The following is a 144,179-nucleotide window of genomic DNA, read 5'->3' as shown; positions in this document are numbered from 1 at the left end:
GCAAAGCAATAAAGGATGCTCATACTCCACATGCCGGAAGCAATGTTTTGACTAGACTGCATTCCCAACGGGTAGATGTTGATGAAATAAGAGGTTAATCAAAAGTGGAAATCTTTGATGTTAGCTAAACAGGCCTCGTGCACTCTGCTGTTTGATATGATTCGCGGTCTCTCCGCTACGTGCTCAAATCTGCGACAGTCTCGTGTCTTCTTCTGATAGATGCTGCTCAATTTCATCTCCGACATATCCATGCTTGTTTGATGTCTCCCACACAGAGCTCGATCTATCAGAGGTTAATGAAAAGGTCGATTCAGAGCTCCATCGTAAACAAGTTGAAACCAGCTGGTATATAGGCCAAAGCAGCTTTGGGATTTAACTGCTACAAACCTGCAACACAAGTAAATGTTAAAGAATATTTATTTCTACACTAGTGGCATCAGTAATTGGAATTGCAAAAATAAATGGGTTTCCCCAACACTTCCTCGTCCACCATTGGTTGAAGAACTTAAAAATGTTAAGTTTGAATAAGATTGTGGTGAGGAAGGCGGGACGGGAGCCGTGAGGCGGGGCCGGTGGCATGAGTGACAGTTGGAATCAGCTGTGGTCCCGCATATCTCATAGAGAAAATCGGGAGTATAAGAGGACAAGAGACGGGACTGCTGACGAAAGAGGACCGGGCCTGAACATATGTTAACGTTTGTATTTATGATCTTGTGACCGGCAGTCGACCGTGAGGTGGCTGCCACCATTTTACTTCTGTGTTATTGTTTGATTATTTTGATTAAAGTTTGTTTGAATGTTCGCAGGTTCCCGCCTCCATTCTTCCCTACTTTGAACTGTGTTACATTGGTGCTGAAACCCGGGAGGAAGGAAAGACATGCTGTCGAAAAACGCTAGCTGCTGAGGGGCATCGCGGTGCTGAGGAGTTCGGGCAGTGAGGACGAGGGACATCCGCCAGCGGCTACTCGAGGCGGTGGTCTGGTCCTGGAACGAGATGAATCGGCTAGGACGGAGAGCTATCAGGAGGGAGCGGAGGAGTCGTCGCCATTGGCCGTGAGCCAGAATCCTGCTGCCAACAGCCATGATGGTGAAGAGCACGAAACAGGGTGACTCGCTACCAGCGGCCTTCAGTCGGAGGAGCCATCACCGGCCGCCAGGTGGCGGAGGAGGATCGAGCCCTCCACCAATCATCCTGTACCACCTCATGGCACAGCGAAGAAGAGCCTCCCTGCCCGCTGAGGACCGAGCGACACTGTGTCGGGGAACTGGACCTAATTATTATAAATTTTTCTCTTTCCCCTCTCTCGTCCCTGTTGCTCCTGGTGCTCCCGTCTCCGTTCCCTCGTCTCGATGGTGCATACCCCCAGGCGCTGCGGACGCCGAGACTGGCTCCCCGGGGCATAAGGGCCGATGGGGGAAAGTGGTGAGGAAGGCGGTACGGGAGCCGTGAGGGGGGGCTGATGCCGTGAGGTATAGTTGGAAGCAGCTGTGCGAACAGAGGTCCCGCATATCTCACGGAGGAAATCGGGAGCATAAGAGGACGAGCGACTGGACTGCTGACGAGAGAGGACCGGGCCCGTACATGTTTAAGGTTTGTATTTATGTTCTTGTGGCCGGGAAGTCGACCATGGGGTGGCTGCTGGTCTTTTACTTCCCTGTTATTGATGGTTTATTTTTATAAGTTTGTTATATGTTCGCCGGTTCCCGCCTCCTTCCTTCCCTACTTTGAACTGTGTTACAAAGATTAAATGGAGAACAAATAAAAAGTTACGTCTTCAGTATCTCAGATGTTTCTTTTGAGAAAAAGGCCCCGAAATCTAACAAATGTTTCCATAACACTCTGAAAAATAAAGGTGCTTCACGATGCCATAGAATAACCTTTTTTGTCGAAATTGTTCCACAAAGAACCTTTAACACCTTTCTGTTTCACACAAAAAATGTCCTTCAGATTATAAAAAGGTAAGAAAGAGATGGTTCTTTAAAGAACCTTTGACTTAATGCTTCTTTGTGGAACCTAAAATGGTTCTTCTATGGCATCAATGTGTAAGACCGTTTAAGCACTTTTATTTTTCTTAAAAGAACCATCTCTTTCTTACCTTAATCTGAAAACCACAAAGAACCTTTGTGAAAAAGAAATGTTCTTCGGATGTAAATGGTTCTTTATGGAACCATTTACACAAAAAAACGGTTCCTTTTTGACATCGTGAAGCACCTTTTTTAAGAGTGCAGAGTTTCAGAAGTGATCTCAGCGTCACAAACTGTGATAAGGGGCCGGATTCTCAAAACTGTTCTTAAAGCAGCCCTGCAGCAATGTGTCATGTATTCTGACTTCTTTACAATGTTAAACGTGCTGTCTTATCATGCTTAACATGGTCAACTTGTCACTTGAGTATTTCAGTGCTTGATACACTCTCCCAGTGATCGTATAGGTTTCAGAATTTTTTTTTCGAACATGTAAAACTGTTTTGCAACAACTTTTGTTAGTCCCTTATTGGACAATTCTCCTGGAAAAGCATGTTGCCCCCACGTGTCAACGTGGAGAGCAGGAGAAGGAGCATGCCCAGACTTCCCTTTCACTTATAACCTGGAGAGAGAGAAAGAGCATGTGTTCGTACAGTTCAGGTGTTTGTTTGTTCACTGCATTTGGGTGATGGATGTTATATAAACTGTGGATATAACGTTGGATTTGGAGATCGTTTAAACTGATATATGGAGCCAAAATCTGTGTTTGATTTACATTGGGTGCGCACATGCTTTGGTTCAGCCTACCCCTTTGCACGCGCCGTAGGTTTTCGGAAACAATCGTAAAGCTGTATCTATCTTTTATAAATATGATCAAACAAAATACTCCTTGAAGATACGAAGTATGCAATACTAGTCTATAGGTACTCAAGATTAATATGAGATTGGCAGAAACCCCGTGTGTTGCGCTCGCTTTAAGACAAACTATATATCTTGAAATAAATTGTAAAAAGTTTATAAGAATGTTCTTATGTTTACTTCTTGACAATTTCTTAAGATGTTCCCAATTTCCCATATTTTTTAAGCACATCTTATTTGTAAGCATGAGGCAACTTCATTTCTGCACCTCCCGACTTGCATGATCATATCAGTGGGTGATGTTTTAAATGACATTAAAGATGGCATGTTATGTATATATATTACAACACTTATTGTGTATTACAACGGCATTTGTGAGTCTCTCCAATGTTTTGAGGTGCTTTGACTGAGAATAAAAGTTAAAATCTTTCAGTTTTCTAATAATGAAGGTTTATGAATGTCATAATATTAATAAAAAATGTAAAAAAGGTCAAGAACTGTCTTAAGAAATTGTTTTTGGAAATACAAAATATTACTTATTTCTTCTTGAATTAAATTGTAGGAGAAATATGGCAGTAAAGAAGGTTTTGTGAATCTGGCCCCAGATTTACCAATTAGAAATTAAAAGTCAATATTATTGAAGATTTCAACATGAACTCAGAAAATCTCATTAAAAAATGTACCAAATCAATATTATTTTGTGTACAATCTACTTTCGTTTTACACCTCCATATCCTTCCTACATTTTAACAATTGTCTTATTCGTTTCTAATTTTATTCACAGGCGATTATAAAAGAAACATATGAGACTCGATACTTATACCCTATATTGAAAAATCTCTGGAATCTCCCAAGTTATGAAAGACCAATCTCTGAGCAATAAAATTTCCCTCTGGGTAGCTACTCAAACAAATCATTTCAAATCACATACTTCCAGAGGATCCTGTGCCAAAAGAGCAAACAGAGTTGCCAAGTCTGCAGAAGTTTTGAGAAATGAAGAAAGTGTGTTATGCATAGCTATTAAAATGTGGATATTAGGTATAGAAGTCGAATCTTTTGGGTTTTTTAGTCAGGGGTTAAAGGGACTAGTTTTGGACTACATTCTGTAACGGTTTAATGTCTGCATATGCTCTTCACCGGACTACACTTCCCATAATTCCTACCCGTCTCATCCGATCCTCATCACTGGACATTAGTTGTTTATCACCATCACCTGTGTATCCCTCATTATCTGTTGTATTTAAGTTCTCCCCTTCCTAGCGTTCTTTGTCCAGTATTGTTTGTGTATAGTTTAATGTTATGGATTAAAGGAAACACGTTAGAGTACATTCTTGTTTTGAGTGATCCCTGCAACTCACGTGACACATTCGCCATTGGTCTATTCATGTTATGCAGATCTGGCAACCCTGCAAGCAACTTTCACTTAAAAACTGGAAATGCTTACAAAGAGCTTTCACCATATATTATTGACTCCTTCAAGCAAACCGTACAAGGTCCTGGCAGGTCCACACTTTTGTTTTGTTTTTCAAAGCGACATGCTGGCAGATTTTCAAAATCCAAGCCATTTATGATGCTTATATAGTTTAAGGCATTAACATTCTCTGGTTACTATAATTACTACTGTTGAAAAACATTTACAAGCTTTTGTTCAGTCGAGTTGGTTTGATGATTTACAAGAGCGGATCAAACGAAGCTTCATGTGAAATATGAAGCGCGGCTATATTAGGTTAATTACTGTCGGCCATAAAACATGACAAGCGCACTGTATAAATATCCAGCTGGGTGGGAGGAAAGCCCGCTGGGAGTTTCATGCAGGGTGCTCTCCGAGCATTACAGTCAATCAAACAAAATGCATTTGAATGATATTACAGTTGATAAATATCTTCTGCTCAACGTATTGTGACTTCTGACTTTTAGCCATTAAATTGGAGTTGTGCATACCCTGTAAATATTAAGAGAATGGATCAGGATAAAAAGAAAATAAGATAAGACAGTAAATTATGGGACGGTACTTTAAAAACTGTTCTGCTGTGCAATCTTGTGCAAGCTCTCCAATTTTCACTGACTTACTTCTGCATTTATCAATGTCACAAGTGTTATTATGGGATTATGGAGAATCTTTATCTCATCACCGCTGCCCGCTGGATGTTTGGAATTATGTCAGGTGGAATCATATAACATGATAACACACAATGAGGGAATGAAATATCAGGAGCTCTCATTCAGATCTTGAGATGTGGGTTTGCGTCATTGGGGACGTACAGTATATTACATGGAGAGCCCAGTAGTGACCCTTGACCTGATGATGCTGCCACCTGCAAAAGAGGATGCAGCCCAAGGCTTTTCCATCTTCAAAAGAGAATGCAAGCTTACTACAAAGTGTGTGGTGCAGTGTGTAGTAATATTTGTGTGAAAAAGAAACAATATACCATGATAAACAACAGTGTGATGCTACATTGCTGTGACATGACCTTCACCGTCAACATCATTAATTTGCATGTTAGCAGCTTTCATTTCATCTTCAAAATAACTTTCTATTTTAATATACATTATGTAGTTAAGATTACATGTTTATAAATGACTAACAACAGAACGAGAATAAAAAACTAAATGAACGCGAATAAACTCATGACTTGTGAAATGACAGTTGCAGTCTCTTCCAATTACTTTACTATTTATCACCTTTATGGTTCATGACCAATGGAATGGTAGAGGCATCAATATCTCACATGTGGCTTTACATTCTCTCTACACATTCGAAAAGGCCAACCATTATTTCCACTCCAAGAGGGTCACAACGTGTACGTCGTGATGTTTTTGCTGATAGAAGTAGGTAATAAATATCCAAATGCATCAATAACCTTTTTTCAAAGAATTATGTTACATTTTTAATCGGGCGTAAAAGCATATTTTATACTTTTTATTTAACACAGATGACATACAGCTTCACGTTAACAAAATGATGACATCATTAAGCAAAATCTTCAAGAGTCCAGGTTTATTTTTCAACACTCAAGTAAGTTCATTCTCTGCTGGGAAGAGTATGAATTAAACTGTAGTTTGAAGACACAGGGTGGAATAGCTTTTGCCATCTCTTATTTGAAGTTAATCTGTTTTTGTTTGAGCCAAAGTTTCCTATTATTCAGAGTCAGCGATCTTATTTAGAGGAAAGTAAATATGCTTCCAAAGATCCGTCAATTTCCAAAGAGATCGAAAGTTAGTTTAGAGATTGGATAACGTTTCTATTAACAGTTCATGCCGAGAGTTTCTCTTATGCTGAATTTAATACATTGGCAACTTGTTCTGAAACACTGATTTGAGTAAAATCAATAATAAAAATGTATGTTACTAATGCAGCTACTAAAATGAGGTTATCATTTAATTAGACATAATAATATTTGGTTCAACATGAATAATGAGTTAAAATTTGATAATAGTAATTAATCCCGAAGTAAGCTCTGTATAATTAAAGCTCATGATCTTTGGACTTTGCTGTTGTTTCAAGTCTCAGAGAAGCCACTTAAAATTCATCTGCCCTGTAGCCAAATATTGTTGAAGCTTTAATCTTTTGTATCCATAAATTAAAAATAAATCAACTAGAATACATTTTTTATTACTTAATCCCAGCCACACCACATAGGCTACAGTCATAGATTTTTTTTACATTTAAGCATTTAACCACCAGTTTCACTCAAAGCAACATTGCTTTTGAGTTTCTGTACACTGTCAGAAAGAATGGTCAAAAATGTACCCAAGCTGTCGCTATACGTAGGTCGTCCGCCATATTGGAACGGTGCGAGTCGGTCAATGTTTCCATGCGGGTTGTTTTTTTACAGGTTATGTGTAAGCATTTTATTTAGATGTCAACCTTGAGATGATTTTATATACAAAAAGTTATGTACTGTTATTTAGACTAGGAACATTATGGCGATAATTGATTTTGTTACACAAATCTGGCAACCCTGCCAAGCCGGTCTTGTGAACACTCAAGAGCAAGCTGACGTTTGCAGCCATAGTTATATGCGTGTATGATTATGAAAACGTATTATTTGTTAAAAAATATTTGTGTTATTATTACATTATTAGCTAAACTAACACATAACAACAGCTAAAGCATTTCAAATTTTTCTGGAATTTAAATCCTCATGGTCTTTACTTCAGAGCCATGGCTGTGCTGTGTTGTGTTATTTTAGCAAACTGTGAGCGTTTGAATGTGGAATCTAGTTATATCTATGACTGGGTATGCTACCCTTTAAAAAGGTCCTAATATGTACCATTAGGTACAGATATGTATTTGGTACCAATATGTACCTCTGAAGTTCTATTATACACTCTTTAGATGCAAAGGTGTTTACATCATCAATTCATGTTTTCTTTAGGGATCAAACATATGACCGTGATGTCAACACAAAACAAACAGCTGCCAGGAGTACACCTCCGTAGTGTGAACATTACATTTAAATGTCAATGTTTAGTTCCCAGAGGATTTAGTGAAATCAACTTGATAATCAAGCTATTATATAGCTTCAGCAGACTCTCAGGACACAAACATGAGGAATGAATCTCAAACAAGCAGGTCTACACATGCATGCGTTGTTAGATCAAGATAAAGGTTAAGTAAACATACAGTAGCCTACTCAGTGATTCATTGGTCATTACAAATTTAACATCACTTTGTTAAATGTTTTTGGTGTAGACCCTGTGTGATATGACTATAAAATGTGACGACTTCTGACTACTTCGACAAACATTGCACAAACCTGCGATTTACTGTTCTTGTGTTTCTGAAACATTTTAGTGTCCTCGGGCATCATGTTGGTGCTTTCTTGCAATATACAGCAATCTTGACAAATACTGAAAGGAAAGCCCGAGTTAAAGATTTTAGCGGGCTTGCAGGGGCTTGAGATCAGATTGAACCCTACGAGATTGAAGACACCATCTGAAAGTTTTCTAATAGATTACTTTAGCACTTCCATTAACTTCACTGACAGTATTTTGCACGGATGATGAATGTCTTTAAGTTCATGAAGGGGTGCTTGGAGCGTTTTTTGGGAGGATATTTGGAAATGCTTAGGTCTGCATCGTAATAGAATTACGAAAGGATGGTGAGAGGAGATCCTTGTAGGAGAACGAACAAAATGAAGAGGTGTTCGATGAAGTAATAACTGAGGGGGGTTGCTTTACTTCAGAAGATTTCACTTACCAATTATCAAAAAAAAAACAGCAAGATACTGTTTGAATATTTGCATTATTCTTTCCTAAAAGCACTTCACCTGTATACTCCAGAATTACTTTTAAATGAAATTGACATTAAAGGAGTAAATTTTTCAAATAAAGGGTTGATTTAAGAGAAGATTCTGTAAAAGCCGTCAGATTATTGGTGCATGAAGCTGAATTGTGGATTCCTGTAGCTTTCCTGTAGCTCAATGGATAAAGCGTGGCGCTAAAAACGACAAGGTCATGGGTTTGATCCAGGGATTGCACGTCCTCAGAAACAAATGATATAGTATCACGCAATGTAAGCTGCTTTGGATAAAAGCGTCTTCCAAATGCATAAAATGTCAAATGTGAATTTTACATTTTATTGAAGTCCATGCCGACATGTGCTCAGATGTGTGTCTGTAACGTTTTTATTTTAGAATGGGTATGAATAAAAAAACAGAAGCAATTCACACATATCCTCACAAACACTTAGGCTATACCAAAGCATTATTTGTTTTTTATATAGGTAGCATTTTCATCCTGTGTTCAAACGCGTCTAAAAACAGTGTTTATCTGCCACAGCTGAGTGCTTTGTCTACACACAAATCAATGTAAGCTGTGAACGGCAGAGGTTTAACTTCAGAAGAGTTATTATAGTAGGATTATATATTTACTTATTTATACTATGTAACTTTCATGGTGCTTCAACTTTCTAAAAAAAAAAAGACTCCACATGGGAGTTGCCATCGGGATTAACTGCACAGAAAAGAAAATGGAAAAAATACGGTACAGTCATGTGGGTTTGTTAAACAGGAAGTATATAATGACAATTTGTTGTGTTAACATTTTCTGTAATTTTATAAAATCACAACCTTCCCCTTTAAGGCTTATAATGAATAAAATAAGGTAAGACGAATAGCTACAGCAGAAAATATTTAGTTTTTAATATGCACATAACTAATAGTTAAGAATAAAAGGTTAAGGAAATAAAATGTGGTAACGTTGCTGGGGGACTTGATAAATGCCCATGCCATGACATTCTGAGCTTTCGCAAATGTTGACAGTTTTTATTATGCACGTTCCTCAAAAATGTAAGAAATTAGATATGTAAAATCATTGAAAACTGCTTAGCCAGGGCAGCAATATAAATCCTTCTGCTGTGAAGTCAGTAATCAAATCACTTCTTTCCCCAGATATTACATTTGTAATGCAAATGTGATTGATGTTTCTTATTCCTGAGCAGAATGGAAGGAGACGGCGGAAGAACACATGGGAGGAACATATGCATTAAATACATGTATTCCTCAGCATGCTTAAACATATTTATGACTTTTGAAACACCTAAGCAAACGTTATCGAGCAATCTATGTTTCAGAGAGATCAAAGGTTTAAGAGTGGATAAGAAATGCAATATTGTTTTATTAATAAACATAACCATGCACAAATTTAACTGAAGCCACCTGCATTGTGTCAACATGTAAATGCAATATATATTTTTTCATTACGTGTACACCAACAGTGATGGATGAGCATGTTGCGTTGAAATATACACAAATGGCTCTTCGCAAACTAAATCTGAACTTTTTAATTTTTTACTGAAGCTTTGTTTACAAACATAATCAATTACATCCTGCTGCATATGAAGGTTGTTGTAGCAAACTCAAATTTTGGTCTCAAGATAGTAGATAAGCTCTAGGATTGACCAAGAAATAGGCTTATGACTAGCAGTTGAAGCTTTAAACTGCAAGTGACTTGCAGAGGAACATAATTTTAGTCATTACGTAAATTGGGATTTGGCTATGCTTTTCTGTTGGGCTCGGGTAATGGCTTTGCTTTTTCAAATATGACTAGTTGATCAAACTTATTAAATCACATGACCCTTCATAAAAATAAAAGTACATCCATGGACACACTGTTTTTTAGGTAAACCACAGACAAATCTGTTACAAACCTGCTTCTAAGACATTTTCAGAAACCCCAAAATATATATTCATTCACTCAACATTCCACTGTTGTTTTGTCTTATATAACATTATTGTTTAAAATAATATTTTAATAGTGAAACAATGCTGAAAATATATATAATGCCATGAGCAGTGCTCATGAATGTGCTTTCTTTAGTTCCTAATGAAATTAAAAAAATTATTAAATACATGGATTAAAAGCTTTAAATAAGTCTTTAAAGGTAAAATTTGTCATTTTTTTGGAGGATCTATTGAGAGAAATACAATATAATATACATAACTATGTCTTCGAAAGTGTACAAAGACCTTACATAATGAAGCGTTATCATTTTATTACTTTAGAATGAGCTATTTCTACATACAGCACGGGTCCCTTTACACAGAATTCATTATGTTGTTTAGCTGTAAACTGCTCTACAGAGCACATTTCGTAAATACATTATCTCTCCTTCGGCAAAGAAGCAAAAAAGTGACAACATCCTAGTTCCGTGTCGGCCACTATTGTGGAAAAAAAATATTTTATATATAATTTTATATAATATCACAATCAACAATTTTTTCCAGCAGTTTTCTTTATTTTGTAAATTGTGTAGTTTCTTCATATTTTTAAAACAATTTCTTTATTTTTAACAAAGATATCAAATCCACTCTCTCTCTTGTGAGAAAAAAATAGCCACCAGAGAAAGTTTTTAGAAAGTTTTGTTGCATCTACTGAGATCAAGATCCTGTTGACTTATTTGATTTGGTCAACTCAAAACTTACTCTGAAACTCAACTTTGCGCACTTTATGCTTGTTTGTAGATATTCAGGCACACGAAAACCGTTCCCAGACACGATGTGCAAAGAACTTTTCCATTGGTTTTGACTGGCTTATTTAAAACCCAGTAAAACCATCAAAATAGTTCATATTCACCCAAAGCGCAACAATTGAAACCGCCAAATGTACTTTTAGTGATCTTCAACCCTGCATTGTCATGTCAAGCTAAAATGAAAATCCTCTAAACTTCCTTGTTTTCCCTTCCCTCTCCGAGAAAAACCTGACCTAATTAAAAACTCAGCAACAGTTATCTACACATGTTCCCGTGAATGCCAAGCGCCTTTAACACCAATGCTCTCCTGCCTCTCAATGCCAGTGCAGCATGTTGACTGAGTCATTATCTGGTTAGCACAGATCCACAATGCTTAGCTAGGTGAAACAGATACACAGGCTGTACAAACACACGCTTCATCCCATTCATTTTACCCTTTACACACACACACGCTGATGCCGACCCAGAACGAACGCTCGGAAAAACATAATTCTGCAGTCAATTTAGGAATTGCATGCACAAACAGAAAAGCGCATACTGTATGGAGTACAAGATATGCCAGCGTGACAGATTAATGGCCGTTTTCCCAGCTATAACGTGAAAGACACATAGGACCCATCAAACTGGTCAGGACAGCTTTACGAGGGTCACAGGAGTGTTAGACTGAGAAGACATCCCAGACATCATGAAAATAAAACCTTGGGGGTTTCTGGGAGCCTCTCTAAACAAACCCAGCATGAAGGGTCATATCAGAATCAGAATCAGAAGGAGCTTTAATACCAAGTATGTTTACACACACAAGGAGTTTGACTTGGCGACAGGAGCTTAGTGCAGAAGAAAGTGTATACATGGTGCAAACATAGTTCAAATATACATTAAGATAGAAAGAATGAGAAATTAATAAAAACAATAATGCACTATGCACAAAAAGTGAAAAAAATGAAACAAAAACAACATAATATTTTTTTATACACCCATCATCCCCTTTGACAGAAGCCAAATTTCACAGGAGGATATAAAAGGACTAGAAAGACTGATCAAACTTATTTAAAATAATCGCAAAAAAAACATTATGGATTGAAAAGTGGATACCTACAACATGAAAGCAGACATTATAACAGAAATGTCACTAAGCTCCCTCAGTTTTTTACTGCAATGTAGATTTTCCATCACACTGAGTTTCATTCCACGCCCATCCACCCCCACTGAATATTTCTTTGAGTATTTTTCCAAACTTCCCGATGTCTCATAGATTACTTGTCTGCTCAATCCTGACTACAAGATGCAAAACACTGAGGATCACTGCTGCTCCGTAGCAGACTATAACACACGTCATTTATGTAGCAACTAGACTAGAGATGAAAACATCAACAACATTAGGATACGTCATATGACGTGAACGTTTACCATCTTTAAACAGCTCATTACGGCAACATGGTGCAGCTGGTGGCCTCTATGGGGCCATTTACATTAATTTTCTCTGATATCTGAAGATTAAAGGGAGGATTGGGGTTTTGAAGTCCAGTGACATCATTGACAAATGGTCTCAAACAAGACCCAGGAACATGACGGGGCTCACAATGTATGATCTTTTCAAGGAAGGCCAGTTATCATGATAACTAGTATTAAAAAAAAAATATGTGGGCTTTATATTTAGCTTAAGCTGAAAGGATATGGCTCAGTTGAGACATTTTTACTAGTCTAATGGGTATTGGATCAAAAATATACAAAAGATGTGAATGCCCTTCAAGAAGCATATGGTTGCATCTGGTTGTTCATGCTACATGTGTAAACATGAAAACAGTTTAGCCTGCTCCTGTTTTAGTTTTAGTGCAGCAAAATTTTACAGTTGCATTGTTTTTGAAGTAATTTTAAATGCGCACATTGCATGGAAAAATGATTTTTAAATAGATAACAATGTAATTGATCATGAGGTTTGAAATGGAACAAATCAAGACAAAATCTCTGAAGGCATCATATTAAGGTAAACAAATACAAAAGTACAGCTGGTAGAACTGCAGGCAAAAACCAAAAGTGCAGCGTGATGGATATTTGTCTGCCTAAGTTAAATAGTTGCAGAGTGCAGCCATGTATAACATTAAACAACAAACATGAGAAATACCCCCACTGCCAAAATAATCATCACACACACACACACAAACATTTTAGAGACTTTAAACAGACATCATTAATATTATATTGTACAAACTGTATATTCTATCCTTTAACACTTGCCCTAAACCAAACATTCACTGAAACATTTTCAAATAAACATAATTTAGTAATGTTTAATAATAATTGTGAATTGTGGGGACTGCTGGCTGATCCCCACAATGTATAAAAACCTGTAAACCGTACGTTGTACAGCTAACCCACAATCTAAGCCTAAAACCATAAAACAAAACTGTTAGCATTTTTATTCAGTAAAAAAAATATGTAAGGGATAAAGTATCGCAGGTTGTTATCGCAGAAATAAAAAATGTGATTAGGACCCGATACAAAGCAGATGTCACGAACAGGCAATTTGGTTGAATCATTTGAAAATATAATGTCATATATGTTATTAAAAGACATATTTATATTTAATTTGACAAAAAAACCTGTCAAAATTATTTGCTGCATCCAGGTTACCGAGTTTTATTCATTTTGAGAGGTTGTTATCTGGAAATAACGAACCTGTAAATATCACGACTGGCCAATCAGAATCAAGCATTCCAAAAGCCGTGTGATACATATTATTACACCCATTTTACAAATGAGGACCTCTCCAGAAGAAGGTTTTGCTCAAATATGTCAGGTTGTTATCTCCCAAAATACAGTTAAGTAGACCCCTCCATACACACAGATGAGAAAGCAACAAGCACACATCAGAAAGAAAAGACTCAAAAAGTAACAAAGTGTGCAAAGAGTAACATAATATTGCTAAGAGGTATTTTTTAAGTTATTTCATTTACTGTAACTTTGCCTCATATTTTTAGAAGAAATTCGAAACAGACACAACTGCTGATATACAGTAAGAGAAGAGAGCTAATTAATCGGTGTCCATTGACACTTTCTTTACACTTTCTGCCATAAAACTAGTGAGTGGATAACATGCAAAGCGTATGACATTGTTGAGCTTCTTTTAAAAGTGAATGATCACCCAAAAATTAAAATTCATCATAAATCATCATTTACATTTCGTCTAGTCATTTCAAACCTGTATGACTTTCTTTGTTCCACAGAACACAAAAGAAGATATTTTGAAGAATGTCGATAACCCGGCACCTAATCACTTGCATTTATGTCCATACAATAGAAGTATATGGGTGCCGGCGTTGTTTACTTATCAAACTTCTTTTGAAAGATACTCATACAGGTTAGAAAGGACAAGACAAATGGATGAGAGCCTTTTCATTTATGGGTGAACTATCACTTTAAGATGACTGAAGACTTTATCTCGGGAGATCTCGCCTTAATTTGCTGTCCTTTCTGTCTCTTTGCAGTTATTTTATATATGAAAAGGCTCTGTGTTGGGCTGAAGCGATTGTGCATTTGAACATACAAAATGTAAAAAAAACACATTTAACAGCATACACTAGAATGTGGCGACAGTAGCTGATAAATCGGTGAGAAGCGAGAAGTCCCAGTTCAGAGTTTTGATAAATGGCCATTAGCAACATGCCAAGACCATCACAGGGGGAAACTGCTCTGATTAATGTTCAGGGAGTAAAACACATAAACACAGAGAACAAACTAACAAACAATCATTTCAATATGCAAACAAAAATATAAAATCCTCAGGCATATAAACACCATATATTGTAACGTACCACAAACATGCATAAAGAAATTTGTGCGTTTATAACAAATTCACATTAGTGTCAAGTCTTGCTAGGGGAAGTAAACTCTTCCCTTCTGTGATATTTATAGAGAGACTAATTCCCTAGAGAAAGTGTGCAAACACAGATTCGAACGCACCAGGAAAATAGTCATGTGCCTATACACACACATGGACATTTATAGAACATAGAATCACAACGTGCTGTTTGCGATTAATCTAAACAGCAGTCCGTGCAACATGCAACCGTTTGCCATCCAATAATAATTAATCTCTCAAAATCAGTGTCTTCATACACATGAACAAGCGCACGTACGCACGCAAACACTTGTCATTTCACTAATGGTTATGATAATGGACTGCAAATTTCATCAGAAACAGAAGGCTTTGCCAAGAAAGGGGTCGACACATCTGAAGCAAAAAGCCACGTATGTCATGTTGTAATGTAATTTATTTTATGATCCAACCTTATATCAGGTTTTCAATCCCTGCTTCATCAATGTTTTAGACCTTGTGGAAGGAAGCACAGACCAAATATGATTTTTCTTGGGATGTTCAACCTTCCATCAGATGGAATCAGATAGAGGGTCCAAAAATGAACACTCACACACTGCCAAGAGCAAGTAAAATAGGCTTTAAGAAGGATAAAATGGATTTACCCACGAGTGGATCTTTAACTTTATTATGAGATTCAACGTTATACATGGTTTAAATCACATTGTAAGAATGGGGTCTGACCTGCTCGGTAACACTTTAGAATACTGATCCGTTATTAATGCATAACTACACAGGAACAAATGATTAATTGAATATCAAGAATCTAGTAATTACTGTAAATTAATGAGCAACTCTAATTAACAAACTAGTAAGTAATAGCACACAGATGAACGTGGTAGTTCACTAATAACTAATCAATAACTACTATTTTTTCATACTTCCCAGAGAACTACTGAGAAAGTTTCATAATTTTTGCAAAACTAAACAATAACTAATGTTGGACAAAGGACTGGTAAACAACTACTGAAAACAAATACACAAATATGCAGACTTGATCTCCCACTACTGCGTATCTACACGAGTTTGTTTCAATTTGTCGTGCTATGGGCTTCATATGCAGAATTTAATATTTTCATGTGTATGATACAAAATGGAAAGGATTAGTGGTGTGGAACGAGACTTACTAAATGTAGGCAAAACTACTTGCATATCATATCATATGGAGTCCAAAATCATGTATTATGCCAAAAATGTGTGCATCATATGCACATAAAAACACACAGGGTCACACACAGGGTCACACATGATGCACACTATGTATTACTTATGTAAATAAAAAAAGACAGTGTAGGTCTACGCTTCTCAGAAACACCATGGACAGACTACTGCAACATATCAAATCATCACCCAACCAAATGCCATGGATACGTTGATTTAATTATGTAACTTACCTGTCAAATATTATTTGTTGTCTCCTCACCTATATATGTGAATATCTAGTGAATGGCTAGAAAACTCTTCACTTTAAGAATACCGTTTCATGATTAACTTTACATTATCACCTATATGAATTATGGTAGCCCACAAGTAATGGTTCAACTGTTACCAGACTCTTCTAAATGAAGAACTAATGATTTGGATCAGTATTTTAAATTGAACATCATGGTAACCTACTAGTAATGACTTAGTAATGAAATAGTAAGTGTTACTACACTCTTCTAAAGATCCAAATCATTAGTAATTTCTTTAGAAGAGTCTAGTAACACTTGAATCATTACTTCTGGATTACCATAATTCTGCATATGAAGGCCATAGAGCGACAAATTGAAACAAACTTGTGTAGATATGCAGTAGTGGGAGATCAAGTCTGAATATTTGTGTATTTGTTTACAGTAGCAGATAGAATTTTATTGTAGTGCCAGTAATTTGTCCAACATTAGTTATTGTTTGGTTTTGCATAAATTATGAAACCCTCTGTGAAGTTCTCTGGGATGTATGAAAAAAATCGTAGTTATTGATTAGTTATTTGTGAACTACCACATTCATCTGCGTGCTATTACTTACTAGTTTGTTAATCAGAGTTTCTTCTATCTAGATTTTTGATATTTAATTACTCATTTGTTCCTGTGTAGTTATTCATTAATAATGGATCAGTATTGTGTTATAAAGTGTTATCGAATGCACGATAAAAAACACATGATTTAAAACATCTTTAAATATGACCTCTTCACTTCCTAACAAATCGTAATCTTACAAAGAATGTATGATGTGAGAGAAAGATAAACAGACAGATACTTTATTGATCTTCTATGGAAAATGGGGGTGAAAACATACTGTAGCATATTGCATTAAAATACATGAAAAAGTATCCGTTAAAAATAAAATTCACAATTTACAAAAGGTATATACTTTATATCTTCCAATAAGCAGACACAAATTTAAACAAACAAACTGTAGGAACATTTATTTTAAAATAACCTTAAGTATTTTTATCCAGAGCAGTATGCGTCTCGGTGGTTTTGTGACAGGTGCAGTTTCCCACACGCTGATTCATCTCATAGACAGTATTATGCCAGGGACCCGATGACCTGCGATGATTGTCGGAAATATGCATAGAAAAACATCTAAATCTGTACATTGCCATAAGGACAAAATATTTGTTAAAAGTAGAATATTAGCAGAATATAGTTTCACAATTGCTAAGAAACGATGGCTGGTTGTTTTGACCCACCATCAGCCAATTCTGCAAAAGTTACTTAATGAAAGTTACAACAAAACTACTATAATGAAAAACACGTACATGAAGATAAATCGTGCCTTCTTGTCTCATGCACTCACTTTGCATGCAATATTTTTTTTATTTTAGTCTATAATGACTGTAATAATTTCAGCACTAACGTCAGTGTCCCCTGTATATCCTTGATGAATAGCACCCTGACTGAATAATGAGTATGAATTGCCACTACATATATAACACCATTTTTCACTTGGTGTCATGTATTACACCTAGAGGCGAAACTTTACTTTTTCTAAAAATGTTACCAAGATGAAAGACAATTTGCATAAAATATACATATTGTGTGTCTTTCTCATAGATGGTCATTACATTTGAGCACCCCGGGAAAAGCAGGTACTGATAAAAAGTATAACCTGATTGCACTAAATCACTTAATAAACGGTGTCTACCAAATGTAAAATGTAATGGTATCTGTTAAATAAATAGTTCCACTATAAATGTAAATTCTGACAGTATTTCTCTCGCTCATATTGTTCCAAACTTACATGTTGATTTTTTTAGAGCAAAAGCTCCTTTATGTAATGTCTAATTTTCTCTTCCATAAAATAAATGTTGAATTGGGTCATCTGGTAGAGCATTGCGTTAAGTATAGCTTAAATTCCCTGAAAGTTTCTTAACGTGTCTGCCAAAAGCATAACTGTTATGGAATAAACTATACTTTCAAGCTTACAATTTGTAAACAATTTCACTCAAACATAAATGAGTTTGTTGGCACCTGAGTCATTTTGACAGATTTTTCACGGTAGGCTCCAAAAGACTATTTCAGTTCCCCTTTCTATACGGTTCTGTCACGGTTCTGCCCATCATTGTTGGCTAATTCTTGGTCTTGAGGCAGAACCAAAACAGAATTTCCTGTTTTATGTGGGGAGAGACGTTTTGGCCTTGCGGGTTTCCATACTCTCCCCAAGTATCATCTATGTTTCCCGCCCTTTCGTCTCATTATCACCTTGTTAAGTAGTTCATGCCTCGCACCTGTTTTGGTTGATTTGCCTCCCTATTTATACTCCTCATGTTTTATTGTCCTGTGCTCGTTCATTGTATGTAAATGCCTTCTCAAGCCGTGTGTTTGGTTCCTCTTACCCTGTGGATATACATTGCATATTGTAAAGTAGGTCTAGTCTTAATGTTATTTTATGTCAAGTGTTCTTTTGTCTAGTGTTTAGTCAGTCTTCGTTTCTGTGCTTTTATATTATTGTCTGTTCCTGTTTTATCCCATCGTGGGTCTTTGTTTTGAATTTTATGTTTATAAATCTGTGTGTCAGTTAATGCCCGCTGCCTGCAATTGGGTTCTTCCCCCTGCATAACTCATGACATGTTCACTTCGCATCTGTGAAAATCACAGTCCAATGGCGTTTGGGCCCGCCTTTTTGGGCGGCACCACTTGCCTCTATATCGGCCTAATGCCATTCAGTACCATTTTCTCCTTTAGCGCGATCATCTCGCTGCTCCGAAGAAGAAGCCTTCACTTTCCGTAGAAATAGCCCTCCAGGGGAAACTATACTCGTGAGCGTGCAGATGAGCCCACCTTTGCCCATCTTCAGCCAGCCGTTGGAACGTGAGACCCAGCTACCCATCAAAGCCGTGCCACCTGATATATGCCTTGGTGGCAACGTCCTCCCGAAGCACAGAAGTCATCGCAGGCGATACGCCACTTCCTTCCGAAGAGGGCGGGTCTTTATGCTGATACAAGCTGTTCAAAACTACCACCACAGCAGCAATGTCCCAAGCCGGAGCCCGATCTAAAGCGCTTCCTTCCGGCTAGGCGTGCAAGTCTTCCCAGGGTAAGAGGTCCCGAGCCCGGCTGACCCTTGACTCTGTGCCTACTCCGAATAGCTGAGGCATGGAACCCAAGGAGGAGAAAGGGATTTTCCTCGGCCAGACCACCCCCGAAGACCCCGTGGTCCCCAGTCCTCTGTTTTCATCAGGGAGCTGGGCACGGAGCAAATGTTGTAGTTACGGGCCCGCTCAAACGGCACTCGCTCCTAAACCGACTATAGTTGCTTTAGTGAAAACCCCTATTTTTAACCCCTTCTTTTTAGCAATTTTCTTCCTCGCCATGTTACAATCAAGCCACCCCTGGGATTAATGCCAGTGGACAGCAGGTGTTCCGGTTCAGGGGCTTAATTCACTCTTCCATGTCCGACAATCGCAATCACATCCTCAGAGTCGAAGTACAAGCCCTGCTAGAGAAAGGCGCTGTGGATAAAATTCCCATGTCTCACAGCTGTTAAGTGTTTTACAGCTGTTATATCTCATCTTGAAGAAAGAAGGCAGCTTGCAACACATTCTAGATTTACGTGTTTTGAATGGATTGCTTATGAGACAGCAGTTCAAAATGCTCACTGCCGAACGGATTATAGCCCAAATTCGCCCGGGGGATTGTTTTATTATCGGTGGATCTGAAAGACGCTTATTTTCATATTTCGATAGCGCCCTGCCACAGACCGCTCTTGAGATTCGCGTTCAAGGGGACAGCTTTCTCTTGGCCCGCATACGTTTGTCAAATGTGCAGATGCAGCGCTTGTCCCCCTAGATAGGCGGGCAACTGGATTCTGAATTATCTCTATGAATGGCATTTTGTAGCCCAGTTGTAACAAGAGCTATCCACCAACAGGTCCGCTTGTCCTCAGACATTTGGAAAAATTGGGGTTCAAAATCAACCCCGGCAAGAGTTTGCTAACCCCCACTCAACGGATTTCATTTTTGGGCATGACGCTCGACTCTACATGTGTTCGGACCTGGCTAACGCCTGAGCGCGCCTCAGTGGTCAAGCACTCTATGGCATCGTTCAGAGTAAGTTATTTTGTCGCGCTCAAGAAGTTTCCGAGAATGCTAGGTCTCATGGCTGCGACATCAGAGCTCATTCCACTGGGTATGCTCAGCATGCGACCACTGCAATTTTGGCTGAAAGCGAGAGTCCCGCCTCGAGCATGGAAGTTGGGCCAGCTGTGTGACGCACGACTGCAAGAGACCTATGCTGCCCAGGAAATTCCTTCACCTATACCTCACAAGCACAGAGCTCGGCTCAGTATACAGAAGTAAAGTGGTTCCAGGGGATGCCTTGAAGACGGGCTGGGGAGCTGTCGCAGCTACATATCAATCACCTCGAAATACTGGCGGTGATATTAGCATTTCGACACTTCCGATCGGAACTCCTACAACAAGGACAGGGATACGCATGTCCCGGGTGCAGAGAACACAGGGGCAGATATGGTATCTCGTAGCGGCCCACTGCCAGGGGAATGGAGACTCTATCCCTGTGCAGTTTCCAGCAGGAAAGTTTGCGTATCTTTGGTTGGGAGGACATCGACTTTGCATCAGAGGAGAATGCTCACTGCTCGTTGCACTTCTCGAGCCAGAACGATGCCCTAGCCCAGAGCTGGCCATCTCGCCGCCTTTATGCTTTTCCCTGTGCAGGCTTGCTACTGTAGGTCATCAGCAGGATTCGGGAGGATAAATACGCAAAACTATTGCTCTCCCTCGCTAGCCAAACCAGCCATGGTTCCCCGAAGTTAACATGGATGCTGTTGGTGCGAATCAAGGCACTTAAACCCATTAAGATGTGAGTTAGTTCACATTCATTCTTTTTCACATCCCCCTCCACCCTCACGCCCCCATCGATCATGCCACCATGGACAATTGTTCAATCGGGAAGCACAATCTAATCGTCAAAATTCTCAGGGGAACAAGGAAAATAAATCCTCCAAAGCTGCGCTCGGTCCCGCTCTGGGATCTCACCGTTGCCCTAAGAAATCTGTACTGACCAGCGCTTGAGCCACTTGAGCCACTGAGTCTGCTGACTTGCGGTCCCTCCCTCTAACAACAGCCCTCCTCCTTGCACTGCCATCGGTTAAACAAGTCTGCGATCTGCATGCCTTTTTTCGGTGGAACCGCCCTGTCTAGAATTTGGCCCTAACAACAGTAAGGTGGTCCTTAGACCGAAAGCGGGATACGTTCCCAAGGGTAACCACCCCTTATAGGGTTCAAGTGGTCAAGTGGTCTCTCTGCTCGCTCTCCCCTCGGTACACAATGAGCAGCCACCGCACCTGCTCTGCCCAGAGCCTTCTATGTGAGAAGCCTTTACGTTTTATAAAACACCCGAAAATCTGGCTTTTCTAATCTGTACATCAGAAATCACTTTTTGGAGATAAAGTTTGTTTGGTTAAAGCTTTTAAAGCTTAAAAGATTCACCCAAAACTGTGCAATTTTTAAGATAATCACACAACGCTACAGACAAACAAATTCCCTGATAACTGCTTTTATTCATTTCAAGGTAAATTACCTGGAGTGTATACAAATTACAGATGAGAGAGCGAGAGAGTGCAGTCTCATATGAATTACCAGAAGCCCTCTGCGTCGATGCAGTCTTGTCTCCAACGGATTTACGGAGGAACTGATGTGCACACAGAGGAGGAGAGACAGGGTAAAGTGCTGCCAGATATGTAGACAAGCCCAGGCAGAACTGAAAACAGAGAATGTTACTCTGAGAAATCAAGTGCTAATTCCAGGAGTGGCTCAGTGGGACACGTTGCAGAGGACTGAATAAAGAGAGAGCGTGACATACGGTGAAAAGGGGTGCATGCAATAAACAGCGAGAAAGGATCTATTAAAAAAATTGAAATTCCATTTAGAAATGGTGATACGAAGACAGCCAGGAACCACTTTAAAGGCACGTTTTTAATTTCCACACAAAGAAATGAACAAACACTCAAGGAGCCTCTTCACAGTATGCTAATGAGTAGTGCATTAGAAACAAGGGCACACTGGGAGAAAACAGATTCACAGACAGATCCAGACTCGAGGGACAGCTATGTGTGTGAGAGCTATTTCGTGTAAAATTGTTTTTTATACATGCAAATAATTAAAATCCCTACGTATTTGTATCGGTATAAAAGATTCGAAGAAGTAAAAAAAAATATGTGTGTGTCATGTGAAATAAACGTGTTAAAGGGTTTTAAAAATTAAATTGTCAAATGATAATTTGATATACTGTATAAGATACATATATGGAAAATATACTGTATTGTGCTCATTCCAGTCCAGTGACTGTTAAATTTCAACAGAAACACACCCCAGGAGTAAAAAAAAGTTACCCAACAACAATGTGAAATACTGAGAGAGTACAGACGATTTGACAAAAGTGAAAGATAATAAATCTAATATTCATTTTTGACCTGGTCCTAAAATTCATGTAAAACATTAGTATTGAGTTGTTCAGAAATGAACATGAACTTGCTTCTTTGCATTAGTCAAGATCTGCAAACAAAGCATCTTGTTATTTTTATGAAATTCAATTTTCCCAAATAAAAACATAATTTTTATTATAATTTGGACACAAATTTTGAAAGTAGTTCACAAAGTAATTTTTTACAACTAGAAGAATATACTTTTATTTTGACTTTTTTTATAAAAAAATACTCAAATTTACTAAGTAAAATTTAATTTAAAACTAAGTGTAAAACTGGTGCAAAGTGTAAAACTAAGTGTAAAAACTGTAAATCCTATTAGTTATTTTTGACAGTATTACATATAAATAGTAAATTCAGAAAAACTCAAAAATAATTTTGTAGTGGTCTCCATATATTTTTTTAAAGCTATACAAGGCCACTGTTACATTATCTGTCATTACCTGGTTGCTAGCAGGGGGCATGACAACCTGACACACAAAAAACTTCTATTTAAGAGCATCTGTAAGTCATTACTGGAAGATGGATGTTACAGGAACTGCCAAGATCCCTGTACACAGAAGTCATTCAGAGCTTCAGCATTTTACCTCATCGGCTCTCTCAGCAGTCATCCACACATTTTTTGAAGGACCTTTCATCTCTAGTACTTATTCTTTTGAGGTTTTCCAATTTATTTTAACACATTTACTAGTCTACCTATAAACAGTGAACACATGCACACACTCACAAAGGCAGTTCATTTAGACAAAGATGTACTTGTCTTTGACTGTCATAATGTTGAGATAACAACTGAAATGCAGGCTAACAGACAGCTACAGTAGTCTGGGCCTTTAGACCGTGTGTTTACAAGCCATCCACAGTCCATTTACTGACCGTCTGATGCACAATGGCAAAAGTTGGATGAAATATGGAGCTGGGATCTGACTGGCCGGCACTGTTTTACTTTTGGGAGTCAATGGGTGTGTCAGTATAGAAGACATGTTTTGGGTTTTATACTTGAAAACTTGTGAGGAACAACTATATTTAATATAAGTTTTCCATCATTTTATTTTGTTAGGGGGATTTAGTAGCAAGCGCTGTAAATTTGTCATAACAAAACTGTAAATTGTCATTCAAGTTGCATCTTTAAAGGCGCAGTTTTTTATTTACTGCAGCCACTAAAAGGTTGTATTATAAATCTGCAACAAATCGCTCAGGTCAAACACAACGGTGGCCACCATATACAAAAAGATGTCGTTCAGATGTTGACGCAGGGAAGAGATCATGCAGGCATTAGAAAGCCTGTAGAAAGAGCGATGTCTTATTACATAAAATAAAAGGTCTGTGGATTTTAAGTAAAAAGAATGATAAAAGTCAGGCAGGAGCTAGGACTTGCGCTAATATTATAAAGACATCCAGCAGAGATGCGTTAGGACCCGCGGTATAAGGCTTTTAGCAGAGAAACTAATAAATATCTTTGGAGATACTTTCCAGCAGAGAGTCGTTGGACAGAAAGATTGTCGTAAAATGTACCCCCAAGGAGTATAAAAGTATGTCAGTAACATTTGTTTTCCTGTTTGTTAGAACCAAGATATGTTTGTTGTTCATATATTAGCTGTGTGACGGAGCAGTTTTGAGCGTAATTGTTTTATCTGGAACCGCTTTAATATTGTACTCGTCCAGATACTGGAGTGAGGTAGAGCGCCTTAGAACCAAAACTATAGAGAGTTTTACTTTTAAAACATTAAAGTTTTACAGTTTAATGATGAATAAACTTTCCATTAATCCGCAGGTCACATGCATTCCGAACCGTAGAGTACGATCCGTACATATCACTGATCATCCACGATCCATTTCACCACTATACCGCAGGGTTGACGAAGAGCAAATGCGCGTTGTAGTGTTGTTTGTCCGTTTAGGGCTGCCGTATAAAACATGGAGGCAAATTCCATGTATGTAGGGCAGCTCTGTATGTAGATATAAACATTTTATTCTAAGGTATGAGAAACATAACGGTTCATCATGTAAGATCTTTATACACCTCTGAAGAAAGAGTTTTGTATATTATATTGCATTCTGTCATAGATCCTCAACAAAAATTTCTGTTACTTTAAAATAATCGGAAGTTACAAAGTCCACTGTACACATATTTGCCAATTGAAGACTGACGCCACAGTTCAATAATGTTTTCCCTTTATATGTAACATGATGATCTTAGTTGTTCTACATGATGCTAAGGAAGACCTTTCCTTTTTCTTGGCGGTTCTCGGCCCAAAAAGTTGTATGCAGGACCGGACTTAATGCTGATGCTCAAAAATCGGGTTGCGTGAGACTTGCAATGGCACTTTCAGACTTGACTTTAAGCATGCCTAATTCGTTAGGACGGTGTTGCAAAAATGGGTGGGAAAATTCCTCCATCTTATACACGTCTGTACCGAGAGGTCACGCTTATGACGTTTTCATCGTCTTATGATCTCATGCACTCACATGGCGTGAATTCCCAGGTTACAGTTGACCAGACCTGAACTTTGCTACGCAGGAAAATATCTTCGGGCTTCCGTTTCTGGTCTGTGGCATTCGCATGCGTATGAATGGAAGTCAATGCAGGCAAAAGTCAAGTGTGACCGCGGCTTAACGCACGTCCACTTTACTGTGTTCTTGTCAGCAGACAACTAAAAGTTTGTTACAAGCCAAAACATTTCTGGATGACCCTTTCAGTCTGACAGATAGTGGACAGTAATGAGGAGCAAATCCAGTTCCAATGACACAAGCACATTTTGGGAAAGTTGCATGATAATGGAAAGAGGAAAAGGAGGCATTGCACCATGTGCTGCCAGATAAGAGAAAAATCCTCACCAGTGGCTTTTAAATACACTCCATCAGTGAAAACCAGTGTTATTATAATGAACTATGACAAGCATAAATTACTATAAAAATATTTTGTGTTAACTGAAACATAAATGAAGAGTTAAAAAATGAAGCCAATGTTTCATAATTTAAGGGTCAACCATGATTCAACAGGTGCTTGACCACAGAAAATATAACAAATTAATTATTATAATTATTAATCTTTGATATATAACAGTATTTTATAAAGTACTGCTTTTAGAAGTATTTCTAAAGGAAATACTCCCTTAATGGAATAGCTCACTCAAAAATGAAAATTCTGTCATAATTTTTCATTTCAAACCTGTATGACTTTCTTTCTTCTGCATGACACAAAAGAAGATATTTTGAGGAATGTTGGTAAAACGGTGGTACCCATTGACTTGTATCGGCTTTTTGTCCATACAATGGTTACTGCCGTTGTTCAATTACCAACGTTATTCAAAATATCTTCTTTTGGGAGAATAAATTAATGAAGTGAATAAATGATGACAGTCATTTTTTTAGTGAACCTATCCCTTTAATGATTCTTCACTCAATATCTTACCCTGACGAAAATACAGTAAATAGCACAACTATTTTTCTCTCTGGCTTTTTCTTAAGGCTGCAGGTTTGACGTTCCTGTTGTGGATCAGGACAGATTTGTCTCAGTGAAATTGCTTCTATTTAACTTAAAAACAACAACTGAATTCCAACCTTCACATTTGAGTTGATTTTCTAAATGTCCATACTTTCCAATTTTTCTTATATCTGACATGTCATCCTTTAATGATAGCATGAAGGCTTCTTGAGTTGACATTTTTGACCCTGCATTTGTACCCACCCACACACTTGTCACACACACAGACATGTGTATTCTCAGAGAAGGAGCATTTCTCCAGATTGTAGTCCTCTTGAAAGGCTTAATGGCAGCAGTGTGACCTGCTGATAACGCTGAGAAACAATGAAGATCTCTGTATGCCATTGTGCCTTGAGTTAGGCCATCGCTTCAGATTTTTTGGGTTTGCGCATGTGTTTGTTGGTATGCACTTGTGTAAATCCAAAAACATGGTCACCCCTCCTGATACCCAAACGTCAGCCTGAAGCACAACTCTTAAATAGATAGAGAGATACAAAGAGTCATATTATTGTCTGTCTGTGTGTGTCTGTGTGTGTATATAACTAGATTACAATACATCAAAGGAACGCATGACCAGGGCCCCTGTGTGGAATATAGAGGTGTGGGCATTTACAATGTTGCTGGAGTAAGTTTTTATGAGTTAAAGAATTAAGGGTGACCAGGACAGGTGGTTTCCATGGGAGCTTGTAGCATAGCAACAAAGTGTCTCAATTATTAACTAAAATTAATTCACCAAACCTCAAGCACACAACCTATGAAAGTTTACAGACCTGGTCTACATCACTTGGGAGCACAGAGAAAATCGTATAATCAGTCACCAAAAAGATGTTGGGTATTTAGTTTTCACTGTCATATGTCATGCTACGTGATGCTTTCAGCCATTGCTTTACAAAATAATCAAAGAAATCAAAGCTTATTATTACAATGTCATGAATCTGAATGACATGAAAACCCCCCTCTAGAGTGGGGTCCAAACTCAGTCTCATCCTCTGTGGGACAGGAAACATAAAACGACCTGTTGCTTTCAGCATGCTGGGCACCTCATACCTGTCGCTAGAATTTTACCCTTTGAAGTGAGAGGTTTAATTTCTCCCCAAAGCAGACAGGCTCAGCAGGTAAACAGACAGCATTCCCTGCACTCCCTACAGATACTTCAAAACTCTTAATGCAACGATTTCATGATCACTGATCCCAGCTTTTATGATGTTTAATACCTATATTATGGCAAACATTTAAATAGTTTTTTTTTTGTATTATTACAACGTTAATATGTGTTACATTATTTAGATTGTTGTTGATTATTATTTTATATTGCAGCTTTTGGCCTTTTGCACTAGCAAAAAAAAATGTTTTCCCTATTTTTTTTTCCTAAAAGCCAACAACAGAATGATAACCAAAAAGCGGATATATATACAAATATAAGAATACGAAAATGAATATAACATGAAACATCTCAGCACAAGGCTAAATGTCAAAACAAATTTGAACTTGAAATGGCACAATGCAGTATATTAACATTTAAACACACTGTTTGTTTGATAAAAGGATTAAAATCGTACAGAAATTCACAAAAGGTATGTTTTGTTAAAAATCCTTTTGCAAATTCATGTTACAGCTCCATCCAGCTGCTATCTATTCATCATGCCGATCCAGCCCCCGTTTATATTCTAGACAGCGCATTCACAATCAGTGGTAATGGAAGCTGAGCAATGAGAGAAAGCATGTTGGTGCATCTGCATGCTCTAGTCCAAAGAAAAGCTCATTTGTCTGCACCCAGGGAATGCATTTAGTATTACCTCTGACTTTGTCAAAAACATCCACATCTGACAACTAATAAAACATTAATTAACCCACGCACAAGAAACTGCCAATCAGGCAACTTTAATCATATTTAGTATGTTTGAGGAGTGTAAAGGAAAGCCTCAGGGGTAAATACACTGTCAGTCTACTTTTAATAATCCACAAACCTATTTAGAGCGAATACGCAGATATGGTGGGAAAGATGCCCATGTCGGACTAAACGGCAGCTACTTCTGGAATAGTGTAGACCAGAGGTATAGTTGTCATTTTACAATTGACAATTTCCATCCATCCATTTTCTACCGCTTTATCCGAACTACCTCGGGTCACGGGGCAATTGACAATTTTTCAGAGTAAATTTATGTTTAGGTCAGACTTTCGCCACAAAAATGCTTTTGAACATTTTTAATTTTAATGCACTATAATTTTTTTGTTAAAACATGCCCCAGTTGCAATGATGGAAAGATGTCCTACAAAAAAAACATAAACTGCATAAAGATGTAGAAGTAACAAAAAAAAATAAGATTATGAATAAGATCACAACATATAAAGGAAAAAAAAGATAAAAAATTGAAAACATATTTACAATCATATAAATATATTAGAAATATAAATGAAGTGTTCATTATGTTTTATTAATGTGTATTCCAATTATACCAATCAAACTGCAGTTCTGTTGTTTTGCTTATTTTATTATGACCAAAAAATACTAACTTACACACAATAAAACAATAAGAAAAGATAACACTATTAAAAACATGTTTTTGAAAATGTAAAAAAAATCTGTTTTTGCAAATTAACTCTTCAAATATATAAAAATATATTCTTTACCATCAAAATAATTTAATCAATTTAATTTGTTTGACGAAATACAACCAGATTTTAAACTTGCATGCTGTTTACTGCATGTAATTTTAGCAAAATTGCTTCATTAAACCACAGGCTACTTAATAAACATGTCAGACAGCAGAACTACTGAAAAGCCATGCCATTACTAAGGCTATTAGAAAGTATTTATGCCATAAAGAGAAGGAAATAAAAACCTTTTATTTTCAGCGTCTCCCAAACACTTTCTCGACCTCCTTACTGATCCATCAGTCAGTCTGTTGCACTCATCTCTCGGTCTAACCCACACATTTTTTTTCAATCTCTACATTTTTAAACAAAAGCTCAATCAAAGAAAATATTTTCTCAACACTTCCTCAGCCTTATCATCTTCCAAACTTGACCGACTTTCTGCTGTGCAACACAAATGACATCTTTGTTTATAATGTTGGGATAGGGAATCAAATTTTGTAACACAGCCATGCTTTGTTAAAAAACAAGTAGAATATGTTTACTGTTTTCTGAAAATTATTCTTAATCAGAATTTTATTAATTGAAATATACGTATTGTACTCGTGCAGTTTTAAATATCAACTTATGCAGAGGACATTTTTAAACAACGTTTAAGTGCTTAGTGACTTCACCAAAATTCTCAGTCACAACTTTGCATTTTTTCACATTTCACTTTCAATTCCATCCAGAAGTCGATGACTTCACAGCAATATATACATTTGCTCAAATGCAATTTAGAAAATCATGGGAGCCTACATTCCAGACTGTTCGTGACTCAATGTCATGGGTCAGACAAACATATCCAGGCTGGTCAGACACAGAGTAATGAATGAATATGCAGTTTTATCTTCTGAGGAGTTGTTTGCAGGAGTCAACTGATGCCATATTTACATTTATGCATTATCCAAAGTGACTTATATTGCATTGTCCTATATACTTGTTTCTAAGTATGTGCAATCCCCTGGCATCGAACACACAATCTTGGCGTTATTAGCGCTATGCTCTTACCACTGAGCAACAGGAATGTATGTTACATACGTTACTTACCATGTTCTTAAAGGATTAGTGTAGTGGAGTAGGCGGGGCGAGACCGTGAGTCGAGGCCGGTGAGTGATTGTTAATGAGCGTCAGCTGTGCGCGCACCGGTCTCATATCACGGAAGAGATCGGGAGCATAAGAGAACGAGCGACCGGACCGTCGATGAGAGAGGACCAGGCCTGGATTTTACTTGTGGTTTGTTTTATTCGCCAGCAGTCATTCGTGAGGGGCTGCCGGCTGTCTTTTTACTTTGTTATTATTTCGATAAAATGTTTAAATGTTCGCCAGTTCCCGTCTCCTTCCTTCCTTTTAATTGAACCTTACTACATTGGGGCCGAAACCCGGGAGGAAGGAGAGACATGCTGTCGGAGGTCCTCGACACCAAGGGGCCTCGCGGTGCCGGAGAGTTAGGGCAGTGCGGACGAAGGGCGTCCGCCAGTGGCTGCCCGAAGCGGTGGTTCTGGAGAAATAGGAGCCATCGTGGCCCTCCAAAGCTTCGGTGCGACCTTCGCTGCCGCACTCCTGGGTCAAGGTGGGGTGGCTAATGTCCAAGCGGGATTGGGGGAGTCACCACCGTCCGCCAGAAGCCGGAGCCTGCGTCCATCAGCCCAAGGGGGAGGAGCAGGAGGCGGAAGCACCGAGGACGGCCACCGCCTGCCAGAACCTGAGAGAATAATTGAGGGATATTAAACAGATTGCGGCTATATTTCTAGCTTGGACCTGACGCCTATCCTGAGCTTTGATGGCCATGGCCACCGGTGGTCATTCCTTTGCAACATCATTTTGTAAGAAGTTTTCTTGCAGGGGATATTGGCCTGGGCGGAGGTCAGCGTTTTCACACCTTAACATGTCCGCCGGTCCATGACCATGCTATCTCCTGAGCTAAAGAAACCCTGACTTTCTGAAAATGATTGATCTCTAGATAAAACTGGAAAGCAAAAACGTTACACTCATAATGAGAAAGAAATCCCTCTGCTTAATGAGCTTAAGTAAGAATTAAATTACCAGCAGTGTGGGAACACTGTGCTTCACTGAAATCCTGTTTAAAATTAAGATGCAAAATAGTGTAAAAAAGCTAATTGCACACAAATGGAAATAATGCAGAATGCTTAAAAACAAAGTTTGCCAAATTTAATTGTTATAGACACACTTTTGAGAAACTTAAAAGCATGTATAAAACGTCAATAAAATATCATAAGAATTGAGAGAAAATAGAGAAAAAACAATGCAACCAAGTAACTGTACATTTAATGTATGCAAATCAAACTTTACACAATTTGTAAGATTTAATTTATATTGCAACTTGTAGTGCTTACAATATCAACAATAATTGTGATATAACTAACTTTTATTGCAGATTTCATAAATCCTACATACTGTAATTCAGTATTCTCTTCACACTTGTATTTTGATTCATTGGCCAAAGAGAAAACACTAAATAAAAAATACAGAGAGCATTATTTCACTATAGCAGTATACCCCTATTATTGCGTGTCTACATTTAAAATAACGAATATGTGTGTGGAAAACACGCGAAATGTGAATCGGGCCTGATTCAAGATATCAGCTTGTTTAGTTTGTTAATTATTGATATATTTCAAACTTTTTATGTTGAGGCTGATGAGTTTTTTTATAGAGGGAACCATTTTAAACATTATGGGTGGGTTGCCTCAAGGACTAGCTTTGGGAAGCACCATTTAAAGCATGCAAACTTTTTCTACAACTTATTACACCGTTTCCGTGTTGGGAAAGTTACTCTGAAAAGAAATTAATTACTAATAACTAATTACATATTCAATAGTGTAATTAGATTACTGGACAAATTACTCTCTCCACAAAGTATTTTATTACTTATTACTCATTACTTTCTATATCCTTTATCCACCTTGATCAGTTAAGGGATTCAAGGATGGACATAAACCGGCTCTTTTAATTCATTCAAATGAATAATGCACAACTACATAAAGTAGTATTATTAACTGACCAAAGTATTATAAATGTGAGAATTATACATTAAAGCACAGTTTTTAAAGTAAACCTTTGAATCTTGATGCCAATATTGCGCACACATGTATTACTCACAGTATTTAGTTTGATTACATGAAATGTAGTTATTTACATTAAAAAGAAAATTTGAGTAATCCTTTACTTTACTTTTTCAAGGGACAAGGGTTCAAGGGTTAATTACTTAGTAGAAATACGGGATATGAATTAAGACAACAAAAGAAAAATACAGAACCATTCACCGCTATTGACTATTTCTATTTAATAGGAATTGTACATCATTGTCCTTTCAAAACCAATATCCAATTTTGCTGTTTTTCAAGAAATTAATAAAACACTGCATTTCATTAATCATTAAGTATTGTTGTCAAACTTTAAAGAACTTTTTATAATGTTTTATTAGATATTAGCAAAATCCATTGACAAACATAAAGTATGTTCTAATGATAATAAGGATTTAAAGCAAATAGTAAAAAAAACACAGGGGAGAAATTCTCACAACAAAAAATAACTATTTTACGATGTGACTAATTAGGGCCAATTCATATGAATTCATACAATCTCATTTGTACATTTTGTACAATTTACTTTCGCACCAGTGACATCAGGGGCGGGATTAGGGATGGGTCTTCATTATTGCTTTTTTCTAGTTATCATACATTATAGTACGATTCGCAATGTACGAATGAATAAGCCACCTAATAAATTAACTATGAATTCCCATAAGATCAAGTTGGATAGTCTGTTTTACTAGACAACATCAGAAATACAATAAGCTGTAAATTACATTTCAGGTTGACTTTTAAGCAGCAGATTTGACTTGGATTTATCAGCCAGTCAGGATTAGTCCATAGTACGCTTGTTCTGCAATCCTTATGCACAAATAGGATTGAGGTCTTTAGCAGTATGTGAAAAATTTTCCCTTCACTAACCTTTTCATCATTGAGCTGTCACTTTTGTACAGAATATTGGCAGGTGATTTGTGTAGATTTGTCAAAGTTTCAAACAGGAAGAGGAAATGCAGGTTATATAAAAATTAAAGAATATAAAAATGAAGATATTTATGTTTGTTATCAATGTCTAAATACGTACTAAAATATTTCACTGTCGATTATGACACTCTGTCTTTGCAAGATGTGATTACAGTCAACTAAATCGCAATGGAAGTTCATGCCTATATTAAAATGAAGAGCAGGTTAATGTCTCTGTTCATTTACCATCCGGTGACTCTTCCAGCAACTCAGGACCTTATACTGTGGGTGTCAAGGTCATTAAAATGTGAACAAATTGTCCTCACATTCCAACAAGGCACAAACACAAAGAAAGGAAATTAGTGCTAAAGTTTCTGTTAATGAGGGTGACTTTGACACGTATTATCTAACATTGACATTTCTGAAATCAGATGTTTATGTGCAATGTAAATTTAAGTTGGAGAGATGCTGCATTTTGCATTTCCTCTTGTTATTGTGGTTTAACTGGTAGTGCCATGTGCTTACGATACCTGAATGAACTGTAAGTCTTGGGATGAAAGCGATTTTTTAGATTCGTGAATGTGATGCATGACAATAATTTTAAAGACCATTTTCAATGGGTTTGCAGTGTAATTGAGCTTGACTGCTACTGATTATTGATCGTGAAGACGTTCATACACATACCCATTAGCAAAGGCCTGACAATTCACTGTACCCTTTAAATCACATCTTAAATGTAAAGTAGACAAAATATGCAGAATGTGTATACAATAGAAATTATGTTTTGAGTTGTGTAATAAATTACAACCTAAAATACAATATTACATCTTAACACCGCAAACCATGCAGCTATATATTTTGTTCAACATTTGAATTCTTTGTATTGGCTCAACGTTGAGCATTTATATCCGTTTTTGGTCAACTGTGCATGTCAGTTTCATTAAATCTGGACTTCGATAAAAAGCAAAAGATAAAATGTCTTTGCCCGTGCTCACATTTTCACTCTCCTATTGATTTTGCAAGTGCACAACTGAAACTGAATGAAGCATCCTTATATTTTCAGAACCATTTGTGGCTAAATATTTCATTCAAAATGTGAACATCCATTTTGTGTTTCACAAAAGGTTTTTGGGGTGAAAAGAAGGTTCTTTACGCTACAAAATATTAATAAGTGAATGGTTTGCAGCACTTTTTTAAGAGACTACGATCCTTCAATATTACTTCCAAAACAGAATACACGATTTCATCGGTATGTTTTAATTAGTAAGATGAATACTTTGTGCAGTCGTGTGGTAAAATTCATCACTGACTGACTTTCTCTTTAAGAGACAGAGTTTGTTCAAATCAGACTTTTAGCTGTTTCGTGCTATAAATGGACAGGAAAACATGGCTGTGCATGTGTCTCTCTTGTCATTTGTCCATATGTTTCTCGCATCTGTCAGATTAAATTACAGGTCCTGCTGAGTGAAGGACAGAGTGAAAAGATGGAATTTGGTGCCGTGGAAATACGTGTGTGACAATAAAAGGGTGGCAGAAAAAGCAGGAAAGTGGGTCTGTTTGGTCAGATACTGTATAATCCTCTCTCAGCTTGACAGAAAAGGAGCCTAAAACTTACTTCTTAAAGCCTTGAAACTTAAAGCTTTTCTTTAAACTTGGCAACGTTCATTTAAATGATCTTTTTGGACAAAACATGCAATGTTCTATTGCTCAGAGGTCCATTTAGCTTTTAAAAGCTTACAAGATTTAATGGAAAGATCATTTTTATTGAAGTATCACGATAACAGATTTCACCACACGGTTATTGTGGCTGAAGGAATTAAGGGTAACAGTATTACCACAATATCTGGTATTTATTTTTAAATAAATAATTAAATATTATTTAATAATGCTATCAAATGACATTAATATGATTTTTTGTTAACTTAATTATTAATAGTATAGTCAAATATGTATATATTTTTTTGCGTATTCTCTTTTTTTGATATGGCCAATTTAAATACAAGTCTAGAATGATGGAGTGAGTTTGTAATCACTGTGGCTCTTTAGTCAAAAATTTTAAATGGGTCTTGAATAATTTTCAAATAATGTAGTATATACTGTTCAAAATATTGACAATCATGGTTTTTAATATTATGGCTTTTGGAAATCCCCGTATATTGAGACACCTCAATTTGAAATTTAGAGCAGTAAAATAAAAACAAAGAAAAGGTCCTGAACAAATTTGATAAAGAGTCTTCAGTGTGTGATTCTTATTAAGATATTAAAAGATTGTGTTTCTGACAATTAAATGAAAATTTATATTTTTTACTATTCAGGTTCAACATTCTGACACACAGCAGAAAAAATAACCCGTGCCCAAAGAAGCAGATAAATACAGCTTTTACCTAGCTTTTGTAAATTAGCAGAAACCATGTTCCTGTCTCATTCAGCTTGTCTTGTCAGTCAATTTTAAAACAGCATGATAAAGTGCTGAAAGTACACCATTCAACTCTGTCATAAAGGCAAACCAATATCATAAATCAGAGATCCTGCCCTGTGTTTAGAGCATGAGCGTTTTGGATTTACTTGATATTGCTTCCCTTTTATTGTCTAGCACATCAAGAATAAAGGTCACAACTCTTAAAACGGAGCAAAGAATTTATTAACAATAATACTTAGAGCACATTTTTGCCTCAGCTCAAAGACAAATTACACCAAACTGAGCCTGTAAATGAGCAAAACATTTGATATTTGTATGCTTTTCAAAACTAGTCAACTGTTTTGTCAAACTGTTAATTAAAAGATGCGGTTCTGCAGGCTCATTATCGCAAAAATGCTTCACATATTAACAAAGATCACATTGATAGCTGTGGGAAATGTTTTTGTTTCATTGACATCAGCCTAACCTCTGAACTCTTCTACAGCTCGCGACTCCATTGCTTTAAATCCTCTGTAATATGTGTAGTGATAAATCATACATGCACTGGAAGTCACTCGGGATAAAGCGTCTGCCAAACACATAAATGTAAATGTGACATTTGCACAGCTCGTTTCAGACTCCTTACGCATTAAATGCTGATGTCGCCTGTCAAGCGCCACGAGCAGGCTGTTTTTCTCTGCTAACACTCCCAGCTTTCTTTGTTAAATTGCCATACTCTGAGTAAAGAACTTTAAGGCGTTATTTAATTAACCCTACATGAGCTATGCCTGCTTTTCTGTGTGATTACAAAAGAGATGTCAGGTTATTTGAATCGGTGGCTGGTGGATCACACAGCGCATTTGTCCACCCTGCAGTTTATTTCACTTCACGGGTCTTTGCATAAGGCTTTACTGGAGAGACATTCCCCGACAGCAAACATAGTAGACATGCCCAATATTAAGCCTAAGGAGCCTGGTGAGAGAAGCATGTCCTGTTTCATTGAATAAGTGCAAAGGCCTATGTGTTTTGGCTTTTCATACTGATACGCACACACAAACATTCACATAGGTTCACGCTTTCTCTGAAATTTTTTACTTCAAGTTAGAAAAAAAATTGCTGCCTAGTCAGAAATCTTTCATGAATCCGTGTGAGGCAACCTGGCAGAAATACTTCCCTTATGTGCTATATGCTGCCAGATGGCCACCCCCCATACCCAACAAAACAGGGTAACACTTAAAATAACTTTGGATAAAGTCGGGATGGAATATCTCGCAGACCACATTACGTCATCTTTCCAGAGATCATCTAAACAGAACAATACGCAAATATAATAGCATGAGCTTCAACTTTCTGTAATTAAACCTCAATCTCAATATAAGAGAATGAATAGTATTTTCATTTGAGAATGATTCTGTTCCGCTCAACAATAATTCAATAGAGACGCATAAGAAAGTTGGACTATACCTGAGGCCATACACTACCTGCATCCCAATTCCAATTCTCTTCATCCTAAATAGTATTTGAAACTAGAATTAGGATGTCCCAAATCCAAGTATTTAACTGTCATATATATTAAATCATTTAATATATATTTGAGAATATATAGAATAATACATGGTTAAAATAATAATACAATAACGAATCATACTTTAATTCCTGCTTTTACTTGTTAAAAAATATATAGATCTGACGAGCTGTAACAGATGAAAATATCTGTCATTTTAAACCGGTGGATATAAAAAATTGCGTTGCAAACATCAATAACTGCTTTAACTTGTTTTTAACTTGGAAAATGACCATGATGGAACATGCTACAGCTAGTTGTACATTAAATGATTCGTGTCTGGCTGGTTCTGCATTAAAATGTATTTTATAGCCTATAGTCTATATTCAGATCACTATAAGAGGGCGGAGTTTGGTCACTGTTACTCAATGATTTAATACATTTAATTACAAAGAGTAAAAAATTATATAAAGTGCATAAAAATAACAATTGATGTAATACTTAAAGGACTAGTGTACTAAATTTAGTATGTAAGGAATCTAGCTGTAAGGGTTATGAATGCAACCAATGACTCACTCCAACTGTCAGTTCTCGGGTCTAGCACTCTCTATTTCTTTTCCTTATTCTCCTCTGTCTTTGTTATGTCGGACACGTGACTCAGTTTTGACAGCTCGCCACGTGTTCGTAGTGCCTCACCCCACCCCTCTTGTTATCTTGTTAAGCTCCTCATTAGGTTTCCATGCTTTCACCTGGATTGACTCTTGATTCCTCTATCCACAGCTAGTTACTCATTTCCTTCTCTGATTCTTTCCCTTCATATTTCCTGTGTTTTCACTTGACCCGTGTCAGACCTTTAGTGTTAATTCTGTTTTGGATGATCGCTTGTTAATCTTGCTAAAACCTATTCTTGCCTTATTAAATTCAGTTTTGTAGTTTCGTCTTGTCTGGCTCCAGAGTTATTGGTACACTTCCGGGTCTCTGCTTCTTTTTTCTGGTGTGTACCAAGCGATCGCTATCCCAGTCCAAGAGAAGAATATGGCTTGTGGTCTGGTTCCAGATATCAAGCGCCTGCCCTGCCAAGTGGAGGTATTCCTGTTGTGGGAGTATTCAAGTGATCTAGTTTGAAGTTTGTGCCTTGCCAAGCGGTCTGTTTCGGTCTTTAAGCATCTATCCTGCCAAGTGGAAAGATTACTGTTGCGCAAGTATTCTGTCAAGTGGAGTAATTTCTAGTTTCAAGTGTGTTCCTTAGCAAGTGGATTAGTTCCGGTTTCTTGTGCGTTATCGGCCAAGAGGAAGTATTCCTGTTGCGGGAGTATTTTTCTGCGCTGTGAATTCTTAGCATGCAACAAGTGTTTCAGCATCGTGGAATATACCTTTTCAAGGGTACCTTGCCTTTTGGATTCTTACCTTGAGTGGACATTGAGTTTGGGACTTTCTCTTCGATGGGGATTTGCTATCTACCCACTCCACAGACTGTCCTTATTGTATGCTGGTCTCCAGTGCCTATTGGTGGCGCTCACACTGACCGTCCCTCAAGGACCAACAAAGCCCATAGCCTTTTCCCCCTTGAGTCTATACTTCCCCGGCCGAGCGCTCGAGCCAACTACATATTTGTCATCTCTTGAACTTTGCTCAGTTTCCACTGCTGCGGTTATTATATGAATCTCTACATTTTCTGGCTGTTTGTTACCCAATAATATATACAGTATATTTCAAAGCACTACGGTGGTTGACGCAGGACTAAGATGTCATCCCGTTTTTGCTTCTTGGCCGAATGAGATAACATGCTCTGTAGAGCAGTTTGTCTGTTAAAGGCTATTGTAGAAACATGGCCAATTCCATGTAAGGCGACCCATGTTGTATGCAGATAGGAATAGTTCATTCGAAGGTAATAAAAACATAACGCTTCATTATTTAATGTCTTCATCCACCTCTGAAGACATAGTTATGTATATTATATTGCATTTCTGGCTATAGATCCTCCCAATCAAACACAGGACCGTTACATGCCAGATGGAGTATTTTGATGTGCAGTAGTAGTTTGTGCATCTTAAAATGTGTATACTCAACACCCATATCAATTGTAGTGCATACTTTTAGGATGCAGCATCAGTGTTCACATTACAGTAATAAAACATTTCAACCAGACCAATTTTAAAGAATTGTACTGTACATTTTCATAAGTTTGAAATTGTCATGCTGGTAAAATTATATTCAACAATCACATGATTTTTATGGTAATGTAAGAAAATTAATGGAAGGGATTTCCGATACGACAGAATATATAAACAACAACAGAAAGACATTCAGTTGCTTCTCTAAGAATCAAGACTGATTATAAAAATTGAAGAGGCACGCATGAAATGAAAATAGCACAGCCTCTTCACACCATTTAAAGTGAATAAATAAATAATAAAATACCACAGAGACCATTCCAAAAAACAGCCATTAAAATATTCACAAAACACATATTTAGATACAGTTGCACATTACAATAACATGCCATATTTTTTCTTTTGACGCATCTCTTTTAAAGCTTCTTTCTTTCATACCTTCTTGCTTCTTTGTCTTATCTCTCGCCCATGCGGGAAAGCTTTTTGTTTATGTACACACTCTCAACAATGAAGTTCTCTGTGTGAAACTGTCTTAGGCTGAACACCACAGCGGTGACTTTTTCAGTTTCCATGGTTTCCACCGCCCAAACATAATGTCCACAATGTCCATCATGTTTGACTGGTATGACAAAACCCGGACTCTGACTCGCCAGCCCTCCTTTGCTAAACCTCTAAAGGTCACTTAAAAAAAAGAGACAGATCAATGATGTCATGTTCACAATAAAACAAGATCTTTCAGAATCTTTCTTAAACAGACGAGTTATGAAGAACTCTAAGCTGACGATGCAGTGAATAGAAGTTAAACCACTAGAATAACCATCAGGTAAATTATTTCCTTTGTAATCTGTCTACCAAGAAAAGGTTGCGTTCTTTAGGTCTTTGGTTTTGAAACAAATTGTCTAATGTTGGAATATATCGGTAGATGAAACTATGCACTGGGAAATTTGCAAGTATGAAGCAAGACACTTCTATTGCCTTTCATATGGTTTCAGCTCAATGGTGCATGAGGTGTTCTTAAACAGGAGGAAGATGATGAGGTTCTTAATTATACTAGAACGACTTTGGTAATTTGTACACCTTTTCTAAACATTGAAAAACAAAAGAACATTAAATCATTTTGTATTATCTCTATAGTAACTGTTACTTTTTCTTGTGCTGCCATTACCTTCCGTACCTATAGGTGGAATAAAGAGTTTCAATGTTTAGATAAAGTTGAGGGTGCTGTAAGAGGAAAATATAATGGCAGTTGCTCAGGAAGCATGGTGACTTGAGGTGCGTCCCAAGTCACTATTATGTTATGCACTATTCTACGCAATATTGTAGTATAGATAGTGTGAGTAGTCCCTTTACATTAAACATCTTCAAAAAAAGAAGTGCACTGTAAGTACCCGGATAATTTACTTTTTCGACTGAAAATATGAAGTGTGGAACAGTAGACACTTCCCTCACGGTCACAGTTTCGCTTAAGTAGCGGAAGGGAGGCGGGGCTATCAGATGCTGCTCAAGCAAAACTCTCCTGCAGAGTGATAACACTTCAATTTGATAATGACAAAAGTAATGCTGGGCAAGACAGATGATAGACGATACTACTCTTCTGAAATTCATTAACTATATGGTTGAGTGCATAGTGTATAGTTTATGTTTTTTACTACTACTAGTCCATTTTGGGAAACACTTCGTTTCAAGCCCAAATGTAAGTAATCTGTTGTTTATTGGAAATGATTTGAAGGTTGATGTTCTTGTAAAAGATAATTTTTGAAATTTTCCTTAAATATGTTAGATTTATTTCTGATTATTGATTGAAGTTAATTTGTGTTTTGTAGAAGGACTTTTTGTTATGTTACCATGAAGGCTGAACATGTATAAGCTTGAGTCAACACTGTGATCTTCTGTTTGGATCGGTACCATTTTAGGGACATTGCTACAGACTTTTCTGGAAACTCCCTTGGAGAGGATAAAACTTTTGGATGGCTTTCATTGACTTTCATTTGTAATCTTTCATAAAGTCTGGTTCATAACAATTACCATTGTTGCAGAAGACCAAGGCTATTGTAGACTGTTTGTTTTGTTTTCAGTTTTTTTTGTAAAATGTTTTTTTATTAATTGTGAGGCTGGGTTTGGTCTAGTTGATATACAGTTGCAAGGAAAGAATATAACTGGTTGTCTTTTGTTAACAAGGTCTAAGTGTTTTTTGATGTTATTAACCCTCCCTAAACAGTAGATGATTAACATTTGCTCAACGTAGGACTTTTGGTAATAGAATGGTGCCCGAACAGGGACCTCAAATGCATTAATGAGAAACAGTATTACTTGTTACCTTGTTAACATGGCCAGTCAAAAAGATAGTGAGGAAGATGAGCCGGAAGTGAGCAGAAAGTGTGAACTTCAAGGAAGAACAGGGGATTTACATTTGCAGGTCTGTTTGAGTTATTATGTCTCCCTTTTGGCCTCAAAAATGCTGCAAAATCCTTTCAAAGACTGATGGATCTTAGTCTTCAGGAATTCAAAGGGAAGTGCAGCCTTGTCTACATTGACGATGTAATGGTGTACTCACTTACAACATGTTGATAAAGTATTTAGCTGTCTAGATGGTGCAGGCCTCACTCTGAATCTTAAGAAATGTAAATCTCTTACATTCTTGGACATCTTGTATCTGGTGAGGGAGTTAAGATGGATCCATCTAAGGTGTCTGCAATACATGAGTTCCCTGTACCTCAATCCATTAAAGAAGTACAATGTTTCATAGGATTATCTGAATGGTACCACAGATTCATTCCAAAGTGTTCTGAGAAAGCTTCTTGACTTCATGCTCTTAAACAGAAGAAATCAACATGGGCTTGGACTGATGAAGTAGAGACCATACCAAGAATTATGGCCTTTTGAAGTCATTACTTACCAATCTGAGTTGACATAGGTGTTTCAACATCCAAAGGTTTCCTCAAGGCTGACCCGATGGACCATCCAGCCGCAAGCTTTTGAATTCACTGTTAAAGCCAAAAAGGGACAGTGTAATGTTGTTCCCGATGTGTTGTCCAGAAGCTTAGAACACACTTCCCCCACAGGGATGTGAAAGTAGTAAAATCCATCAATTCTCTTGTCAATTCATCAAGTTTTCCAATGGATCTATCCCAACTTTTGGACGCACAGTGTGATGACTCAGAGGTAAAAGTGTTAGTCAAGAAGGCTGATTCACGTATGGACTAGGATGCTTCACGTGTGTGTTATGTTCAAGAAAACGGGGTGCCCTTTCGTAGTGTTCCTGGTGGTCTATTGGGGGAAAAGTTGCAATCAGTCATTCCTTCAAGCCTTCGAAAAGAGTTCCTACACTGTTAAAAAAAAGTTATTTTACAGGTAAAAGTTCCAATTTTTTCATTATTCAAGGAATTACTGTTGTTTTACAGATATTTGCTGTATTTTAAAGTTCTACTGTTTAATCTACAGGTTATTGCTTGTATTTTGGTATTACATTAATTGTCTGTTATTAAAATGAATTGTTCTGTATTTTTACAGAGCAATGTGTAAATGTACATGAAAGGTTACAGTTTTTTTCTGTAAAAATATGAAAATGTTTTACCACAAATCAATTCAGCCAACGGGTTTCCATATCATTTAAGATCATTATGCACTGTTATTACAATTATTATGCACTGTTATTACAAAAATTGTTGAAGTATTATTAAACTTCAACCAAGAAGACAAATAATAACAACCAAACTTTTATTCACCAAAGTGTATTCATTTAAAAATAAAACATATGGGTGTGTGTGCATGCGTGCGTGCGCGCGCGCGCAGATTCAAATTTGCCGCCAAATTCTTTTCCCGCCCAAGAATTTGTTTCTCCACTCACTCATTCCGAGTCTGCAATCTGAATCTGCACGTGTTTGAAGAGCGCGCGGCTCATATGGGTAAAATACGACAGCGTACACACCATCTTGCCACCTGATCACCGACTGAGGTAAATGTTTCATACTTCATGACACGACATTTCATATAGCATGGCTGCGTATTTCTGCTAAGTTTAACATTTTAACCTAACATTAGCTTTCCTTCAGGGCTCGAAAGATCATTTTACCTTGACTCAAAACAAGTCAACTTGTCGTTTAAATCAAAGTTTTTTCAAGTCTGTTATGGCATAACCGTAAGAAACGTTAACGTTATTGCAATATACAAACGATTTTAAATGTTAAACGTAAAAGGCGGGTTGAAATGGTTTTGAATCGTATGCTTGTTAATAAGATGGGAGTTAATAGATCAACAAGTTATCGTTAACTGTATCAAGTCAGTGATGTTTATTGATCTAATTCAGTGTCTGTACACCTTATTGAAGTTGCAACTAAATGTACAGGAAAGCAGATTGGACAACGAACTTTTTTTATTTTCTTATCCTTACATTCTGCGGTAATAGGTTCGCCTGTATATACATAGTATGTTTTTGGTCAAATGAACTGAATTTGTTTTTACATATTGGATTGTTGGAAAATTGCATCGATACAGATGAACAGTTACACCCCTATGCAGTGGCTAAGTGAAAGTAATAATATATTGACCTTATATAAATAAAATAATATTAAATACGTCACATGGCAGTTGAAAACATTATTGTTTTGGCCTTTCCAGGCTCTCAGATCACTGTCTCAGTGGAACATGTTGTGCAATGCAAGAATGTAATTACAAATAATTGTTTGTTTATTATTATGCCAGGTCACGTGAAAAGACTGGAGATCTATAGCAGATTACCATGGCAATGCAGGTGTGTAACAAGTCTTTTTTTATGTGCATGAAGAAGTGATGATGATGTCCTGCTTTTTATACTATATATCAATTTAATCATCATGATGCTACTGTGGCTCAGCAAGGTTTTGTTTCACAACAGTAAGTGTCTCCATTGTGTCAGATCCAACCGTCTATTGTAAAACAGAGTTTTCTCTTTTAATACCATCAATTATTTTTTATTAAATTTCAGAAGATTATCATTGGAGCCACTGGGATTAATTCAATGACTTCTTAATCTTTTTTTGACCATCAAAATGTTTGAATATCAACTTACATGCTTTTTGTGGCTCAACAGATCTGGGACAAAAAGTTTTCAACAACCTCAGTGATCTGCAGAAGAAAGAAAAACACATCTAAGGTAAAAGTAAAATGTTGATGTAAAAATGTCTAAATGTTTCTTTGAATGTAGCTACTTCATAAAAGAATAGCTTAGTTGCCTTAGTTTATTAAACCCTGGGACGAAAAATGTTTTTTGTTCATGATTAATATCAATAGAAGCTTGAACTTTACTTGAATAAACCACTGAACTGGTAAATCAAAGGTTGCTGGTTTGGTTCCCAGCAGCCACCATCAGTGTGTCCTTGAGCAAGACACTTTACTCCATGTTGCTCCAGGGGGATTGTCCCTGTAATAAGTGCACTGTAAGTCGCTTTGGATAAAAGCGTCTGCCAAATGAATAAATTATAATTATTATAATTATAAATAATGTGTGTGCCCTGCGATGGGTTGGCACTCCATCCAGGGTGTATCCTGCCTTGATGCCCAAAGACTCCTGAGATAGGCGCAGGCTCCCCGTGACCCGAGGTAGTTCGGATAAGCGGTAGAAAATGGATGGATGGATGGATAATTATAAATTATTACTTGTTCCCTGCTACATCTGGTAATGCTAGGAAAACCTATCTTACAATACTACAGGTCTGAATTTAAACAATCATAAAACCATGCAATTGGGAAATTGGTTTAAAAATATTTATTTTCAGATAAAAACAAACATTTTGTTTGTAAACACTTTATCAAAGAATTGTATTAATAATAAAAAATGATTGTTCAACCAAGTCTGTTTTTCTCACACAGAACAACCACCTGGACAGCAACTAGTCTGGTGAGGAGAGCAGAGTCTTTCTTTTGCTGAATCTGTCTGCTGCTTTTGACAATTATCCTCCAGTTTGTCCTTTCAACCCTCATGTCTCAGAAACTGCACTTCAGTGGTTCAAGTTTTCTTTCAGAGGTATGTCCTCCAGGTTGTTGTGGAGGGGGTGGGGGGTTCAGTGCTCGGACCACTTCCCCTCTCCATGTATATATTTCATGACTGTAATTCAGAAACATGCATCCATCCATCCATTTTCTACCGCTTATCCGAACTACCTCGGGTCACGGGGAGCCTGTGCCTATCTCAGGAGTCATCGGGCATCAAGGCAGGATACACCCTGGATGGAGTGCCAACCCATCGCAGGGCACACACACTCACTCATTCACTCACGCACTCACACCCTACGGACAATTTTTCCAGAGATGCCAATCAACCTACCATGCATGTCTTTGGACCAGGGGAGGAAACCGGAGTACTCGGAGGAAACCCCCAGAGGCACGGGGAGAACATGCAAACTCCACACACACAAGTCGGAAGCGGGAATTGAACCCCCAACCCTGGAGGTGTGAGGCGAACGTGCTAACCACTAAGCCACCGTGCCCCCCAGAAACATGCATGTGTTTTCATATTACTGCTACCCTGATGACATGGGTCTTTACCTCTCATTCCAGCTAGATACTCTGTTGGTTGCTGCACACATCCTGCTGGATAGAAACTCCTTGCTGGATAGTGAATGGCCTTCAACTCAACCTCGACCAAAACAGAACTGCACATGTTTTCAACCAACCCAACCTATAATTGACACACAAACTTCACAGACCACATGGCTTTGCGCGATCCTGCACATTTGCCTTGGACAACATAGAAGGAACAGGCTTACTATCGGAGCAGACACAACTCCTTGTTGGAACTCTTGCTCTATCCAGAATGGCCTATTGTAATGCTCTGCATCCACTGTTAAACCTCTGATCCAGAATGCAGCAGCAAAAGTTGTCTTTAACAAGCCAAAGAGACCATGTCACACCTCCCCGCATTAATTTGCACTGGTTCACAATTGCCGCTTTCATTAAATTCAAGGCATTGATGACAGAACAGCCACTGGCTCTGCACCCCATACTTAAATTCACTACTTCAGACCTATGTGCCATTCAGAAACTTGTGTTTTGCAGTTATCCCAAATTCAATTTCATGGACCTTCACTTTGACTATTGCCTGCTCTTGGAATAATCTGCCTAACTCAACCCATTTTTAAGAAATGGCAAAATGCATCTTTATGAAAACTTTTTTAAATAATGTATAGCCACATGTGCTGTGCTATTGTCTCACTGGGACTTGTTACTGCACCTATTGATGCTTCTTTTGTTCTCCTAATTTGAATGTTGCTTTGGAGAAAATGTTAATATTGCTGTTTTGTTGTACATAAATAATAAAAATTTTCATCTAATGTAGGTGTTTTTGCATGTTAATAATGTACTAAACGCATGTATTCCGTATGATTTAATTTATACATCTTCACATACTGTGATTCTTATATAGTGAATGTGCAGGTTCCTATAAAATGCACAAGAATACATGAATTGTTAAATTGTATATTTACAAACATTTGTCTTTGCAATATGTACATACTTTGTTTTTATACAATGTTGTTGGTTATTGTAGCTTATAATATCTGCATTTTAACTTTAAATTATTGTAGGAAGACAGCGGTTTCATAAAATAAATACAAAAAACCTTTAATTTACAATGTTTAGTTGGATTTTTTTTAATATTTTCTGTAAAAAGACAGATTACTCCTGTAAGTATACAAACATTTGGTTTTGAATATACACACTTACTGGGTTATTATAAATTATTTATTAGTTATTGTACATGGAAACGCAATATTTTAAAAAACAAATTACCGTAGAAGGACGGAACATTTTTATAAAATAATTCATTAAAACCCTATATTTACAGAGATTAACCTGAAAGTCAGTTGTTTTCTATGTAATTTTACATCATTTTTCAGGTTTCCCATGGTTTAAAAACTAATTATCAACAGTAATATACTGTGATTTAATTAATTTTGACTGTACATTTTATTTTGTATTTTTACAGTTATTGCATGTAATTTTGTGAAATGGTTATTTACTGTCATTTAACAGAATTTGTCTGGAAACTCTGCTGCCAGACTTTTTACCGTTTTTTTACAGATATTTTTTTTTACATTGTACAGTATGCCCATGATAACCAATTAAGTGGACATCTGGGACAAATGAAGACACTTTTTAGGCTTCTAGAAGTTGCATACTGGCCAAGTATACGTGCAGATGTATGGAAATACTGTCAAAGTTGTCAATTTTGTCAGAAGTATAAACCATCTTAATCAAAGCTATCAGGTACCCAACAAACAACTCTGGTAGAAGAACCAGGTTATATGGTGTGGACTCGGATAGCAGTTTGCGTAGTTGGAGCCTTCTGTGAATATGGTTAGAGACGTAACACATTAGCACCATTCACAGTTTTCGCATGGCATCAGTATTATCTGGAGACCTCCTGTGATTTATAAATGACCTCCTCACATCAGTATTTGATATGACCCGTGGGTCTCAAATGTAAGAGAGTTTCCATGATAAATAAACCAACGGGAGCCCCCGAAATAATACCAAAACACTTCAAAACAGCCTCCATTATTCACAAACGGTGGATAAAACATTGAAAATTATATTTGAGCCCACCAAATCACAAAGATGATGATTCGCACAGGCTTAAGATCACATTCAACAGGAATCCTCGGAGAAATGAAACGAACAAACGCTTATTTTTTTTCCCACATGAGCTGGAATGTCTCAAAAAATGTACTTTAACCCTGCATTACTAATATCGGAATCCGAAGTAAGGTTATGCAGTGACTTTATTGTTCCACAACCAGGGGTGGCAATATTTAGCTATCTTTAACGGCATGATTGTTTATAGCTTGCTCGGTCTATCTAATTCCGAGCCACTTCAGTACTGTCATGCGCTAACCAGTGGGCATGTGGGCTAACCAGTAATCAATGTAGATAGGTGCATACCAGAACCTGGCGTTCGCTGGGCCTTGTGTCAATAACCGATGTAATCTTGCCAACAAAACACAAACATTAGTTTGACTTACCGTGTGCGGATCATGTCCGGCATCTTTTAATGCTGGGACTGCTCCATCTATCAGTTTTAAACTATCTGCAAATCCAGCATTTTATTCACCGTTTATTTAACATAGATCCCTGAAATGCCATGAACAAACAAACACACCTCAACTTCTCACACTATCGCCAGAGGAATGAGCTGCAGCTGCACGCCCACAGCACACCAATCTTGACAGTAAGCGGCTCGTCCTATCGCTCGCCGGTTGACACGTGGATGGGATATTTCTTTCGCCGTGGGCATGCTTTTCCAAGAGAATTTTCCAATAAGGGACTACAAAAAATTGTTAGATAATGGTTGTTTCCGAAACATATACGAACGGGGGAGTTGATTATGTTAAGCATGAGAAGACAGCATGTTTAACATTGTAAATAAGTCAGAATGCATGAAGCCGCTTTAAATCCCCCCTTTAAAATGCTAACTTGCTTCCAGGGTGTGCATCCAAAAAAATGTCATCTCTTAGTCATTCCTTCACGTGGATACACTTTACAATATGGAAAAAGACAATCGCAACTTACACGTCATTTTGACTTCAAATGTAAAACAATATTATGCTGTCGATAAATCAAAATGTTTTCATTTTAATGTTAATTTGAAAACAAATCAAAGGTCATTTGCAGTGAATATTGCTATTCATTAGTGAATATTCATTATAGTTATTAATTATATCTATTGATTATTCCATTCCATTCCATTCCATTTTCTACCGCTTATCCGAACTACCTCGGGTCACGGGGAGCCTGTGCCTATCTCAGGAGTCATCGGGCATCAAGGCAGGATACACCCTGGATGGAGTGCCAACCCATCGCAGGGCACACACACACACTCATTCGGTCACGCACTCACACCCTACGGATAATTTTTTCCAGAGATGCCAATAAACCTACCATGCATGTCTTTGGACCAGGGGAGGAAACCGGAGTACCCGGAGGAAACCCCCGAGGCACGGGGAGAACATGCAAACTCCACACACACACAAGTCGGAAGCGGGAATCGAACCCCCAACCCTGGAGGTGTGAGGCGAACGTGCTAACCACTAAGCCACCGTGCCCCCCTTCTATTGATTATAGTTATTAATATTAATAATAGTAATAGATGGTTTCGAAGCAACAACATAAATGTTACTGCACATTCACACTTTTTTTAGCCCAAAATTAACTTCTGGTACACATCCACAATAATAATAGTAATAGTGTCCCTACAAAGTATTTCCGAGAACAATCAAAAGAAATAACAAGGACAATACATTAGCTAGGAAATCAAAAGTATGTCTAGATGGTATTATTTTGGCTATACTTAGTATACCCGGCTATTTATGTCTCCTTTTCTCGTTTCTTGGCGAAACTTAAAGGCAACAAAGTTACACGTCCAATTCAACAAATAGTTCACTGTAGTTAAAAAATGTATACTGTATACAAATAAATTCAACTAATTGTTTATTTAATACAATTATTAAACAAAAAGATATGAATATCAAATAAACAAAATATGAATAGATCTCTTATAAGCCAGACCGATTAAGAAACACAGACCGGAAGTTAACTTCAGGCCAGGCGCATGCATCTGATGAAACCGTCTACTGTTATTAATTATAAATATATTTTGCTTTTAAATTATACCGTTCAAAAGTGAAATGCCTTTTATAATCTTAAACATACTTTGATTTGAGGGTGTATGCTTAAATGTTATTAAATCATTCTTGTAAAGTAGACGAAAATATGATTGTGCCAGAACATAAATCAATTTTATTAGAAAACCAAAATGTCAAAAATGTTTTTAATATTGCTGTCTTCGACTAAATAATGAAAAAGTAGATGGGAAGTCCTTCAATACCTTTTAAAAAGCATAACAAGGTTATGTTCCAAGATAAGATGCCAAAAGAACATTTCTGCTAATTTTAGGCAAAGGGCGACTACACTAAAGATGCAAAAATATGACACAGTTTTGATTTATTTTGGATTCACTTTAGATATCACATAATTCCCAAAATTACTTTTGAGTTATTATTACAGTTTCGATGAGAATGAGATTATACTAAATTGTTAAAAAATATTAATAGAGAATAAGTATCTGACCTCAAACTTTTAAACAGTAGTGTATATTCTAAAAATGCTTCTTTGTTATTTTAGTTCAAAAAGGGCTAATTAAGTATTACGTTCATTCTGGTCGAATAACACAGCAATAAGCCACTTCTGTCCTCCTACACTTGAGTAGCTTTGCAGGAACATTGTCTTCAGAGTTGTAAATATCACTTGGATGCTTATCAACACACACACACTCATTTGCTGTTACCATCACTAAGGGAAATGTGGTAATTTGCAAACCTTTCATTTGGGTTCTTTGTAATTACACGCTATCTTTTGACTGCAGCGTGGACTCTTAGTGATGTGTGAATCACCATATGGTTTCCTGAGTGTTAAGTTATCATAACAGATGCTGAGCGTGTTGTCACCACTCCCCGGGACTGTGATGCCTGTTTGTGTTGTCACTTCATGTGGCACGTCATGTGCCAGTACTCTGGTGAAACCAGCATCTCATTCATTCTGAGCTCTGGCAGATGGCTCAGCTGATGTGTAGATGCTGAGGAAACTTGTGAAAGACAGGTCAGTGTTTAAGTCTGCTAGAAGCTGGAAGCGTGTGTTGAATGAAGCTAGAATTTGATTCATGATGGCTGTAGTTCATGTCTTTAGCCTAAATGTATATGTTGAAAAAGAGACGTTGTGAGGAACCTGAAATAAACTTGAGGAACGTTCTAAATGTATTGAGCAAAGGCAAGTTGCTGAGCTAAATTATTACAAGATGAACATGTCAGCTGGCCCCTGTGGGATGATGTGTCATCCAAGGAACAGTTCACCCAAAAGTTGTAATTCAGTCATAATTAACTCACCCTCAAGCTGTTACAAATATGTAAAATGTCTTTGTTCTGATAAAAAAAGATGATATTTTGAAAAATGTATGAGAGCAAACCGTTTTAAGGCACTTTTGACTATTGTAATTTTTCCTACTATGGTAGTCAATGGTGGTTTGGTTACAAGAATTTTTCCAAATATCTGTCTCTGTGTTCATCAGAACAAATAAATGTATAAAGATTTGTAACATCTTCAGGGTGAGTAAATGATTACAGAATGTCTACAGTCAACCCCAAAAGTTCTATACTGTTAATCTTCACGTTCAACAAATACTCTATTCTTTTGAATATCTATATACAAATATACCAACACGTAACATTTTAATGAAAGCACTTTCCCACTCACACTTGCAGTGTGTAGATTAAAGCAGTGATTGAAATTTTCCTTGTCTTTTCCTCAAAGTGAATTCCTCAATTTACAGGAAGCATTTGCTTATTAAAGGAAAAGTTCACTTCAAAATCAAAATTGTTAAATTTTTACCTCACTCGTATGACGTTCAACATGTTTCAAGAACTTCGGGCGTCTTCGGATCAAAAATGAAGATATTTTAGGTGAATCCGAGAGATTTCAAGGCCTCCTCATCAACATCATGGTTATAGTTTTTGTCAAGGTCCAAAAAATTCTAAAGACTAGGGATGAACCGAAAAGAAAATTATTGGCCGAAGCGGAATAAAATTGAAACACTTGGCCGAAGGAAAATCACAATTACCAGTGATTGTCCGAGATTTGGCCTGGCGGTTATCCATCTTCAAGTGTGAACCACATAAGATAATATGATGGCATTTAAAATAAAATTATTCACAATTTTATATAAAATTTTAAGACAGTTGTCATTTTTTGCGGCATCTAGTGGTGAGGTTGCGATAATTGCAACCATCAGTTCATTCCACCCCTCCCTTTCGAAGCACTTCGGAGGCTGAGAGAGATTAGGCCCGATTCACATTTTGCATCTAAAAAAAACGTGAGCTGCACTGCCTTCTACTATTTTTCCAAGTGCCGGGACTTGGCGCTCTCATGGCATCTGTCGTCGTTAAGAAACCATGGGCCACAATAGCCGTTGAGACGAGAAGGTATAAACTGAGGCATATATGAATTATATGCACTGAAAATACCTTGCAATAACTCTGCTACTTGATTTAGTTATGCTGTGATCCTTTGTGTCCCCATCTTCAATGAGCTTGTCTACATTGGCTGGTTGGTTCTTGTCACATGACCTGAAGTGCACTTGCGGCTTTCTAAAAAGTTTAGATTTTTTTTATCTCGATGCGGCACCGACGCGCCTGAAAAAAAGAGCGTTGTTCCCTATTTCCGGAAAATGTCAATAGGGCCTTAAGATGTCGTTTTCGCTAAATTCACAAATTAGATAATATGTTTGTGAAATATGCTCTATAGAGCAATTTGTCCATTTAGGCCAACTGTATAACAATAGGGGGAATTCCATGCAAGGGGACCCACGCTGTATGTAGATTGTAAGGTAATAAAAATACACAATTTCATTATGTAATATCTTTATACACCTCTAAAGAAGAAATTATGTGTATCATTTTGCATTTCTATTGGGCAATTCAACTGTGCTGAAATAGTGGGATTATAACAACTAGTCCTATAAAGCAAATCTAAATAATCTGGTTAAAACCAGTGACTGCCGTGAAAGGGCTGTTTACTACATTTACATTTAGACATTTAGCAGACGCTTTTATCCAAAGCGACTTACAAAGAGTTTAGGACCAATAAGCGATATGTCATACAGGAGCCATAATACATTAAGTGCCAATACAAAGTTACTGGTTTCAACAAAAGCTAGACCACTACCTGTTGAGATAAAGGGTCAGTGTGTTTTTTTTTTTTTTTTTTTGACTATCAAATATTCACAGAAGAGATGGGTTTTAAGTAGTTTTTAAATGTTGTGAGAGATGTGGTTGAGCAGACAGAATTAGGAACAATGTTCCACCAGGAAGGAGTTGTGAATGAGATGAGCGGGAGAGCGATTTAGTGCCCTTATGGGAAGGCAATTCAAGACGGCGCTGGTTTGCTGAACGCAGGGATCTTGATGGGGTGTAGGAGTGCAGGAGAGTGTGGAAGTAAGCCGGTGCAGATCCAGTGATAGTCCTGTATTCAAGCATTAGTGACTTGAATCTGATACGGGCTGCAACCGGTAGCCAATGAAGAGAGATGAAAAGGGGAGTCACGTGAGCCCTTTTGGCTGTTGGAAGACGAGGCGTGCTGCTGCGTTCTGAACCAGCTGAAGTGGTTTGATAGCCTTTGCAGGAAGACCAGCAAGGAGAGCATTGCAGAAGTCCAACCTTGAGATTACCAGGGCCTGGACAAGGAGTTGTGCCACATGCGCCGTGAGATAGGGTCTGACCTTTCTAATGTTGAATAAGGCAAATCGGCATGACCGTGTAGTCTTTGCAATGTGATCATTGAAGGACAGCTGTTCATCAAAGATGACTCTAAGGTTCCTGGCTGTTTTGGAATGGGTGATTGTGGTATTGCCAAGATGGATGTTGAGATCGTGTTGGACCGTAGGGTGTGCCGGACACACGAGTAGTTCTGTCTTGGCAGGCTTCAGCTGGAGGTGATGGTCTTTCATCCAAGCTTAGATTTCCTCGAGGCAGGCTGTAATGCTAAATGCTGGAAAAAAGCAGCGGTCCAAGCACCGACCCCTGGGGGACTCCAGTGATCATGTGGTGAGCAGTGGACAGCGAGCCCATCCATGACACCCTGCAGGGTCTGTCGGAGAGGTAGGATTTGAACCAGCGGAGGGTAGAGCCTGAGATTCCTAGCAATGACAGGGTTGCTAGCAGTATCTGGTGATTGACAGTGTCAAACGTTGCAGATAGGTCTAGCAGAATCAGGACCGAGGATTTAGATTCCGCCTTGGCTAGCCGCAGTGCTTCTGTGACCGATAGCAGTGCCCTCTACCAGGGAAAGACCTGGTGACAACCTGGAGAGACTACTGGCAGGAGGGAATAGACCCCACTGGGGCAGACATGGCCTAGCTACCCATCTTGGCAGGATCCATTACTATAAGTGTAATGGATCCACCCATCTAAGGCTACGAAAAACAGAAGAGAAAGAACACCCCTGGAGTCTCGAGAGTGGGGGCGCAAGATTACTCATCCGTGGTTCACATGTCAACAGACCTCAGAATGGATACGACAAAGAATCAAGAGATCAGCACAGCAGACCACGGCAGAGTGCCTATTTGCTCGGCCGCGTTTGGTCGGGGTCACTGAGTGCAGCTATGACACGTCAGAGGGGATCTGGCCCTCCGGGCTGAGCCTGATTTCTTCTCGAGGTTTTTTTCTCCAATAGTTTGAGGTTCCTCACCGGGAGACTGCATTTATTTATTAATTAGATATTATTTATTAGAATGATCTTGCTCGTTCTATAAACACCATGCACTGTGCTGTGTTTTACCTTTCTGTTTTTCCTGTTTGCCCTGTAAAGCTGCTTTGGAACAATGCACATTGTGAAAAGCGCTATACAAATAATCTTGAATTTGATTGAATTGTACCGGAATGGAAGTCTCTCTCTCTTCCCATTTCAAGCCTTGTTATTATAAATATAAATAGCTAACAATTTACCTTTTTGTCACACAAAAGTTACCATTTGGTTTCGGTTTGAAATATAGTGCTTGAGCTGTATGGAACTACTTTTATAAAGCTTGACAGCCTGGGCCTTGATTCACTTTCATTACATGGAAAAGAATGATCTGTACAATCTTGACTCCTTTAGTCCTTTTCCATTCCACAAAAACATCAAACAGGTTTGAAATGACATATTTTTATTTTTTTAATAATGTCTTACTCATCAGCAAATTTTCTTTTATTTTTCTCCACACACATCTATTACACGCTGTTTGCACTTTGACGGGAAGATCTTTACCCATCCTGCAGATCTATTACTCATCATGATGGACAGAGGGTATATCATACTACACATAATCATTTAAAGAGTTTTCATCCATCAGCACTGTGACATGCACACATTACACTGCTGTCTCTATTCCCATTGGTTCCCTGTACAAACTCCATCCTGATCCTCCTCTCTACTGTCATTTCCCCTTTGTTCTGATCTGTCTCGGTTCCAGATATCTGTCCATATCTTCTTTCCTTTTCATGCTGGTTTTGTTTTCATTTCTCTCCATCCAGATGCTTCTCCTTTTTTATTCTGCTTTGAGTCCCATCTCACACACTGTAGATGCCCAGGGACCTGGGATTGCATTTAATTGTCTCATGCTCCTTTTCTCATTATGACACACACTCTCCAGATCTCCCCTCTCTACCGCTGTTGTCCACAACCGAGACGGACATTTTTAAATTACATATTGTTAGGCGCATATTCGCAGCATAAATATTCATGGTTCATGCTCTTCTAATGCAAGTGCATGGGAGAACCAGGCTTTTCATAAATGATGTTCACAGCAATCTGTGCTGCTTTGGCTATAGTTCAGGCCCTCCAAGCTACTGTTCCTGCGTTCCAGAGCCACTTCTTAAAATGTAAACACGGAAATGTTAAATATTTAGATGTTTTGCCAACAGCTTTGCATGATATCAGACAACAATTTGCTTCCGGAGAACAGTCAGTTACATGCCTCGAAGCTGAATTGTAAATATGATCTAGTTTAAATATTTTACATTTATTCATTAGGCAGACGCTTTTATCCAAAGACAGTGGATAAACAGTACCTTTAAGTTTCAAGGCCATGCAACTAGGAAGATTAAAGCTGGAGTCAGCAATGAAGAGAATGAACAACAAGATTGTTTTTTTTTTGACACAAGACATAGACAGTTCTTGATTAGTCAAAAAATACGGAACAGGTATTTCTCGAGTTGTTTTTTGAAAGTTGTGAAGGATGCTGCAGTTCGGGTGGAGGCTGTCAGTTCATTCCACCACAGGGGAACCGAATGAGTAAAGGTTTCTGCAGGCGATTTGGTCACTCGCTGTGATGGAACAACCAGGCCTTGCTCCTTTTTCAGACCGAAGATGATGGGAGGGGATGTAGACCTGGAAAAGTGAGTTCAGTTAAAGGGGAAAATTTGCCTGTTGACTTCAGAAATAAAATTTATCCGCAGCTTCGGTCATTTTTGACTTATTTTCGGTGCTTTTCTGACCAAAATTAATAAATGTTTATGACTTACACTACATTGTTTAAATCCATCAGGGTAGCAATTTCATTCCATTAATTCAGGACCATGCACCAATAGCAAATGTCTTAAGGAATCATTCCCAGAATTATTCTGTGGGACATTGTTGAGACTGAGTCACGTCCTGAAAGAGCTGTCCTCAGTGGATTATGAAACTGCTGTTAGACATGATGATATGTGGTACGTGATGAGGCTGTGACTGGACACACTTCAAACTTCCTGTTTGATTGTGTATGCCAAAAACAGACCCCCCTTTCTTTCGTCCATTCCCATGGTCCCGCTAATCCATTTCTCATTTAATATTTGCTCATACGAACACACAACCGTTGTAGATGTTTAGTGGATGGGAATGTGGGTCAGGGGTAGGCCTGAAAGAGAACAAACTCCTTGTCAAATAAGGGTGATAGAAGGCTTTTATGTAAAGCTTTAAGCAAAGTGGTCTGTGAAACACTAAGAGGTTTATCCCTTTTTTTCAGAATCATTTCTCAGGAATTTGTGTTTTTACAGGTACCTATAGGTTTATTGTAGATTATGTTTATTTATGGGTGGAATTAATGTTGATTTTGGTATATCATTTGTTAAAATAACATATTTTGAGTGAAGAAGAAAAGTGAGAGTTTCCTGACTATTCAATTCATCCCACAAATGTACATTTTCCCATTTTTGACGATTGTATGTATTCTTTCTATTATATAAAGCCGTAGAAAAAATTAAGAGACCATTCCAAATTTTCATTTTAAATCAGCATTTCTAGATGCATTGTGGCCATTCCAGTCCGAATTCAAATAGGAACAATATATATATTTTAAATTTGGGAGAAATATTCCAAGTAGTTCACAGAATTAAACAAAAATGATCTTTTACACAGACCTATAAATAGTACATTTTAAAATAAGAGAACCGGGCTCGTAAATGTCTCTTTCTCGCGGCTGTATACTTCCTAACATACTTCTGGCTACTCAAGGTGGTGCCTCACAAAATACAACAATACTATAAAGTCACCTTTTTTATAAATAATTGTAATACATGAATGAGATTTTTAATGAAATCTACAAAAAACAAAATCCTTAATAATTGTGATTCCCCTCCCCAAAAGTGGTTAATGGTAAAATCTGAAAGTCCGACACTTAACTCGTGAACAAAACCAATCAGTTGTTGAGTTGTTGAGACGTCAGGAGGCTCAGCTGAAGTATTTCGCTTTGATGAAGTTATAGATCAGGAGAATGAGTTAATGAAAATGTCGCGGCAATAATAAAAAATGTCATAAGAAAGAAAAAGGAACTTAGAGAATTGCTGTATACCAATACGTTTCTCAAAAGGTAGTGCCCTATGACTCGCGATATCTAGAGGTAAAAACATAATTAGGCTACTACATGCATGAGCTCATGGAGTTGAGTCTGCGTCTAATTTTTCTATAAAGACGTAAACACATGAACATCTCCGAGCTGCTCTGAGAGACTTCACACAAATTTCATTGTTTCAAAGCTATACAAATAGGCTATTTGCGTTTTTAAACGCTCCCAGGGTGGTGACAATGGCAACATTCGCTCTCCTGCTCTAGCGAGAGGCGCACGCTCTGCCCCTGATAAGTAGAGATGACAGGTTTTCACCCAGCTTGGTTTTGTTCCATCCGAACCGAGAGACATGAACCATCAAAACATTAGACCAGTTTAAATTGAGCAGCGCGTCTACATAACTGAGCTGTACACATAACGCGCACTCAAAAAGAAAAAAAAGACTTTTAGAGAACAATATGGAATTTAAATAGGGCTCTGCACGAATTATGTGGGACTTTTGTATAGAGACATGTATTGGCTTTATTTAATTGTATATACTGCAATATATCATTTTCAACAAACATTTAAGTGGTCTATTTATTTATTTACATGACTGTTTTCTTTTCCATTTAATGTTAACTTCAGTTATGTGAAAACAGACTGATCCAAAAGACTTTTATACAGTACTGCTGTTCAATTTAACATATTTTTTTATTGTTATTTAAAAATGTATTGTCTTTTATTAATCTTTAGTTTAGTTAAATTTAAGAGTGTTTTATAAGTTTATATAACATTTATAAATCCTGAACTTTTAAAATATGGGTTACAACAACTTTACCATCTTCGGTTAGATGTAATAGAATATGTCAAAGTGATATGATATAAAACTTGATACAAAATGTCTAGCTATTAGTTGGAAGGGGGTGGGAGGGCACAGAATTGTCTAGATCTTACTGTATTAATACTTATTTTATGTTAGTTTTCTGGGATTTTGTTGCATCACTTTAAAAAAATGGTCCTAAAGCTATTCACATTTGCTTTGTGCAGTAGAATTTACTTTAAAACTTGCTCGACTCGAACAGGCAACTTCAAATTCCTAACCCACTGTTTATGTGTTATTTCAAAAAGTAAATCCTTTTTACTTTTACATTTTTTTCTAATGTTACTTACTCAGTTCTGTTTTGTGTAATTATGAATGCACAATCTTCTTAACAAACATCTAGGCACTTTGGGAAATCTGTTAATTCCCCTGCAATGACGTTTCCATATTTGTAGATGGACGGGTTCAATTTCTCTGCTTGTCACAGCAAAGGAATCAAGAGTTTAAAGCGTCTCTAGAGCACAACCCTGGGGAGATGTTTAAGGAACACGCTAGGCTACTCATTCATAGAAATTATTTACACACTGCATAAGAAATAATCATAAATTATTGAACGCAGCATCTTTCTGCAATAACCAGAGATGAATTTCATTTTCTACTGGAGTTGGGTGCCAAAAGTCTGTCTCTGAAACTGTGAAAATGTGCATAATATTCCGATTTTCTACTTTTACATATGTAAAGTGGTGTCTTGTTGAAAATTAATGCAATTAAGTCTACAGCAGATGGGCCTCCTTCTTAATAATAAACGCAGTATAATATTAATCCTCAGTGCCGTGATTGTTTTGTGTGCTGAAACATCACCATTCCTAATGCAATCATGCTTGTGAATATTCATTTTTTAAAAGGATTTGGCGGAGGTAAACTTGACCTTAAGGGAGACTAAAAAGTTTATCCAACCGCATCAACATCCATCTGCCAAAGAGGCTCTTTATCCCACAGCTTATTCATATTCCAAAATATTAAAACGTCGGTTTTGACCCTTTTAAATGCAGATGTTCAGAATCTTTCGTCTCCTAATCAACAGAACCTACAAAAATCTCCTGCATGTATTTGCATCAGAATTATGAAAAGTATATGGTTGGTTTTGGTACAAATTGGTAACAATCTAGTTTCACCCACATTTTTACAAGTTATTTTGGAAATGGATTTTGGTTTGTAAGTACAACACAAAATTTGTGAATGCTGTTTTTCCTCGGATTGTTAATGCAATATCCCAAAAAAATATCAAGGAAAGAAGCTCCATATTCTTTCTCTCTGCTTATTCTGACTTTTAGAAGCTCCATAAATGTTTTCTTCCAAACAACAATGAGTCAGTTGGCACACACAGCTCAACGGTTTTATTTTATAGAGGGTTGAAAAACCAAAAGCATTACAGGAGATACAGTTAGTAAAATTCTGTAAATCGCAAAGCTTTTAAGAACGCATTCAAAATGCAACATCCTAACAGGTACCAAGGTAAAATTTTACAGTGCTGGAATATTTTTTAAATAATCTGTTTTAATTGTTGCAACTAAAACTCCTCAAAGGTCTGCTTTCCCCTTGGGAAAAGAGAAAAGGGAAACAACAGGAAACAGAAGGAGAAATAAATACCAGATCATTCACGTAACCAAAATAATTTTCAGCTTTCAGATTAGAACTGCTTCTTAATTCAAAATGACAAGTTCAAAATGAACAGCAATCTTATTTTAATATAAAGATTATTTGGGGGAAAAAAGTCACTGTGGCAGTCCCCACACTTTGTATTGTTGGTTTGAGAAAATACTAAATTAGTTTAGCAGCAAAACATGTCAAAGCATTGGCACAAAAAGCAGCTGAATCATAAGCGCTGTCATGTGATGGCAGATATGGCATACCAGCCACGTTTATAAAGCACATACATATATAGCCCATCAGTGCCAAGGGAATCACACAAGCTGATCCGCACAACAACATCCGCACACCCTCTCACACACACCACACATCAGCAAACATACGTGCCAGTCAGACACAACACATACCTATTCACAGTGTTTGCTTTGCACTGAAACGCACGCTCATCCACATGCACGCTCACCCACACACACAAGCGATCATCAGCCGAAAAGATAATGACCAAATAAAATGAAAGCATCATTGCTATCAGCCCTTAGTCCCAAAGTATCACCCTGCTGAAGGTTCAGACATTTAGGGTGTGGTAGATCAATTTATACCAACAAGTGTTCGGTTGTTCCTTTATACAAAGAATAGTGCCAGACTGAGTCAGAACCGGCCCGCAAACCAGTCCAACAAATCAGGAGGTGTTTTCTTGACACAGTCACAAAAGTTTACATTATATAAGATGTATTTTTAAAGTTGCAAAATATCTGGATTAAAGGAAAAATTACAAAAGGACACTCTGTAATGTATTTAAAGGAAAAGTTAATCTCAAAATCAAAATTGTGTTAATTTTTACTCACCCAGATGACATGATGTTATAAGACCTCCATGTGTCTTCTGAACACAAATAAAGATATTTAGGAGACATCGAGAGATTTCCAGGCCTCCTCATAGACATCAAAGTTATAGTTGTTGTCAAGGTCCAGAAAAGTACTAAAGACATCGTTAAATTGGTCCATCCGCTCATAGTGGCTCAACTTAATATTTAGGAAAGCGAAGAGAATACTTTTCATGCGAAAAACAAACCAAAATATCGAGTTCAATCTATATATTCACCTATGTCTTTGGTGCGGGTTCACAAGAGCACTTCGATGCTTGCGAATTGGGTTGGGCAAAAAAGTGCAAGTCTTCCTCAATATCGAAATCATCAGACATTTTGCGAAGATCAGCTTATATACAGAGTGCTTGTAAACACAGAGTTACGCTTCCGGGTTGTCAGTCAGAATGTTGGCATCTGGCCTCACCGAATGGACAACTGTCAAAGTGCTCTCTTGAACGCGCACCAGACTGACAAGTACTAGGAGAATATATCTATTAAACTCGTTATTTTGTTTTGTTTTTCGCACATTCATTATTGTCGTCGCTTCCACTATGAGCGTATGGACCATTTTAATTATATCTTTAGTACTTTTTTCTGTCACCTAAATATCTTTATTTGTGTTCAGAATACGCTGGGAGGTCTTAAAACATGTTGAACGTAATGTGCATGAGTAATAAAATAAAACAATTTTGATTTTGAGATGAACTTTTCCTTTAACAATGTTCCCATGGCTTTTTTCATTTTGTCCATGTCCAAGCCTTAGTGAGTTCATATGGAGACATGAAGGTCTTTAAACATTCATGACAGGTGTTCTGTATTCAAAAAGCCTGTCTGCATCAGAGGAAAAGGAGACATGTGCTCCTTAGGGAGGATCTGTAACTAGAAGCTTTAATGTTCGCTTGGAGAAATTTGCATCAGCTCATTGCATACACATTGCCCTGGGCAAGGAGTTCCTCTGGAATATTGTGAACTCTTCTTTTTTTGTTCCTCAGACATAATGCTGTATAGGCATGAAATAGACCAATCGTGATTGAAAGTGTATGTTTTATCTCCGTTTAACTGATTGGATTAAAAACCCAACAGAAATACATATTTGCAATTCCTAAAGACATGGTATTCTAAGAAAAGCAAAGTAAAAAAACATCATCTTTGCTTTGTCCTTGTAGGTGTGAAATAGTCTCCAATTCTTTTGAGCTGTTTGTGCAACCCCCTTCCCACTCTGCAAATATTTTGGGATAAGCCCCTTTTTATATCATACATCCTGGAATCCAAAGCCTGAGGCTTTAACCTGACGAAATAGTCACTTGTCTTTTGACACATGAGTAGCGTTGTGTTCTTGGTTAACTGGGCAACACAAAAAGCCCTTCGCAACAGCGGCATCATTGTGCGGTTTGTAGTCTTTTTCTGTAGTCTGTGTTCTGAAAAGCTGTATGTTTCTTATCCAGACAGTCCAAAGGACGTTCAGAAAAATGTGCCTTTGGTTTTCTCGCAGAGGATCTTTTTGAAGGCTCTGCGGAAGTCTTTGTTGAAGATGGTGTAGATGACGGGATTGAGGCAGCTGTTGCAGTACCCGATCCAGAAGAAGAACTTGAAGAGGGGCTCTGGGAGGGTGCAGGTTTCTGGGCACACAGCCTGGAGGCTGTAGGAGAAGAAGAACGGAAACCAGCAGATGACAAATACGCCAATCACGACAGCTAATACAAAGGTGAAGCGTTTCTCTCGGTTCACCATGGCTTTGCGGCGTGCCGAATTGGGCGTTCCTTCATGCTTTGTCTTCCGTGCCACCAGCTTTGCACCTTTGGCTGTGGCTATCATGTCTCTGTATTTCTGAATGGTGGCAGGGGAATGGATGCCGCTGGGTGTCATGATGGGGGTGCAGGGCACCTCTATCCCCCGTCCACCCTGCTCTGTGTCCGAGTCAGAGCTCATGCTTTCACCGTTATTGTTGTCAGGTACTTTGATTGGCTTTTTCTCCTTCCTTCTGTCTTTCGATTTTTTACAAACAATATTGGATGAGTTGGAAGGTGAGGGGGAGGGACACAGAGAGGAATGCAGGGTGGTCAGTGTCGGGGCTGATGAGGGAGGCTGCAGGAGATTGTTGGTGGTTAGGCTGCGCTTCGTTTCACACAGCTGAACGGAATCCACTTGATACACAGCTAGGGTGGGAGGCCTCACCATTCTGGGGGTTTTCTGTGGGGTAGAAGGTATTTCCTCTCCTGTCCCATTTTCCTGCCCCTCGTGCTGAGGTGTGGTGGCACTGGCTAGGACTTCCTTCCGGGGCTCTCCTGGTGGACAACGCGTGCGCTGTTTGGCGATCTGGTAGATTCGCATGTAGACTAATATCATTATCAGACAAGGTGCAAAGAAGGAACCAATGGTAGAGTACAGGATGTACCAGCGCTCGTCGTTGAGCTGACACTGTGGCCCCCCGTCTGCATCCGCCCCACCTTTATTCTTGTTCATGGAGAGGAGGGGTGGGAAGGAGATAACTGCAGAGATCAGCCACACCACCAGAATTGCACATTTGATGCTTTTGTGCGTCCGCTGGGCACCGTATGTTACAGCACGTGAGATGGACATGTAACGGTCTAGACTAATGGCACACAGGTGCACTATAGAGGATGTGCAGAATAAGACATCCAGTGCTAGGTAAATCTCACACCATACGGAGCGGAAATACCAGTACCCCATCAACTCATTGGCCAGTGAAAATGGGATGATAAGCGTGGCCACCAAGATGTCAGCGCCTGCGAGAGAGACCAAGAACAGATTCTGGGGTCCTCTGAGTGAGCGGCTAGTTAACACAGCAATGATGACCAGAATATTGCCCACAATGGTAAAAATAATCATCAGCGTGATGGCTGTCGCAAACCCTGCTGTGGCTTCTGGAGAGTATGGGGAGAATTTGAGCAAGCTCTGGTTACAGGTTGGTGATGAAGTGCCTACGGTACTGTTGATGTTATTGCCAGGCAAACCTGGGCCGGCAGAGCACGCGCTCTCCATGACTGTCAAAGCACGGCCGCAGACGGTGCACGTGGACTGCTTCTCTCAATGGCTATGCTAATTCGGGTAGATTTTGTATAAAATTCGATTTTCTTTCGGTACATAAGATACATATAAATATCATTTAAGCTAAATTAAACCGTTTTACCTATAAATGAATGAATACATGGCTAACATCTATAAAGATCGTCTAGCCACTCCTTGAGTCACATGTCTGTGACTGTATTCTCTTCACAATAAACTGAGAATGAACGTCATTTAAAACTTTTCTATCACTTACTTGTAATATATTAAAGCCAATAAAAATGACTAGTGGAGAAAATTAAATAATAAATAAAACAACAAAGCTATGTTTGCATGCGTGGCACTGTACAAATAATTGCCAATATGTAAAAGGTATGAAATTTTGCGCATCAAAATGAGATCAAAACTTTACCTATAGTTCTATTTTAATTACGCCAATCTTAATCTTATGAAGAATTTACAAAATCAATATTTTGGAATGCATAAATCTTGGTTACCCAGATGCACAAGCCTCCACGGAGCACTAGGCTTTAAATATAAATCTCCAGAGAGCGCGCAGCAGCGAGCGGCAATGTGCCAATTTCCCCTCACGGTCTTCACAAGTTTTCAGGAAAAGAACGAAAGCGCTGATAAACGAATTGCTGGCTGAATATGTTCATCTTTGTTCTTCGCACGCTGAAAACTTACAAGATGTTGTGTCGTTAGATTCCTGAGTGGTGAAAGTCAGCGTAAAGAATTAGAAGCAATTTGTCCGGTGCGTCCATGCACCTGAAAGCAAGAAAATGTCTGAAAGTCCATTTCCTCCGTCGTTCTCCCGTTTTCAGTCTCTCGGCTTGGCTTGCTCCAAGTTGAATGCCTCAGTGACAGCTGTAAGTATCTGTGCGGCTCAAGCGAGCCGCTCTGGCTTCATATCAACGTAACGGTTCCTCTCAGCATACCCCAGTATAAATGATGTCAGGACGGGCGTCATGAAGCGAGCTCTTCTCTCCCTCCCACCCAGAACCCTGACCTATCCTAACACTCTGTCAAACAAAAAAATCAAAAATAAAGGTGTAAGGATTGCAAAAATATATGTTTCGGAGTACTCAATAAATCAACAACCTAAAGAACATATCCAAAAAATGAATACATTTAATGACACTGGCACAATGAAAAGTACACAATTAACTTAACGCATACATCGTTTAGCTTATATGACAAGCGCATGCAAAAATATATTGAAAATAAATAAAAGTAATAATTTTGACACCATGATGAGTGAAGAATGAATTTAACATGAAGCGTTTAAGTGCCTATAAGGTCACTGCATTAGGACACGCATTGGTTGCCTTACTGTCCCAAACTCACTTGACGTAAAGATAACACACTCTCACTATCTCTCTCTCTCTCTCTCTCTCTCTCAAAAATATGATAGAGACCTCGTGCCATTCCAACATTTAATACTTGCATCACAGACTGCGCTCTCGTGCGTAAAGGGACAGGGGGCTCATCACGCAACCGGGCTTTAGAGCTTCCTCCGCACATATTCGGTTTTATAAAGATCAAGTGGTTTAATGCTCACGTTGGTTTACAAAGTGCTACATATTCCCGCCGCAATTTAGAGCACGTATCCATTAAGATCCCTAAATTTGTTTCCAGTATTACAGTCGTGATGTTAGGAAAGAACATAGGACGGGGTGTCAGGAGGCCGGCGAACAATTGTAGCAACAGGGGAAACACTATAGGTTATTAAACAAATGAATAAATAAAGCTCTTTAGTTAAGTGTTGGATTTGGGAGAAACATTTGGCTAAGTAGAGATACAGACAGACAGGGAACCGTTTTACGTGTGGAAACCTGTGGTAAACTCTGCCCTCTTATGGAGAACATCACACACAAGAGAAGCTACAGAAATATTGTACGATGTGCAAATTATGCAGATGACAGATCAGATCATTTGATGGATTGTTTTGTCTTTGTTTATCCAACATTCACTTTGGCCTCTTTGTATTTTAAACTGCTAAACTCTAGCAAGTAATTGATTTTCATGTCGTGCATAAACCATTCATTGTACGTCATTCAACAACATTGCAACTGATCAGAATACACAAGATCTTGTGACTCATCCACTAGGTCGTGCATCTTGTGCGTTTTAAAGATTGCTAGGCTGCATGAGCCGCAACTGAGTAAAACCAAGGCAAAATTTACCTTCTCCATCAATTGCCTTCTAAGATCATGACACCCCCGAGAATGAGGTTCTCTTTGGACGATGCAGAATGTCACTCACTGTACCTTTATTCCTTAACCGTCAAATGTGTTGTTATGCCCCTTTTAAGGTGGCCAACGTATGTCTCAGTTTTTCATTTGCTACAGTACCCGACTGTAATATTATATTTATGAAATGCACTTTGTTGTTTTTTTGACCGAATCTGTATTCAAAAAATAAATAGTGTTGTGACCATAGGCTTTACCATGTTCTTGCTGTTATGAGCAAACTCATATTGTGAGAACTCTGGACAACATGCAGGGTTTCCAATTCACTTAAAGTGTATTGGATCAGGCGGTCTGCTAAAACATTTCCCATAGACTGGAGTAAGCAATATTTAAATGAGTTGTTTATATATACAAAGTGAAAATAGAGCACAAACAGGGGCAGAAATTGCTGTCATCTACTTTCCATCTTCAGTATATTGTGTCAAATGAATCTGTGTATATGACACAGTTCATTATTTCAGTCAGATTAAGAGCTCCAGCAGCCTATTTATTAACTGGGTATAATACAATTCAGAAATAGAGGCTCAGAACTGCATTGAAACAAATCGAAACAGTCAAGATTGGATCCAATTATAGTTTCAATTTCAAATAGGCCAAAATGTCACAGTAAGCAAATGTTGTGAAGGCTGGTGACTGTTGGAAGCAATAACCTCAAACTCCTCATCTTGTGTTATTGGGAAATGATTGACTTCAGTACTCCACCAGCTCACAGTTAACAATCTTCTGAAGTGCTAAAAGTAAATAAATAAAGTAGAATAGTAGGCTACATCGTTTTAGTTCAGCAAACTAGCTTTCAGGTTGTCTCCTTTTCATAGTCTTACACTGCCTCCATGTGGTCTCTTTTAAAAATGTTTCACAGATACCGTTCATACTGAGGAAGAAACTGACAATATGTCCAATGGGCAGAAGATGGCGCTGTTGTACAAACATATACAGTTGTCTTTTTCAACCACCTGCATATTCTCAATGGGACTGCATAACAAAATTCAACGACCCACTAAGTGAGAAACGTTGAAACAATGCCACAATTTATCTGGTATTTCTAAGAAAAAACGGTAGCATTGTTATTTGAGCGAAACGATGACAACATTGAATTCTGTATTAAAATGTATTTATTTATTTATACTTTAAAATAAGTGAACAGTGTAACAAAATGTATTGTTATAAAAACTCAACATTTAAAGTGCATGGCTTGAAAGCAAATAGATAAATAAATATTGACACAAATTCACAAAAAGGAAAATAAAATAATACTTAAAAATACAAAAAAACATATAGGTTACTTCTATAAGAAAACAAGATTCTGTGCCTGTTCACTTTTTTAAATGACCTAAAATCACAGTTTGTCAGGTATTTGCCCTTTAAAAATTTGTTTCAGACTAACAATTAGACAAACACATAATGGAAAAACTTGACATTTACAAGAGAACCAAACTAACCACACATCACCGCCACCAAATATAGTCACAGAATCACGTAGTGCAGTCAGACGGAACATTGACTGATGCAATAAAATGATTGCATTGTAGACATACATACTAAGCATATTATTGTTAAAGGCTAAAAATGTCAATGCTTTATTTTTTCCAGTTTTAAAGCTGTCAGTTGAGGTTTGGTCTTTGGTTTGATTGTCTGAAAGCTCCTGGACGATTATGTTTATGTCAAAAGACAACAATAGTATTTAGTCAAGATTAACACATTCACAACATTTGTATTTTCCATGATGGTTATTGGGTGTAGCAGTGTTGTCATTGAACGTGTCAGTGATGCCATTACTATTGTTTGGAAACAGACAGGCATTCGCTATATATAGTTTCTGTTTTGCCATAAACAATCAAGTAAAGATAGTTGGTGAATGTCATCTACGACAGCAGAGACCTTAAGCATGTGCCATAATCCTGCTGCCGCACAATGGCATTCAAATATATGTATACCCGTAGGATTGGAGACGTTCACCTGAACTCACATCAAACAACACAACACACAAAAGCACCTTTATAGATCTTTCACAGTCTCTGATATCCAAGCTGTGGAGCACAACCAGTAGATCTTCTTTTGTCTTCTTGACAAAGTCTCAAGTTTATAATGTTCTGTCACAGATCATTGGAGGCCAGTTCAAGATTTCTTCAATCCGTACACAGCCACTAAAATGCAGCAGCGCTGTTTTCTCGGTCTAGTACAGAAAAAGGGCACAGAACGTCTGTCTCGAACTGCAGCAGTTGGCCCATGAAAGCCAGGTTGGGTGAGATGACTTGTCTGCGGCGTTTCACAAAGTCAAAAGCCTCGTCGAGGCGGACACGGCGGGCGTGTATCAGGTATGCCAGGCAGATGGTCGCTGACCTAGAGATCCCTGCATGACAGTGGACCAACACTCGGCCACCGCTTTCTTTTACCGACTCTGCAGACGCAACAGAGGGGATCATCAGTTTTTAAGTCTTTAAGTCTCCGTTTATAAATCTTGCATAAAAACATAAAAAATGCACAATAATGGTAAGTGTTGGACTTACCAATGAAATGGATTGCTTCAGGAAAGAGCACACGTATATCTGCAGCTAGATTGTCTTCGACCTTTAGCGTCTTGTACTGAAGTTCTTCCTCAAACAGGTTTGGACAAGAGGAGGAAACGTTAAGAACAGCCGTAATCCCACACCGCTCCAGAGTTTCCCTTCTGGACGAGTGATGAGCGCTGCCAAGAAAGAGGAAGGGAAGGAGCTCAACTGGACCACCCTATCGATTTCAAAGGAACCAAAACCATGTGATTAGAAACCTCAGAAATACAGTTCACATTTCATACAGTCATTGTAGTTACACATTACTAATGGTTAGATTAAAGCAAATATTATCCAGACTCTAACATCGTCAATATATACAATATTTAAAGGTCTATTCCTGCTAACCTGATCATAGAGAGGAGTCTTTCTTCCTGACACGATGGGTTCCGAGTCACTGAGAGCAGGATTTGAACACATGACCGGAAGGTTAAAACAAAGCTCTGGGTAATGTGTAAAGAATCCATCAAAGCCACCTGAAAATGGGAAAGAGCAAAATGTTTTTGAGTCTATAAATGGAAATTTTATTTTGAAGGTTTGACAAATAAAAACAATAGATCTCAACAAATCTTAAAGCAACATTACACCACCAATGATAGAAAAACAGCTGTTCTGATCTGTTCTCTTTGTTTTCAATGGGTTCACGTGACAATAATCCTTTTTATAACAATGTATTTTACAAACACAAATGAAACAGAAGGAACTATTTCTAGCTGAATTATTTTGTTAAAATATTATTTATTAATATATTTTACTTGAATAAAATCGCGTGAAACCCATTTTTAGGCTGTCTCGCTGACATTGAAGTAGTCTACTGTACATAATCTACACAGAACTATAGAAATTAAGGAATGTATATATGTGTTCTCTTATAAAAACGCACAAACGTACTTGCTTTTGTTTTGGGTTGTTTTAATAACATGTTCTTTACTAATCAAAACATAACATTCACACGTAACATGTATTTAAAAACAGTAACCAATTCTCACGTTTTGGGAAGTTTACCTTGTAAAAAGCAGATCTGAGTAGATCCAGACTGGACCTCTAATTGAAGGGCACTGATCAGGAGACTGGCCAGACTCTCACTCTTCAGATCTCCGACCGACCGACTGTTTTCATCCAGGACGACCACCGGAGAGAAGTCCCCGTTACGTAGCTGGGCCAGCAGCGATTTATCGGCCACCAGCCACTCGAGAGACACCACGGAGCTCTTGGATCTGCGCCTCAACATTGAGTTCCAGTTCACGTTGCGAGACTCGATGATGTGCGACCGGGAGTAGGCGAGGAAAGGCCGGCAGTCCAACACGATACATCCTCCGGACGTGAAGAACTCACTGGGAGTGCGCAAAATGTGAACTAACTCACTACCTGAAATCTCGAGAGGTTCGCCAATACCCATGACTTCACAAGATAAACAACAGCTGTGAGAAGAATTGAATGAAGCCCGTTCAGTAGATAATAAACTTATTTTTTACTATAAAAATGCACCGCTGTAATTTATAATAAAAACTAAGACACAAAACAATATTGCTGTGTGTTGGGCCTAGTGTGTTTTCACAGTGATACAACTAAATAAATATAAAAAGGAATAAATTTGTCTTTAACTATAGGGCTTCGTCGGTTTTTCGCCAAAGCTTAATTTTACACTCCTTCTTGTCAGCAGATGTGATTCTAGAGTACAGGAGGGTATGGAGACGGTATTTGTACCGCGTCTCCTCCGCCACAGCCACGCCTTCATTTTCCACATAAGGAACAAACGTCATGGACGGAAACGCCATATTTGGTCCGTTGACGTAGACCGACAGTCTAAATATGGCTCTTGACACGCTCTCCCCTCAGTTCCCACCGGCACGTGGTTGTTGGGGTTACCCGTGTTTTTTGATGTTGTGACGTTTGTTTAAGCTGTACAACCGCTCACACACACATACGTAAATGACCATATTGTGTATACGGCACCTGCGTGGCTATCTTGAGGTTTTTGAGCAAACTTTCTAAATGAGTCGCGAGTTAGATCAGCATCAGCATCATTAAATCATCTCTCACTTGATGTGACGCATTATTCGTTGTTGTGTGGGCAAAATACACAATGCTGCAACTTTCCACAGGTGCACAGTTTCAAAGGGTGATGCGAACTGTCAGGAGAGCGGAATAAATAGAATAGACCAGACTACAAAAAGATACGAGAAAAACAACACACACATTATTGATTCATCAAGCATTTATGCACTATCGTTTGACATATGCAGTCTATGAAATAAAAATGATATCCAACGGTGAAATTCAAAGTAAATACAGAAAGAAAATGTTATTAATTTCATGTTATGAAAAATGTATTGTAATAAAAAATAGATTTCACAAATGATAATGCAATTATGAAAATAAAATTTATAAAACATACAAAATAATTAATTTCACACAGTCATGCTTTTTTCATGATATCTATGATTTACTGCTAGCTGACTTGTTTGTAATAATCTAATGTTATAACGTTTATATTCTATACTCAAATTTATTTATTAATTCGATATAATTTTTTTGAATGATCTTGCTCGTTCTATAAACACCATCCACTGTGCTGTGTTTTACCTTTTCTGTTTTCCTGTTTGCCCCTGTAAAGCTGCTTTGGAACAATGTACACTGTGAAAAGCGCTATATAAATAAACTTGAACTGAATTAATCTGAAGTGTCATTCTAGGACAGAGTGTGATTCATAAAAGCACTTCAAAATCAGTTCTGTGTGACTAGATGCATAAACAGACGAACAAATCAATTCAAAATGCCGTCTGATGTTCCAGCATCCTGTTTTTACCCCTTAGAACAAAACAACATGGTTGCAGACATCAAGGAGCATCTCTGTACATAGGAATGACTCTTATAGCATGGCCTGCTGCATCAGGACTCTGCGTGTTCAAAACAGTCTAGCCAGCATAGTCTCCATTCATGTTCAGACAGTAGCACTAAAAGGGTGGGTGTTGTTCTCTTAAATGAATAGATGTGTAGTGGAGAAACTACACTTGCCATATGGTAGAGAGTGGAAAACCACAGTGATCTCTGAATGTAGGATTATGTTTGGAATTAAACAGTCTGAGAGGGCTGGATAATCTTAAACAGCATCTGTAGGCTCACAAATCGTCTCTCTCCGCATCACAGCGTTTTTTTGCACCTTGGTTTTTAACCAGCCAGCTCTCATCGTATACAATTTAAATTAGTATTTCTGAAGGTAGTTGGAGCAATATTCATTATTCAAGTACAGTTGTGTTAAATATTGCATCAGCATCTATTCAGCTGTGCAGTACTCAAAACATGTCAAGGACTCTTTTTTGGAACACAAGAGAAGATATTTCTAGAAATGTTTTAATGGTTTTGATTCCATATATTGAAAGTCAATGGGTCTGGTGTTGTTTGGTTGGCCACCTTTAACAAAATATTTTCTTTTGTGTTCTCCAGAAGAAAGAGAGTCATGCAGGTTTGAAATGACATGACGGTAAAGGATAACAGAATTTTCAATTTTGGACAAACTAGCGGCTGTTAGTACTAAATATCAGCCCTTTTTGGAACATAGTTTTGGTCAATAAAGTTACAGGACTGGAAACTAACTGTTGTGTAACAGTGAATAATAACTAATCATTTATGTTTAATGACAACAAGAAACGTTATTTACGGAACTATGAGGAAAAGCATTCTGAAGTGACTCACCGATTAGAGAATGGAAATTTTGCTTTCTCATGTATGGTGGCCAATGTTAGCAAATGTGATGCATCAGATCGGGGACAATTAATGCTATTGCCAAATCAATCCCATGTGATAACAAAAATAACTTATATGACAGTGGTTCATTCAACCAAAATGACTAATAATTAGTAGGCCTAATGCTGACAGGTATTCTTTTTTAAATAGAAAACATTTTGACAGTTTAAGGAATTATAATATGGTGTCTGTCTACCAAAATACACAATCTATTTTCCAACAGAGGATTTTCACAACATTATCTGGATGACACACAGTATAGTTGGAGCTCAGCTGGAATACAGAATCCAAAATAAAACCATGTGCAAAATTCAAGTAAAAATGAATTTAAATAATTTGTACTCTTCCAGCTCAGCCTAAAATCACAAACCAAAACCAAAGCCACTGTTGTTAAAGGAAGAAGAGGCGGATCCGCCCACTGTGTGTTTTTCTTCACTGTGTGTGTTAGTAGCAGCTGTGAGTTCAGCTCGCTTTGTCCTCTCCTTCACTCCCTCGCGTTTGAATTTTCCTTCTCCCCCATCTTTTTCCTTGACAATTTCACCCACAACTGCGGTTACTCCTCCTTCCCACACTTGAAGCTTCATCTTCATATCGTCACATACTTCATTCGGCTTTCATTTTTATGTTCGTGCAAGTCCTTGTGGGTTTTAAAGGGCCCAATTGTTTTTTTAACTTAACATTTGTTATGTTTTTATCGAGTTTGTGCCCTTACTAAAATAGGAAAAACACATTTAATAATTCCTCCTGACCCATACTATATGTAAATTCTGAATTAAATGATTTTCCAGTCATTGAAGCACTTTAGGCTAGACGTTACACTTTCATGTTCTTGTGATTTTGCAGTGAGCCTTACTAACCAACTGATACTACAGCAAACAAGTCTTACACTTACTGGTATACTTTTTCTATTGTAACTAACTTTATGAAAGCATTTCATTTACTACTGCTACAAACATAATTGAATCTTTATACATTTTTATAGGATACTAATTCACTCTAGAGTACATGTCTGGTTAAGTAAATCGTTGCAGTTAGCCTACTGTTTTGGCACAACGTACAAGCGCTTTTCAAATCTAGCCATAGAAAGCAACTTGTTTGTTACACTATTAACGGCATCATTTGTACAATAGTCTGCTATGAATAGAGTTGTTAGATTTGCATTTTTGTATCCCAAAAAGGTGCTGAATAGTTTATAATTATTTACGAGATGGGTGAATTAACATGATATCGATAATTGTGCCTTTTACTTTGACAGTTATTGTAAATACTGGTATATTGTGACACCCAAACCTTATTTATTAGCTGTTAGATGCCTGATATTTTTGAGGACATGAAAAATTGTACTTCAGATGTGTTTCTCGGTTATTGTTGCAAAGGTAGAATCATGGGCTGAGGTTTGAGTTACAAACTATATAGAGTCACAATTTCCTGTAAAGAAGGTGAAGAAAAAACAGTAAATAGGTCCCTTGTGCGAAAGCAACAGTCAAGGGCTGTTAGAGACACCTGCTGAGACTAATTCAACAAAATATTGCATTGATAATGATTGTATTAAAGTACAGACTAAAGTGACTGTTTTTAATATCTGGTACTATGTTGGTATTTATAATAATATTATGTAATATTATAATTGACAAACAGGTGTGTAGACATACAATGTAATTGTTATTTTGTTTGTAATAATAAATTATTGAACTAACAAATTATTGTGTGGATCAAATCGTTATTTAAATTTCAGTTTAATGGCACAGAAAAAGAACATGAATACTCATAACCACATATAGTACCTGCCTGAAACAAAGAACATTACTAAAAGCATGTTCTGTTTGAGGGAAATCCCCTTCAGTAATGTTTCATCGAACCGTCTGTTGCTGTCTACAGGAAGTTGATGAGTAAACCAGTGAAAATCAATACCACTCTGTGTAAGTGTAACATTTGTATTTCTTGAGAAAAAAACAACCAGCCGATTCAAGTAAGAAAGTTGCTTTACAATTATAAAATAAACAAGCTAACATAGCGGACGGAATAAGATGTAATAATACGATGTTTTGGAAAAACTATCTAGACTTTACCAAGGCAGCAATTGCTGCATCCCGTCACTCCGCTCTATAAAACAGAAAATAAAATCACATAAAGAATATTTAAAAACATAAAAACCAAAGACACTCATAATTCTGAACTGACATTTCAAAAAAGGTAATTTCCTGTATATTAATTATAATAAGGGAATTTCCCCAGAAGCCCCCATAACATTGCCAATGCCTAAAAAATGTATTCTCCCATTTACTAATGGCAAACAACACCACAAATGAACGATCTGAAAAACAGTGCCATCATCGTTCAGATGTAATGACATGCAAAATAGGAAGTCTGACACTTCTTTCATTTGTTGAAGGGGAACTTGATGTGAAAACAAACGATTAAGAGTTTTTACTGTGCACTCCACTGACTCGAAGCGGATAATCCCCGGGATTAACCAGTTGGCAGGGGAATATTAATTCTAGAAAAAACATTGTGATCCAAACGATTCAACTCTCTTCACCACTAACTCTAATTCCCTCATAAGTGTCGTGCATTCATCAAAACGTGTCGTTTTTGCTTTTATTATATAGTGAATGAATGACATATTTTAGGTCTGTATGCCATTTTATTCTGTAAATGATTTACAGAAGTATCATGTTAAGCATCATTGATTTTACCATAGATACCCCCCTGATTTGACTCCTGAAATACTCTGCTGAGCGTATCAATTGAATCAGTTGTGTTTAATATTAACATGTTTACTATTTAGGATTCTTTGAGGATAATTGGGAACTACTGTACAAGAGTATGTTCACTGCAACTTCACTTGACTTCATGTCAAAGCATGTTGTTTTTAGCTCTAGGTCATCTTTTTGTATTTTTGAGTTTGTTCACCTAAAATATTTCTTATTTTAGCTAGTCAGCCATTGTTTTCTATTCATTTTCAGTGTATTGAAGGAAAATATTATTTAAGATTGTGTTTAAATTGTGTTCTGTGAAAAAATGAACACAAGGGTGAGTTTTCGGTAAAACCATCACTTAAACAGTTATACTAGGATCATCAATCCTTTGGATAACTAAAGTCATTAGTTTATTCGCCTCTTTGGTTCACATCCATCATTGTGTGACACTCATCAGCTCCATGTTCTCTGCATCCTGCCTCTCTCCCCTCCTGCTCCCCTCCCCGTCTCTCTCCTTATGTTGCTTCATGGTCACTCTGTCAGAGACACAAAACATTGACTGAATGGATGAATCGAATGTGTTTCCTTCCTGATGTCTCTCTGGACAAATTCAGTGATTGATGACCCTGTGACAGATCACTCACTGTCACTTGTATCTTCGTTTTGTTTTATTTGAGCTCTTTTGTAATATACAGTAAACCTAATTTACAGTACATTTAACTCTTAAAGTCTGTTAGGAGTCTGATATTCAAATACCATTTAATTAAATTACATACTGTACATTTAAAGTGTAATGAGAGACTACGCTAAATCTAATTTCTCACTAGCATGACAACTATTATATACTGTATATTTTCTCATGCTAGGATTCTGTGATTCGTGTGCTGATCCCATAAATGAATTGAATCAGCACAGTTTATAGCATGCTCGGCAGTTAACATAGAAAATCCATGAGTCCCTTCCAGTGAAACCCGCTTCTCAGAAATCCTCTGTTCAATAACTGATGTTTCATTTTATTACTCATGGGCCCTCTGCCAGTCTTTCCATCAAGGAATTGTGCAGTCTTTACAAAAGTTTTGACTTTAAGATCTTCATTTAAAATATTTTAATTATGATTTCTTGATGGTTTCTTATTTCCAATTAAAATGATTCTTAAATCAAACACGGATTTGTAATAAGAAGCCAACATTGATCTATCAGTCTAACAATTTGATCTGTCATACCCGAGGTACATTAGGATGACCAGGCTGCCGGTGATGCTGACTACAGTCAGTAAAATCACCAAGATGACCACCGAGTTCCGATGCAGGCTGGGAGGGGTGAGATCATAACCCACAGGCAGAGGAGGCAAAGTCACCACCGGCCTAGGGGTTGTGGATGGCAGTGGATTAACTAAAAACCAGAAAGGAAGGTCAATTTAAAACTAGTCAGTTTACATATGATTTACATATGAACACTGCTTACCTTTCAGGTAAAAATAAATGCGAGAAAGTGTAGTATTCTTTTGATCCTGTAGGAGGCAGCGGTACACGCCTTCCTCATTGACCCTCAGCTGATTGAGTACGATTTTAGAGTCCTCTGTCACCACCAGCTCTTCATACCCCCCCTCATGTGACAGCTTGCAATGTATAAACAATGTTAGTATATTCATTTACTCCTTGAAATCACTCTAATCTGCTCTGTGATTCCTGGCAGTGAAGTGAAGCAAATTGAAAAACTATAGTTTGCAAAGATACATGTAGATTAATCTACATCAAACTGTAATTTAAAAAAAGTAGTACACTTGGTACATTACAAGTATTTTATGAGACTAGGGCAAGTTTAATTTAAATATACTATAAATACATTTATAATTTAATCAAAGCTATATTTTACCGGCACAAAAAGAATGAAAGTTTGGTATGAATGCATCAGATTAATCTTGAAATGGATATTCAGATTAAACTATAGTTTTTAGAAAAGTCAAACACAGCAGGTTTTTGGCTAAACTGTTTTTTTTTATAAAATAACTTTTACCTGCCTATTGCTTTATATAAAGAAGGCGGTATTTCATGAAGAATAAAATAGTTTTTTGACTCGAGTGGCTGTAAAGCTAAAAATTATTTATTTACAATACCCAATATCTCAATTGTTTTCAAAATAGTATAAAATATAACATACATTAGTATATTCCAGTATAATACTATATATGAAGAGTTCATTTGCATAAACAGATACATTTTATTAATTTTCGTAAATCGTTGTTGTCCCTCTGAAATTTCGAATGACCAAATTTGTGTTTTTCGAGAAACCAGTAATTACTGAAATGCGTTTGTGTCTGTGTGCAAATGTACATTCTTTGCAGGGAGCCAGGAGTAATAATACTCAGTCTGTCCAACAACCAGTGTGTGCCAAGGCAGAAAACAGTCCAACACCACCCCCACTCCTTCATCTGCCTCAAGATGATGTTCTGATAGAAGAGAGCCAGACAGAACGCAGGGAAAATATATAAGAGTGTGATTAAATATATGTTCATATAGTGAAGAGTTGCTGAAATTGTTCTGCTGTGTGAATATGTGGGTGTTTGTCTCACCTCCACAGTCTATTGGGGGTGTGGCGGATAGACATGTAAAAAGCCCATACTGACAGGAAGTGCAATTCATCACTCTCTGATAGAACAGCCCTGTATTCGCCCAGCCACACACACCCAAGCAACAATCCATATACCCACACACTGAATGAGCAATACAACATACATGCATCCTTTCACTAACATACCCGAAAACACTTCAATGACACATACACTAGTAGTAAACAATCATTAACTTTTTATGCGTTTGAACAATAACATTACATTACAGGCTCATATTAAGAGAAATAATACATTTTAATTAATACACTTAACACGGACTAACACACAATAATAAAATATGATACAACTGAGATACAAAAAAGTACAATGATAATTGTTTAAAAAACACTTCTACAATAATACTTGTCATAAACTCTTGTTTTGACATGCTCATATAAATGTTTTGACTGTTCATGCTTATATCAAAAAAAGGTTATGCAAACAAATATAAAGGCAAAATGTGGTGGAAAAATATGTTTGATTTGATAAATATTTGTTTTGTTCAATCTCAGTTTTGCTGACTTATGTTCTAAAATCTGGAAAGTTTCATTAATAAAAATCATAAATACTTGTACTTACCACATTTATTGGGACACAGACCTTTGCAAGATAAAAAAACAACTGTGAGAATTAACAGTTTTGACATGACATGAAAAATGTTAAAAACAAGTATGCCACACATCTCACCCTGGGTGACAAATAGCTCCAAATGTTTTTGCAGAATTCTCCTCCCTTTCTCCACTATATTAATCATAATCCACTGAAGAGAACCTATTGAAAGAGAAAATCATCTGTTATAGCCCGTTTAATAGGGCTGGCCAAAGTAAGCCATCTTTTATTGTTTAATTCAGAAAACTGACGCTAGACATGAAAAGACTAGTTGATAATGAATGACTTGTAGGAGAAAGCTGTAGGAGAATGTTACATGAATAACCAGCAGCCACAAGCTCTCACCTGTTCTGTGCTCTTTCCAGTGCCTCTTGAACTCACTCTGGTATTCTGTTCGGGCACGATATAGTGTTGTAGGGTCTACAAAGCAAAATACACACTTAAGCCATATAAATTGCATACATCTGACTGTTTGTCTATTTTTTGCGTTTAAAGTTTGTAAAGAAATTCATGCATGAGAACCAAAATACTTGTCTATAAAACTAATTCAAGCATTTATGCATAGGCCTGTAAAATGGTTTTAGGGTCATACACACAAGCCAAGAGAAAAAAATGGAATGTTTAACAAAAATTATCAATAGAAGACTAGATAGAAATGTGCAGTAGCACAATAACAAATAAATAGCAGAGGAAACTTTACACTTCATTTTAAAATGCACTCCACTACAGATTACAGTACATGCTAAAAGTGTTATGTGTAGTTCAATTTGTTATAGTCACTACTAGTCAGAACTAAGGGGGGGGGGGGCTGCAACAGGCCACAAGCCCCTATCAGATACATTCATAAATGCTATACGTGCACTGCAGCCTCTAAGTGGGGTAATACAACAAATAAACGGGTGAAATAACTATAACATTTTATTGCACAGCTACCGACACCATGCGCATTGCGGACGCAGAATGATGTGCTTTAACAAACTGCGGCGTAACGTATAGGAGAAAATGACCTCACTATTAACACGTGCATGATAATATCGAAGGCAGCGATCAAAAGCGACAGGTGGAGACGACAGGGTTTACAGTGCTTACTGTAAGTACACAAGCACAGCTCACTATCAGCAAGCAAACACTCAGATAAGCTGGGTCTCCATTATTTAAGTCTAAAAAGTAAAATCACCACTGATAACGTATCACATGTTGATTATTTTATGATATATGTTATTTGAAGCTGTATGTACGATACCAAATGCTAAAGCATTTGTCATAACCACATTTAATTCGTTTAAAACACCTGAGACTTAGAAAGACGCACTCTCATGTGTTGTATTCTTTCGATTCATCTTGACTTTCTACAAAGGCTACATGATAGTAAGGCTTTGCGTATAGTTCATGTATATATAGTTGTATGGTGTAGAATGATATATGACTGTGCCTGTTAACATTTGAGACCCGCGTTCGGTGATCTTATGTCTGGTTCGCTTTACTTGAGTTTCCATGAGAAATAACAAAACAGGATACTCGAGGCCAAATCTGCATTTATGCGCAATTTGGGTCTGTTTATGTTCTTACTTGTATCGTTTTATATCATCTGCCTCGTTAACTGTTATGTTTATTATGCGCTGTTGATGTACAGTGAAGGTTCTCCCATGTGCACTTGTCACAGGCCACACGCGACATAAGATTATGAACATCCGACGCATCCGCGCAGTTGATTAGTGCCGAATCACAACTCACGTAAAGGAAATACCTCCGCACACCACCTGCAGTATCAATTACAAACAGAGATGGCGACAAAGAGGCCATTCTTACGTACAGCCACTTTAACGCATTTTATGTATTACGTAACGCCATTAACTTACGTGTGTTCCGTTACTCCCCCTCCGTGAATGTCATAAATACTGTAATAAAGTAATAACTATACATCATGGCCAAAGTTTTTGGAGGGTCCTTGATATATAATCAGGTTTATCTGAATGAGTTATTCCCCCTTACATTTGAGAATTGTTCACAGATAAGCAGGATTGTACAGATAACAATAGCACTATGTAACACTTCATATAACTTTACCTATGACTCCTCGAAACGATCTGCTGGTCTCTCGATAGTTGATGTAAGCGTGTTCAATGATTTCCTTCAGTTCCATCTGATCACTGACAGTCATGGGTACAGATGAAAGGAAATCTTCATGTATGTATCGAACTACTTGATCACACTGCAGACAGGACCTCACACTGGAGCATGAATCCAGAATCAAGAAACAGCACAAAAGAAACGCAAAGCCCATTTTGCTTTTAGATGACACTGAACTATGGTCTTTAAAAAATGACATGTATATATTTAAAACAAACATACAAAAACAAATGCTTTCGATGTACCCTCATGATGTGTACATTTGCTTCAGTATAAAACATGATCTTGAATGAACGAACGGCATATGTGGAAAAACACAAAGAATGAAAAATGAGCTAAAATGTTAAAAAGTAGCCCTTTCGGTGTATGCATGCAGCCCCATTGTGAAAAATGCCTTTTTGCATGTTTTATTAGATAATATTTATATAATTTAGAAAAATTAAATAGATTGGACGAATTAAATGGATTAAGGTTTCTGACACTTACTTTATTGTATATTGAAGGCAAATAAATAATTGTAAAAGCTGAATAAATGAATTATCATATGTTGAATTATCATATCCCAAATTAATCTTTTCTAAACTGTACTATAGTTCAGTGTACTTTTTTGTCTCATTCATTTTCTTTGCTTAAAGCCTCAATGTTTTCACACAGGAACTTATCTAGACATAGAGGTTTTGTCAAATACTGCTGTGTAAGCAGTCGAGTGAGTGCATGCAGGTATGAAGAGATATGCTTTCAAAACACAATATAGATTTAACCTTCTCAGTGGTTAACCCAGCAACACTCTGGCCCAGCTCAGTGCAGGGCTCATGCACACTGCGGCGACAACTGCAGACCCTTTTACCTCATTTATGACTTGCAGAAACTACGTAGGTGTGATGAAAATGAAAATATATGCTCATGAGGACATCGGAAAGTTTTGAAATTTCCATGTACCAAAACCATAAGTTGACACGTATGTACTCAAGCTAACGCAACCACATAAACACCCACATAAGCACACATTTATATAGACGGTTTCAGAGGCAACAACATAAACAAATGTTACATTAATGTACAATATTACTACAATTAATATTCATATAAACTAAATATTAAATAAAATGTAATGTTGTCACATGTATAATGTTACACCTAGGAAAATTAACCATAGCTTTACTATATTAAAAGTGTATCTTTTGGCAGTTTGTTTATTTGTATTACAAGTTTTACAAATACCACGGTTCAACTACACTCTTAAAAAATGAAGGTGCTTCACGATGCCATAGAAGAACCTTTTTGTATTAATGGTTCCATAAAGAACCATTAACATCGGAGAACCTTTCTGTACACAAAATCCTCTTGGTAGGGAAATTATTTTCTTAAGATTAGCATATAAAAAGATAAAAAAGAAATGGTTCTTTAAAGAACCTTTGACTGAATGGTTCTTTTTGGAACCAAAAATGGTTATTTTATGACACCATTTAAGCACCTTTATAAATAAGGGTGTATGGTTATTGTGGTTAAACCATAGTGATTTGTAAAAAAAATATTTGTTTTACTACACATAAAAATAAACAACTATGGTTACTATAAATCATGGTTAATTTCTTAAGGGTAAACCTTGCATTCAAGATCATTTAAAATATGAATCTTTTAGAATATTTCAAGCCAAGGCATTTCAAAAGACAAAAGGATGCCTTTAACAGCATATAACAGACAAAATAGGTGACTTCTCAACAATAAACCCTTCTCCTTCCATCTTTATACTTAATACTTTAACTTTGATTCTTTAGACTTTGAGTCAAGACTTACTGTATTATGCACATTCTAGAACGATAGCAATCTACTGTAAAATATCAAACAGAGTATGATTGTGGATGCCACATATAGCCTATGTAAATATTACCTGTCCCCAATGCAATGTCATCTGCATGTGGACATTTGTAAATAGTGTAATCCCCACATAAGTATTAAAGTGACAGTTCACCTCAAAATTAAAGGTCCAGTGTGTGAAGGTTGCGAAATGCAACCAATGGCTCACTCCTCCCCTCCTTATAGAATACAGGTGGCTGACACAGGACTAAATTGTTAACAATTTCGTCTCATGTTTTCCCTTCTTTGCCAAAAGAGATGATGTATTTAGGAAACGCGCTCTGTAGACCAGTTTTCCCGTTTAGGGCTACTGTAGAAACAACACAATGAATTCTATGTATTCCATGAGCATCCCACATATGGATCGTCATTAGTATAATCACAAACAGCATTATTCTTTACAAAGACACATTCACACATTGATCAGATTGATGGGAGTACTGTACATCAGGTCCGACTCAGACTAAAAACAAACAGTTCGTCAATAAAACATACGATGTCACTCCCTTACATGACACAGAATCACTGTGGTACCACACCTTAAATAAAAGTTGCTTAATTCCAGTCATTAATGTCTGACCAGAACTCTGCTCTCTATGCATGGTGCATCAGAGTTTTGAACATCAATTCAGCTATCTGGTCTGTGATAAATAGACATTCACTACCCGAGGTAAAAATGACAGACAAACGGAAAACCCCTTCATAAATTAACTTGGACAATTTGACTGAGATGTAATTCTAATCCAGAGTAAGTATAACTTTCTTCTTCAGACCGAGATAGGAAAATCCCCTGCATGACTGAGCATTTGCCAGGCTTATATCTCTCAATTGTGCAGCTTGATAAAGTTACAAAAAGAGGTGGTTTGCTTTGTATATAACAATAGTATTGGTTAGAAATGTGGATGTGTGTGTTTGAATTTTGCGAAGAGAATGGTGAGTCAGAAGTGAATTTCAGCTCTGGAGAAATGTTTATAAAATGAAAAATTATATTTGTTTATTCCTGTGAATTTAGTTCAGGGGGCTTATGAAACAACTATAATGATACGGCCCATTCATAACGTTCTCGGAATGTAAACAGTTTATGTGTTTTGTGTTGCTATGGCGACTGGTCCTCTGTCCTGAAAGGGTACTCTGCCCTGAGTTTCTGCATTATCAGTCAAGTATGGGACACTGATAACACTAATCCTAATTAATTCTCAAGGGCAGCTCATTTAATCATTTACAAGTGTAGCTATCGGATTATGCCGTTTACAGTAATAAGAAATATACTGTACAAGACAGCATGTTTATAAAGCTTCAGATTTGGAAAAAATAAATAAATAACTAAATTCAAATTAAAGTATAATCCAGATTTTAGATTCTTCAATTAAATAGAGCACTGAGACTTTATCAAGACACAAAATGACTCCAGCCAATACAATAAACCCAAGCACACTGGAAATCATACAATTCTTCAAATATTTTAAAGTGTAAATGCTCGTGCCTAAACAGACCAGAAAGACAATGGCGCCCAAATCACAAGTCTGTTTCAAATCTCATGATGATAACGTTTGTAAATACATTTTTTAAAGATTTGGCACATTAACTTGCAACAATCTCTCTTTTCATCAACATTTCTTAGATTCCAATCCATGCTTAACCAGTTGTATGAACTGTGGGTTCTGTTAACCAGAGAAATATACTTTTAACAAAATATAATCTTGCTTTGCATAAAAAGCAACATCTGCACAAGAGAGTTCACAAAAATTTCACAAAATCTGCCTGTGTTAGATTTTCCTAAATCTAACAAATACCACAGTGTTTTTTGTGTACTGAGCTTCATTGAATTTAAAGTAGAGTTAATATACTTGCAACATCAATTTTTTCCTTTCACATGTAAGTAACATTGTAAATTTGTAGGACAAAAACTTATTTTCTTTGTTGGAATGCGGTTGTACAACAGATACGCAAATCACAGGTTATATACAGTTTTATATAAATTGATATTAATTGGAATGCACAATAAAATATATTTGTTTTTAAACGGAGTTATCTCATTTTGGAACCTAACTCTGTGTTCTGTTACCATCCAACTCTCAACCCTTTTATCCTCTGCTGTGTTAGTGGAGGGCCATAGCCTATCCCACCATCTTGGGCCACAGGTCAGGGTAGCCTATACAGATGGTTTTACTGATACCCTTAAATGTGAGAAATGTAAATACTAAAAAGAAGCATTATCTGTCTATTTTTTTCTGTTAATCATGTTCTGTTAATAATGTGTTCAAATCTTCATTCTCTCAGTTAACCAGAGCTCCTTTCTGATCAGGTTAGCTTAAATATTAAAATAAAAATAAAAAATCACAGTTTTTTTCACAGCGATGCCACAGAAGAACCATTCTTGGTTCCACAAAGAACCAGTCAAAGGTTCTTTAAAGGACCATCTCTTTCTTACATTTTCATAATCTGAAGAACGATTTTTCGCCACAAAGAGCCTTTTGTGAAACAGAAAGGTTCTTTGAATGTTAAAGGTTCTTTATGGAACAATTTAGTCAAGAAAGGTTCTTATATGACATCGAAGAAGAAATTATTTTGAAGCGTGTATTTTTAACTTGAATTAATTAACTATTAAAAGATCAAGTTTAGTTTGAATAAATCCCATAATTAGTGTTTTTACTTTCATTCCACATGATAAGTATCAGTGTATGATACTCTTATTGATTCATGTTTAATCTTATCAACAATCTTTAAACTTTATATGTTTTTAACTGATAATCCTGGAAAACGACTATCTAAACCTTTGCACTACATTGAGTATATGTCATGGGATCTTATCTAATCCTCAAAACTATAGTTTGTGATCACACAACAAAAAAATTGCCATGAACACAAAAGAAGATACTTTGAGAAATGTCTCAGTGGTTTTGTGTGCATACAATGGATGTCAATGGGGGTCAGTGTTCAAAATGTCTTCTTTTGTGTTCTGCAGAAGAAAGAAAGTCATACGGATTTGGAATGACATGAGGGGGAATTAAAAATTGAAAGCATTTTCATTTTTTGGTGAACTAGCACTTGTTACAACTTGCACATTTGATTCTGATTGTAATAGAAACCAAAATTGTTATACAATTATCATAAATATAATATTATATACTGTATATAGACTCATGAAATGTTTATATTCCTTAAAGGTCTTAAATCACCCATGATTTAAGATTTACACAGAGTGCTATGTAATAATAATAATAATAATTTGTGAAAGAGAAGTCACTGTAAATAATACTGCTTATAGACATGAATAGACAAGAAATAGACAAGCTTTCTTGCAAATGAGCTTACGTCTCAAATTCGAATAGAAAAGAACAACACAGTCATAAAATGTTATGTACTGTATGATAAAAGGGAATCACTCATCTGTTGAAATTTTAGAATAGCTTACAGTGAAAGTTGCCATTCTGATATGCCCTTCCTTGCATCATAAATCTGTATGTTCGCCCAAAGTGTTTATGTTTGTTAGTGAATCTTTTTCAGAAGTTTTGCTACTAATAACAGGTCAAAAAAAATAAAAGTCTGCAGAGTAAAAAGATAAGAACAATAAAAGGAGAAGATTTGTATTGATTGTGCTTTTGTCATGCAGAAATGTTGCACTTGGGGCAGATTGCATGCAGTACAAGTAAAGTTTAGAGGAAAACAAAGTAGTGTTGATAAAAAAGTTGATGTTGTATTTACGTTTCTTTCAATCAATTAGAAAAGGATTAAGATCCAGGTGGGGGGGTGTAAAATTTATTCTATTGCAAGTAACAAACACCTTTAGTTGGGTCTACCCATCTAGTTAATGATCTCTGAGCCCGATTGGCTTTTGTCCATTCTGGTTGGTGGTGAACACATCAGGCCAGATAAGAGCCCGTTCATCATCAGTATTACACATGTTCACCCAATGAGGGTGAGAAGGGCATTCATTTCCTGTTACCTATCTGCTTTACACTGTAAGCATAGAATAGGTGTCTGTCTGATATTTGAATCTCCTCGCTTTCTTCTCTTCCTCTCTCCAGCTGGAACTAACACTCCGAAAACACGGAAGACCGGAGACTTATAAACATGCCTTTTCAAAGACAGAACTGGAAATGGTCCATTATATTGTTTACACTTGCTATCTGCACCGTAAGTCCTAACTTGACATATTGTCTATAATTTATATAGGTTTGTCTTTTAGTCTACATAGCAGCCAGTGAGGTGACAGAAGCAGTTTCTATGTTGAAAAACCAAATTGAAAGATTTCAACAGTAGTTGTTAGTTTTTAATGGCTAGGGATTGATCGAAAAAGCATTTAAAAGACATTTATTAATCGGTATAGGCCAATAGACATTTAATATGCAAATAAATAAAATAAGGCTCATAATTACATTTAATGTGTAAATGATTGAGGTCGGCACCGATGTAATGTGTATTAAAAGTTGTGCGTGAAGAAGATTTTGTTTAAAAAATTGCGTTGATAACTAATGGGGTAGACCGTGGGTGAGTTCCTTGCTGAAAAATAGTCAGCAATATCAAAAATAAATACGCACAAAAATGTGTACGGTGGGACTTTTGTTGGATTTTTAAGACACTAGCACTATTTGTAAATCTCATTGTATATTACTGTATAGTGAAATGTATTTAATGAAATCTTTTCCAGATCGGACCAGTACTTTGTTCTTAATAACACTTTTACATTCAAGTGTTTTTAAAAATACCTTTACAAATACAACCTGATGACCTCAGATTTATTTTATTTGTGATAAGAGAAAATCAAAAAAATATTTACTGGTTTTACAAAGATGCAATAACAAAGCCTTTAAATATAATTCAGCTTTAAGAATTAAAAAGGATGTCATTATATTGGACAAAAAATATCAAGTTGGCTTCCTAAAAATCAGTTTCAATCTTTGACAGGGCCTTGGTCAGTAAATATACAAAATATTAAGGTTATATTTTAACAAAATGTTATTAACATTACATAGGATGATTTTATGTAGAAAACATTAAATGACAGATAGAGTCACATATAGTGAGAAACCCAAGCAGAAATAACAGATGAGCAGTGATGATATAGATTTCTGTCCATTGCAGGTCCTCACCGGTGCTCAGCATGAACCTGGCTACTGTGCATTTTATGAGGACTGTGGTAAAAACCCTTCCGTCGAGGGGTCTCTCATTCCCCCAAGGGTGCCCTGTAAGGACTACAGAAAAGCAGTGAATGTGATGGGAGAACACTACAAAACTTTTCAATCCGTGTGCCCAATGTTGGACAAAGGTGAGGGTAAGACCCTCGCCTGCTGCTCCCTCAATCAGCTCTTGGCTCTGAAAAGCAGCCTGATGCTGTCCAAAGCTGTGCTGAACCGCTGCCCGTCATGCGCAGACAACTTTGCACATATGCACTGCGCCACCACCTGCAGTCCAAATCAAAGCCAGCTGTTAAAAATCACCAAAACGGCCAACATCTCACAATCCAACAACACGTTTAAGGAAGCTGTGGTCGGTTACGAGGCTTACATCTCCACCAATTTCTCTGATGTCGCTTTTGAGTCCTGCAAGAATGTACGAATCCCAGCCACCGGAGGGTTTGCGATCGCTACCATGTGCGGTCGCTACGGGTCGTCACTGTGTACGCCGCAACGCTGGTATGATTTCCAAGGTGACTCTAGCAATGGACTAGCTCCTTTGGATATTAATTTCATGCTCTTGTCAGAAGGTCACACTAGCGTGCTTCCACCAGGCGCGACTTTGTTCGCAGGACCAGCGTTGAAATGTAATGAAACCACACCCACAGGCGAAGAATCCTGCTCCTGTCAGGACTGCGTGCAATCCTGCCCGGCCGTACCAGAGCTTGCCCCTTTACCAGAACCGTTTAGGATTGGTAAGCTCGACGGAGTTCTGGTCATCTGCATCATAGTCTTCTCCATTGTCTTTCTGCTGTTCGTTTGTTTCTTGGCATTCAAGTACAGCACCAAACAACTTAAGTGGAATAGCAAAGACCAAAATCAAAATGACATTAACCAGAAGATCAGTCCCAAAGATGTGCGCTGTTCAGACAAAGCTAGTCTGGCCACTCAAGAATTTTTGGGTTCGCTCTTCCAGATGTGGGGAACCATAATGGCTCGCCATCCTCTGAAGGTGCTCCTGGCATGCCTTGTGGTTGTGTTGGCGTTCGCGGTGGGAATAATAAACATAGAGCTCACCACAGATCCTGTCCAGCTCTGGTCGGCTCCCAACAGCCGCGCCAGGCGCGAGAAGGACTTTCACGATACGCATTTTGATCCGTTCTACCGCACCAATCAGGTGATCCTGACCGCTCCGGACCGGCCCAGCCACTTTTATGACTCCTTACTTTTCGGCCAGCAAAACTTCAGCGGTATCATCTCTAAAGGTGATCACGGAGAGATTAGATATGTTAACACATCATCCTAGTTTGCGGGCATATTATAACATGTGTTTTTCTAAACCGCAGATTTGATCACTGAGCTGTTGGAGCTTCAAAATAAAATCCAGGCTATTGAATTCTGGTCAGATGAATTGAACCGCAACGCCAGCCTTAAGGATATTTGCTACGCCCCGCTCAATCCAAATGACCCTTCTTTAACCGACTGCGCCGTCAACAGCCTGCCGCAGTACTTCCAAAACAATATTACAAATCTGAACCGGGAAGAAAACATGACACAGCTTGGTGTGACCAAGAAGGTGGATTGGAGAGACCACTTTATCTATTGTGTGAAGTAAGCAACATTATTGCATACACAATAGATTTCTTTGCACAGTTTTTTCGATGTCAGTGTTAATCTTCATTTATTATGTATCTTCTGTATTTGCCCACAGCTCTCCATTATCATTTAAAGACATCACAGCCCTTGGTATGAGTTGTATGGCGGACTACGGGGGTCCGGTCTTCCCCTTTCTTGCTGTCGGAGGATATGAAAGTAAGAAACAAAAACCGTCCACTATCATCTCAACTTTGTCTTGAAGTTTAACTGAGCTCACTGTGTCTCTCTGTTATATTGTCAGATGAAGAGTTCACCGCTGCTGAGGCTCTGATACTCACCGTCTCCTTAAACAACTATCCACGATCCAACGTTAAATTTAAGGTGGTGCAACAATGGGAAAGCAGATTCCTCGATATCGTGCAGGAATATCAGAGGGACCCGAAAACTAATTTCACATTTGCCTACATGGCTGAGGTGAGGGGTGGATTTTGTTGATTGTGTTGATTATTAGGAAATGAAACAATCTAACTGTGTGAAGCTCTGCAGAGATCTCTGGAGGATGAGATAAACAGAACCACGTCGGAGGATATCCCCATATTCATGATAAGCTACGCTGTCATCTTCCTCTACATCGCTGTGGCTCTCGGGGAATATTCATCCTGCAAGCGGATCCTGGTGAGTGTGTTAATGGCTAACTGGGAATTTGATTTTGTTTGATAAAGAGGCAGAAAGGAAGAAGCATTCGTTTCCAGGAAAGGCCTAACGGAAATTCCAGCATGAATGAACTGTTTTGAGGAATTGAAGTAATACAGTATGGAGTAAAATAGCTTATTAAAACCAGGGCTGTCAAATGTTAAAACGGACAGTTCACCCCAAAATGAAAATTCTTTCATGAATTACTCGCCCTCCAGTTGTTCCAAACCTGTATACATTGATTTGTTTGGTTGAACACAGAGAAAGACGTTTGGACGAATGCTTGTAACCAAACAGCTGATGGATCCCATTGACTACCATAGTATGAAAAATAACAATGGTAGTCAAAAGTGCCCCAGAACTTTTGGTTACAAGCATTTCTGGAACAATTCGAACGTTTGTAAATGTTGACAGAATTGTAATCTTTGGGAATTAATTGCATCGTTTGCGTTGACACAACAAATGTCTGTGTACTGTGCATTTCCATTTTTGTATTTATAAACACATACATTTTTAGGAAATATTTACATTTATATATGAAAAAAACATTCTTATATAATTTTTAAATATATGCATGTATGTGTATGTTTTTATGAATACAAAATGAATATGCACAGTACACATAATCAACATTTATTCTGGATGCGATTAATCGCGATTAACAGCCCAAATTAAAACATTCAACATCATTGAAATAAAATGAAAGCACGAATGAATGAGGCATTTTATATAGTGCTTTATTTTGTTTTGCTGTGGTTGAAAATTATATGAAGGGTACACTCCTCAACCAACACCAGTGTGCAGCATCCACCTGGACGATCCACTGTGGTTACACACCTACTCTTTACGAGAAGTGCCATGGGATCTTTAATGACCACAGGGAGTCAGGACCTCGGTCTCATCTGAAGGACGGGAACAAAAACACAAAATAAAGCAAATAAACTACAAATATACACTTCATGTAAAAAGATTAGCATCAATGTTTTTCGTAATCTTTAAACTCTTTTTATCTGAAGGTGTGTTTAATTGTTCAACATTATTTCTGCTGACAAAAGTATAATTGCCCCAACGTATTTATTTGTTATTTGTATTAGAAAGCTAAGACTTCAAAATCTAAAAATGCCATTGTCATTTATTCGGCAAATAAACAACTAAAAAGTATTTATTCAAATAAATAATAACCATCCATCCATCCATCCATTTTCTACCGCTTATCCGAAATAATAACCATAAAATGTTTATATTTTATAAGACCTTCTTTTTAATACATTTGTTAAGCACTGTATATTTGTAATGTAATAATGCGTGCTCTAACCATGATGATTTAATTTGTGTTGTAGGTAGATTCAAAGTTCCTGGTTGGACTGGGTGGTATTTTGGTGGTTGGCTGCTCTGTACTGGCCTCAATGGGTTTTTATGCATGGATTGGCATCCCGTCATCATTGATCATTCTGCAGGTTGTGCCCTTCCTCGTTCTTGCTGTAGGAGCTGACAACATCTTTATTTTGGTGCTGGAGCATCAGGTATGCTTGACTCTCACTAAGAGTTATGTTTTTCTCTTTGTCTTTTTTATAGATGCTTATATCCACATATTTGTAGTGTTGTCTTTCACTCTTCATCTTGGTTGGGTCGTCTTTCAGAGTCATTTGTATTGTCATTTCAATCCTGTACAACTTTTTACCTATCTGTTTTGTAGCTATCAAATTTTCACTGGACCGCACCCTTGTCCTTGATTATTATGTCCTCATTTTATTAGTTTATGACTATATGACAAATTTATTCTCTTTCATTTCCTGTTTAATCTGTTTTAGAGAGATATGCGTAGACCGGGAGAGACGAGAGAGGAGCATATTGGAAGAGTGCTTGGAAACGTGGCACCCAGCATGCTCCTTTGCAGTTTGTCTGAATCAGTTTGCTTCTTCCTTGGTGAGTTTCTCAGACTTTAAGCAGTTTAATGGGCTGCAAATCTAGGGGTTTTCTGCAATGTAAACATAGTCAGTGGTATCCCCAGAATGTCTCTGAAAACTTTCAGCTCAAAATACACCACATATCTTTCATTACAAGATGTTGAACATGGCCATTTGTGGCTGCAATGGAAAATGTGTGTTTTTGTAAGTGTCTCTTTAAATGCAAATGTGCTTCTGCTTCCCTCCCCGTATGCAAACTAGGAGGTAGAGGGCTTACACATGTGCTTTGGATGACATCAAGACAAGCAATATGGTGGAAAGCGAACTCTGTTTTTATCCACTCTAAGTTTTGTCGCACTTAGGACATACATGAAACGGAACTCACCGAGAAAGACATGCTATAACTTTCTTTCGTTGTAATGATTAAGTTTAACAGAAATGATGTCTTCTGAACCGAGGGGCGCGATGCGTTTTACCACTAACGTTATGACACAACACCTGTCTTTGGACCAATGTTAAGTCTCAGGATTAGCCACGAACATGTTAACAACAGCCACTAACATGCTAAACACATTATTTAAGAAAGGCGATTTAAAAACGATTTGTAATACTTATTTCTTCTGGAGATGAAGCTTGATCGCGAACAGCTGGAACCGATCCACTCATGATAATTTTTTGTGGGCGAAACCCTAGCTATACTGACCCGCGCTGACACGCCGTGACTCCGGGATCTGGAGATACATTGGTGGAAGGCGTCTGGCCGGAGCCTGGTCTTCCAGGCATTCCCGACCAACGAGCCGGGGTCTAGCTCCCGACCTAGAGGTCGCATATACTCGCGGTCAGCTCGTTCGAATGCCTCAGCGGAGACCTTTCCAACAGGTCTTGGCTCATTTCTCGAAGTCTTTCTGGACCGGAGATATAGACCGTATGTTAGATTGTCGATCCGCAAAAGTTCTCGGAGTCCCGCCAGGGACATCCATTCATTAATAACTCCGTCCCCCAAGGTCGCACCGGGACGAACTCCTTTTATGTACCATTTTACATCCAACAACAGCACAAATATGTTGTTTCTTAGACATTTTTGTCGCTGGCTAGTGGCTACTCTGCTCTTGCCTGAAAATGGCCGACGGCATGTCTCTGGTGGAAGATCGAACTATGCGCTCATAAGGCGGAGTCTGTGAGCGGTCATGGGCAGGCGTAAACAATGTGACATCAGATTGTTAGGGGATCCCCAACTGCCTGTTTTGTGTCACTGATGTGGTTTAAAGGAGATTACAAAAAGAAGAATAGATGGATTTGAATAATTACAGGGTGTTTCTGCACACACACTGGCGACTCCATTTCTGGTAGATATACAGTGTTTTTTTGGGGATAGCGGCGCTCTAAAAAACCATACAGGATAGAAATCATACTGCCATATTGTCACTTGTCCTGTCTGACTGAAAGCATGTTTCTCCAAAACTGCCATACAATAGGAAAATAAAATAAAAAATTTAACAAGTTGACAAGCTCTTTTCAATACTTTATATTGCCTAAATACTTGCAAAATGTACAAACATAGGTGAAGTTTGACCATAAAAAAACATGAAAAATTGAGATATAATGCATGGGGTTAGATTAATGTATAATGAATTATACACACATACAGCTTCATGTATAGACACTTATATTTTTCTAAACTCTCTTTCCCAGGTGGTTTGAGCAGTATGCCAGCTGTAAGATCTTTCGCTCTGTATGCTGCATTGGCCGTGCTCATGGACTTCATGCTGCAGATGACGGCTTTTGTGGCTCTGCTGTCGCTCGATGCCCGGCGACAAAATGCAAACCGCTGTGAGATTGCTTGCTGCGTTACCGTTAAAACCCCACACCCGTCCAAACCTAACCAGGGCGTCCTGCTCCCTTTTATGAAAAAATACTATGCTCCTGCGCTGCTGAACCCTGTCATCAGAATAATAGTGGTAAGTTCCAACTGCCAAATGAATAATGTCTCATTCATAACATCTAACTCTGGTATTATCACTGTGAGTTTGCATAATCAGAAATATACAGCTGCGGAAAAAATAAGAGACTATTCCACATTTTCATTTCTTTAGCAATTCTATATGTATTGTGTCCATTCCAGTCCAGTGTCCGCTGAGTATCAACACAATCAAACCTCAGGAATTACTAAAAGTCATCCAATAGCAATGTGAAAGACTGAGGGAATGACAAGACACATTAAAACTGTGATAAAATCAAGGAAATCAGATAAAAATTATTTTGCTGTTATATTGCTTAAAAGTGAATGTGAAATTGTTTTCATTGCAGTATTTAAGGCCTAAAAAATCCTGAGCATCTCTTGTCTTATTTTGATCTGTTTCTCCAGTTTTCATTTTCTGCAAATAGAAAGAATATTTTTTTTAATAAAAATTTGGTAGAAAAATTATTAGTAGTTGGTAACAAAAATGATTATTTTACTTATACACATGCCTATAAATAGTACATTCAGAAAAACTTCTCAAAAAAACTTTTTTTACGCTCTTGTAAGATCTCAGTGATAGTCTTTTGTGGATATTTTGGAAATTCATATATGCTGTGATGAAATCTTAGATGCTGGTTTTCCTCGCGATGTTCTGCGCTTCCGTGTTCCTCTTGTTTCATGTCAAAGTGGGCTTGAATCAGGAACTCGCCATGCCAACTGTAAGTTTATTGAGCACTCTTTTACATAAAGCAAAAGTAAAGTTTTTCTTTGTTGTAATAGGCTGTTTTTAGTTCAATTTAAATCAGTGTATTTGATGCATTAAATATTTATTTCATAAAGTTGGGTCCAAGGGTTCATTTTGGCGAATTTTTTTACCAAAGTCTTGTCTTTCCTCCTTTTTGAATAATTGTTGTCAGGACTCCTACATGTTGGACTACTTTGCATATCTCTATAAGTATTTTGAGGTCGGTGTCCCTACGTATTTCATCACAAACAAAGGGTTCAACTTTAATAGCGTGGAGGGCATGAACGCTACGTGTGCTAGTGTGGGTTGTGACCAGTTCTCTCTGACTCAGAAGATCAGATATGCCACCGAATACCCTGAACGGTGAGAATTATGTATCCATATCTGTTGTCACCTCTAGACTTTTGATCCTCTTTGTAATCAGTAAATTTGTCAAGAAGCCCTTTTGTGTTTTAGTTATAGAGTTGCATCTGATCTCTCAGAAAAGCATTAGCGATATTTCTTGTTTGCAATTTCAAACACAACTACTAAAAAAGATTTCAAATGTTATCTCTGTTCTGTAAGCAGTACTCTACTCTTACCATTTACCAGTCACATCAGACCTTGAACTTATGCATTTGTATTATCGATCCTGAAAGTCCAGAGTCACACAACCCGGTCAAGCATTAATGTTTGAGAATCATAAAATGACTATGACAAAAAATCTTACTTTTGAAGAGCACAAACTCCTTATTGATTAATCTTTTATTTAGAATCAAGAATTAAAAATACATTTAAGCATTAGCTTATGTTAATAATGTTATTTTGTTTCATTTTTAAAATTAAGTGTTTTCTATAAAATCACCATGTTCTCAATTGCTTTAGATCATATTTGGCCATTCCAGCATCCTCATGGGTAGATGACTTTATTGACTGGCTCAACCCCGGATCCAAATGTTGTCGTCTCTATACAAGTGGTCCAAACTTAGGCGAATTTTGTTCTGCCAGTGAGAGTAGGTGTTTTTAGTTTTATATTTAATTTAACATATCAAAAACTTTGAAATGTTCAATGTATGTATTCATCAGTCTATTGATAAAAATAACTAACTAAAACTTTCCTGACTGCAGGTAATTCACTATGTTTAAAAACGTGTATGAGTCGGCCCGAAAATGGGGTTCTGCGTCCTAATGTCACTCAGTTTAACACGTATCTGCCAGACTTTCTAAGCAACAGACCTGACCTGCAGTGTCCAAAAGGGTAAGAGAAGATCCTCTGAAACCTATACTACATATACACTTAACCAGATTAGCTGTATAACTGAGCAAGAGTTTAAAAACACAGTACTGTACTAATGCTCTCTTTTAAGTGGCTTTGGCTTAAAGTGTCTACTTAATGAATAAATGTAAACGTAACCTTAATATTGTACTGAATCAACAGATTTATTTATTTTCATTTCTAGTGGCTTGGGGGCTTATGACAAAGCTGTTGTGAGGGACAATTTTACCGGTGAAATAATAGGTGAGATACATTCATGTGCTTATTTAAGGCACAGGCCTTTTATTTGCAAGCAAAGCACTAGTGGTGAGGTTGAGAATTGCAACCAATGGCTCACTCCAGCTCTTTCTTTTGAAGCACTACGGTGGCTGACACAGGACTAAGATGTCGTCACGTTTTCGTTACTTTGCCAAAGGAAATTACGTATTTATGAAACGCGCCCTGTTGAGCAGTTTGTCAGTTTCGGCCTACTGTCAGGGGCAGTATGGGGTACTGACGTATGGGGCCGGAAAAGAAGCTTTGGCCGCTCAGATGGACGTATTATAAATGCGAATGCACGCAACGCAAGTGCAAAAGACACGTATGCATACCAACAACAGACTTAGTCACGTTTATGTGTACATATTGAACAAATCATATAGGTATGTTTGTCTTTCCAGACGGACTGTAAACAGACCGTTTTCTCTTACTCTCTTCCGATGAGCTCAGTATGTGCGTGAAGAGAGTTAAGAGTAAAGCATTCTCACATTTGCTTTTAACATTAAATGAGAAGATTAAAGAGCATAAGCAAAAAACATGTCTATAAGTCAGTAAAGATTAATAGAGCTACTTAGTACCTTAGATCTGTCTATCTATACTCTGCAAGTATTTTTGTGTACACCGCTGAATAACTTTAAAAAGAGTTAATAGTATTTTGACCTGCGCTTTATTTTGAAAAAAGCTAGTAAATAAAAAAACTGAGAATGATTATTGATGATATTAATAATTGCCATTCGAAAGTGCCATTGGAATTGCTGGACAAGATCGACATATTTGGTTAAGGTTTTTGTTATAGAAACAATAAACGATTAATACATGTAAAAGGTGACGGCTTCGAAAATTGCATTGCATTAAAAATGTGTACGTTTTGTAATCACAAATAAAAATCTGTAGTAAAACAGGGAATTGAGCAGGAATTCTTGGAATCGACTCTTTCGATTCCCAAACCAGGAATTGTAATGGGAATCGACTCCAAAAAAATCTGAATCGAACAGCCCTAGATTTTATGTCACATCACAAGCTTTCAGTCCAAAAATTAAAACAGAAAATAAATAAATAAATAAAAAAAAAAAAACACGGTAACCACAAATGAAACATGGTTTTGCCACAGTAGCCAAAGTTATACCCTAGTATTTTAGTTAAACTCTGCTTATGCTAAAATAATGGTTTCTACTATTTTTTTACTATCATAAAACCTCGTTCATTTTCATAAAGGTTTCGCTCAAGGTCATGAAACTTCAATTTAATGGTCCAATTCTCAAATATTAAAGTCTTTTTCACATACAAATGACCCTGCTTGTAGAAGAATCCAGCAATTCCAGTCAAAATGAATACACATTTCTCTATTTGTCAGCTTCTCGGTTCATGGCGTACCACACACCTCTGGTGACCTCTCAGGAGTTTACTGCAGCGCTGGAGAAGGCGAGAGAACTGGCCCACGAGATCACCTTGACCATGAGAAATATTCCCGGTACCTCTCCTGACTTCGAGGTCTTCCCTTACACGTAAATGTCCCGGTCTTCTCCTCTCCTATCATTCTCATCCTTGATGTGTTTTCTCCGTGATAAGATATGAAGAGATAATAAATGGCTGTTAGGCTATTAAATAATAACGCGAGTCCTTGAGATACCTTATAAATTGCGAAACTACTTGACGAGACCTTGAGCTTCTTGATAAACTGCATCGTGTTACAAATCAAATATAGCTTCTTGTGTATTTCTGTGTAAGCATCATATAATCGATTATTTGTTTTTCAGTGTGACGTACGTGTATTATGAACAGTACCTGACCATCGTGAACGAGGGTGTGTTTAACATCGCCATGTGTCTGCTCCCAACGTTCATCGTGTGTTGTATCCTCCTCGGCATGGATTTGAGATCGGGGTTTCTAAACTTGCTGACCATAGTGATGATCACTGTGGATACAGTTGGGGTCATGACACTGTGGGGCATTGATTTCAACGCTGTGTCTCTTATAAACCTTGTAACGGTGAGGTTTAAACAATTACTCCAAATCTGTGTGTGTGTAGGTAATGTTTTTTTGTACTATCATCACAATCTCTTTGCTTTTTTAGGCTGTTGGTATATCAGTGGAGTTTGTTTCTCATATCACACGCTCATTTGCTCTCAGTATTCTCCCCACAAAGGTGGAAAGAGCAAAGGAAGCCACAGCCAACATGGGCAGTGCGGTGAGTACCATCGAAAATAAAAGACACGTCAGTTGAATTAGAAGCCATCTTTACTCATTGTCATGTTATTTCAAACTTGTATGACTTGCTTTCTTCTGCACAAAACAAAATAATATATTTTGAAGAAGGTTGGTAACCCAACAACCCAGATTTACCTCCATTGTATGGACACAAAACCGCAGATACGGTTCTCAAAACATCTTCTTTTGTGTTCCACAGAAGATAGAGTCCTAAACAGGTTTTGAATAACATTCGGGTGAAAAAACGTTTTGAGAATTTTTATTTTTGGGTGAACTATCCCTTGAAAGCTCCGATCTGTCCTCTTTCATGCCTTTTTAGGCATGCATCTATACCTGGAATTTCTGTACATGTGTGTTTTCTTTCCCAGGTTTTCGCTGGTGTTGCAATGACTAATCTACCTGGGATTGTGGTGCTGGCGTTTGCAAAGGCGCAGCTCATTCAGATCTTCTTCTTCAGACTAAATCTGATTATTACATTACTTGGCATGGCCCATGGCCTCATATTTCTGCCAGTGCTGCTCAGTTTCTTTGGTATGTTGCATATGTACACACACATAGTTTGTATGTTTGTTTGTAAGCGTCATGGTTTTGGGGTCAGCACACTGTGTATGACATTATCCCACAATGCAATGCACTTTTCATTTCCAACATGATAAGAGAATTGAAAGCTTTTCCATTATGTATTACCAATATGTTACTGTTTCAGTCTTATACAAACTCTATCATACATTTTATGGTTAATCAATAAATTTTATTTTGTGTAGGGCCTGGTGTGAACAAGGCAGTTCTCCTGCGGATTCAAGAACAAAAGGCCAAAGAGGTGGAACTCCAAGCCAAACATGTATATAACAACATCAACTTTGAAAACAACGAGAAGTGTGTCAATGCAGACCCCACGTCTTTTTCAAGAAACAATATTATTCCCAACAACAGCCAAGAACAACCTGCAGGGCAAACTGACATCATGTAGCCCAAGACTCTCATGAATTGCTCTACCTCTATTTTTTTCCTCTACAACTTTATTGACTTATAAATAAAGGGACCATCCACCATTATCTACACTGCTGCAGGTGAGCACCTGGAGGACAAAACAAGCCAAAAAAAATTGAAACAATACCTTAACATTAATAGAACTTTTGCATACATGCACTTTCAGTTTGAGGCCATAACACATTGTAAAAGGTAAACGCAGAAACGAATCATGTTGTGTCGTCTTCATTCCAATGTGGACCTCTCAATAGAACCGTGATGCTGCTTCAGAACTGCATATAATCTTTGGAGGAACGTGGTGCTCACAGGCGATACCTGCCATACAATTTGAGTGTTTCATTTAATCGTGATGTTTCAGTTTCAAGTTTCAATTTTAAGGATTATTTTACTTTTTTACTCAACTGTGTAGCGTTTGTCAAAAAAGTATTTAATTTTATCGTTGTTTGTTTTGTGATGTCTGAAACTAATATAACAACCCTAGTAACACTCCAGTGAAAAGAGTGTAATGTCTGCTATTGTGTCATGAGGATTAATGTTGTAATATTAAAATGCACCGTGTGTATTTGTAAAATCTTTTGTCTGTCCACTATATTAAACATATATGGTCTGTGAATCTGATTATGAGATAATGAGCATTAACGTTTGATTTCAACCATAAAACATGGTCTTACTTAACATTACATACCAATATTAAAGTCATTATGACAGAATGTTCTTTACATTATGTAAGATAATGGAGAGAGAAAAAAAAGTAAATCACAAAAAATTGACTTTGGCTGGGTTGTCACAGACTGAGTCACTCACAGTATGAACGTTATAACTTTAAGGCTTATCACTTACCTTTAAAATAACAAAAAGGTGTTCTCATAGAAGTTTATTCTGTATGATTGTAGCCAATACACTTTCAGAAGCAATTAAAAAAGTTTGTTTTTAGTAAAAGATTTGCAGGATATTTATTGTACCGTAAACCAGCTTACAGCTGGATTGTAACACATTTAAAAACATTTTAATCAGCAAATAAAGCACGTGGAGTGAAAGTTGTGTTTGTTTGTTTGATGCTGGCAGTTATGTGGATGAAACAAAGCGTATAATTCACATTTACAGGCATCTGTTGTATTATACTATTATATTTTCACTTTAAACATATATCAAACAGTGTACTGAGACAATTTTAGTCCAGCCACCAGTGAAAACTTGCATCTCTACATACACTTTGTATGTAGCCAATGAGAAATTAAATAAATTTAATCCAAAACAAAAAAACATTATTGTGATTTTAAAAACTATTAAACTAACACTATGCTAAAAACACTATGCAAAAAAAACATGTAGGCCTACACATGGAAAAACTAGGAAAAAAGGTATCGTGCGAACAACCTATAATAAAAACGATCAATGGGCTTCCTTATGTTAACACGCACGTAGACAATAATGATTGAAACTTGAACCCAGAATTGTGCTGCTCTGAACACTTACTTACTGGTGCACAGTTCACAAGGTCAAAGTGAATGTTTGGAGAAAAACAAGTCTCTTAATTTATGATATTGTCAGGTATTATTTAGAATAGCTAGCAGCAGTAAAAGTCATAATGTTTGAAACATTAAGACAATAGAGATATACAACTCTAAGGACCGTGGCCATCTGCCATCTAGTGGACATTTTACATCCTTGTGTATTCTGCATATTAGTTTAGCATTACTGGTTACTAATCTTTTGATGACTATAATAAAGAACTCTAAATCACAGACATTAAGTTTCCTCAAAGTTCAAATGATCCATTGATCTGAAACAGTGTCTGTTAGACCAAATCACAGTTTATGAGAAGCCTTTGTTCACGAAACTTCAAACGTTTTCTTTTCCTCTAGTCTAGATACAGACATAAGTCAATAAATATACATAAAATACTTTTTAAGCCCATTTAAATATAACTTTATATGAAATTGCCCATATATTACCAAAAATATTTAAGACACATGTTTTTTAAGGCCTTGCATTGGGAAAATGTACTAAAGATTTTTTAAAGAACAAGCAAGTAACTTATTTTCCAAACTTATAATCGTTGAAAACGCCAAGGATTTTTTCCCCGGGACCATCAGAGACAAACAAAGAGGCAGAATACAAATCTAACTACAGCTAGCTAAAGTTTAATATCTGATTCAAATCCCAGAATTTCAATCTGATTCAACAGATATGTAGATAAATGGTGACCAGCAGTTTAACCAGCCAAACAGGTTACATTTATTCCGTGCACAAGGTCACACAAGTTGTGAAATCAAATGTTTAATTTCATGCTTGATATCAACTTTTCTCCGAAAATGTCATGTCATTGAGGTCATGAATTAGTCAGATCCCCAAAGGTTTTGTTTTGACAGGACTTGTTTTGGAAGCATTAGCTGCATGAGAGTGACTCAATAGTCAAACCCACCAGTCAGAGCAGAGTAGCGGACGGATGTCTGCTCCGACTGAAGATGTGTCTAGAAATGTGTGAATCTCATAATCGAATACATGACAAACAAAACAAAACAACCCTGCCAAAAGTTGAAAAAGCATGATGAAAAAGCGATGGAAGAGGGGGGAGGACCGGTGAAAGAAACCACAGAAAACCAGACTAATGTACAAACAGCAGACAACAAAAACAAATGACAAAGCGTGGAGCGTAAAGCCATGTCATTTACTTTAATACAGATTGCTGCAAATAATGCATAAGGATATATAACTGTAACGGTTTTAAATATATCATTTATTATATACATGCAATAATGTATACTATTTACTATTTATAGATTTTTTTTTTCCAGTTGATAGAACAAACATGCAGGGAGCCACATTGTTGTCACATAACAAGAAAACCATAAAACAGGAAATGATGAATGTCCATGCCGGTATGTCTCTAACAAAGGGGGAATTTTTGACTTGGTTACCTTCTATCACAAATCCATGATTTAAAAAATATTTGTATTCCTATATACATTGTTTCTGTCCTTCCCAAATAACACAAACACATTTATTGCATGCAGACAAATGTCCTTAGCATTATCAATGCTGCTGCATTACCGTCTCTTTCTGAGATTGAAGAAAGCCATGAAAATGGTGGAGATTCAAGCCTATTGGGTGGGAGGAATTGACAATGTGATGTGAAACTGTAGGGTAGCTAAAATAAAGTGTAAAATAAATGAGTATTTGTCTCACGATGTAAACAAGGTGCCTCCAAAAATGCAAATAAAATCATGTAATACATATAATGAATTTTCCAAAAGAGTGGAAAGATTATTTAGTTTAATATCCAACAGGGGTGTCCAAAGTTTGTAACTAGGGCGTATTGTGTGTAATTTAACCGAACTTTTTGTCTAAAATTCACCACAATGGTGTGAAACTGGGTGCCAATAAAGTTTTGCAAGAAGTTTTTATTTTTGAAAAACATCCCGGACACGTGAAGCACAAGCACAGATGAGAGCGCTGGTCCATAAGCATTTAAAGTTCATTAACATGCTGCATTTCACTCCAGAGCAGGCTAACAACTGGGCTAAAATGAATCCTAGTGATTTACCCGTCAGTTCCGCTGTCAATCCTACTAGAATTTAATACAGTCACTCCATGGTGTTCTGTAAATATGTTGCATCATTTTAATTTTCCTGCATTCAATTTTATTATATAATGTTTCTGTCATTCATTGTTTGCCTACTGTTATTTTACTCTGATTATAAAGAGTGCTGTTCATATTGCTGTCAGAGGTTTGATGAATATAGATCTTAATTGTGGAGAGCATAAGAAATGGCTGATGATTTAGCAAAGGTGGTTTCATTTAAGTCTGTGATGAGTTCAAGACGTCTTTTTAGACTGAAGTACGATTCAGGTGTTTCCTATTCAGGATGGTGTGCCCTTTGGACAGAGCTGGATGAAGTATACAACTTCCTTACTTGAGTGAAAGTACAGATACTACTGGTCAAATATTACTCCAATACAAGTAAAAGTTGTAAAGACTTACTTAAGCAAAAGTACACAAGTACATATTTTAAAAGTACTATTAAAAGAAATTTCCTAAATGTCAGTTGTTCTTTGATTTATTGTCAGATACCTTATGCCTCTGAAGCAACCTACTAAATACACTGAGTAGCTCACAATATCAGTTGTATTAAAGGAGTAGTTCACTTCAAAATTTGCCCCCATTGACTTTCAATAGTCATTTTTATTCCTACAATGGAAAGTCAATGGTGGCAAATTTTGCAATGAGCAACTCCTTTGAGAGTATATGTTTAGGACATATATGTTTAGTTTAGATATAATCCTATATGATTATTTAGTCTAATTATCCTCATTAGCCCCCTAGGCCTATTTGTATTAATGAGCAGTGTTTTATTATTTTGTATATTCCCTTTACCAGTTTTAGCAGGATTTTACTAGTAAGTAGTGAGGTTCTTACTAAAGCATAGAAGACATTCTATAAAAGTGTTTGTTGGATTTATTAACATTTGTCTTACTATAATTTAACTACAAACACAAATTATAGCTACTAAAAGGAAACTATGGTATTATTAGTTGTTGTGGTTTTACTAAAGATTATTAATTGGAGTATGGTTCCTATATATAGAAAATGGTTAATTTGTGGAAACTGTAATTTTACTGCAAATACCATCCCTGCTAAAAAAAACAATGCATTTTTTTTAATAAGAATTAGATTTTTTGATTAAAATCCTCTTTGTGGTGTGTTTTGGGTTTCAATCCAACATGATTTACCATCCCATCAATAGAATCCATCACATAAACGCGTCCCTCAAGGTGTATGTGATGCTTATTAACCATTTAGCCGTTATGCTGATCATTTTCATGACAATGTTTCTACGATCTTTGACTGATCGTAACCCACAGATGATTACACCACACTTTATCATGTACCTTTTTCGTCTTTAATTGTTCTATTTGCCTTTGTATAGCACTATCAACGGTGAAGCAGAGCCTTAGTTTACACTAGTTTCACTGGGAAGATCCCAGTGTTGCCAGATTTGGTAAAAAAATCTGACAAATGGCCATTCAAAGCTAGCCGGAAAACCGCAAGCTTATAAAAACCCTTTTCCACTTTTGGGCCTTTTATAAATGTGGTGGAGTAAAAAGTATGATACGTGTCTTTCAAATGTAGTGAAGTTAAAGAACAAGTAGGCCTACTCAGAAAAATAATACTCAAGTAAAGTACAGATACTCAGGAAGTGTACTTAAGTACAATACTCAGGTAAATTTACTTCGCTATTGTCCACCTCTTAAGTCTACTTTTGTGCAATACCCCTCTGTTGTTTCTCACTTCTGTCCACATGTTTCAGCATGTTTTGTGCATCTGTCTTTCCCTGTCCAATCCACATTTTGCGCTTCAGTGGGTGGAGAAGCAAGCAAACCCACCTGATGCAAACATCCCATATTGTGCGGGTATTTTGTAAGCTGGAAACTAAATCAAGTTTGAAGTTAAGATGAAATGTTTTCAAATCAACACAGTATTATTGATTGATGCTCAGAAAACGTTGAGGCCACAAAGGAAGTCCATATATAGTATAGCTACTATTTATATCATGTACATTGTATGAAGTAACCACTAGATGGGAGCAGAGCCGTTAAAAACAGAGTTGCGACATTCATTGTGATCTTGCAATCACGTGGTTCATGGAGCTCTCAATAGTTCCAAACTGTCAGGCTGTGTCCAACGCTTAACCCACACTAAACCCACACAAACTTGAATACCATTTCGGAGTGGTATTAGGGCTAGGTATATCGCATCATCATGCATCATGTTGTGGATATGAATCGCGAGACTTTCTGGCCGGACCTGTTGAGATGTCGCAGAAAACTTTCCAGTGTAAGGCTGCGTCCAAATACCCCCACTTGCGGCCTTTGCACTTGACCACTTTCATGACGTTTTTTGCCCAAGTGTTCTAGTGGGGGTGAAGATCCCAAGTGTGCATGTAGTATTTCGAACCCGATGGGACACACTTAACAAGTGCAAACATAACGTTAAAGCGGGCGCAACACATGGGGTTTCGGACAATCTCGTATTAATCTTGAGTACCTATAGAGTAGTATTGCATACTTCGTATGTATTTTGTTTGATCACATTTATAAAAGATAGATACAGCTTTACGATTATTTCCGAAAACACACGGCGTGTGCTGGGGGAGGGGTAGGCTGAACCAAATCACATGCGTACCCACTGTCAACAAAACACAGACATCAGTTTCACTCACCGCATGTGGCTCATGTCCGGCATCTTTTAGCGCTGGGACGGCTCCATATATCAGTTTCAAACGATCTCCAAATCCAGCGTTATATCCACAGTTTATATAACATTCATCACCCAAATGCAGTGAACAAACAAACAGCTGAACTTTGTGAACGTATGCTCTCTCTCTCTCCTGCACACAAGTGAAAGTGAAGTCTGCGCGTGCTCCTTCTCCTGCTCTTCTGTGGTAGTGCCGCATGCTTTTCTGGAAGAATTGTCCAATAAGGGACTAAGAAAAGTTGTTGCGAAACAGTTTTTTTCCCCAAAAATACTCTCAGAAAACTGTACGGTACTTGGGAAGTATATCGAGCACATAAATACTATGTTATATGCCCAACTCGTTTTTTGACAAGTTGACCATGGTAAGCATGACAAGACAGCACGTTTAACATTGTAAAGAAGTCAGAATGCATGACACATCGTTGCAGGGCCGCTTGAATTAATCTGGTGTTTCTAAGGATGTGATAAAAAGCAGTTTACAATATGAAGTTTTCACCAATAAAATATTTATCACTATGTTTTACTACAAAATTATATGTAACATCTAATCATATAGTCAAGTCAGATTTATTTTATAGTGCTTTATTTGTATTGTATCAAAGCAGCTGAAGCCAAAAAACTAAAACAAAAGATAAAAACATGTTAGCCAAACATAGAATAAATAAAGATATAACCTTAAAAAGTAATAGTTTAACATACACTAGAAAGCTTTCCGCAACATCTCGCGAGACCCGAGCAAAAAGTCTCATGATTCATATCCAGAACATGATGCATGATGGGATACCCTTAGCCTTAATACCACTCCGATGCGGTTTTCAAGCTAGTGTGGGTTTAGTGTGTGTTAGGGGAAACTGGGATTTTTTAGACATTAAACAGACTTGTGCTCTTGCTTCCTGTCGCGTGCATGCACTCTCAAGTGGCCAAGACCGCAAGTGGGGGTATTTGGACGAAGCCATAGTTAAATAGCCTAAAGAGAATTGAAAGTGGATGTGGTAATAAACTGTTAAGAGTTGCAAATTTTTTTGTGTGCAAGCTGCAAAGAGGTATTTTGTCAAACGAGTGCAGCTGCTTTTATCACATATTTACACTATATCAATTAAATATTTTTTTTGTTCCGGGACTACAGAACAAACTTTAACCTCTATTAAGAACATAATCTAAAACACGTCCACGCCATGACACAGCTGTCCTAACTTTGATTTCTGATTTTCGGGTATGTGAAATATGAATTCGTAAATTGTTCAGAATAAATGAATAAGTGTCACTCTTTTTTAAGATTTAAACAATAAATTTAAATTAAGTTATAAATTATATATAACTGTTTTAACATTATTAGATTAACAGAAATGCTCATGATTTGTAAACAGCATTATCATTATAATTATTGTTTACGGTGTTATTTTTTGTATTTAGGAAACATCACCAAGATATGCAGTGATAAACACTGCCATGCCACTTATCCAGCTGTTTTTAGATGAGCATTCTGATATGCAATCAACCAGCGAATAGAGGGTGGGCGGAGAGCCGGGACGTTTAAGATTGTAGTTAGGGAACTCAAAAACGACAGCGGACATGGAGACACGGGATGCTATTCGCTTTGTTGTGGAGAATTTTTGGCATTTACCAATTGACCCTCAAACAAGAAGAGTGTTTGGTTCACATGTTGAATGGAGCGGATGTTGTGGCCCTATTCCCGACAGGTTTTGGGTCAAGTTTAATTTATAAACTGTTACTGATCGTCAGCGAGAAACTAGGGAGGCCAAAGTCCGGCAAGGCGATAATTGTGATTTAACCCATCACCTTGGATGACACTGCTCCGTGATGGCAAGATAATGGCCTTCTTCAGCTTTTTATGGTCCTTGGAGTTTTACAGGGTGTATCTCGGTCTCTTATCTGTCTCCCTCAAACTGGCACCCTTTTGACAGGTCAGTGTCTTTCTTTTCCAGTCCTTGAATATTGCCATGTCATGCTGTAATCTTGCAATTAAGTTGCAGCATTTCCGACAGATTCGACATGAACGAAGAGCTGTGTTTAAATGGTTCATATGGCAGGGATATGTGTTTTTCTGTGTCTTTGGTGTGTTATAAGTTGCCCGTGCATGTATTAGACACATGAAATTGCAAAAATGTAAGTGTCAGAACAAAAGATGCATTCTATCTAAAAGCGAATGCGAACCCAGACCTGCCTGAAACACCTTGTGTAACCACACCCCCAGGTATGTACGTCAGTTTGTGGTATGATTTGACTAAGACCGCCCAAATGTATACGCAAGTAAGGTGAGCGGTCTTGTAAATTTCATTGTGCCGGCGCAGCCTGATGTTCCGAATATGGTCAAAGTTGTTACATTTCCGTGCAGTATTCGACCAATCACTACGCACCTATATGGGGAGTCTGCAGACCTGGAGCATGCAGTTTTGCGCCCCCAGGCAGTTTTACGCCCGGCAGTTTTACGCCCCTGCTGTTCCTTATTTCTCCAGTAGGGGAAGTTGATTGACAAAGTAAAATATGAATCAAACTGCTAACCAAATATCTTTAGTTACCATTATTTTTTGTTTACACAGTTTAGAGGAGACAATTGATTTGCAATTGCAAGTGCAAAGTGTTTTAGTGAATTGAAAAATTAATAATACACACAGTTGGATCAGATACTTAGTACAAAAATAATATATAATATAATGTGGCCTAGTTATATACAAATATATATATATATATATATAAGACTTGAGTGTTTGTTGTGAATGTATAGGCATGTTATAAAGTTACCTTCAAATAACAAGACAGTACAACTGCATGATCATTTAATATTTGTTTAATTATTTCCAAGTATTATTACAAACGAGATCAATTAATTAGCCAGCCAACAACTACTATTAAGAAAACAAGATGGATTAATTGAGCACTAACAATCACAAACGTGATAAAACCCACATAGGGTGCTCATACAATTTAATCCAGATCATTAAATTGAAATATTCAATGGAAAATATCAAGAGGTATATTGTATTTAGGATAGATAATGGGATCATCTCTTTAACCACTCAAATCAAGATCCATATGGGACTTATGTTTTCAATTTGAGTTTGAACATGTTTGTGGTTGTTGGTGCTCAATTATTGACTTTTTTATTTAAAAAAAACTTGAGTATGTGTGCGGCTAAACTGAAATGGTTTATATATAATATATAATGCAAGTTGACAGGGTCAGAAGAATACCAGGACAGGCCATCTCGCATTGACTACGGAGACAAAATGAGAATAAATTATAAAGAAAATAAATATGAAAATGAGTAAGAGATATCGAGTTGGCATACACGTGGTTAGCTAAGGTTGATCCAGACACAACATTGACCTGGTGGCCAATAAGTATTAATTGTATTGTCTTTGAGTTTAAATTACACTCACCAATATCTATATTATATATATGTTAAGATGTTTAAATTAATTCATAAAAATATCAATTAATCGTCAAAAAACGATGCATTGTTGGACCATTTCTTAGTAACAAAAACGATTATTAACCATACCTCTAACTCCCGATAGACGATGAAGTTATCTGTTAGGTCTGTTCTGGTGGTTCATAATGAACAGCGAACCCCTACTGGAGAAATAAGGAACAACAGGGTCCTAAAACTGCACAGGGCGTAAAACTGCAGGGGCGTAAAACTGCATGCTCCAGGTCTGCAGACTCCCCCTTCTCCTACGCACTAGTTACCTATTTATCCTAATTTAGTTTTAGTCACATTTTAGTCAACCCCATCATTTTAGTTTTAGGCGACAAAAAATTAAAAATATTTTTGTCTAATAAATATGCATTATATTTAGTCTACTAAAATCTAAATGGTATAGCTTTCCTGTAGCTCAGTTGTAAGAGCATGGCATTAACAACAGCAAGGTAATGGATTTGATACTAAGAATCAAATGTATAGAATAATGCAATGTAAGCTGCTTTGGACAAAAGCATCTGCCAAATGCTTAAATGTAAATCATTAACTTCGTGTAATTAGATGTTCCATACAAAGTTTCAACTGTTTTGATATAATTTACTTCACCTTAGAACGAAATTAAACCAGGTCATTACCTTTATATTTCAGAAAAAATCAGTAAATAGAAATGCATTGTTGGAACACAGAACTTTAGACGATGAACGACAAGTTCCATTTCATTTAATTTCATTTGACTCAAATGACACGTTAAGTAGGGCGTATTCATTCAGCTCATTCAACCAATGAAACGCTCTGAAGGCTCTCACACTCAAACGCTATTGGCTCATGGCATGCCTAAGAAAATAGCTAGTAGTTACCAGTTAATGAGAAATAGCTTTCTATAAGACATCAATTGTATTACATTTCTTTAGTCATGCGAACATGTTACATATTTGGTTCGAATGTACAGTTTAACTCACTCGCTTCTATAATGATTAGAGGGCAGCGATGGTTTTCTTTTGGCTGACTTTGTTGCAGTTCACGTTATGCAGCAGCTCGTGTTAGCGGATAAATTCACAGGCATATAAAAACGCCTTTGTAATGTGTTTCGGGGTGTCTCGCCTGCAGTCGCGCTTCAATTTTGCGACGTTTTACCGGCGATCGTGGAGGAAAATAAGACGCTTTGTAAACCGCGTGGAGACACAGAATATAAGCTTACTTAACCCATAGACTTTTCTCTTTAGCGCTTATATGAGAGAAGCAGCACATGCGCGCTAACTGACGTCCGCCAGGTGGGACAAGAATATTTTCGTCTCGTTTTTATTAGTTGACGAAAATGTCAGTATATTTTTATTACAGTTTTCGTTATCATGCATGCATTTGTATTTAGTTATCGTCTCGTTTTCGTCAGTGAAAACATGTCGTTAACGAATTCTTTTCGTCTTAGTTTTTGTCAACGAAATAAACACTGGAAAATACAGCGTTTTTAACCTTAAATCGTGTAACATTATACACATTGTATTACATCTAAAGCAAACAATTATATTCGATTTACATTTAGTCATTTAGCAGACGCTTTTATCCAAAGCGACTTACAAGTGGGGTAGATAATGGAAGCAATTAGGACAGCATAAGTACAAAAAAGCATAAGTGCAATCAAAAAGAAGACTAGTCTCATACATTTTTTTTTTAGCCAAAGTCAGTTCTGGAGGGCCTGTGACTTCAAAGTTTAGCTTCAACCCTAATCAAACACACCTGGACAGCTAATCAAGGTCTCACAAAGCAGACTAGAAACTTCAAAACAGTTGTGTTGAGCCAAATTGGAGCTAAACCATGCAGGACATAGTTGCCAACTCTCGCGAGACAAATAAGCAACCTCAGCTTTAAAAACAAGCCCAATATAATTTGATAATTTATTTACCATCGTTCTAATTTATCATTAACTATTTTTTTACAATAAATGAGCATGCAATATATTACGACGGCGTTTTAGTGCCACGTAAAAAAAAGAAAAAAAAGATTTCGAAAATAAAGTCGAAATGTTACGAGAATAAAGTCGAAATGTTACGAGAATTATTTCGTAACATTTCGACTTTATTCTCGTAACATTTCGACTTTATTCTCGAAATCTTGGATTTTTTTTATTTTTAACGTGGCACTAAAACGCCGTCGTAATATACTTTTTGTACTTTTTGTTGTACTTTTTCCATACTTGGACCACTTTGTTGGTGCCATTGTTTTCTCAAATGTACATGTTTTATTTATGTCCATCTTAATGTCATCGCTTGGATTACAACGTCACGCGCCTGCACTTTGAATTAGATTTTTCTCCAATGAGGGGAGGAGGGGGCTGAATGTTTTGACGAAATAGGTTACAGAATTGATATTACTTCATTGATTGGCAATAGGCTGGAATCTAAAACTGTCAATCAATGCATGCGAGTAAAACGGTGACCATACATTTAAAGAAACGAAGTTGCTTGTCAAATTTTCCTAACAAGCAACAAATATTTTTAAATAAGCCCAAAAAAACTTAACACGCGACCTATGATTTTTTAACGCGACTTGATAAAAAAACAAGCCCAAAGTCGCGGATTATAAACGGACTTGGCAACTATGATGCAGGACTGTGGCCCTCCAAGACCGACATTGGACACCCCTGGTCAAAACCAAACGGTTATACCACCTGTGTCAAACTCAGTTCCTGAAGGGGACCGCAGCTCTGCACAGTTAAGCTCCAACCCCAATCAAACACACCTGATTAAGGTAATCAACATCTTCAGGATTACTAGAAACTTCCAAGCAGGTATGGTTTAGAGCTGGTTGGAGCGGCCCTCCAGGAACTTAGTTTGACACCCCTGGGTCATACCTTATGGGTACACCAATGATTTTACTATCATCATCATCATAAGACACTTTATATGATAGAGCGTGCCTTTGGTATCATGAAAGTAAGGCGAAGGTCCACTCTGTTCGTAGCTCTAGAAGTGAAGATCTCCTTTTTAACAGATGCTTTGCTAGCTTGTGCATTTCTGCACAACATCTGTGGCATGAGTGGGGATATCCTGGAGCCAGAAGAAGATCAGAGTGATGCTGTTCATGATGAACAAACTCTTTCAGATGTCAGAGAAGGACTGCAAGAAAGGAGTGGAGCTCACACAACGGACAGACTGTGCGCTCAAGTGTCTGCTGCGGACACACTGGCTCCACAGTCTTTGGATCATGGTTATTTGTAACGTTACTGCTTGCATTTACTATGGTGTTGTTATACTGCAAATTATGATTTTCAAAAGTTTACTTTATGGTTAAAGGTTTGATGCAGTATTGGAAAGTGAAATTTAAGTTGGTTTTACTTTACTTTTTTGTTTATCTGAAATACAAGTCCTTGAACAATAAATCAAAAAACGTATTTGTCTTTCCTTTGACGTATTGTCTGATACACTAACAATAAGCTGATAACTTGAAGAACTCGTACGTCAACGGCATGGCCATATTACACCAGGCAGGTCTGGCCTACAAACTCACACACACCGGTGAGCGGAGAAACTGCCCTATTTTAAAAAGCACTAAAGCGTTTATATTTCTTAACCAATTTAAATAGTTAACATTTTGAGGACGGACTTTAGACTAGGTGTTTACACGCTTTCATGAAAAGGGTCATTTAAATTGCATAGGTTTACACTGTCAGCTAATGCTAAAACCAGTAACAATCCTAACCTCTGGAGTAGAGACTGCGCTTTGGGAAAAGACATACAGGAATGACAAGAGAGTAAATGATCATTTTGAAGGTGAACTACTCCTTTAAGGAATTACAAATAAAATGACAACTAAATACTACATTTCAGATAAAGATTATAAACATACAAATTAGAGTTTCCATGTTTCTTTGGGAGACAAAGTTTTCCTAATAACACTCACAGTTCTGTTTTTACTGGCCTGACCTCAGAAAAAAGCAGAAATGGGATGGAAACAATAGTCTCGGCTCACAGGCTTTCACTTAAGTGTTTGTCTTGGCTGACAATGTAAACGCTGTAGGTAATTGTAAAACGAATGGACCAGATAAATATTTCTTGATGAATTTATATTTTAAAAACTAGTCTTGCAGGGGTTTCATCATAAATGGTCTTTAACGAATGTGCATTAACTGATTAAAGCAAACAGGCCAAAATATAACTTTTTGGCCCATTTGACCATTGCTACTGAATAAACATAAAGAATTACATGCAAGAAGCAGTAGATGGCAGTACCTCACCAGTTTTTTTTAAGTTCTACAATTAAACATAGAAGACGCTTTGTTCTACATGCCCTATTTTGCATTCAATTTTATTATGAATGTAAACTGAATAGATCTTTGTTCATCAACTGAACACGAATGGATGGCCACATCATTCTTTCTATTAAAATCTTTATAATATTATGGCTACAAAAAAGCATTTTTGCAATTGGCAAGTTTATATTAGTTAATTAAACCAAATTGTTTATATTTCTACAGAAACTGGAAAATATATAAAACATAATTCCCAATTCCTCACTATAAGGATTGTCATGACAACATGCTGTTAGTGCTACATGCTGAATCACAAAGATATTTTAATAGTTATTTATAAATTGTCCCCTATTTACACACATCTTCACTAAAATATGTAATCTTCAGTTTTACGGAACATAAAACACACACACAATCTGGTTTTATTAGTTGTGCGGCAGCTTTATTTACAGTAATAGATTATTTCCACATATACAAAGCATTACATAATTTAATAGTTAAATTAAAATTGACACTGAATATAAACATAATAACCTAAAAAATAAGCATTAACAAGCCATAAACAGTGCATGATAACATTATACTGAACCTGACCGGTCAAGTGTATTTACAATGATGTCAACTTTCTTCTTTTCTCCAGGAATTGAATATCCTCAACTTCAAAATGAGCCAATGTGTTTAATATAAAACAACATCACCTAAAATATAATCAAGACAGCAGCAAATTATAGGCGAAATTATGTATATTTGCCCCAAAATTTCATTCATGTGGGTGAAACACACGACTTGAATGTGACTACATTGAGAGTTGATGTTAAAAATATGAATGGCCTGTACACATGCGCTAATGCCAAACAACCCAGGGACTACCTCCTTCATACATTAATTGTGCAAAGGAAAAAAGGACTTTCACCACGAGAAGGGTCTTCCCAAGACCACTCGTAATGAGTGTAGAAACATTGCTGGCTATCTGTTTATCATGGCGTCAGCATGCATCCGGCCATCTTGCAGGCAACAGCGGAAATGAGAGCCGCACCCCGACCGCTCCCTTCTTCTGATTGGATGAAGGTAATTTGGCAGTGTGGTGTCATTTCCCACACAAGTTTATGGCACATTTCCTTGAAACTGTATAGTAAAATAATAGCAGTTCAATACAGGGCCTAAAATGGAACATTAGAGTTCAATATCAACATTTAAATAGGTTTAGTCACGTTCTATGTCTTGCTCTTCTGACAACCTGGATGACTGATTCCAATTATCCTCTCTTTGCATTCGTCTGTTTGCTTTCCCATAATGCCCTTAAACTCACCGAGGGTGTAGTTTGTAGACAGAGCCATCGACTCCCACTGTGATCTTCAGTTCCCCCTGACAACGTCGTTCTCTCATTAGGTTGAGAACGGCAGCGAGTCCGGTCCCACACATGTGGGCCGCTCGTGTAGAAACGCTCTCACATGCCAGTCGTACGATGTCACAGTCCAGCTCAGAAGGTAAGATTCCCAGTGAACTTAAGATGTTATAAATCTGCTTTCTGTCCCCTGTATCACTGAAACAAAAAATGACACAATATTGTATATTTGTATTTTAGTGAACAATAAAAATAAAATCATGACATTTTTGGTGCTTCATACAACCAAGTGTGCATATTAGTGACAATTTAGTAAGTTTTATTGTAATCTTTCATCTGTTAAATTGCTCGAGAATAATGATGTCATACCTCTCAATCTGGGACACGAAGCGGGTTTCCAAGGCACCGCGTGTTTTCAGCAGGTCTGAGGCTTCACCGTTAAACAGCAAATTTTCATTCACTAGTTTTAGTAGCACAAGACGAACAAGCTCTCCCATGTACTTTCCACCAATCAGCTTCTCATACCTGAAGTCACAGAGACACAAAATACACAAGATGATGAAGGTCTTTTTCAAGTAAGAGAAGGATTTCAAATTAAAGTGATACTTCACCCAAATATAGATCAAAACTGTCATCATTTATTCACCCTCTAATCATTTCAAACCTGTATGACTTTCTTTCTTTCAAGAACACAAAAGAAGATATTTTGAAAAATGTTGTTAACTGGACCCCATAGCATTGGTTTTGTGTCCATCAATAGAATGGGGCCCAGTGCTTTTGGGTTACCGATTTTCTTTAAAATATCTTCCTTATGTTCTGCAGAAGAAAGAAAGTCACAAAGGTTTGAAATGATAAGAGGGTGATAAATATTCATTTTTGGGTGAACTATCACGTGAAAGCCTGAGAATGATATTGTTAAATGTAAAAAGTTCAAAGTGCATGTAGGGTAAGAATAAGGAAATATGCTATCAAACATCATAGGATCGGCCCATTGAGCTCTTCTCTGTCTGCTAGCATCCATTGTAAACACCCATTAAGCTACCAGCGCCGCTAATGATCTCCTCCTCTGGCCATCAATCCAGCCGTGTGTATTCCAGCACTGACGTGGCTACCGTCAGCATCTCAGAAAAACAACCTTGTCACCTGGAGACCACATAAGAGCTCCAGGCTGGCATCTAAGTAAGCTCTTCCTGAACTTAAGAGGAAGGCATGTGAGGACTGCATGTTTTTCAGTAGATGCATGGTCTTATATTTTTGTCACTCTCTGAAAGAATGTTTAAAGTGATAGTTAATCCAAAAATGCTCTCATTTCAAACCTGTATGACTTTCTACCTTCCTCAGAACACAAAAGGAGATATTTTGAAGAATGTCCAAATGTCCAAATTGCAGCACCCATTCACTTGAATTGCTTTTGTGTCCATGCAAGTGAATGGGTGACCGTTGTTGGAAGTGCATTTGAGATTTAACTGAAGATTATGGGGGAACATGATTTTTAAAAAGAAAATGACCCGCATTAATAAGCTATTTACTATAAACGCATGAATATTTCTCAACAAATAAAAGTTGTCATTTTTTATTTCACTGCGACCTTAAGGGCAGTTTAAATTGGCTTTAAAGGGTTGCTGCGACGATGTGTCATGCATTCTGACTTCTTTACAATCTGAAACGTGCTGGTCAACTTGTAAAAAAATTAGTTGGGCGTAATAGGTAGTATTCCTGTGCTCAATACACTCCCCCAGTGATCGTACAGGTTTCGGAAAGTTTATTTTCAAACATAATAACTGTTTTGTAACAATTTTTCTTAGTCCCTTATTGGACAATTCTCCTGGAAAAGCGAGCGGCACGTCCACGCGGAAGCATGGAGTGCTGGAGAAGGAGCAGTCACTTTCACTTGTGTGCAGGAGAGAGAGAGAGAGAGAGAGAGAGAGAGATAAACAAGTTCAGCATGTGTTCGCCAAGTTCAGGTGTTTGTTTGTCAATGCATTTGGGTGATTAATGTTTGTAGATCATTTGAAACTGATATATGGAGCCGTCCCAGCGCTAATAGATGCCGGACATGAACCACATGCTGTGAGTGAAACTGATGTCTGTGTTTTGTTGACAAAGTGCTTTGGTTCAGCCTACCCCTCCCCCCCATCACACGCTGTATGATTTCGGAAGTAATCGTAAGGCTGTATCTATCTTTTATAAATGTGATCAAAATACTCTTCGAAGATACGACGTACGCAATATTACTCTATAGGTACTCAAGATTAATATGAGATTGGCAGAAACTCTGTGTGTTTGGGGCGCTTTAAAAAAAAGTTTCCTAACACTGTATTTCTACTTTTAAATTAAAGATGAAACGACCCCCAAAAAATAAAGTGAATGCATTATGTAGTTTATAAAATAATTACAGGGTATTTTTACATTTTTCTAATGTTAGTAAACTGGCTGAAAGTCTTTGATTTGTAGTTTTGACTCACAGCTGTTTTCCCGGATTTAGTGACGTTTCATCTACAACACGATCATATTCCAGACGGAACTCTTCCAGTTCACCATTTGCCCCAAATGCTCCCCATTCTGTGTTCACACACATCCGGCCCTCCTCCCCCTCCACCAGCTCCACTGTACGCATCTCCTCCATATAGCACGCATTACAGCCGGTACCTGAGAAACAACATGGAGAGAGACAAAAACAACAATATAAAACTAAAAGGTTTGGATATATTGCTTTATTGCAACGCTTTTATCATATGGCTAAATGGATGATATTTTATTTTCCTGTTATTAACTTTATGTGCCATCTGTTATCATATTTTACTTGTGTGTACAAAAGTGTTTGTACATGTGTGTGTGTGTGTGCTATTACTATCTTACCTACTATCATGCCAACTTCACAGCTGCGGTCTTCATAGTAGCATGAGATCATAGTGGCTACTGTGTCATTCACCATAGCAACCACATCCATTTCAAAATCCTAGAGAAAATGATTCATATAGTTTTAAGTTATGTCCTATTTAGCAAATCACATATCAATCCTTTATAAGCATTTTTTGTCAAATTAAGATTTTAACATGTCTAATGTACTTTAAGACCTTCTCAAATGATCTTGTCACATGTCTGACGGGTAACTCATGCATACTAACCCCTCTCCTTTTAATGGCATCTCTCAGCAGACCCACAATGTTATTGCCCTCCGCACCAGAAGCTTTGAAGCCTTTTGTCCAGTTAAGCAGAATGCCCTGTCACAATTTAAAAGTACATCTGTTACACCATCTTGACAAACAAAGAAATAAATGACCCAGATCTCTACCAGAGGATCACTGTGGTCATTTAACCACATGTGGCGTATGTTTACACTGATGCAGGAACTGACCTTGTCCAAATCCTCATGACGGACTGGAAAAGAAAAGGTAAAACCCAGTGGAAGCTTCTTGTGTTTGAGACTGTGCTTGTCCAGGAAGTCAGATATGCAGGTGGCAATATAGTCAAACAACTACGTGACAAGAAAATGAAGTGAGTACAAATTTCCAAACATTTGTGAAATCAATGACTTCCTTTATCAAAACCCAACATTCATGTTATACATATAATGTACAGAGAAGCATTCTTGATTTCTCACCATTTCAGCGGTACCAGTCATGGTATCCTCTGGTATGGAGTACATATGGTGTTTTGTCTCCACTTTCCAGCCCCGCTCCTCATCCTCACCCACTTTCACCAGCATCACCCGGAAGTTGGTTCCCCCGAGATCCAGTGCCAGGAAATCACCCACCTCTGAGATAAGTCATGTAGTCATTAAACACTTTTCACATTTCAGACTTTCAGTCATTTTTAAACTTTTACATTTTTACTTAAATCATACTTGTGAATCAACATTTATAAGTTAAGATCAATATGCAGCATCCTAACTGCATCAGATGTCTTATAAGAGAAATAAATATGCAAGTAAGCCACATGGGCTAAAGGGATAGTTCATCCAAAAATTAAAATTCTGTCATCATTTGCTCATCCTCATGTCACTGAAAACCTTTGTGATTTTATTTCTTCTGCAGAACACAAAAGGAGATATTTTGAAAAGTAACCAAACAACATTGGCCTCAATTGACTTCTATTGTCTTGACACAAAACCATTTCTCAAAATACCTTCTTTTGTGTTCCACAGAATAAAGAGTCACACACGGGTTTTGAACAACATGAGAGTGTTGAAATGATGACTAAATTTTTGTTTTGGTTTAACCATTCCTTTCACTATGCAAAAACAACACACACTAAAATCAGATATTTTACAACGCAGCAAATAAAATCAATACTTGTCAGTAGTCTCAGGCAGAAACTACAATTTGCTTTATCTAAACATGTCATTTCAGAGCATCAGGGCTGGAGTGAAAAGGAGAAATCTTACCAGAACCTTCAGGTGTGGAGCGAACATAAGTGGGCAGCATTTTGACACTAGCTTCATCGTGCGTCTCCACCCGCAGCCCCCTCTCCATTTCTCTCTTCATCCTCCTCATCACCTCCTCAAGCTCTTCTTTACTCAGAAGAAATTCAGACAAAATTTGATCCACCTGTTTGAGAGATTCATGTTGATGGTGTTGAACAACTCCAACTTTAGTTTTTTGTTTGTTTGCAATACTCTCCCCCTCTTTAATACATTTTTTTTATGTTAGGTGAGTGTGAAAAACGTTTTCCTCAGCTTTGTCTCTTACCATGAGAATTTTCTCCAGCACCGACTCATACTCACTGGGCATCTTCTGCCTACGAGCTAAAGGGAGACACGGCATCTTCTCAAGGGTTTCCAAACAAGCACGGAAGCGTTGAAGTGGGAGAGTTTAGGTGAGTGAATGCAAGTAAGGTGCATGGAGAACCTCAGCTGTTTTTATGCTCCGCTGAAGGAGATGGAGAGGTGTGGTCAAAGAGATCAGTGCCCTCTGTACACACACCAGGTCCCATTCAGATACACACATACACGTGTCATTTCCCCCTTCACCTTGGAAACCCAGCTTCCAAGGCCAATAGTAAAGTGTTTGCTCTCTTAGAACGTAACCTGGCATCTGCCTCCAGGAGAAATTCCAAAATGAGATCAGCACTTGCATGTGATGTCCGAAACATTTTACTGTCCCTTGCTTCATGTACAAACATTAGCATCATCCTGATTCAATGCACATTTCAAGGAAACCAGTCAAAGGGGATGGACATTATTCAGAAATGCACTTAAACTGACTGTCTTTACATGATTTGTGCTACAACAACAGAAGGATGAGATCGTTTTCAAAATTGCTTGTTTGTTGTTGTATTATTACAGCTTATTAAACAAAGTCCCACCTGATTGATATCGATATCTTGGGTTTTAGGTACCTTCAGGAATATGCTGATAAAATGGGGGTTTAGGTTAGATTCAAAAATAGAACTTCAGAAACACTGAACTTCAAACCTTACTAAATGTAGTTAACTTAGTTTGCACAGGACAAACAGTTAGCCTAAAATAGGTCTTCAGTGATGTGATGCCAATGAAAGTCCAGACATTTAAAAGTTTAGTATGTCTTTTATATCTGACAATGATTTGAAAAATAAGTTAAGATAGTCATATGCACCCTTACTGCATCAGATGTTCATGAAGGAAATTGGTAAAATAAGCCATGAAACTATAATGGTTAGAGGGATAGTTTGCCCAAAAATTAAAATTCTGTGTTCATTTACTTATCCTGATGTCAAACCGGTATGACTTTCTTTCTTTTTCAGAACACAAAAGAAGATATTTTGAAAAACGTTTGTACCCGAACAACATGGGCCCCGTTTACTTTAATTGTATAGACACAAAAACAATGAAACATTTCAGGATTATGCTGAAAAAACCTGGGGTTTAGGTTGATTCAAAAATAGCTACATTGAACTTCAAACCTTACTAAATTTAGTTAACTTAGTTTGCACAGGACAAACATTTTACCCAAAATAGGTCTTCAGGAACGAGATGACACATTTAAAAGGTTATTGTGGTCAGGGTCAAACAGGGTCAACATAAGAAATGTTTTAATTAATTAAAAATGTACATCTGTATAAGTGAATACTTTAAATTACTCCCCAAAGTTAATTTATGATATCTTTGAAGTAGACATTTACATTTTAGTGCAGAATGACAGCATATTTTATAAGCATTGCAGACTCCATGTCATCAAGTTTTCTTCTTATAGAATCACAACCCTGCAGAATTATGATATAAAATACTGACAACATGAATACTGCAGTGGCCACAAAGAGTATTGAAGCTATTGAGCCTCCCTTAAAATAGCTTTTCAAAAATAGTTTTAATTATATATTAAAAGTAACATGTACTAAAAAGATTAAGTAATGAACACAAGCTCAAGTAGCCTATATTTTCTTAGGTTTAAAACGGGAGATAAGAAGTATAAGGTGCTCTCTGGTGGCCAATGTAAGTGGAATATGTACGTACTTAACGTAATCTACTACACCTGTGGTCACGCAGCTGGACACCTGTGTGAACTTGAGAGAAATTTACTTCATTCATCTACTAAAAATGTATTTGGCACTTTATTCTATAGTGTCATTTGAATATTTTATTAAATGTAAAAATGTCAAGACCTTTACGTGATCTTTCAGAATTATATATAGATTGTCCTTTTCTGAAAACAATAAAAATGTTGATTAAAAAGGATATTTACCTAAGGGCAATAAACGTCTGAGACTTTCAAATGTAGTTATGGTCACAGTAAACTAATATCTAAAAAGTGTTGTACTTATATGGGAAGGACAAAATAACAGTAAAATGTAGTCCATATATTTTAAAAGGATAGTTCACCTTTAAATTGAAATTGTTGTAATTATTTACCTGTCATTTCAAACCTGTATGACTTTCTTTCTTCTGCATAACACAGAAGAAGATATTTTAAAGAATGTTGCTTATAGAAAACCATGGTCCCCATTCACTTGAATTGGTTTTGTGTCCATAATATAGAAGTCCAAAGGGACCAATGGTATTTGGTTACAAACGTTTTTCAAAATGTCTTCTTTTGTGTTCTGCAGAAGAAAAAAAAATCAAGCAGGTTTAAAATGGCAACAGGGTGAGTAAATGATGAAAGAATTTTCATTTTGAAGGTGAACTATTCCTTTAATTCTTTAAATGTTTAGCTCAAGAATTATCAATAGCATCCAAGTTTTTTTCAATTAAACTTCTGGTTCTGGTTCATTTAACTTGTGTGCCTGTAAATTTTTTAAACATAATCACACATTCATGTAAATGATTGATTTGTTTTCAGATAATTCACCAAAAATACTTCATAAAGCAATCAAAGCTGTCCTCGCAAAAATGCTTCTGTAGCTTCTATGTGTGTATTTTAACAAAGGGTTTGATAATCCTCGTTCATAATTTATCAGGTTTTGAGTTTACTGTAAGAAATTCTTAAGAAATACTCCAACAAATGTCTGCTGATGTTTCACAATCGCTGTTTCAGCTACACTGCCCACATACATGAATCACATCCAGGTCACGAGAAAGAAATGTTCTTCTTATGGTGTAAGGGGGAGGATCAGATAAAGGTGAGCATATATTTGACATTGGAGCAACGCAACATGTCCCAAAATGTGTTGGATAAAATCCATGTGCAGATAAGTTTGAATTAAAAGTTTGTAAATATTAAGAAACAGTATTCTTGACGTGTTCATTTGAAGACTATAAAAAAAATGTTTCACTTATATAAGATTCAATGGTATCATATTTTGCCCTTATGAATGAGGAAAGATAAGCCATTGAAAAAACACTGTCACTTTACCTTGTCCATATTATGAAGGTCCATGGTGTGTCCTCCTCATGAGTGCATAATTTCTCAGAGAAATGTGCTGGATTCTTTTGTCTGTTTTGTCTAAATGATGGATCCTGTGACTTGTCCAATGCAAATGGCTCAAATCTAATGTCTTATCCAACCTGCTTCATTGTCAGTTGCAGATATTCCCGTATCAAGTCTCTCTTACCAGATGATCCTTTGTGGTGTCCATGTTCAACATCCAGGTTTCAAAATGTCAAAAAAATGTCTGTTCAAAATGTATATTTAAACTGTTCACATACTTTCAACCCTCTTTTCTTCTTTGTTCTTGCTACCAAATTCCTCACACGTGACGGCGTCCAGCAAGACAGTAGTACCATGCAAATGCTTAGCTAGTCACTGGCTAAAAGCAAAGCTGAAGATATGAAGCATAAAGTGAAAATTGAAATGGCAAATTCATAACCGCTCTGAAGATAAATGAAGTACTGCACTCCTCTTAAAAACTTATACTCTTTTGAGGAAAAAGGGTTTCATTCAAAAATGTTCCCCCTTCTGGACTCCATAACTAACTAGGACAACAAAAGTACTTGTTCCTCAAATTTTGTCGAAAACTACCCACACCTTCTACGCCAATTCAGAGCACTGGTCCAACCTGTTGCCATGGCAAATTCATCACCAAGGATATCTTTGAAGATCACACACTACTGATATGGAAAATACTTTGCTTGCCCTTGGTTAAGTGCCCTAAGGAAATTGTTAAATGAGGCAAAATTGCTTAGGAAAACATCGGATGAGTGTGACTCCTGTTTAGTGTGAATGAGTGACAGTCTTACTGTTTACCTCATCGTAACCTTTGAAGGCCATAACACATTTGATTTTGTATTTTGGATGTAAGTGGTACTGTATCAGCAACTAATAATATAAACATATCAGTTTGTCACATTTAAAGTTCCAGTGGCATTTTTTAGAGGATCTATCGAAGGTAATGCAATGTAATATACATACATATGTGTTATATATGACCTCATATAATGAAGCATTATGTTTTTATTACTTAAGATAGAGCTATTTCTATCTACATAAACCGCGGATCCCCTTTCATGGAATTGACCATGTTGTTTGCAGCCCTAAATGGACAAACTGCTCTACTGAGCACTTTTTGTAAACACGTTATCTTCTTAGGCAAAGAAGCAAAAACGCGACATCTTTGTCCTGTGAGAGCCCCCGGATTGATTCGAAAGGGAGGATGGACTGGAATTAGCCTTGGTTGCAATTCCCAATCTCAACGCTAGATGTCTCTAAAATCTCCACATTGCTCCTTTAATAATTAATCAAAACTGGAAATGTTGTTGCAGGCCTTGTGATGAGTTGGAGACCTACAGTACAGTATATCTGATAGAGCCCACTCATTGGTTGAGAAGGAGGGGGTCCACCCAGTTTGTTCTAGACTCTAGATTGATTTTAGTGACAGCTCTGATGATAGATCGTCTAGTAGAACCAAACTTCTTAGGGCATTTTCCTGACAGGGCCAACGTCTACTCCAAGACTAAAATGTTAATGTCTTAAATGAAGTTAACTTGCACTGGCATTTCTTAAAATATATCAATTACAACCACACCAGTAATGTTATTATTTTTAAGGCATGTTTTGTATAAACAATAAATGTGAGAATTTACATAAATCCTAGTCCTACACCTAATGGAAGTATGGGAAATGGTCCCATAATATTAGAAGTTGGAGAAATCCAAAATGCCGAATGAACAATGTTCACTGTTCTGCTCTTTTGGCATGAGCTACCCAGATAAGCGGTGAGTGCTGAGATTCACTAAGTAGTTGGATATATGTATATATCTGTATGGTATTTTTAAACCATAAAGGCAGAAAATCACTTCATAAATATATAGCATCTGGACATAACTGTATACGTAAATTAAAAAAATCGTCTGTGAAGTGGAATCCAGTGAGCCCCCTTGAAATTCACTCCCTTAAACACACACATACATGCAAAAGTAAATGTATTCGCAAACCAATTAGAAAACCTTAAAATTACATGAAAGAAATAAGAAAAGGGAAATATTTCACATTAAAGGGATAGTTCATCCGAAAAAGAAAATTCTGTCATCATTTACTCACCCTCAAATTGTTCCAAACCAAGCAGATCTCGTCCCTTGTTGACTCCCTTAGTATTTATTTTCCCTGCAAAAATTGCATAGCATCATATTTTTCCATTGCATCCCATTGCATTGACTCGGATTGTGTTGTATTGAATCGAATCGGATCGCATTGCATCGTAAAAGGGATGAATCGTATCGGACCGCATCGGTAGCTGCTTCACATGTAACGTTAAAGTATAACTGGCTATGCATCGAGATGCATATCGCATTGGCCTCAGTATGAAGATGGACATTCCTATTGCTGACATTCTTCTAAATATCTTCCTTGTGTTTGGCAGAACAAATTAATTTATTCAGGTTTGGAACAATCTGAGGGTGAGTAAATGATGACAGAATATTAATTTTTTGGTGAACTTTCACTTTAAACAACATACTTTTTTTACAATAATTTTTTTCAGTGCACTTTTACACCATAGAATAATTTTACTCACAAACAACTCTATTGAGAACCACATAATACAGAACTCTTGTCAACAAAAACGTTACACACAAAATAGTATGTTGCAGTTTCTTTGCTGAAGACACTAAATTTAATGCTTTAGGGATGGCTCTGTTTATAAAACATGCTAAATACTGTGCCGTTAGGCACCCAGATCCTTGACCATTGTGCTACCAACACCCCAATTAAATCTTTCACAATAAAATATAATTTAAACTGACATGATTGTACCACCAACTTTAATTGTCTCCAACTTTCTCGCCTCACCCCCAACTGACGCACATCTTATCTTTGACCCAGCTGGAATCTGAGCACTAGGGAAATTATCAGGGCTCCTGGTTTTGGAAGGCTCTGGGTGCCCATGTAGGGAACTAACAGAGTCACTGCAGACTTTAATAGAGGGCTTAATGATAAGAGTCCTCATACATATAGACTCCATCAGAGACAACACTGACCAGTGAGCACACATTTACAGCCAGAGGGAGACAGACAGTGAATATGGTGAGTAGGTTTACTGTTCTCAGTAGAATAAAAAAAAAGTGAGGTTAGGGTAGATAATGTAGCGTATGGCATGTTGTTTAATTTATCATTTACTAGTCATCACATTTGAGTTTTCATTGGAAGAGTATTTTAATAAGCTCCATTAAAGTTAAAATAAAAAAAATACATTTTTTTGTCCTTTCAGGCCAGTAAGAAAGCTGCAGCTAAAAGGGGCAAAACTGCTCAAAGGGGCTCTTCTAATGTCTTCTCCATGTTTGAGCAGTCACAAATTCAGGAGTTCAAAGAGGTGGGTCTTTTAAGTACATAAAAATGATCAACTAAAGAATCTTGATTTATTTTAACTAAAAAATTATCCAGTACAAAACATTCATGATATGTTCCTTGACAGGCATTTGGCTGCATTGATCAAAACAGGGATGGAGTTATTAACAAATCTGACCTGAAGGAAACCTATGGACAATTAGGTATAAAGACCTCTGAAAGGATTCTTCATGTTTTTACTTTGATCTGATCTACTTATGAAACTTAGTAAATAAGATAATATGTTTGTGCAGGGAAGCTGAACGTGTGTGATGAGGAGCTGGAGTCTATGTTAGCAGAGGGAAAGGGACCCATTAACTTCACTGTCTTTCTCACTCTTTTTGGAGAAAAACTCAATGGTATGCCAGTTTACATTACGAATGTAAGATTATTCAAACAAAAAGGGAAAATTCATGATTGTTAATCTTTAAACAGGCACAGACCCAGAGGAAACCATCCTTGCTGCTTTTAAACTATTTGATCCAAATGGTACCGGCGTTGTCAATAAGGAAGAGTAAGTTTTACTTTTGCAAAAATATTTCTTTTGTGAAATAAATACATTTTGACATTACAAATGTAATGCATTTGCATTGTTTTTTTTCAGGTTCAAGAGGCTGTTAATGAACCAGGCTGATAAATTTACAGCAGAAGAGGTTAATATATTCCTTTACACTGACTCTTATGAGATTGAATTACATGCATTATCTGGTGTAGCGATAAACTATATTTATGTTTCAGAATCCCTCGGAACTTTTTTCAATTTTGATTTTATTTTCAGGTTGACCAGGCTTTTTCAGTGGCTCCAATAGACGTGGCTGGGAATATTGACTATAAATCATTGTGTTACATTATTACACATGGCGATGAAAAAGAGGAAGCTTGAATACAAAACAAATCATTTATTTCATTTGATCCTAATCATCATCACGTCTATCTGCACATAACTTACTTCTATGTATTTATCAGATTTTAAATCCAGTTTTCCAAACACAATATCTACTACCAAATTCAAAGATGTGATTTCGTGACAGATGCTGCATCATTCATATCTTTTTACAGAAACAAATAAAATCTAAACAAATTTGAATAAAAACTGTTACTACAGTGTCAAGTCTATGAATAATTAGCCGTAAATTGTCTGTATTTGCTGCCACCCACAGGTTGTTTGTTGAACTGCATTTTTCAAACATGAAGAAGACCCACATACAGACTAAAAGTGATTTTTTGATGTTTTTATACATACATAATTCCTAGACAAATTCATCATTTGTGAATTTTCTCAAATCTTCAATAAACTGCAATACCTTATGAAAAAAAAATGTAAATTTAAGAATATATGATAACAGGAAAAAGAAAAAGTATATTTCAATACTGCTTATTTTGAAAATATGACATGAAGGAATACATAAATTATTCCGTAATTTTACATATATTCATATAGGCCTATTTATATTAAATATAATTTTTCAATCTAAAAGTTTTTTATTTATTGCTTCTGATAGATATATGATTATCAAGTCAAGATTTTTACATATCTACTTTATTACAAACGATTTATTTCTGTAAGCCTAATGTTGAACAGTAGGACAGGGATGATAAGAAAAAGTACAATTTAATCTGAAATATATGCAAATATTTTTTGCGCTTCTGATTTATATGAATAAAGTCAAATGTTTCCATGAGACATTTTAAGAAAGACTGCACCGGCTTAACCCGTGTAAATGAAATAACAATGTGGACTCCGGAAGTGACACAGCCGCGCATGTGCAGAAATGTCAAACTCGGCAGCAAAGACTGGAAGCTCATTATCCACCCTAACATTAAAAATACGGTCCGAATAACCTCTTATCAATTTTAATTTACTCTTAAACTATGGAAACTAAACCTAAACTACGAAAACAACTCCTTTGGGGCATCTCGACTGTGGATATACTTTGTTTTCAGACTCTGTTTATTGACTGAAAACAGTTAGGTGGACTCTTAAACCGCGAGACTTGACAGTCCGTGGAGTGGAAAAATGTGATTCAGGAAATTCAGGCGTCGTTTCGCTCGTCCGGTTGTTTACACGTTTTTTTTCGGGCGATTTTTTAAACACGTATAAAGTACATTCGGGATCGTCGTTGTTGTTTTGGGATCAAGCTGAAAAGCGGGTGGAGAGTGACACGTAGCGCGCTAAGCTAATTTAGCATTTAACTTGGGTGATTAAGACGCACAGCAATCCTTATTATAAGATCACTACATATAGAACTAAAAAAAGATCTTGTTTAAGTGAACGCAAATTAACGTACTAGTTTCTCATGGGATATAGATGATATACTATAAAAGATCATGATGTCACGGGAGAATGGACGTTTGTCATCTGATGACACTATGAGTGTGAGGACACTGGGCAGTCAGTTTGACGAAGAGAGCTCTTTTGGGTCTGACTCTGAAATCGATGGATTCACCAGCTCAAGAAGGACTGACAGATATGGATTCATCGGAGGTGCCCAGCAGTATTCAGCTGAATCGTAAGTCAACTTGTTCCAGTCAAATCCTGCTTGTGTTGTTTGGGATGGGAAGCAGAGTCACGTGATGGAGCTGAAACACAAAATATTGCTGGAACATTGTTTAGATACCTGACACAGTTACGCATGATAAATGCAAACAAACAGCCTAATACCACAGGGTGGCCACAGATTTTGTAGCATTTAGGATATATAGAAATTGATTATAGATGTTATGCAATCGAACATTAGAAAAATAAGAACACCAAGCAAAATAATTGATGTTCCAGCATTGTATAACATTATAGGTATTTGGTTTCGAAGTTTAAGATCACAAGTCTTTATTTTGTGCACCACAACAAAAAAGTTTGAGAACCACTGCCGAAATAATTTTACGGTTGTAACTGAATTATATTTATAACTATATAATCTAACACTGAATGTATGGAATGAGCATGACCGGTGTCATCGCAAGTGAACTTCACACCCATTGTGAATCACCCCATTGCCTTTAAAAATAACTAATAACAGTTTGTTGATCTGCAAAAGCTAAAAACTTAATCGAAGCAGCTGTCTCGACTTGATCACAGCAAACCACTTGGTTTGTGAGTAAAATTGTTTTGCTTAACTTGTTTAACCAGTTTTGACGGATGTGTAAAAAAACTTCCTTGAAAAAATATGCTACTTTAGTTTATCGTTGGTGTGGTTTGAATGGAATACCAGTGTGACACATCTTCACTAACAATATTAAGCCTTCTATTCCTTTGCTACCAGTTGCAGCCCATCAAAATCTTTTTCGATGTTTGCCAGCGAGACATCTGCCCAGGCTGGTGTTTCATTGTGAAGAGTTAACCATTGTATACATTGATCTAAGACAGGCAGGGAGAACTTCAGGCGAGAGTGATTGAAGTTAAAGTGAATGGAATAGATGAGTAAGTGATAGTTATGCCTGTGTGTTGAGCGTACAGCAGGCTTTCCGTTTCCTGTTCTTTATGGGAGTGCTGGTGCCCTGAGGTTACAACGTCCCTGCCAACTACCGGAGAGAGAGAGGCCTTCGATGGGCATCAAACTCTCAAAAGATTCTTCAGTCTTTGATGGTTTAGGTAAATGAAAAGGAAGTAAAACTTTCAAGTTGTAGCCGGATACCAAAAATATTCAAAAACCCTTTGCTTTCAGATCTGATTTCTAGTGGTTAGGATCAGTGTTTATAGAAAGGGAAGCTGGTGGATGTGGTGGTGGCAGGTTGATATTTAACTGTCCTGGCTGGACGTTTTTCTTTTCAAGCCTGAATAAAGGAAAGGAGATAACTGGGCCATTCCATCACCGTTGTTGCCTTGGGAAGTGTAGCTAACTACAGGCTGATCCAGAGAAACCATCCCTCGAATTAGTCATACTTATGAAAGAATTTGTAAATACTATCTGTATCTACTAAGTTTCTGCTTGATTATATCCTGAAGTATTAGTTCGCGTTTGTTTAACGTCATACATTTTCATTTTATTTTTGTGAAAATGTCCAAAGTTTCGTTGTAAACATGACTCATCTAATGCGGAAGGTGTGTATGAGGAACTTGGGACTGAAACTCATTTTTCAAATGATTATGTTTGCAATGATATTGGAATATTTGGGGGGGGGGTTTCGGAGCCATTATGCATAAGATTCTTAACTGTGTTTGCAGTATTTACTGTGTTCCGAAAAATCACATTTATTAATTTACCAGGGGCTTGTATCCGAAATGATTACAAATGAGGGAGCATTTGAAATTTGGCCTTAAGGGTCCAGTGTTGAATTTTTTGTAGGATCCATTGAGAGAAATGCAACATAATATACATATCTGTCTTCAGAGGTCTATTAAGACCTTACATAATGAAGCGTTATGTATTCATTATCTTAGAATGAGCTATTTCTATCTACATACTGCGCGGGTCCCCTTACATGGAATTCTCCATGTTGTTTCTACAGTAGCCCTAAACGGACAAACTGATCTTAAGAGGGCATTCTTAAATATGTTATCTTCTTCAGCAAAGAAGCAAAAACATGACGAAATCTCCGTCCTGTGTCAGGCACCGTAGTGCTTCAAAGGGGGTGGAGTGAGCTGTGTTTGCAATTCGCAACCTCACCACTTGATGCTGCTAAATTTCATACGCTGACTGGACCTTTAATTCAAACTTTTCTCCGAACATGTGCATACAGGTTGATCATATACTTGTCTGCATTTTGCAAGTGAATGACTTTGGAGTTCTTATTGTGCTTGTCTCTCACACAGGGCTCAGGATTTGTCTCTAGAGGTTCTAAGACACAGAGAAGTGAAATGGTTGGACATGCTGAACCACTGGGACAAATGGATCGGTAAAAGGTTCAAGAAGGTAAGAGCTGCCAATCTCATAACCATTTTTTAGTGCTCTCGCATAGATTATGTTGAGCGTCTGCCAATTCTTTCATGTTTAAGAGATTAATAAATACAGATACAGCAAACTTTGAAGATGTAAGATCTCGAGGCATTAAGTGATCACTTTCTTCCTGTTTCTCCTTTACACCCTCTTTCTCATCTTTCTCTCATTGACTGGCTCAGACAATCTCACAGCCTCTAAGATTAATTTATAAAACCTCAGCGAAACAACACCTTGACACAATCATTCCAGCAAGGCCCTGTCTGGACACGCCTGATATCACATCACTTATCCTTATATGGTCTTGTGTGTATTTATTAGTCTGAATGCTGCAAGTGTTCACCTCTGTTTTTCTCTCAAGCTTTATAAAGCTTCCATTGGGAGTGAGTCATCTTCAGGTAAAAACAACAGAGGAGTTTTGGCAAAGGTCCTCTTAAACAGTCTTTGTTGGCCTCCATGTTTGCATGCCTGTATTATTGTATGTGCTTGTCTTTGTGTTGCAGAGACTTTCAAAGCAACAAGAATTGATGAATATGCAATGAGATCGCTTTAAAACATGGTCTTCACGCACCACAGTGTTTTTTTTTCTGCTACAGCACCACGCAAAATAAAGTCTTACCCATGTAAACGTTCAGAAATTAAACTTTCTATGGTGTCTTCTTCAGTGGTTGCATTTGACAAAACGCAGCACGACTGATGTAGTCCACTTTACAAGTCAATGGCGTTTGTGACCCAGCTGCTTCCTGACAAGCGGTGGTTCTCAACTGGTGGGATGTGACCTAGAATCAGTCATGAGTCTATTCTGATAGGGTTGCTGACCTCAGAGAAACGCACTTAGTTATAAAATGCAAGTAACAGTATAGTTTAAGTATAGCAAAACGAATAGGATTATGCATCCAAATCAAACTCCTCTGTATTTCTTTATATCGCTGCTGCCCTTCTGAAACCTTGTATCTCCATATTTCATGATTTATTTGGAAATATAAGGTTTTGCAAGACAGCAGCGATATATTCATGTCACATGATAGGGCAAGGCAAATACATTTGCACATTAGTCTAATTTGTCTAATGTCATCGTTATTATAAATTAACGAGATTTCATATTCTTCCGTGCGCTCAAACAAGTTAAGCATGTCTTGTGTTTCTAACATGACATTTACATAATGCAGCAAAACCAGTTGTGAACCACTGCTGAAAGAATTGTTAATGAATCCGAATCGTTCAATTTCCTTATGATTCCCATTCATTCAGACTGTCAGTTGATGCAAGCGGAGACTTGGCCATTTTATTGTCGTAAATATTTGTCCAGTGGCTTTTCAAAACTGTTGGTGACTGATGTATTTGAGTCAAACGGAGATATAGATTTGACATCTGGATTGCTGCCCAGTATTGGACTTGTGTGAACGCATGCTGGTCCCCATTCTTTCAATATTACTGTGCCACCGTGTGACCTTCTGATCTCTGTCACCTACAGGTCAGGCTGCGATGTCAGAAAGGAGTCCCACCATCGTTGCGAGGCAGGGCGTGGCTGTATCTGTCAGGTGGAAAAGTGAAGAGGGAACAGAACACTGGGAAGTTTGAGGTGGGTGAGGTGTTCACACTATCAGTTGGGTCTTGTGTCCCAGTTGTATGTATTATACATGGTCCATTCAACCTGAAGTGGAAATTTACATACAGCTGCAGAAAAAAGTAAAGAAACCATTCCAAATGTTCATTTAATCAGCATTTCTAGGTGTATTGTTGCTGTTTTACTTTAGCTTCTGTTGAATTCCCACAAAATCAGACCTCAGGAGTGACATAAAGTCATCCAATAGCAATGTGAAAGACTGACAGCATGACAAGACACATGACAACTTTGATGAAATCACAGGATATCGTATAAAATATTATCTTTTGGACTTTTGCTTAGTACATTTACAAAGGTTACTGTTGAATTGCTTAAAAGTGAATATGAACTTGTTTTCTCTGCAGTAATGGAGGTCTAAGAAAACAGCATATTTACTATCATTTTGATCAGTATTTTCTGCAATTCTGATATTGTTAGTACTGTAAATAGTACATTTTAAAATCAGAAAAACTGATTTTGAAATGGTCTTTTAATTGTTTTGATGGCAGTATTTTTTATTGGAAAAGTGTTAAAGATTTTGTGTTTGTTGAATAGGAGCTGGATGGAATGGATGGAGACCCTAAATGGGTTGATGTGATCGACAGAGATCTTCACAGACAGTTCCCGTTCCATGAGATGTTCGTGTCACGAGGAGGACACGGGTAAGTTTTGTTTTCTGAGACAGTAAATGCATTTTAATTTCCTTCAATAGCATCTGGCTGCAGAATTGCACTTGCACTCTCAGACATCTTCGCTTTCTGTGACGTCACTTGCAGTCGACACCTACCTGTGACGTCACATGCAAATCGACACAAATAAACAGGACAATTTATCAGAACTCCAACAAGGATTGTATTATTTTATTTTAACATTTAAATAAAGTATGACTAGTATATATACAGATATATACTATTTAAAATAAATGTTATATTATAATATAACGGCAAAGTCTATCATGTATAACGGCAAAGTCTATCGTGTATATATCCAGAGTGAGAAAAATAGCTCAGAAACTCACCCTGGACCTCTCTCATCCAAGCCTTCATCTCTTCACAATGCTGCAGTCTGATCGGCGCTACAGAGCACTGGGACCAAAACAACCAGAACTAAAACAGCGCCTTCCCTCAGGCCATCTACCTCTTGTACAGTTAAATGTTTTTTACCCACCGTTCAATTTAATAACTCTGTGCAATAATAATTAAGTGCAATGTTAGTTATATCCTCCAGATAAAACACCATCTTTTTTTCTATACATCTTTTTCTGTAAATTATATTTAATTCCCTACAGTACTAATATACCTTGTACATACAATAGTCTATTCTTATTTTTTACTTGTACATATTTATTTGGAAACAACAGCTTTTTTAAATGGCCTTTTTTAAATCAACACCATCACGCACTTCCACAAACTTATTTTCACCACAAATAATTAAACGAGTGACAGACAGACCGAATGATATTATGGTTGGCTAGTCCACCTATACAAACTCTTTGTATTAACAATTAGTCAGCATACATAGGCCGACAACATTTTGTCAAATCTTCTCAATCCAACACCTGCTTGTGCTACCCGTGCAAAATGCAAGCAGCGAGAAGAGTGCGGGTGTCGACTGCAAGTGACGTCACAGGAAGCTAAGGTGTCTGAGCGTGCAAGTCTGAGAGTGCAAGTTGATAGGCTGCTGCCAGACCATTCTCAATTCCTTGACATATGATGAGTTTAATGTGTATTTTGAATACACACTGAATCTGATGTGTGTGTTTGTGTGCACGAGCAGGCAACAGGATCTCTTCCGGGTGTTGAAGGCTTACACCCTTTACCGGCCAGAGGAGGGTTACTGCCAAGCTCAGGCTCCTATAGCAGCAGTGCTTCTCATGCACATGCCAGCAGAGGTAAAACCTAACACACATCAAGACACTTTAAAGAGTGAATAAAAAGCACTGTGGTCCAAAATGTATAATGAGGCAAATGACGCTGTACAAACTCCCTTTTCAAAGTTTATAGTTTTTCCTGTTTTTCTTGTGTTTAGGATGCATTTTGGGTTCTGGTTCAGATTTGTGAGAAGTATCTCCCAGGTTATTACAGCGCAGGCTTGGTAAGTCCTTAAAGGGATAGATCACCAAAAATTTTAATTATGTTATGAATTACTCACTCTCCAGTTCTTCCAAACCTGTATACATTTCTTTGTTTAGTTAAATACTTTGCACGAATGCATGTAACCAAACAGTTCTTGGACCCCATTGACTACCATAGTTGTAAAAATGACGATCGTAGTCAAAAGTGCGCCTGAACTGTTTGCTTTCCAATATTGTTCAAATGATCTTCTTTTGTGTTCAACAGAACAACAACAAAAATACGAAGTCATTTTTACTACTGTGGTAGTGCATGGTGGCCAAGAACTTTTACAAGCATTCTTCCAAATATCTTTCTCTGTCTTCATCCGAACAAAAACATGTATACAGATTTGGAACAACGGCAGCATTTTCACGTACATTTCTGACAACGCAAAATATAATCATACTTGTTTCCATTATCATGTCAATGTACCTTTAAAAAGAGGTAATGGAAAGAGCTTGAGGAGTCTACTTGATATGTTGTGTAGGAGTTTATTATCTATTACCTGTGTGGCTGGTCGAACTATTTTACATTGTGAAAGCACTGAACAAATGAAGAATGGCTAAATGTAATGAACTTTATAGTGGTTGGTCATTGAACCACCTTATCAAGGTTCTTTAGACACATTCCATAGTTCATAGTTGACATTCTATTCATAGCATTCATATCTGAAGTTCCCTGTTCACAGTCAGCAAACACTGACTCATGTTTCCGATGAGTCCCAATTTACCACAGGGGCTTGTAAAATCAAAACAAAGCTTCTTTTGTGCTCAGCCAACGGTGATGTAACCAGCAGAAATGTATTAAATTACGCCTGTGTTCCTTTTTCTAAATGGCAAAACATAAATTTTGATCGAATCTGAGATACACCCTGCCTTTTCACCCAATGAACGTTGGGCCAAACAGCTGCGTGATAACAAGTTATATAATCTGGAAAATATGACATTGTTACGTCAAGACGAACACCAACCACATTTTATAATGTTGATAACATTTTGTTCTCGCTTGTAATTAGGAGGCAATACAGTTGGATGGGGAGATCCTGAATGCACTACTGAAGCGTGTGTGTCCTGTGGCGTATCGGCACCTCGACAAGCACAAGATAGAGCCCATCCTCTACATGACAGAATGGTTCATGTGCGCCTTTTCCAGAACTTTGCCCTGGTCCTCTGTGCTGAGAGTGTGGGATATGTTCCTGTGTGACGGTGAGATACACACACACACACACACACACAGCTGTATTTGTCTTTTTGACTGTTATTCTCATCTGAGCTCTTTTAATAGGAGTGAAGATTATATTTCGTGTTGGGCTGGTGCTGATGAGTTGCATGCTGGGGTCGCGTGAGAAACTGAAGACTTGTCCTGGTCAGTATGAGACTATGGAGCTTCTCAGGGCATTGGAGCCACGATACATGCAGGAGGGCTTTCTTGTACATCAGGTAACACACCCACATTTTTGGTGTGGGTTTTTGTTTGTGGGGTTAATATTTAATATGCAAGTTTATGTTTCTTGGTGTTCATGTGCAGTGGTAGTAGTTTAGTGATGCGTAACATCTCCACATACAGGTGTTAGAGGTGCCCGTATCTGCTCGGGATGTCGAACGAGAACACCGCATACAGCTCAAGCGCTGGCGAAAAACCCACGGCGAGCTCAGTTACAAGTCTCCCCCCAGAATGCACGGCACGCAAGCCATCATGGCTGCTGAGCCCCATAGTCGCCAAGACCTTCGTCAGAACCCCACCATCATTGTCCAGCATCCCCTTTCCTCTGACTCTAATCCCAAATTCAATCAAATCAAGAAGAGAGGAAGCATGCGGAAAGCCTCACTTCCTCATGTGGATGTCCCTAACCCCTATGCCTTACATACAGACCCAAACGCAGCCCCTCTCAAAAATGAGCCTCAGAAGCAAGATCAACTCAAGGAAACGCCATTAAACAATCTACACAATAACCAACCTTCTCCATCACTACAGCGTTCCCTCCTCACTACACAAGAGAAGACATCAGCCGAGAAAATCGTACCGCCCATACAGTCTCTCCCAGACCCCGCCCCCAATGACATTCTTCCTGTCCCAACCGCGCAGCCACAAGCACCACGACCCAAAACACCTCAGAATGTCTCTCGCACCCCAACACCTCCCCAAACCTCACCAGCCCTTCAACAATCACGCTCTGCTGAGATCCCCCTCTCCTCCTATCCTGAAACACTTCCTCCGCCAATAGGCTTCAGATCAAATTCCAACAACTCCGCCCATCTGACAGATCATCCACCCACTACAATCGCAACTCCGCTACTTTTGAATGACACGCCTGTGAATTGGAATTCTACTCCCAAAGTTCCCAGTTTACGTAACTCGTGTGAGAGCGTGGGGTCAGAGGACACATACCTGTAGCTTGTGTTATACTTCTGTTCAAGGAGAATGCTGTTTTGGGAACCAGCAAAAGCTTTATGACTGTTAAACGGCAAGCGTGCACGTTGGAGGAAATCTGTTGAATGTATTTTGATGTTCTTGAATTATTGATCTTGGGTGAGATTGAGATTTTGTGGTTGACTGATGCAGACAAGGATCTTCACTCGCCACGATCCAGACTTGGCGACTTCTGACAAAAAGATCTCCAAGACCCGTTTTAAGAGCCGCCTTCTAAGTGCTGTTGAATTGTGGGCTGTGCAGACTTCATATAACATTCCTGGATGAGATCAGAGAAGAAGCGAATAAATGAAACAAATTAATCCATACTTCTATTATTCAATCATTAAGACTTTATAATCAAACATGTTTGGCTATAGTATCTCAGTTACAGTGTTATTTGCTGCTTAACAATATTAGGTCATTATGTTGCAAGAGTTCTGATAATAAAAATGACTCAAGTTTAACAGTCTTAACCGTGTTTTACCACTATTATAAGCATTTACATTTTTTTTTTGTATTATTTTGTAAACAGCCTCATAGTTTTAACACACGCAATAGAGCCTTGCTTTATATTTCAGCTTTGTTTGTTTGTTAGTTCACAAACATGACAGAAATGTTACAATTATGATAAGGAGACAACCACCCGACCATCAAAGCTTAAAAGTTTAAAGCTGTTTAAACTTATCGATATTTAAATAAATGTCATTGGCATGATGTTAAGAAATGGTGCAGTGTCCCTTTAGCAAAACAATTTATTTTGCAGCTATTGCTGGAGAAACTAGACGTATTTCATCGCAAGCCACCAGATGGCAGGCTTTCATTAGAAACGATCCATTTTAGTTTTTGAACGTCTGTTAAGCGGTTACATTTGCATTCAGTTATTTGTACAAAACCAGTATCATCTGTGAAAAGTGCTATAAAACATTAACCAGCTAAAACAGATTCGTAACCAGACATGATAGGCAGTTATTTTTAAGTTAAGATGTTTTATTTACAGTTGGAATATTCGAAAAAGTATTCTGTTATCTTTGTTTGTTTAAAGTTTGCTTAAATCACTTTGGAAAACCCTTTGATTTTTGTGTTTAACCAACAACTGACTGTCGCATCGTGTAGATTTTGTACAAATAAAAGCACTTATAATCAGATTTGCATGTATTACATGTTTCTTCTGCATTTCATTCACAGTAGGAAGGCACTGTTCCCTACTTAGTCATAGGACATGTCTGTTTTCTGTCACCGCTCTTCTTAAATTACGGGGAGGAAAGGCATCAAAGCGGCCGTTGTAAACTGATCCCATAATGCTTTGGGTCATCTGTGATGGCCTCTGCTAAGTAGCAAATTATAGAGCACCTTTCTTTTTCTAGCAGAGGCCTAAAACAATGTCTGTGCCCGCAAATTAACAGGGACAAATGTGTGTGCCTGGGGTCAAACAGGAATTGTACACAAATTGCTATTTGAATGCTTACGATCAGTTTGACTGGACTTCTTTCTTATTCACAAAAATGTTTTCATTTATAAATGGTATGATTTTCACAGTTTTACATTTCCAAACATATGTGTATCTCTACTAGTATATTCAGCCGCAGAAAAAAACGTATGAGACCATTTCATTTGTTTCTCAATTTACCGTTAAAAAAATATATAGTTTTTGTTTTATTGTGTGAACTACAAACAATATTTCTCTCTAATTTTATATTTTCATGTTTCTATTTGCATTCATTTGAAGAAAATGAAAACTGTAGAAACAGGTTAAAATAACAGAACATTTTTTATAGACCTCAAATACTGCAAACAAGTTCAGATTCACTTTAAGCAATACAACATTAATATTTGATGAACCAGTTTTTTTGTGCATTCCAATTAATATCAATCAAACTGCAGTTGATTTGTTTTGATTTAAGCCATAATAACTCTAAAATTACAGCTAACTGACACAACAAAACACTTTTTTTAAACAGTCATCTCATTTTGGAACCAAACTCTTCATTTGTACAGGTATTTAGTGATAATCTCGTAATAATTTTTATCACAGGTTCATGTATCCTCATGCTGTCAGTCTTTCACATTGCTGTTGGATGACTTTGTCAATCCTGAGGTTTGATTTTGTTGAAATTTAACAGACACTGGACTGGAATGACCTCATTACATCTAGAAGTGCTGAATAAATGAAAATTTGGAATGCTCTCTTATTTTTTTTATATAGACTTACTTTGCATTACTACCCGCCGCTTATGATAGATAGATAGATAGATAGATAGATAGATAGATAGATAGATAGATAGATAGATAGATAGATAGATAGATAGATAGATAGATAGATAGATAGATAGATAGATAGATAGATAGTAGATAGAAAATTGGATGTGTTCTTAACTAAATGACCAGTCCCTCAGGTACACTGATAAACATATTCACAGACGTTCTGAACAGAAGACCCACTGTGTTTCATAAGCAGAAATATTGCTGTCTTTCAGTAGGCCTCTGTTCACACTGGCTCATTGCCCAAAGCGCCTGCTGCTGGTTCAGGGGTCCTTTAGAGACCTAAGACACCCAACTGTAGGTTACTGTTCTCAAATAAATACACCACTTCTGTGAGCCTCATTCATAATCACAATAAACAAACATACTCAAGGGGCTGTTCCCGAGATTGATAAATGAAATCTACAGATTAAAAAATGTCTCCAGAACTGTGTGTTTAGTAGCTGATACTATAACAGTATAGAAAGTGGAGGTGGGAAAGCGCAAAGTTGTTTGGATATGTGTCACGAGATGACACTTCACCCTAAAGGCCCTTTCAGGAGGTGCAGGTTGCTGCCTGTGAAAGATCAAGATGCCTCAGGATAATACCACATGTTTCTTTAGGTCTGGCTTTTATTAACTGTACCTTGTTAGACACTTCAAGGTAGAAGATAGTTCAACCAAAAATACAAAATACGCCATGATTTATTCGCCCTCATTTATTCAACTGTAATTGAGAAGATATTTGGAGAAGTGTGTCTGTGGTTGTGTCTATATACAATGGAAGGGAATGGGGTCTAATGTTGTTTGGTTTCTTCAAAATATTTTCTTTTGTGTTCTGCAGAAAATGAAAGTCAATAGAGGGTTGGAATGAGTGCGAGTAAATGAATGATGAAAGATTTTTTGTGGGGGGGCCCATTACCAATTTGTCTTTGTTCAGTCTTGGTGACTCTAGCGATTCGCTGGTCCTAGTAAGCTTACACTTTAGAAGGCAGAGGAACATACCTGAAGTAAAGAATGAATATTAAAGGAATGAATGTATGTGTGGGGGGGGCGGGGTGTGTGTTAAAAAGACAGACATAGATCCTATCAACAATTTGCAAAGTCAACACTGATTTCATTAAACAATATCTGAGTAATTCGTGTACTATCTAAAACGTTCTTAATAATCTACCCAATAAGAAGTTACTTCTTTCTTTTTATTGGTGGGTTTGTTTTCCGAGATCATACACATGATGTAATAGGCATGATATGGTCAGAGTATAGTGTTATTATCTTAATCCCTCAATGAAGGGGTGGTCTGCCTCCGCAGGGGAGCATTGGGGGTCTGCAGGCTTTGGCTGTATCCCCACACAAACACACCTGATCTAACTAATCAAACTCCAGCCGAGACAAGGATAAGTAGAATCAGATGCAATAAAGAAGTTGGAGAACTAAACTGTTAAGTTTGTCTTCTGGCTCCAGTTAAAAGATATCGTCATGTCTCTGTCTCTGAATTCTTTAATGGCTGGTCAGTACTGAGGTTAAAGGCATTAGAAGTGCAGAGCATATCGTAGCGTCTCTATTTAGACAATGGAAATTTAACTGAAGTTTATGGTATTATTAAATATTTAAAGTATGTATAGCTCTGTTCATTGCGTCCCAATTACATTGAAATGTCTAAAACGTCAACCTAGAACCCAAACCTCAAATCTGAACTATATCACTAAGAAACACATCCTTGTTTTGTCTTGTTGTTCAATGTAACTATCTAAACACCCTTAAAACAATTGTAATTAAGAACCAAAATGATACATGTCTTATGATCTTTTTCAGAGAAATCTAACAAAAAGTCCCTGTTGGGGAAACCTCATTTAATTTCATTTTCATTATTTTAGTTTAATACATCATTACTATTGCTTTCTATTTATCCGTGGGATTTTTTTATATATTTAACCAATGATTAAATTTAAACATTTAACCACACCATTGGAAATAGCTTGTTATTAAAAATACATGTCCTGAAAAGTTTCCACCTGACAGTAACAAACATTTTGTGATGTTTTGGAAATGACTGAAAAATCTGGATTTCACCAATTGGATAAGATAAATAATCAAATATAAACGGAAAACAAATATATTTCTCCTTATACATTTGCAAAATGATTTAAGATTTCAAGATAAAAATTATTTTAAATTACTAAACAGATTTTAAGACAAATGATTTTGCTTCTTACGTGATCATATCTTATTTCAAGGATGTTTAGAGAACTGTTGGAAAAAATAAGGAATTTAAATAAAACATATAATTGATACATATTGAAAAGTTAGATACAAATTTGTATATATTGCATGTATCTGTTATTTGTCTGTATGTATTTTGCAAGAAGGATCATTTTCATTGGATGATCCAACAGCCTATAGGAAGTATAGCAGCTGAAACTGTCCAGTCTACAGCTAGTAGCTGTTTTTGATGAACTTTTCAGACATCGCTGTGAAAGGAATCCCTGGCATGAGGAATCGAGTTAAAATTGCCCAAGGCACTTTCTAAAAGCACTATTGTAATAAATTTAAGCATGACACTTGGGTTGAGTTGTCACAGCATGGCCGCTCCTGTGTCTGTCTGTTCCAGATAAGAGAGCTGATAAACTGTGAGAAACTCCTGAATTCCTGAATAAAGCAATTAATCAACACAACAGGCCTCCAAAAATGCATGATGACTTGTACTGAATTCTTCATACAAATGGTTAGCCCTTGAGCTACAGTAAGTATCCTGACGTATGAAAGAAAAACAAGAGATGAATTGCTTTAGTTTAAAAATTGTACATCTAGTAGCTTTTTGTGTTTTGTTTGCATGCTTGTATTCTCTACAAGGTGATGAGTAGCACACATGTGGTAGATATCAGTAATGCAAGGAGGCACAGACACCCCCATGTGTACAACACACCCCGTCTCTTCATCCCGTCTCCACGGTCCCTAAAGGAACGCCATGGAGTAACCCTATCCCGTTCATGTTAGTGTTTTTGTGGTGGGGGTATGTTTTGTGTGTCTGTGTTTGTTTTTGTCCAAATTTGTGCTTTTGTGTGTCTGGCTGAAATCTGTATTCACCAAAGACATACAGCTTCTCACATATATTGGCCAGTTTCTAACATCAATCCTTTCCAGTCTTATGTTTGGTGGTCTGAGGGTCATAGAAACAATCCAAAAAATCTAGTAAATGTCACTTTTACTCATGTGTTTACTCAAAAACATTAATTAACATGACTATTAATGAGATTTAGTCATATAGAAAGGAAGGTAAATACCTGTAAGCCATTTTTGTTTATTGTTTGCGTGTTAGTTTAGCTCACTGCTAAGTTTGCAGGCTAATCAGTTAGCATTTATGATAACAATAAGCTTGTAAAATGTAAACTAGCTCAAACCACAAAGATTTATTTATTTATTTCACAATCTACAGTTTCGCTTATATGTTAAGTTATATATGATTTAAATATTCACATATTAAGATGACATTTAACCCAGTATCCATGTGACCAGTCAGACTCTTGTTCATGACACAATCCCTGGCCGTTTCTAAATCCCAAGAACGCAAAGAACGGTCTTGCGAGGCAGCCTCAGAAAAATGAACTTGGATGGACGTGCTGCAATGACTTATGGGACTTCAAACGGGTCCGGCACGCATAAGGATCCATTCAATGCATCCTTGATATATCAAGAACACATCCGAGTACTTTCATGCATTCTCTGTTCTTGTGTAGTATTGGAACCGGTCTTTGATGGTTATTTATGATGTAGAGCGAGAACACGAGGACACAAGACCCTTTGCTTCCATGTTAAACTTTAAACAACATTTTAACAATATTGTAAAGCATTTAATTTTCTTCTTTTTCAGATGTTCATTCATTTTGATGTTTTTTGTGCATGTGTGAATACATGAAAATGGTGCAGTGAAAGTGCACAAGGATCCTGTGGTGTCTTTTTAAACTTTTACCAGGATGGCACAAATTGTACCCCATTATCCTGTGTGTGTATGTTTAAACGGTAGGAAGCTTCTAAAGGTCTCCTGTGTGAAAACAAAGCTGGCAGGGAGATGTCCTCCGGTCACATCAAAGTAAACATACACACACAGGAGAGGAAGTAAGTGCTGACCCAACGGGGTCAGAGGTCACCGCAGTGGCATTGTTGGGACGACCGAGCGGATGCTGAGTGGATCGTGACACGTACAGAGACGCTGCTGAGTATGAAAGCATGCATTAATAAACGCTGTGACCTGTGAGAATGGGAAATTGTCAGATGCACTAAATCCGGGTGCTGTTATTGACCACTAGCCAAATTGTGTCATCCAAATTGGTTCTTCTTAAGATTCTGTTGTTTTGAAACCCGCTTGTGTAGCAATGAGACATCCTGTAATTGTCTGTTTTTGGGGAAGGTGTGTCGGAGCGATAGGGGTTGGTTTACTGTACGGGATAGCATCTAACAGGTGATACACCCAATTTTCCTAAGACACTCATGAAACATTGTTTCAAGTTCCTGTCAAGATACTTCCTTTGTTTTGTTTTCGCAAAGTATCAAGGTTTGATTAAATATGATTTTTGATTTGGGGTCAGATTTTATATTTGTGGGGATACGCCTGAAAAAAAAACAAGCTGATAAAGGCACCAAACTTATTTTGTGCAATGAGCGGATGCAACATTTTTTGAGAATAATATTTTGAGAATTGATCTCATGACTCTGGTGTCGCTACCATGTTACAGATACAGAAATGCTTCATCAAAATATTTTTATATATATATATATATATATATATATAGGGAGGTTTGGTGGAAGCTCTATGGTTTATCTGTTGCTTTATAAGAAAAAAAGATCAGCGAGAAATCCCCACATTATCTACATTTATGCATTTGCCAGATGCTTTTATCCAAAGCGACTTACATTGCATTATCTATACATATAATATATATCCTATACATGATCCAGCTCAATTCAAACATGTTTTTGTGTTTTCATGTGTGTGTGTCTATATTAGCACACAAGAGTAGGTTTAATGGTGAAAACGTGAAGGTGTTTCCTGTTAGCATGCTTCCCACAGTCTCATCATCATTTTTTGGCAGATGTGCTCTTCCTCTTTGTCCTTTTGCTTTATAATTTTATTGTTATTCAAGATGTGTCCACAGGTGCATTCTGAATCTCTTATGAGAGTCTATTCTCTCCTTCCGTCAGAATTAGATTCTTTGTAAAACTTCATACTTTTTCCCAGTAATAACAGGCATATGCCACTGAAGCGCTTTGTGTTTGTTCTGGATTGAACATATGCAAACTGTGCGTGTATGTGTGTGTGTGCATACTTGGTTGCTTTGGGGTCAACCAAGAATACCATTTCATCACACACAAACATTTGTGAGCTCATACAAACACATTTTTTAATCAACAGGACATAAAATATCTTTGATGTCAATCATTATAGTGCATTTCCTCTTTGTTAACTACATTAATCGCTCTACATGTATTCAGTGCTTACATACAGTTGCTTGTTATGCGATACTGTAGGGTTTTATCTCTGTTGATTGGGGCTGAGGTTTGCCGTATGTGCCTCTTATCCCTAGAGGAAAAATCCCATCATGCACTTCAGCGATCCAGCCTTGACTACGATTAGGGTGTGTGTGTGTGTGTGTGTGTATGCGTGTGTATATGTGCATGCGTACGCATTTGTGAATGTAACTCAACTTACATACTGTATGTCAGGTGTCATACAGTTCAGGTTTGTACAGATGTTGTCGTGGCAGTGGTCCAGTTTTGTGATGTCATGGGAGAGGAAAGAAAGAGAGAGATTAAAGAG

At 37.4% G+C, this 144,179-nt stretch overlaps 7 protein-coding genes across 9 annotated transcripts; 3 read left to right on the top strand and 4 right to left on the bottom strand.

Annotated features, from left to right (window-relative positions):
* Window positions 1–61,470: 61,470 nt before the first annotated feature.
* adra2b (adrenoceptor alpha 2B) lies at window positions 61,471–64,436 on the bottom strand. Its single transcript, XM_056772542.1, has one exon. It carries the CDS (start codon window positions 63,445–63,447, stop codon window positions 61,906–61,908), a length of 1,542 nt encoding a protein of 513 aa, XP_056628520.1. The 5' UTR covers window positions 63,448–64,436; the 3' UTR covers window positions 61,471–61,905.
* A 2,381-nt stretch (window positions 64,437–66,817) lies between these two features.
* dusp2 (dual specificity phosphatase 2) lies at window positions 66,818–69,922 on the bottom strand. Its single transcript, XM_056772546.1, has 4 exons — window positions 69,278–69,922; window positions 68,621–68,748; window positions 68,231–68,450; window positions 66,818–68,121 (listed from the first exon to the last, which is right to left on the bottom strand). The coding sequence occupies exons 1-4, from the start codon at window positions 69,669–69,671 to the stop codon at window positions 67,868–67,870; spliced, it is 996 nt and encodes a 331-aa protein (XP_056628524.1). The 5' UTR covers window positions 69,672–69,922; the 3' UTR covers window positions 66,818–67,867.
* A 3,930-nt stretch (window positions 69,923–73,852) lies between these two features.
* On the bottom strand, window positions 73,853–80,238 carry LOC130439896 (izumo sperm-egg fusion protein 1). Of its 2 annotated transcripts, none has more exons than XM_056772543.1 (9): window positions 80,006–80,238; window positions 78,284–78,358; window positions 78,017–78,100; window positions 77,909–77,929; window positions 77,291–77,431; window positions 77,052–77,167; window positions 76,183–76,336; window positions 75,942–76,110; window positions 73,853–75,254 (listed from the first exon to the last, which is right to left on the bottom strand). In XM_056772543.1, the coding sequence occupies exons 1-9, from the start codon at window positions 80,220–80,222 to the stop codon at window positions 75,155–75,157; spliced, it is 1,077 nt and encodes a 358-aa protein (XP_056628521.1). In that variant the 5' UTR covers window positions 80,223–80,238; the 3' UTR covers window positions 73,853–75,154. The 2 variants fall into 2 exon arrangements, with proteins under 2 accessions (XP_056628521.1, XP_056628523.1); XM_056772545.1 differs by having other exon boundaries at window positions 77,291–77,380.
* On the top strand, window positions 78,973–99,663 carry npc1l1 (NPC1-like 1). The gene is made up of 20 exons (XM_056772541.1): window positions 78,973–79,028; window positions 85,954–86,062; window positions 87,011–88,307; window positions 88,389–88,653; window positions 88,754–88,854; window positions 88,940–89,112; window positions 89,185–89,313; window positions 90,672–90,854; window positions 91,143–91,257; window positions 92,931–93,196; window positions 93,828–93,917; window positions 94,116–94,306; window positions 94,808–94,935; window positions 95,051–95,180; window positions 95,383–95,441; window positions 96,811–96,961; window positions 97,214–97,445; window positions 97,531–97,644; window positions 98,033–98,195; window positions 98,429–99,663. The coding sequence occupies exons 2-20, from the start codon at window positions 86,000–86,002 to the stop codon at window positions 98,632–98,634; spliced, it is 4,056 nt and encodes a 1,351-aa protein (XP_056628519.1). The 5' UTR covers window positions 78,973–79,028; window positions 85,954–85,999; the 3' UTR covers window positions 98,635–99,663.
* A 13,915-nt stretch (window positions 99,664–113,578) lies between these two features.
* gck (glucokinase (hexokinase 4)) lies at window positions 113,579–118,712 on the bottom strand. Its single transcript, XM_056773143.1, has 10 exons — window positions 118,638–118,712; window positions 118,334–118,496; window positions 117,551–117,705; window positions 117,305–117,424; window positions 117,075–117,170; window positions 116,806–116,905; window positions 116,412–116,595; window positions 114,316–114,471; window positions 113,911–114,144; window positions 113,579–113,726 (listed from the first exon to the last, which is right to left on the bottom strand). Exons 1-10 carry the CDS (start codon window positions 118,710–118,712, stop codon window positions 113,579–113,581), a joined length of 1,431 nt encoding a protein of 476 aa, XP_056629121.1.
* Window positions 118,713–124,674: 5,962 nt separating this feature from the next.
* Window positions 124,675–126,219, top strand: myl7 (myosin, light chain 7, regulatory). Its single transcript, XM_056773063.1, has 7 exons — window positions 124,675–124,820; window positions 125,005–125,106; window positions 125,209–125,284; window positions 125,375–125,479; window positions 125,556–125,634; window positions 125,725–125,773; window positions 125,899–126,219. The coding sequence occupies exons 1-7, from the start codon at window positions 124,818–124,820 to the stop codon at window positions 126,001–126,003; spliced, it is 519 nt and encodes a 172-aa protein (XP_056629041.1). The 5' UTR covers window positions 124,675–124,817; the 3' UTR covers window positions 126,004–126,219.
* Window positions 126,220–126,893: 674 nt separating this feature from the next.
* Window positions 126,894–137,271, top strand: tbc1d10aa (TBC1 domain family, member 10Aa). 2 transcript variants are annotated; one of them, XM_056729708.1, is made up of 9 exons: window positions 126,894–127,630; window positions 129,871–129,970; window positions 131,469–131,576; window positions 132,156–132,262; window positions 133,377–133,491; window positions 133,629–133,694; window positions 134,730–134,919; window positions 134,999–135,153; window positions 135,281–137,271. In XM_056729708.1, exons 1-9 carry the CDS (start codon window positions 127,449–127,451, stop codon window positions 136,106–136,108), a joined length of 1,851 nt encoding a protein of 616 aa, XP_056585686.1. In that variant the 5' UTR covers window positions 126,894–127,448; the 3' UTR covers window positions 136,109–137,271. The 2 variants fall into 2 exon arrangements, with proteins under 2 accessions (XP_056585686.1, XP_056585687.1); XM_056729709.1 differs by lacking the exons at window positions 126,894–127,630; window positions 129,871–129,970 and adding an exon at window positions 129,986–130,392.
* The last annotated feature ends 6,908 nt before the right edge of the window (window positions 137,272–144,179 follow it).

The sequence above is a fragment of the Triplophysa dalaica genome, chromosome 18 (genome assembly GCF_015846415.1).
Source record: "Triplophysa dalaica isolate WHDGS20190420 chromosome 18, ASM1584641v1, whole genome shotgun sequence".
Taxonomy (NCBI): Eukaryota; Metazoa; Chordata; class Actinopteri; order Cypriniformes; family Nemacheilidae; genus Triplophysa; species Triplophysa dalaica.
This window is presented reverse-complemented; position numbering and strand designations above follow the sequence as displayed.

Coding starts and splice junctions, on each gene's coding strand:
- gck (XM_056773143.1), bottom strand. CDS start 118,712: ATGCCGTGTCTCCCTTTAGCTCGTAGGCAGAAGATGCCCAGTGAGTAT. Junction 117,706..118,333: donor CTCCACACCTGAAGGTTCTG/GTAAGATTTCTC, acceptor GACTTATCTCAG/AGGTGGGTGATTTCCTGGCA. Junction 116,906..117,074: donor ATGCCATTAAAAGGAGAGGG/GTTAGTATGCAT, acceptor CATTTTCTCTAG/GATTTTGAAATGGATGTGGT.
- dusp2 (XM_056772546.1), bottom strand. CDS start 69,671: ATGGGTATTGGCGAACCTCTCGAGATTTCAGGTAGTGAGTTAGTTCAC. Junction 68,749..69,277: donor TCAGATCTGCTTTTTACAAG/GTAAACTTCCCA, acceptor TCCCATTTTCAG/GTGGCTTTGATGGATTCTTT. Junction 68,451..68,620: donor AGACTCCTCTCTATGATCAG/GTTAGCAGGAAT, acceptor TGAAATCGATAG/GGTGGTCCAGTTGAGCTCCT.
- npc1l1 (XM_056772541.1), top strand. CDS start 86,000: ATGCCTTTTCAAAGACAGAACTGGAAATGGTCCATTATATTGTTTACA. Junction 89,314..90,671: donor CATCCTGCAAGCGGATCCTG/GTGAGTGTGTTA, acceptor TTTGTGTTGTAG/GTAGATTCAAAGTTCCTGGT. Junction 97,645..98,032: donor CAGCCAACATGGGCAGTGCG/GTGAGTACCATC, acceptor TTTCTTTCCCAG/GTTTTCGCTGGTGTTGCAAT.
- adra2b (XM_056772542.1), bottom strand. CDS start 63,447: ATGGAGAGCGCGTGCTCTGCCGGCCCAGGTTTGCCTGGCAATAACATC.
- LOC130439896 (XM_056772543.1), bottom strand. CDS start 80,222: ATGGGCTTTGCGTTTCTTTTGTGCTGTTTCTTGATTCTGGATTCATGC. Junction 76,337..77,051: donor CCTGGCTCCCTGCAAAGAAT/GTACATTTGCAC, acceptor ATACATTGCAAG/CTGTCACATGAGGGGGGGTA. Junction 76,111..76,182: donor CATTTATTTTTACCTGAAAG/GTAAGCAGTGTT, acceptor TCTGGTTTTTAG/TTAATCCACTGCCATCCACA.
- tbc1d10aa (XM_056729708.1), top strand. CDS start 127,449: ATGATGTCACGGGAGAATGGACGTTTGTCATCTGATGACACTATGAGT. Junction 131,577..132,155: donor AGAACACTGGGAAGTTTGAG/GTGGGTGAGGTG, acceptor TTTGTTGAATAG/GAGCTGGATGGAATGGATGG. Junction 134,920..134,998: donor GGATATGTTCCTGTGTGACG/GTGAGATACACA, acceptor CTCTTTTAATAG/GAGTGAAGATTATATTTCGT.
- myl7 (XM_056773063.1), top strand. Junction 125,285..125,374: donor GGAAACCTATGGACAATTAG/GTATAAAGACCT, acceptor ATGTTTGTGCAG/GGAAGCTGAACGTGTGTGAT. Junction 125,774..125,898: donor ATAAATTTACAGCAGAAGAG/GTTAATATATTC, acceptor TTTTATTTTCAG/GTTGACCAGGCTTTTTCAGT.